This window comes from Erpetoichthys calabaricus, chromosome 12 (genome assembly GCF_900747795.2).
Source record: "Erpetoichthys calabaricus chromosome 12, fErpCal1.3, whole genome shotgun sequence".
Classification (NCBI taxonomy): domain Eukaryota; kingdom Metazoa; phylum Chordata; class Cladistia; order Polypteriformes; family Polypteridae; genus Erpetoichthys; species Erpetoichthys calabaricus.
Window position 1 is genome coordinate 38,832,359 of NC_041405.2, and position 144,179 is coordinate 38,976,537.

The following is a 144,179-nucleotide window of genomic DNA, read 5'->3' on the forward strand; positions in this document are numbered from 1 at the left end:
TCTGGGGTCCACTTCCTGAATGATCATGTGGTTGCAGGTAGGACCCTTACTTTTGGTTTGTAGTGAGGTTGAAGCAGAACCAGGTTATGATCCGTTTTCACAAGCGCAGGCAGCGTGGTGGCGCTGTATGAGTCTTTAACGTTTGCATACAGTAAATCAATAGTCTTATTTCCCCGGGTGTTACAGTCCACATACTGGGAGAAGGCAGGTAATGGTTTGTCCAGCGTCACATGGTTAAAGTCTCCAGCGATTAGCACAAGCGCCTCAGGGTGCTGCGTTTGTAACTTAGCAACAGCAGAATGGATGATGTCACTCGCTGTCTCCACGTCCGCCCGAGGAGGGATGTACACGATGACAACAATGACGTGTCCAAACTCCCTGGGCAAGTAACAGGGACGCAAACTTACGGCCAACAGTTCGATGTCCCTGCAGCAAGTGGAGACTTTGACGTTAACATGTCCAGAGTTACACCACCATGTATTAACATAGAGAGCGAGTCCTCCTCCTTTGTGCTTCCCACAGGTACTTGCATCTCTGTCCGCTCTAACTGTGCTAAACCCGGGTAGCTCCACGTTAGCATCTGGGATGGTGGTAGTTAGCCACGTTTCGCAAAAACACAACAAACTGCATTCTCTGTAGGTTCTGACATTTTTCACCAGCGCAGCCAGTTCATCGATCTTATTTGAGAATGAGTTCACATTCCCCAGAATCACAGAAGGCACCGAAGGCTTAAAACGCCACTTTCTCGCAAGCCGCTTCATTTTTAGCTTAGTGTCGGCTCTGCTGCCACGATACCGCCTTCTTACCTCGTCGGGTAAATAGGGAACCACACCGGCACTGGCATTTGTTCTCAGCGCTCAAAGTTGAGTACTTGAATAGACGAGTCTCGGCGTGTAAAAATCCATGCCCATGTTGTAAAAGTAAGTGTGTCCAGGGAACAAATCCACATACAATAAAGTGATAGGAGTGATCAATAAATAAAAATAGAAAAATAAAAGTAGAAAAGTACACATACACATACAGTCATACACGGAGCTGCTGAAAAGGCTTCCACTCTCTGCGGCGCCGGAACTAACAAATACAATGTAATTACAAGTAAATGCAGATAGAGGCAGTTTATCTATTCTCATCCTCTTAGATATGAGTGCCACATTTGATACCATTGATCACAATATTCTTAAAAATTGCATCAGTCACTGAGTTGGCCTCTCTAGCAGTGTCTTAAATTGGTTTGAATCCTACCTGGCACGTAGAAATTTCTTTTTTCTTTGTAATTATACTTCACTGACATGATATTTTATATGGTGTTCCACAAGGCTCTATCCTGGGACCACTGCTCTTTTCGATTTACATGCTTCCATTAGGTCAGATTATCTCGGGGATTAACGTGAGCTACCACAGCTTTGCTGATGACACAAAGCTGTATTTATCAATAGCACCTGATGACCCCGACTCTGTTGATTCACAGACACAATGTCTTACTTGTGTTTCTGAATGGATGAGTAGTCATTTTCTCAAACTAAATAAAGAGAAAACTGAAATTTTAGTGATTGGCAATAATGGATATAATGAGGTTATTAGAAATAACCTTGATGCATTAGGATTAAAATTCAAGACGGAGGTAAAGAACTTAGGGGTAACTGTTGACTGTGACCTGCATTTTAAATCACATATTAATCAGATTGCTAGGACACCATTTTTTCACTTAAGAAATATAGCAAAAGTTAGACCTCTTATATCATTGACAGATGCTGAGAAATTAGTTCACACTTTTGTTTTCAGTCGACTAGATTACTGTAACGCAGAAAAAAAGACATCAATCAACTGCAACTAGTGCAGAATGCAGCTGCTAGAATCTTAACTAGGAAAAGAAAACCCGAGCACATCACCCCAGTTTTGATGTCACTACACTGCTTACCTGTGTCATTCAGAACTGACTTTAAAATACTGCTTATGGTTTATAAAGCCTTAAATAATCTCGCTCCATCTTATATTCATGAATGTCTTACACTCCAAATCATAACCTTAGATTTTCAAATGAGTGTCTGCTTAGAATTCCAAGAGCTAAACTTAAAAGAACTGGTGAGGCGGTCTTCTGCTGTTCTGCACCTAAAATCTGGAATAGCTTTCCAATAGGAATTCGCCAGGCTAATACAGTGCAACACTTTAAAACACTGCTGAAAACACATCACTTTAACATGGCTTTCTCATAGCTTCTTTGTAGTTTAATCCTGATGCTCTGTATATTCAATTAATTATTATTTATGGTGGCTCCAAAATCCGTACTAACCCCTACTCTTTCTTCTGTTTTTTTCCGGTTTTCTGTGGTGGCGATCAGTGCCACCACCACCTAATCAAAGCACCGTAATGTCCCTACATTGATGGATTAAAGATGATGACGGTTATGTGGATGTCTGGTCAAGTCCTTCCATGAGAACCCGGAATACAATGAGGACTGATTGAGGTAATTTATGTTAGGTAGAGTGCCTAGGGGGAACTGGGTGGTCTAATGGCCCGGAACCCCTGCAGATTTTTTTTTTCTCCAGCCGTCTGGAGTTTTTTTGTTTTTTCTGTCCTCCCTGGCCATCCGACCTTACATTTATTCTATGTTACTTAGTGTTCTCTTATTTTAATTCTTATTTTGTCTTTTTTTCCTCTTTCTTCATCATGTAAAGCACTTTGAGCTACATTATTTGTATGAAAATGTGCTATATAAATAAATGTTACTGTTACTGTTGTTGTTAATGGCAATACAGAGGTGTGATTCATACCAAGTTTAAATTCTCCTTATACTGTAACTTAACAAATACTAACCAAAAGCTTTCTGTGATGGCTCCTTTACTAGGAAGTCGTGCAACAAATTTCTGTGTATATCTCCAACTACAGATGCCATATATCCATGGCTTCAGATATCTGCGGTGAATGGAATGGAGTCATTGTTTATTTATTTCAGGCAAATCTGCAATGAATGTAGGGCTGACTGCATTTTTATCTACAAAACATAGATATGATCTATATATATATATATATATACACACATACATACAGTAATGTCCATAAATATTTGGACAGAGACAACTTTTTTCTAATTTTGGCTCTGTACATTACCACAATGAATTTTAAATGAAACAACTCAGATGCAGTTGCAGTTGAAGTGTAGACTTTCAGCTTTAATTCAGTGGGGGTGAACAAAACGATTGCATAAAAATGTGAGGCAACTAAAGCATTTTTTAACACAATCCCTTCATTTCAGGGGCTCAAAAGTAATTGGACAAATTAAATAACTGGAAATAAAATGTTCATTTCTAATACTTGGTTGAAACCCCTTTACTGGCAATGACAGCCTGAAGTCTTGAACTCATGGACATCACCAGATGCTGGGTTTCTTCCTTTTTAATGCTCTGCCGGGCCTTTACTGCAGCGGCTGTTGCTGTTTGTTTGTGGGCCTTTTTGTCTGAAGTTTAGTCTTCAACAAGTGAAATGCATGCTCAATAGGGTTAAGATCAGGTGACTGACTTGGCCATTCAAGAATTTTGCACTTCTTTGCTTTAACAAACTCCTGGGTTGCTTTGGCTGTATGTTTTGGGTCATTGTCCATCTGTATCATGAAACGCCGCCCAATCGATTTGACTGCATTTAGCTGGATTTGAGCAGACAGTATGTCTCTGAACACCTCAGAATTTATTCGGTTGCTTCTGTCCTATGTCACATCATCAATAAACACTAGTGTCCCAGTGCCACTGGCAGCCATGCACACCCAAGCCATCACACTGCCTCCACCATGTTTTATAGATGATATGGTATGCTTTGGATAATGAGCTGTTCTACACCTTCTCCATACTTTTTCTTGCCATCATTCTGGTAGAGGTTGATCTTGGTTTCATCTGTCCAAACAATGTTTTTCGAGAACTGTGCTGGCTTTTTTAGATGTTCTTTAGCAAAGTCCAATCTAGCCTTTCTATTCTTGAGGCTTATGAGTGGCTTGCATCTTGCAGTGCACTCTCTGTATTTACTTTCATGCAGTCTTCTCTTTATGGTAGACTTGGATATCGATACACCTACCCCCTGGAGAGTGTTGTTCACTTGGTTGGCTGTTGTGAAGGGGTTTCTCTTCACCATGGAAATGATTCTGCGATCATCCACCACTGTTGTCTTCCATGGACATCCAGGTCTTTTTGTGTTGCCGAGTTTACCAGACTAATTTTGTTATGATGCATATTGCATATTTTCTATTAAACCAATAAACTTAATGTCACTGACGAAATACTACTGTTTCCCTAAGGCATGTTATATATTAAAAGGAAGTTGCCACTTTGACTTTTTGTTTATCATTGGCTGAGCTTTCAAAGAATTAAGAGGGTTTCCCAAACTTTTTCATGTGACTGTGTATATATATATATATATATATATATATATATATATATATATATATATATATATACACACATATACACACAGGTATGTACTGTATAGTCAGACATGCTATCTTCTATGTTAATCCATATCTTCCTTTTTAACAATTAAATGCATTTTACAGCTAAGGTGTAATTTTTTGGGCCTCAGTGCGATGAAATGAATCTATTTGTGAAAGCTGTTTTTTCTTAGGTTGTCTGCAAATAGCCAAAAATGTCTTCTCAGTCAGTCAGTGAGCCTATCAAAGACACATTTAGGTCAGAATGCTCACAGGAATTACAGCACAGTTTTACAATACCTTAAAACACATCCTTTATGTGAACGTTGAGTCTGAAACTTGGAAAACAAACAGATTTTGTCCTTGTTCTAAACACTGCAAAATAAAGGTGTTTTTCATTTGCAAAAATTTGAAAGGCTAGTTAATTTAAACTCTGTATCAAGCAGAATTTTTTTTTTTACTTTAAGGCTACTTAAATTTTACTTACTACTACAGCTACTACAGTTAATCCAAATACAGAAGCAAAGATTATAACTAAACATTTTTTTTAAACAAGGTATATACCAATAAAATGGCTTAATTTCACCTTACCTTAAAGAATCCGTTGATACCTATACTCTGAAGTGTACAGGATAAGCATGAATGTACACCTGTTTAAAATCTCAAGGATGACTAAAACTAAAGGGAAAGCCTTTAGCCGTAGGGCTCAAAATTTGGGATGACATACTTGCTAACATTGGAAACAATCCATTTACCTTAGAAAACTTTTCTTATTGAAGCTTTGAGTAATTTGAAGTACACAAGCTTATAACCGACATTTACTTGTTCTGTTAGTAAAGTGCGCAGAAATTCGATTATGTCCAGTATATTTTGTATATAGCAATGAAAACACAAACAGCTAAATACTATACACAAATTTTAATGAACCACAAGAAATAAAACAATTAGCAGAATGTTTTTCAAAACTCTTTACAATAACATTGTTATTTCTGATCAATTAAACAAGTTAAATGAATGTTGCCCATCAGTGAAATTAGACGTATAAAAACAACCCGTTATGCGTTGGGGTTATTAGGAATGCAAACCAAAAGTACTAGCACAAACCATAAACTATGAATATATGGTAAAAGTGGCACCATTGGATTAGTAATTAAAAAAGGAATTTAATGTACAAAATAATTTTTATTTTTAACCAATACCACCAATCTCTGTACTCTTATAAGTATGGCTTTTATGGCTTAGAAAGTATAGTAACGAATGTCAAAAAATATAGAAGATAAGACAATTGATGGCATTTAATTTTAAAAAATGTTGACAAGAAATGGTAACGTGAATAAAAAATAAGATTATAAATACTGTTAAGCACATTACACTGTTATTCACTTTTATAAACAAGAAGGTTGAAGCAGTAAGTTTCATCACATATGGAGGTTACCACACATTTAATAAAGAAAGGCAAGCAAGCAAGAACACAAAGCAAGAAAGGATTTTAATTTTGCTTAATGGACTAATTCAGGCTGATTCTCAACAAATGGCAGAACCCCACTAACATAATAAGCAATCCCAAGAGAAAGTAAAGCAATGACCACAATAAGTAGCAGAACTCTCCAAAATCCCAGATCTTCAACAAACTCTTGCCACGTTGTTCGAAAGCTTGACAGCATTCCTTCACTGTGCTGTAGGTTTGGATTAAGCAAAGAGTGACTTTCCATGGCACTAAAAAAGAAAGAATGTTTAAATGTAGTTAACAGTACCATGCAATGCTAATTACAATTACTTTTTTAAAATCAAAATCATAAAGCAATTAAGAATCCAATAAATACAGTGCATTTCCTGGAGACAAAGTCAGAGGGGTGAGATTGTGTTGGTTTGTGCAGAGGAGAGATGCTGGGTGGGATATTGGGAGAAGGATGCTAAGAATAGAGCTGCCAGGGAAGAGGAAAAGAAGAAGGCCTAAGCAAAGGTTTATGGATGTGGTGAGAGAGGACATGCAGGTGATGGGTGTAACAGAGCAAGATAGATAGATAGATAGATAGATAGATAGATAGATAGATAGATAGATAGATAGATAGATAGATAGATAGATAGATAGATAGATAGATAGATACTTTATTAATCCCAATGGGAAATTCACAAGAGTGATCAATAAATCAATAAATAAAAATAGAAAAATAAAAGTAGAAAAGTACACATACATATACAGTCATACACGGAGCTGCTGAAAAGGCTGCCACTCACAGAAAGATATGTAAGAAGATGATCCGCTGCAGCAACCCCTAATGGGAGCAGCCGAAAGAAGAAGATTACAAAAGGGCCACAAGAGGTGTAGAGCATCTCATATGACTCAATGCTACATTTTAATTTTAGGTTATTGTGCCTTAAACTTCAAATTTTAATTTTTCCCTTTGTTTGTGTGCTTTATTCCGGGATCTTTGACTATTTTCAACACTGTTGGCACCTAACAATAGACTTTTTCCTATTCAATATGACTCCTGACCTTCCACCCATTGTTGCTCAAAAGCCAGCATACATGCATTATACCTTACTGAAAAAGTATGATTAATACACAGTTATACCCACTTGAAAAATCTGCAGCACTCCCAATACAAGACCATTTTTCTTAGACAAGCTTAATGTTACTCTAAATGTTGTTTGGAATTAATTTAAAAAGTTAGGTGATCATCAGGATAGCTCAAAGACCAATCTTTGGGTCATCACATTTTATAATTTATATAAATGATATAGCTAAAAATGTAATTAAGAATATGTTCAGTTTTGCAGATGACAGTAAATTAAGCTTAAGTAAAAAATACTGTTGGCCCTAGTGTGTGCTTGGTGTGTGGGTGTGTTTGTGTGTGTCCTGCGGTGGGTTGGCACCCTGCCCGGGATTGGTTCCCTGCCTTGTGTCCTGTGTTGGCTGGGATTGGCTCCAGCAGACCCCCGTGACCCTGTGTTTGTATTCAGCGGGTTGGAAAATGGATGGATGGATGGAAAAAATACTGTTTAGACAACAATATCAGTAAAGATGGAAAAGAACAGAATTCAGACCTAAGCAGATATGTGGTAGAAACAGGACAAAAAGCTCAATTCCCAGGGTACCCACCATAACAATAAGCTTTGAACTCAAGGTTAAAAGTCTGCAATTTCCAATTTACATTTGTAATAATACCTTTTTCAACTACAGTTTACCCCATTAATAAGAGGTTTCCAGGGGCTAAGGTTAGACAGAGGTCATGGAGTGCTAGTGTAATACCATGATACCTCATGGTCAATAGATGGCAATACATTGACCCTAGTTGAGGGAACTGGGGCAAGTTATCCATTTTAAAAGCAAGTAGTAGTCGTGGCTGGCCTGAGGCCAATCTTATCCTTCACAGTCATTACAGTGTAGCACATAATCCACAACCTGTAAGAGTGGTTGTAACATGTTTTCACTTTAAATGGATCAGCAGCTGGGAAGATGTGGAGAAAATCTAGTTTTTAAAGGGCAACAGAGAACTCTGTGGAGCACAGGGCCCCCTTTGGACTACCACAGAGACTTTAAGGAAAGTGTCTAAAAATGTCATGTCATAGGGCTCACTGGATATTAATTAAAGCTTACCAAGTAGGTAAGGTTTTATTTATTTATCATTTCCCTTTGAACCAATTGTTCCTGTAATTTAAAAAATACAGTTATCATAGCATTATTCAAGGTGGGGTGTGGCTCCAGGAGGGTGGGATGCTTGCAATGTATGTATCCTCTGCAGACTCAAATGAGAAGTTCAACTGATTAAATTCATAAGTCTTTATGAATATATACAACGAAATTGGATTCCAACCTATCAGTGCAAAGCAAAAAAGGATTATAAAACCTGTAAAAATATATACAATATGCCACACATACAAGACATTTTCACATTCTGCTGATATTTATTCATTGCATAATTTAAGGTTTCACAATATGAGCAGCATTTAGCACAGTTATGGCCAATGAATAAAAACTGTTTTTTAATCTGTTTATTCATGTTTTTATTATCCTGAAACATCTGCCTGAGGGCAGCAGTTCAGACAGACAGTGACCAGGATGGAATGGATCTTTAAGTATGCTCTGGGCCTTTTCAAGGCAACATGAACTGTAACAATTTTTCAGGGATAGGAGAGGGCATTCTATAATCTTCTAGGTGGTGCTGATGACCTCCAGAAGTGCTTTCCTCTTTGACACTGTGCAGCTGGCAAACCACACACAGATGCAGTAAGTAAATATGCTCTATAGAGAGCAACAATAGAAGGACATGAGCAGTTTTTATTGAAAGTATTCTTCCTGAGGATCCTCAGTAAGTGAAGTCTCTGGTGTGCCTTCTTTAGCAGTTTGCGGTTATAGTACTTCATGTCAGATTTTCCTTTATGTGCACACCCAAGAACTAGAAGTCCGAGATCCTCTCCACACAGCCCCTGCCAATGAAAAAGGGACTGAATATCTGTTTTTTTTCCTCCTAAATTCAATAATCAGCTCCTTGGTTTTGGTGGTAAGAACCAGATAGTTGCCTCTGCACCACACAAACAGTCGCTGCATCTCGTCCCGATAAGCGGTCTCATTCACCCCAGAAATGAACCCCACTTAGGTGGTGTCATCCGGATATTTGATGATGTCATTGCTGAAGTGTGCTGGGGTGCAGTCACAGGTGTAGAGGGTGAAGAGAAGAGGACTCAGCATGCAGCCATGCAGAGAACCAGTGTGAAGGCTGAGTGAGGGCAGAAGAGATGTAGGGGTCTATTCTTACCCTCTGGGAGCGATCTGTGAGGAAATCCATAATCCAGAGGCAGATAGAGTGGGATAGTGCCTGGTCTGTCAGTTTGATTAACAGCTTATGGGGGAGGATGGTATTAAATGCAGAGCTAAAGTCCACAAAGAGCAGCCTAGCATAACTCCCCTGCTGTTCTGAGTGGGTTAGGACAGCATGGAGATTTGCGGCTATGGCCTCTGTAGATCTGTTTGACCTGTAAACATACTGGTGTATGTCTAACATGGACGGGAGGTTAGAAGTGATACGAGTCTGGACCAGTTTCTCAAAGGACTTCATGATCACAGGGGTAAGTGCCACTAGATGATAGTCATTCAGGCTGCTGATGGTAGTGTTTTTTGGCAGTGGAACAATAATACAGGACATCAGGCAGGATGGAATAGTAGACTGGAATAAGGAGTAGTTGAAGATCTTGGTAAAGACCCCAGCCAGTTAATCCACAAAGTCCAACAGCACTCGTCCACAGAGGCCACCTGGACCCATAGCCGAGTCCTTGAGTTCACTGCCTTCAATTTACACCTCACCTCATGCTCCTCCACCGTGACAGTGTGGCTGTTGTGGGCTGGTGGATATGATGTAGCTGTCTCTGGTGACTTCATCTTGAAGTGAGCAAAGTCAGCTCTTCAGCCAGCAAAGCATCACCATCAGCAGCTGGGGGACTGCTGGATTTGTAGCTAGCAAAGTGCTGAACCCCTGCCACACCTGCCTTGTGTTATTACTATGGAAGTTGTCCTCAGTACTTCTCTTGTAAGAAGACTTGGCCTTTTTTTTTTTTTTTTTTTTTTAATTTGGCTCAAGGCACTGTATTGTGCCTTATCACCAGACCTGAAAGTGGAGTTTCTGTCCCTGAGCAGGTCCTGTACTTTTTTTGTCATCCAGGGCTTCTGGTTGGGATAGACGTGGATACACTTGTCCATGGTGATAGTGTCCATGTGAAACTTAATATAGCCCAAAACAGCTGTAGTATACTCTTCCAGATCTTCAAAAATATCCCAGTTTGTTTTCTCATAGCAATCCTGCAGCTGTTGAAAAGTTCCTTCAGGCCACTTTTTAGCAGTCTCAAATGCAATAATTCCTATATGCCAGGGACATGAGGTTTGGATTGGCCCAGGTGTGGTAGTAATTTAGCCCTGAAGCCCTGCTTGATACTTGAATATACCTTTACCAGTATATTTGCTCCACTAGTAGTACACGTAATGTGCTGATGGAATCTGGGGAGCACCGTTTTTAAATCAACACGGTTAAAGTCCTCTGCTGTGATGTGAATGGCCTCAGGATGCAAATTATGTTGACTGCTAATGGTACTATATAAATAACCAAGAGCTGAGTTAGCATTATCATCCGGTGGAATATATACACAGCAATTACCAAGTGTGGGAGATCCCAGGGTTGAGCTGTCGGGAGGAAGGGTGGCAACGCGTCTGGGAGTAGAGGATTGATTATTGGCTACTGTATTGTATTGTTTTATGAGTATTGTGGAGTGGAGGGTGCTTGGTGCACTGTATTGTCCGAATAAAAACAATTATTGGACTTTTATCTGGTGTCTGGCATCTGATCCGAGGGTTCAAGGGAGCAATAGCGCCCCCTATCTGTCACACAAGGCTACAGTAAACTCCCAGGGAAGATATATGGGTCTGCATGTAACAGTCACAAACTCCATACTCTAGGAAACAGTGACTAAGTATGATCTTAATGTTAGTACACCAGCTGTTGCTGACATACAAGCATAATTCCCCACCCCTCTGTGGTAAAGTGAGGTCCACAGCTGTTTGCCATTTTAAATAAGCCATGAGTGCGGTGATTATTTAAGGAGGGGGCGTGGTAGTTTGGCCAAAGTGGTCCCTGGGCGCGATACGGGCAGGGGCATTTCCACACTGAAGTGCATGGGTGCAGGATCACCCATGTCCGTAATTGATGCCAGGAGCTGCTAATTGCCACACCCATGCCACGTCGCCATTATAAATAGGAAGAGCACAAGTGTGGAGAGAGACAGAAAAGAGAGAGGGATGGAGGCTAAGGGAGAAGAAGGCTGGAGAATTGGAGATCTGGTGCAGGAGCAAGCGTGAAAGAGAGCAGGCTCACTGGAGTAATGGCAGGCAACTGGGAAGAGAGCTCTGGCAGGGTGTTTGGCCGGCGCTTGGGGGCGGATGGATTGGGTCACTCTTACCTAGTTATTCAGAGGAGCAAGAGTGACCAGAATCGAGGGCGGCTTTCCACAGAATGCATTGGGAGTCGTGGAGGCTTGGGGGAGAGAGTCCCAACGTGAGTGCCCTGGTCACTGGGGAACCTGAGTCTCGGTCCGGCGGTACATATCCAGGTGACGGAAGGCTAACGGACCAGTTTTTAAGGTAGCTGCACCCGTTGAAAGGAGCATCTCCTTTGTTGCCAGACCTGAGAGGAATAAGCAGAGGATCTGACAGATGAAAGGTGAAGGCATCGGAGATTTTAAAAGAGACAGTTTCTAACCTGTTTTTAACCTTGTTTTAACTTGATTTATTTATTTGGATTATTTTACCCACACTATTATTCACCCTGTGTTTATGGATTATTTATTGTGGACATTTTTGAAGCACTGCACTTTGGACACTGTTTTGATTGTATGGATTTTTTTTCTTTTAATAAAAGCACTTGTTCACTTTTTGCACCATCCCCTTACTCAGTTTGATTTGTCCCCCATCAGACCAGCTCATCCAGTTACATTACCAATGGTGTTGGGTTCAAGGGCTCCCAAAAAGAGAGGTGGGAGCATGAAGCTGAACCCACGCCGTCACACCCCTGCCTTTTCTCTTACTAAATTCTCCAGTTGTGTCCTGCTGGTGTACTGTGCGGCTTGGTAACTTGATAGTTGCATCAGGAATGAGTGAATGAAGCCAGGTCTTCGTGATTAGCAGAATGCAAGAGTCCTTTATGATCATATTTAGCTGCAGCCTGTAGCTTCAATTCATCCAACTTATTTGCAAGAGATCTTGCGTTGGTAAAAAACATGTTAGGAAGAGATGGCTTGTGTGGCCGTCTCTTTAACCTCGCCAGCGCACCAGCCCTACAGTACCGCATTTGCTTCCTGTCCTGCGCCGCCTCCGTCTCCTGCCTTTGAGGAAGGTAATCCAAGGGGAGCATGGGCGCCTGGCTATGTCTGCCAGGATATTGTGGAAGGGGAGAAATTCAGCTGTAACAGCCTGCTCCCTGTATGAGATTGTGCCAACAGTTGATGTTATTTGCCCAGCAAAATGTCATTATGATGAAAGGCAAAACACATACACAAACAGATAGAGAAAACACCGAAAGGAAGAGCACCGAGCTGCTGCGTCTATGTGCGCCACCACATTGAATCTGGACATGAAAGTTGTATCTATGTTAAGGTATTTTCCTGTGTCAAACTTCTTAAAAAAATCAGAATTAATGAAATGTTTCATATGTAAAAACACATTTAGAATTACATTGTAATATAATGCTCAATTTCTCCTAATACTGGATGCAGCAAGACATAAAATTGTTATCATGTGTTTCACATGTAGATAAAAATACTATATGCAAAAACAAAAGCTAGCAAATGATAGTTTTCTCATCCTGTGATCTGAAATAATAATTTATTGCATAAAAGAAAACTGAAAAATATACCATCACCATAACTGTTAAATGGCATAGTCAATGACTATAGGCAGCAAAGATGATAACTGAAGTGGAACATACAACCTGCGAATGTTGACTGGTGTGAAACACCCCATCACAAGGCTTCATCATTACAAAACTGTACTACTACCACGTGGGTAGTAACGAGTTACATTTACTCCGTTACATTTACTTGAGAAACTTTTTTTTTAAAAATTGTACTTCTAAGAGTAGTTTTACTGCACCATACTTTTTACTTTTACTTGAGTACATTTGTGAAGAAGAAACGCTACTCTTACTCCGCTACATTGGGCAACACTCAACTCGTTACTTTTTTCCATTTACACATCAGATACACTATATTTTTGCCAGAGAGAAGTCACCAGTGGCTCTACTGCATGACTTTCACCAATCAGACATAGCAACAATAATCACATGACCATGTTTCACCAATCAGACTTAGCAACAATAATCAGATGACTCCGTTTCACCAATCAGACGTAGCCATGCAGTCACATGACCACACACAAACTTCCTGCGTCTGCAGCCTGTGAGAGACTTTTTAGTCATGCGGGGCTCCTGTTCACTGCTAAACAGTCACAGCTTCACAGCAAGAACCTTGAGAGCCAACTCCTGCTGAAGCTTAACCATCACTTCACTGAGTGAAGAACAAGCACGTTTTAACCAGACATGCACAGACAGTCATGGTAAAGTGAGACTTCTTGTACGTGCACAAGCTGCCTTGTTCTAATGTTATTTTCAATCAGCTGTGCTATTTGGAGGGTAAGTGTGTGACGATGCCGGTCCCCTACAGACTCCCTCTTCCCACATGGGAGTCTGCTGAACCCACACCGTCGATAGTTATGACCAAGATGAGCTGACATATGAGGATAATTCACTGATGAGGCCAGAGGATGGTGGAAAAAGTGCTCAAGTGCTTTTATTAAAAACTAGGGATGCACCGATATGGGAATTTTGGGTCGATGCCGATATCCGATAATGTCTATGTACTTATCTGCCGATGCCGATACTGATGCCGATATACATATTTATAAGATACAGAGAAAAATTAGACTTGATCTGTCTGGACAAGAATTACAGACAAAGTGAACATTTATTTGTATAACAATTTTGCACACCACATTCAATCATTAAAAACAAATGATATCTGCCACATTTAGCTGGCTACCTGTTGGTTATATGGGTAACAGTTCTACAGGTTTTTGCTTTAAATAACTTTTCTCTTTCTTTTTGATGGAACAAATACAACAAATTCAACAATAATCGAAAAAATGAAAACTGAAAAAAAATGGTAAAATGTACAATTACAATGAAATAAGCAATACAACTTAAGAATAACAACTTTTGCAGATTATTTACAATCATTAAAATGGCTTCTGCTCAATCACATTTGACTGGCTATCTGATCCTTTGTTTTACAGTCTGCAGTATTAAATAGTTTACCACGTAACATTTTTTCTTTCTTTTTTGATGGAATAAATCTAACCAATCTATAATTTTAAAAATCAGAAAAGCGTACAACAGTAAAGAAATAAGTAACTTTTTTTTTCTGGAGGCTTATCATTCTTTTCTATTTTTTAAGCATGATGGGGAGGTTTTTCTTAACGAACAAGAGCATCTCTGCCTTGCCACAGGAAATTCTGTTTCTCTTTTCGTTGATCACATTAGAAGCCAAACTGAATAATCTCTCGCTATCCACACTAGTACATGGGGCTGACAGGAACTTGCGTGCTACTTTGGCAATGGTAGGAAACCGACTCCAGTTGTTGTTCCAATATTTCAGTGGATTTTCATTCCTCGGGATTGGTGCTTCAGAAAGAAATCCCTGCACCTGCCAAGTAGCATGCATACATATACAATATTATATTCTGTGTCATCTTTCATATCTAAAAGATAGATCTGCATTTTGGCTTTTACCAGGGCTGTCAGATTAAGATTAGAATCCTTACAATAAAAAAAAGTATATGGCATTTGAATTGAATGCATGTCTGTATTGTATTTGCTGTTTTTTGAAACATTTTATTATTAATATTTTTGCTTTTCACTGTAGATCAGGGGTGTCCACACTTTTTCGGCTTGCGAGCTACTTTTAAAATGACCAGATCGAAATGATCTACCTACATTAAAAATTATATATATATATATATATATATATATATATATATATATATATATATATATACTGAGTATACATTATACATAAAATATATGTTGTCATACCTTGCATAACTGAATAACCCTTATGGCACAATAACAATTCAATACATTTATGGTCACTACAGTACTTGGATTTAATAATCTTCACATGGGAAAAGGCTGACTCGCATAAATAAGTAGAGCCGAATAATGCAGTCAAGGAGGCAGCACATTTCCTCATTTTTGGGAACTTTTTCTCTGTGAGTAAGTTCCAAAACTGTCCATGAGCCTCAGACTTCAGCTGAATGTGAAAAATGACGGCTGTCCGATTAACGGCGATTTTAGTTCCCTCTCCTTTCTCTTTCTCGGATCGCTTTTCGGAAGGAAGTCAGTTTCGTAGTTTTTATGAACAGTCCGAAAGTGCCTTTCCACATTTTCCTTGTTTGGAATAGCAATGATAGATTGACATATCAGACAAACGCACTTCAATTGTGACATTGTGAGTAAAAAATCCTCTTCCAATTCCACATCCAGCCCATACCCTGCCCAAACAATTTTTTTTTTAAAAATCCCTTCTTTAGTCGATATAAATTGGAAGGCTAACTAGATCAACAGCCGGAGTTTTGCAGTAGCTCGCGCGTTTGATCGTGAGTGCGGGATGACTAGTGTGTTAGAAGAAAAGAGATCTCAGACTGGCCGCCCTGTATGTCAATCAAGTGGCAGATGCCATAGGGAGGATATATGATAGACTAACGTTTAAAAAAAATTTTTTTTTGAATGCAACACGATCGACGCATTGGGCATGATCTGCTTACAAGTTGCTCATTATTGCTTAAGAGACTCAGTTGAAAACAGTGTCTTCCATGAATGTGATTGGCTGTCCCACAAAAAGCAACGCAAAGAGAAGTAAGACACAAACCGCACAGGCACTTTCTAAAGACAACGTTCAAAAGAAAAACAAACAAAATTGTCAGTGATTGCTCAAACAAAGTAAATGCAGTCATTTTTTTTCTTTTTTTCCTAGAGGCCAGAGGACCTTATATCCCTTTGTCTATTTTTTACAGTAAATAAACTGAAGCATTGTGACCCTTTAAGTGTTTTACAAATGAAACAAGTGTATTAAATGTTACACAAAATACTTGAAAGACCTCAACAAAGTATTATAATCAATTATTAGCAGACAGCATTTTTCAAAGTAACAAAAAAATGTAAAACGAGTTTGTTTATTTATGAAACTATTTAGTTAACACGCACCGAACAACAATATGAAGCAAAGAAGCATAGGCTATAGTTGGCTCAGTCGCTTGATGAAAACTAGCAATCTTTAAAATGGTTGTGTTTAACACAGAAGATGCTGACCGTTTAACTAATGACTAATAACAATATGGGTTAACAATTTAGAAATACGCATAGACTGATCCTAAAAACTTGCGTGCAAAAACAGATCTGTAAAATCCCACAAAAGTGTCCAGCACGTCTTAAGTAACATGAAGCCAAAGTTAGTGAGAGGTAAAACCTACAACCGCTCTTTTTACATTCGATTGCCGTTTTTCTTTCTTGCCTTCCAAGATTTTGTATACATTCGAATTATGTTAGAATAGTGATATTATATCCGACAGCCCATGTTATTTACTTAAAACAATGTTGTAAAGATCTCCACAGAGCTTTTTTTTTTTTAACTCGCCTCTGTTGTCATCTGGCTGTTTTCCCGAGGCATCAATGTGTTCTCTTCAAGAATTTCGTTGTACATTTCGAAGAGCGTGCAAGCCACTTCGTCATTTCTCTTGGCCCTTTTCTTTTGTGGACCATCTATCTGTGATTCAGTCGTCTGCATTTCGTTCGATGCAAGTTCCACCTGAGCTTGCATTTTGAATGCCAGTGATTTTACATCTGCATCGAAATAGCGGTCTTTGTATCTCGGGTCTACAATAGTGGCAACACAGTACATGGATTCTTTGTAAATCTCAATGAAACGATTGTTTACAGCCTCCAAGAGAGCGCTTTTACTGGTTTTGACTCCGAAGTCAGTATGAGCACTTTTAGTCAACAGTCGTTTTAAGGCATTAATTGAGGGAATAACGTTAGAAGCCAAGGCTTCAGACTGGCAAATTTCTTTTGTCAGTTGTTCAAATGGAGCAAGGAGTGTGATTATGTTCTCGATCAAACCCCACTGATTAGGCGTTAGAGTTGCAGGTAACTCAAAATCGGAGGCATAAGCCCCAAGGGCTCTTTTCAGCTCCAGCAAGCTTTGCAGCATATAGAATGTGCTGCTCCATCTAGTCGAAACATCTTGCTGAAGCATTTTCGGCTGCATACCAAGTTCAGTTTGTATAGTTTTGAGACGCGAGTTGGCTAATTGTGAATGCTTAAAGTGACCGACTATTTTTCTGCCGATCGCTATTGTATCAGAGACACTGCGCTGGGATAGTACGCCATCGTTCACGGCAAGCTGTAAAGTATGAGCCATACATGGCAAACTTGGGATCCCGCATTCCTCCATAGCCTTTGCAATGTTGCGTGCATTGTCTCGTAATACTACATGAACATTCTCTTTGGGTATTTTCCATGTTTCAAACATTCTTTTAAAAGCTAGAGAGTGCAGCACCCGTGTGTGATCCGGAGCATTCTTGGGCGTGCAAGATTGCTTTCTGCAATTCAAACTTGCGGTCGATCCACTGAGCAGTTAAACTAAGCATACTAATAGCACTCATATCAGATGTCCATATATCAGTGGTAAAGCTTATGGCTGTGACATCTTCAGCAAGGAGTGTGTGCACATGACTTTCCACAATTTTATGCAACTCTGGAAGCGCTATGTCCGAAAAATAACGGCGACTGGGTATCTGGTAACGGGGCTCGAGATACTCAAGCAGCCTTCGAAATCCTGTATCTTCGACAACAGAAAATGGCTGATCGTCCAGAGCAATAAATTCCATCACCTTTGCAGTAATTGTTTTAGCTTTAGGGTTGTCTTTATCAAATTTCTTTGATTTTTCAAGTAACTGATCAACACGTTGATTAACAGCAGTTTTTGATTTTGTGCGTGGTGGCGCAGGATTCTCCTCTTTTGCTCTGAGGAATTCTGTATATTTGTCGGGATGGCGTGTCTTCAAGTGTGTAATTAAGTTGGTGGTATTGAAATTTCGCACTTTGGTCCCTCCACGCAAAACATTAGTCAAACAAGTGTTGCAAATGGCATATTTTATGTCACTCTCACTCACTTTGAAAAACTTCCACACCGCAGACATTTTCGCACAGTAGCCCAGCGTCGCCTAAACGTCCGGCACATCCGGAACACAGTGAATGCGTCATCAATATCGGTTTGAATTATCGGTCCAATTTAGTCATCGGTCCGATGCCGATAAAATTATTTTAACCCATTATCTGCCGATACAAATATAAATCCGATATTATCGTGCATCCCTATTAAAAACCAGTCAAAACAAAAGTGTCCATTGTGCAGTGTTCTAAAAAAACAGTACATATATAAATCCATAAAAATCATTGTGGAAAGTGGGGTTAAAAAAAATCAATAAATAAATCCATTAAAAATCTGCGGTTAAAATGCAGACTAACTCCTCCTGATCTCAGCCCAACTTCTCATTCTCTCCAGCTCACTCATTGTTCGCGTAGCCGGAGGAGACTCAGCAGCCACAAGCTCCTTTCGGCCGACCTCCGTCTTGGCTGCCTCCAGGCATCACGGCCAGACTGTCCAAGGTCGGCTCTCCTCCCTTCTTCCTTTGCACTCACGTGGTTGTACCTCGGAAGCCTAGGGAGGGCACCTGCCTTGCTCGCCACACTCCACCCGAATGTTCAGTGGGGAGAACTAGCCCCTAGAGCTCCACCGCTAAAGCTCTTTCATGGGGCCCTAGCTCACACTGCTTCCTCCCTCCCTCCAGGTGGCCAGATCGTCATTCCCAAGCCTGCCTTTCATGTCTTTTAACCTCTTTTCTTTTCTCCTTTTCTTTGATTCCCCCTTCTTTTTTTGTGCAGACCCGTATATACACACACACACACACACACACGCACACACACAGAGTGAATGGCTTTATGGATTTGAAACTGGCCTTTTTTTTTTTTTTTTTTTTTTTTTTGAAGCCGCGGACCCACTACACCACAAAGGGAATATACAGTACTAGCCGAAGCCCGCCGTAGCATACGGCAGTGTAAGAATAGGAACGGAAAACTGTGAGAAAGGAATTCAGAAATCAAGAAGAAATAAATACTTCTTGTAAGACGCAGTTGTGAATAGGTGTTTTGGTGGAGATGACAGATAATGAGTCGAAAGATCCACTCGTACTACAATATCAGGTCTGTGCTCTGGTCTTTGGGTATCCGACAGTGCATGTAGAATTTCCGGCCAAGCAGGAGTACATGTGAAAGTGATAAATGAATCAGGCTTTCCGAATTTTCGTACTATGGCCATTGCATCCTGATAGTTTTGTTGCATGTATCTTGGACTTCCTGGAAATGTGGACGGTAATATAATCATTTTGCCTACACATACGTTGTTATTTTCAGTGTTTGCTTGCAGTGCGTATGATAGTCCTTTGTATTGTTCCACGTGCAGATCTTGTTGATGTAATCTGAGATAGTTGAGACGCGCGCCCTCTGTTTTAACATATGCATCTACGACGTACTGTTGGAATAGTTTGCCGCTGGAGTGCAAAATACTAAATGTATTCCTCATTGCTAATCTGTACGCGTAAAATTGGCATTAAGTAAGCCTTATTCGCTTGGCAGTTCTTTTATCGGGAACATGTTGTAAATCTTTGAGCCAGCCAATGTCTCTGTAAGGGAAAAAAAGTGGGTAAACCATAGGATCGCAATTCATATTGAGCGTGGAAATCTGTTTACAGGAGTTGCCTATGGGAGAGATGTAAATGTCCCTTTCAGGAGGCGGTTCGCCATCTTCTCCGACAGAAATCGCTGCAACATCAGTGTGACATGTCGGGGCATTGTATCATCCTGCCTAGGGCTTTCCTTGAAAACCATTCGTACAGATGCTGTTGGATTGGACTGAGCGATTTCATGCATGTGTTTGTATGATTTAGCGAAGGGGTTGTTGGTTCTGAGCATGGAATCTAGCTGGAGAAGTACTGCATGCAGAATTTGCTTTATTTTGTAAGCGTACTTCAGTAGCTTGCGCGGTGTCAAAAACATACAACTGTCCATAACCTGGAGAGGTAGAAATGTTAGCGTATAGTGGAGAGATTTGGTGATAAATTTGCCTGTGTATTTTAAAACAGTATGGTCTGTGGCCAGGAGGTTGAGTTATCTGTGCACCAATGGAAGCAAATGCTAGAGAAGAGTTGTATTCTCGAATGTGTTCACGATAATTTTTAGCTTCTGATGTTTGCTGTGTAATAAGCTGTTATAAAGACACAGATGGCTCCCGTAAAGGTGGTAAAGCTACTTTACCGTTGTGGCAGCACCTCGAATACTTGTTGGAATGTATTACGCTCAGCAGGCCAGTATAGTGCATGACAGTGTTTGCACTGCTGGTCTGGAGTCCCAATGTTGTACTCTTGGACGGGAAGACAGGAATTAGGTGAAATATCACCTGTGGTAACGGGAAGAGGACTGTGTGTATGTCTGCGGAGACTGTGTTGGTTTGCAAACGTTGCTTTGCAGATGTCGCATTGCAAGAGTTGTGAATGAGTTTTGTTGTGTTTATTCAGACAATCCTGTGTAGTGAACTTCTTATTGCATTTCTGGCACTCATATAGTTGTTGGGAAGAATGCCTTTTTTTGTGTTTAGCAAGTGAGGTTCGCGTTTGAAAAGTTTTGTTGCAGGAATCGCACTAGAAGAATGTGGGTAAGTGTTTGGAGGATAACGAATTGGAATCGAGAAATGCTGTGTCGGCTGCATGTGGGCAGGACCGGTTTTGAAAAGGAGCCACAGGCAGCATGGGGAAGTGTTTGGAAGAGGACAAATAGGAATCGAGAAATGCTGCGTTGGCTGCGTGTGGGCGGGACCGGTTTTGAAGTGGAAGGACGACGAACCAGAAGAGAAATATATATAAAAGATTATACTGTCAGTGAACAGTAAATATTGCCACTGTAAGTAGTTTGCACTGTACAAACATACGTTACCTACTGTAGGTATTGGCTTCAAAAGCTTTGTGTTATTTGTGCATCTTTATTTTGTATAGATGTTATTTATTTTTACTCATTTTTTATTTTATTATTTGGATAGAGCAGAATTTTCACATTATTTTATATTTTTGTCTGTCTTACTACAACATTTCTAAAAATTAAATAATTTATTATGTTCAAACAGTTACTCAGTACTTGAATAGTCTTTCAAGTACTTTTTTTCTCTTACTTGAGTAAAATGTTTGGTTACTCTACCCACCTCTGCTACCATCACACTGCTTCAAAGACAAGCTAAATAGTGTGATTAACAATAATGAGATGAATACAGAGTAGAGATTTAAGACACTGGTGTTAGGACAACAATCTCTTCCGTAAGGTCAGGAAAACCAAGAAGCTAGGTATAGTCTTCAAGAAGGAAGGGACAAACAACACCCCATAGTGTATCCAGTAAAGACTGGATGTCTCCATTACTCTGTGTCCTTCAGCTTCTACAATAAACAGTGAAATCCATTTTTGCTGTCTATATCATATCCTTGTATGGCGCCTGCTCAACTTGCTGGGTGAAGCTGGATTTTTTTTTTTTTTTTTTTTTTTTTTTTTAAACAGACACATATATGCCTTGTGCTCAGGATATGCATCACAAATGCTACCTCAGAAAGGCAATAGGGCTAAAACAGTATTAATTTCTTGACTATATTTTTAAAATCAATTTAACGGTACATTGATAAAATCCTTGCTTTAATATACAGTGCATCCGGAAAGTATTCACAGTGCATCACTTTTTCCACATTTTATGTTACAGTCTTACTCCAAAATGGATTAAATTCATTTTTTTCCTCAGAATTCTACACACAACACCCCATAATGACAATGTGAAAAAAGTTTACTTGAGGTTTTTGCATATTTATTAAAAATAAAAAAACTGAGAAATCACATGTACATAAGTATTCACAGCCTTTGCTCAATACTTTGTCAATGCACCTTTGGCAGCAATTACAGCCTCAAGTCTTTTTGAATATGATGCCGCAAGCTTGGCACACCTATCCTTGGCCAGTTTCGCCCATTCTTCTTTGCTGCACCTCTCAAGCTCCATCAGGTTGGATGGGAAGTGTCGGTGCACAGCCATTTTAAGATCTCTCCAGAGATGTTCAATCGGATTCAAGTCTGGGCTCTGGCTGGGCCACTCAAGGACATTCACAGAGTTGTCCTGGAGCCACTCCTTTGATATCTTGGCTGTGTGCTTAGGGTCGTTGTCCTGCTGAAAGATGAACCGTCGCCCCAGTCTGAGGTCAAGAGCGCTCTGGAGCAGATTTTCATCCAGGATGTCTCTGTACATTGCTGCAGTCATCTTTCCCTTTATCCTGACTAGTCTCCCAGTCCCTGCTGCTGAAAAACATCCCCACAGCATGATGCTGCCACCACCATGCTTCACTGTAGGGATGGTATTGGCCTGGTGATGAGCGGTGCCAGGTTTCCTCCAAACGTGACGCCTGGCATTCACACCAAAGAGCTCAATCTTTGTCTCATCAGACCAGAGAATTTTCTTTCTCATGGTCTGAGAGTCCTTCAGGTGCCTTTTGGCAAACTCCAGGTGGGCTGCCATGTGCCTTTTACTAAGGAGTGGCTTCCGTCTGGCCACTCTACCATGCAGGCCTGATTGGTGGATTGCTGCAGAGATGGTTGTCCTTCTGGAAGGTTCTCCTCTCTCCACAGAGGACCTCTGGAGCTCTGACAGTGTGACCGTCAGGTTCTTGGTCACCTCCCTGACTAAGGCCCTTCTCACCCAATCGCTCAGTTTAGATGGCCGGCCAGCTCTAGGAAGAGTCCTGGTGGTTTCGAACTTCTTTCACTTACGGATGATGGAGGCCACTGTGCTCATTGGGACCTTCAAAGCAGCAGAAATTTTTCTGCAACCTTCCCCAGATTTGTGCCTCGAGAAAATCCTGTCTCGGAGGTCTACAGACAATTCCTTTGACTTCATGCTTGGTTTGTGCTCTGACTTGAATTAGTAGCTCAGCTGTAGCCGCCCACAGGAACGCTGCTCACACTATGAAGTGGATGGGGGAAAGCCCTCTGAAGCCTAATCATAGAGGAGTTGAAACCGCAAGAGAACCTATTGGGGATCAGAACTTGTGTGATGCTGAGGTGTCGCCCATTGCATAGCAGCACTCTGGTTCTAGTCTGGGGCGGCCCATCTGGGTAGGTGCGTGGAACGTCTTGTCTCTTCGCCATGATGACTATCGTTCCTCTGCTATTAGAACTCTCTAAGGTACACAGACCAAGGACTGGCCAGATCTTTGTAGGTAGATACACCTTTTATTGGTCTGGTCACTCTGATGGCTGTCATACTCAGACAGTAGCTGCTGCTATGGCAGATGGGCTCCTCCTGATGGTGTCCGTTGTCACTCCTTTCAATCAGCATATTATGAGACTTGGATTAAGGCACTCTCTGTGTGCCCTGTCTGTTGTTTCAGTGTATGCTCTGACCGCAGTAAGTGATCTTGATGAGGGAGACATTTTATTCACAGTTTTGCTCGATGGTTAACGAGGTGACACTCCTCTGGTCATGGGTGACTATAATGTGACCAACGGCACTGGCAGGGTTGGCTGTGAGGATTGTATTGGTCTTCATGAGTCTGGTGACCATAGTGAAAGTGGCTCCGTGTTCCTCGACTTTGCATAAGGTCAGGGGCTGCAGATCACTGGATCCTGGTTCTAGCACCCTGAGCGGCATCGTTGGGCTTGGTGCTCCAGTACTGATGGTGTGGTGAAGGAGCTTGATCACATCCTTGTGGGCAGACGCTGGAGGCTCCTACAGAAATGCAGGGTCTACAGATGTACCAATTTTGTGAATTCTGACCACAGGCTTGTTGTTGCTATCTGAAGATCCAGCTTACTTAGGTCCAGTAAGCTACCACCTAATAGGAAAATGAAGCTGGACATGGCCAGACTCTAGGATCAGGCAGTTTCTAATGAGTTTGCAAGCAGATTGTGTGAGGAACTTGCAGAGTTGCATGCGACTGCCGATTCTAATGTGACCTTCCATGACAAGACCCTGAAAATTGCTGAGGGTTGTGTTGTGTTGCTGGTGTTCCCAGAAGGAGACATTTCATCTCACAGGACACACTGGATATTATTGAGAGGATCTGTAGTGTACGGCTTGATGGGAACTCCATTCTGCACCGGGAACTGAGAAGGATGGCTGCAAGGGCTCTGAGGGTAGATAAGGAGACGTTTATTAGAGGAATCTGTGTGCAAGTGACAGAACATCTATGGTCTAGTGACCCGCATTCTGCTTACAGAAGAATCAAAGCATTATGCACATTCTTATCTGTTCCTCAGAGAGTCACAGTCATGGTGGGTGATGGAACGGTCCTTATTGATGATGCTGCAGTTGTGACTGGCTGGGCTGGCAAGGATGTTGGACATCACTGGGTCCACAGTTCTTGAAGTTGATCCTCCAATTAGCTGGGAACCACTCAATCTCACTGAGATTGCACAGGTGGTGAATCAGCTGAAGGTAGAGAAGGCTGCAGGGATCTCTAGTATCCAGGATGAACTTCTCCATGCTGTGGTAAGGCTGTCCTCCTGGGATTGTAAGCAATCTTTACTTCCATTTTGGAGACAAGCATCACACCAAATGACTTGAAAATGGGACCTGTCGTCCCTATCTGGAAAGGGAAGGGTGATCGCCTGGATTGTGGCAGCTATATACAACTTGCTCACCTACCATCGACCAGAGCAGTCTGGTTTTACTCCTAAGAAGTCTACCATTGACCACATCCTGGCACTGAGTGTTCTCAATGAGTGCATATCCACAGAGTTTCTTTGCAGCCTTTCTCGATTTTCATAAAACGTTTGACTCAGTTGATTAAGTTGCCTTCTTGGACATCCTGAGACTTTGTGGCATCCCCCTGAAGTTGCTTGATGTCATGGCTGGTCTGTACACTGGTACTATGAGTGCTGGGCAGTGTGGAGGCAGAACTTCTGCATTTTCACCAGTTGACCCTGGTGTTTGTCGGAGATGTGTTCTTTCTCCTACTCTGTTCAATGCTTGCACGGACTGAGTGTTGGGAAGGGTGGTGGGGTCCAGCGGCTGCAGGGCATCTGTTGGTCAAGATTCACTGATCTTGATATTGTCAACGTTGCTGTTAACTTTGCAGAGTCAATGAAGGCTCTGATCGGGGCTCTCGAGAGACTGAGGAAAGAATCATAGTGTCTGGGATTGAGAGTGTCCAGAAAAAAAACAATATCCAGGCTTTTAATGACCTCTTGGGCACAGCCATCAGCAGTGTGTCTGTCTGCGGAGAAAATGTTGACCCTGACGTGACTTTTACTTGCCTCAGCAGTGACATTCATGTCTCTGGTGACTCTTCCAATGAAGTCAGTAGACGGATTGGGACAGCATGGAGGGTCATGAGGTTGCTGGAAAGGGGTGTGGGCCGCTCTAAATATCTTGGAAGAGGATGAAGGACCAAGTGTTGTCCTGATGATTCCTGTTTTGCTATAAGGTTGCGAGTCACGGACACTATCCAGTGTCACTTCAGAGAATCGTTTGGTATTGCTGGTTTGACTTTGTGTTGAATGATTGGTTGCTAACAGAGTCCTGAATGAGGCACATTACCTGCATTGTGAGGAAGGGACAGTCATGTCACTATGGCCTTGTGGTGCAATTCTCTGAGGGTGATTCACTCGCAGGATCCTCATTGCTGAGGACCCAAGTGGCTGGACCAGGCCAAGGGCTGTGGCAGATAGACGGTCATTCCCAGAGGCTGGGACTGGACCGTGTGTCTGCTTGGGGGGTTGCCAACGAGGATTCTAAGGTGTTTTGTCATGTGGTGGGTGCACCAACGCACTGCACTAGTACATGCTCCCCAACCTAACCTGACCTGACCTGATTTTTAATGGTCATTGAACTATAAGCATTTAGAATTGTATTTTGTTAATAAAAATATCCAGGTATTTCCTGAGGCCTGCATTTTAATTGTAAAAATAGCAACATTAACATTTTATGGACCCTTGGGCAAGGGCCTTAACCTGTATGTGCTCCAGGAGTGCTGTACAATGACTGACCTTGCATGCTGACCCTATGGGGTATGCGAAAACTAACAAATTCCTTATACATGAAACTATATAAGGTGAAAATAAAGAAAAAAAAGTAACAATAATAAACAAAAACATTTAAAGGAACAAAAAGAATATCAGAATTGAGATTACCATAATTCCAGTAACATGGAGCAAAAATGTTCTGAAAATTTGATTTTCCGATTGTTATTCTTCATATAAAAGATTTGATGTTGAAGTTTTAAAGTCTCAAGGTTGATCTTGTGAATCTCTATCCAGCTCTATTATTATATGTAGATTTTTGCCTATGCTTTGGGGTCCAATCCAGTAGATTTCACTAATGTGCCAGTTAAGGCTTTGTACGGAAAAAGCACTTTTAGTATCTACTAGCACAAAATGGTGTGTCCCCCTCAAATGAAATCAGTGCCTTCAACACTTAAGTCAGATATGTAAACTATGGATTCAAACAATGCACCTGTAAAGAACAACTGGATAAAAGCATAGCCATATGTAAGCTGCGTAACTCATAAGTATTGAGGAAACAACAAACTTAAGAAATCATTTACCCTGACATCACCCGGAAATGTGATCTTAGTTGACATCCAAATGAGGCGAGCTTAAATAATCTGCAATAGAGACGGCGTTTAGCTCCATGTTTCCATTTAACTAGTCTCGTGTGCAAAAAATATGAGACCCTACACTGTTGTTCAGAATGAGGGCTTTTGACAAATGATACCAGTTTTGGAACTGTGATATACTATAAAGCAAATGAGTGAAGTCATTGTACCCAGGCTTTATGAACATCTAAAGCAAATCATCGCCACATCTCTCAGGTCAGTGGAGAGAGTAGCCCTAACTTGTGACAACTGGACATCTAGGGCAGCAGACTACTATGTGACAATCACATCAATAAATTAAAAACGACTGGGCACCTTTGACAGATGTGTTTTAGACAGACTGCTGCATGCCAGTCACACCAGGACCAAGTTCAGTGCATACAGTATATGCAAAACTACTGAGATAGCTGGCTGTTGTTCCAAAAACCTTTCAAGCATTTCCAATGTGCTGTTCCATTGTGTGACCATATCAGTCACAAGTCTGTGTGCTGGAATGTCCAATAAACGTTGCTTCTCCTTATGCATGTGATTAGCTATACTGGTACGGTGGAATAAGTTTGCAATGCACCTCATCCAGACAAGCAAGCAGGCAATTGCTGGAATTTTCAGAGCAGCCTGTAATATGAAATTGAGCATGTGCACAAAATAGCTGATGTAAAGTAGCTCCATACACTGTACCGCAGGGATAATATTAGTGGAACTGTAAGTCACAATGGTAGATTATTTGTCTTTTACGTTTCATTTATCCAACACCGCTATCAACAAGCAACAGTTCTAAATTCTCTTTTTAAAATGCTTCCTTTTTTGTCTGAGGAGGACCGTGAGGACACCTTTTCAAGACTGATTAATGTGACTGCTACATGTGAGCAACTAAAGTGTAACTTGTAGAATTATACAAAGACACAAGTCTTCCCTCTTATCTTTAACTTTGACTAATTCAGGATTAGTTTAAATATCCAACTGGGGAATAAATCTGGCTAACAGATACGATAACAGATAAGGGCGGAGTGGTGGCTCTGAGGCTAAGGATCTGCGCCAGTATTCCGAAGGTTGCTGGTTCGAATCCCCGTCACTGCCAAAAGAGATTCTATTCTGCTAGGCCCTTGAGCAAGGCCCTTAACCTGTAATTCCTCCAGGGGTGCTGTACAATGGCTGACCCTGTGCTCTGACCCCAAGGGGTATGCGAAAACTAACAAATTCCTAATACAAGAAATTACATAAGGCGAAATAAAGAACATAAACATAACAGTTTATTTGAAGGGTATTTACAATTACAAGTACATTAATAATGCATGAATAGGTTACTGAATAACATTTATTACTTAAGAAGCAACATTTGATTATTTTATATTATTCACAAGACGATAGAAGTGTTTTATAAAGTATATGCCATTACATTGTATTAAAGCAAGGAGCACAATCCCCAGGACACTGGCCCCCCAGCCCCCATAATATGTTTGGAATCTGACATGGTGATACATGTTTGTTAAATTATGGTAGTGCTATAAATAAGCTTTTATATATATATATATATATATATATATATATATATATATATATATATATATAAAGAACCATATTTTGTTGCACTTCTTGCAAATACTGATGTTAACTGTTTATTAATAATCAGTATTGCTTCTTAAATCTCATTCTATGTTTAAGCATATGTTATGAAGTCACTATACAGACAATCTTCAAATAAAGTAATACTGGAATTTGTTACATTATATTAAAGTTCTCTACGCACAGTTAAGTAATCTCTTAAATATCCAGCACTTCAGGTACATCAGTGCACACTAATTAAATCAAGATTAAATCAATATCGAAAAAGAGCAAGGATATTGTGAATAAAAATTGAATCGAATTAGAATATCAGAGCTAATACTCAGGCCTAATAATCTCATCTGTAAGAAACAGACTGGAGCATCTCAATTTTACACATATACATTACACCACACTACACATACTCACAAAAACAATATACCTTATAGAACAAAAACCTTTTTTTATCAATGAACCATTAAATTGATTTGAAAATATAGCCAATTAATAGTGTTTCAGCCATATTGCATTTCTATGGTAAAATTTGTGATGCATATCTGGAGCACACAGCATGTGTGTGTCTGTAAAAATCTTTGCCAAATTTACCCACCATCGTAGAGCTTTCTGGTCTTAGTTGAGCAGGCACAATACTAGGATATGATCTTCTTTCAGTTGCTCCCGTGAAGGGTTTGTCGCAATGTATCATTCTTTTTTCAACACCCTCCTATCCTCTGTATCTTGTTCTGTTACACCCACCACCTGCATGTCTGTCCATCCTTGTCACACCCAATGCAAACCTTAAAATCTTTAACTCTGCCACCTACAGCTCCGTCTCCTGTTTTTTGTCAGTGCCAGTCTCCAACCCATAAAACATAGCTGGTCTCACTACCGTCTTGTAGACCTTCCCTTTTACTCTTGCCGATAACCATCTGTCACAAATCACTCCTGACACTCTTCTCCACCCACTCTACCCTGCCTGAACTCTCTTCTTCACTCCCTGTTACTCTGTACTGTTAATGCCATGTGCTTAAACTCATCCACCTTTGCCAACTCTATTCCCTACATCCTCACCGCTCCTCTGACCTCCCTCTCATTTACACACGTTCCGTCTTGTTCTTACTGACCTTCACTCTTCTCCTCTCTAGAGCATATCTCCACCTCTCCAGGGTTTCCTCAACCTGCTCCCTACTCGTGCTACAGATCACAATGTCATTAGCAAACATCATATTACACAAAGACTCCTGTCTAATCTCATCTGTCAACCTGTCCATCACCACTGCAAATAAGAAACGGCTCAGAACTGTCCCCAATGTAACCCCACCTCCACTTTGAATGTACCCGTCGCGCCTACAGCAGACCTCACCATTGTTACACTTCCCTCGTATATATCCTGTACAACTCTCACATACTTCTCTGCCACTCCCAACTTCCTCATACAATACCACATCTCCTCTCTAGGCACCCAATGATTATGCAGCTCATCCATTGATTTTCAGTCATAGCCTTCAACCTTAGAGAGTCAGAGGCAGTCAGCAACGTGCAATGTGACATGCCCCAAGACTTAGACCAATTAGTTCATGATTCGCTCCAACAAAATCAAAGAGGTTTGATATCTTCTTTAGTCGTGGGGGTGGGCCTTTGTGCATGAGAGCCAACAACCAATAAATGCTCATTTGGAAGTTCAATGCATATAATGCTGTGATGAGGAAAACGGAACATGGGGGCTTTGGACCTCAAAATCAGAAGAGAATCTCATCTGTTTGATTTCTTTCTGTTTTACAAACCAGGAGAGAATGGGAATAAAGGGCGAAAAGTGTGGCTGAAGGTGTCATACCTGTTAACCTTTCGTACAGCATGGGCTCCATCAGGCAACATGTAATCATTAAATGTGACATGGCCTGCGATTTTCAGTCATTTAAATTGAAATGGTCCAGAGATAAGATCAAAAATTGGCAAATCTGACATACCCCATGACTAGAAGTCACGTAATATAACATCAGTTTAAGCACATAAATGTAAATGGCTTTAAAACCTTGCCCCAGATCTATACTTCATCATAATTTTATTGCAGAGGTCTTCAGTAAGTTCCTTGGTCTTCATGGCTTGGTTTTTGTCCTGTCATGCAGTGTGAATTGTAGGACCTTTTACATGTTAGATGTATGCCTTTCTTAACTATGTCCAATCAAATCAATTTTCCATAGGTGGACTCCAGTCAAGTTTTAGACACATCAAAGACAACTAAATTACCAGGATGCACATGACCACAATTTGGAGTGCTTCAGTAAAGGGTTTGAATACTTACAGTGGGTACGGAAAGTATTCAGACCCCCTTCAATTTTTCACTCTTTGTCATATTGCAGCCATTTGCTAAAATCATTTAAATTAATTTTTTCCCTCATTAATGTACACACAGCACCCCATATTGACAGACAAAAAAAAAGAATTTTTGAAATTGTTGCAGATTTATTAAAAAAGAAAAACTGAAATATCACATGGTCCTAAGTAATCAGACCCTTTGCTCAGTATTTAGTAGAAGCACCCTTTTGAGCTCATACAGCCATGAGTCTTCTTGGGAAAGATGCAACAAGTTTTTCACACCTGGATTTGGGGATCCTCTGCCATTCCTCCTTGCAGATCCTCTCCAGTTCTGTCAGGTTGGATGGTAAACGTTGGTGGACAGCCATTTTTAGGTCTCTCCAGAGATGCTCAATTGGGTTTAAGTCAGGGCTCTGGCTGGGCCATTCAAGAACAGCCAGAGTTGTTGTGAAGCCACTCCTTCGTTATTTTAGCTGTGTGCTTAGGGTCATTGTCTTGTTGGAAGGTAAACCTTCAGCCCAGTCTGAGGTCCTTAGCACTCTGGAGAAGGTTTTTGTCCAGGATATCCCTGTACTTGGCCGCATTCATCTTTCCCTCAATTGCAACCAGTCGTCCTGTCCCTGCAGCTGAAAAACACCCCCACAGCATGATGCTGCCACCGCCATGCTTCACTGTGGGGACTGTACTGGACAAGTGATGAGCAGTGCCTGGTTGTCTCCACACATACTGCTTAGAATTAAGGCCAAAAAGTTCTATCTTGGTCTCATCAGACCAGAGAATCTTATTTCTCACCATCTCAGAGTCCTTCAGGTGTCTTTTAGCAAACTCCATGCAGGCTGTCCTGTGTCTTGCACTGAGGTATGTGTGGAGACAACCAGGCACTGCTCATCACTTGTCCAATACAGTCCCCACAGTGAAGCATGGCGGTGGCAGCATCATGCTGTGGGGGTGTTTTTCAGCTGCAGGGACAGGACGACTGGTTGCAATCGAGGGAAAGATGAATGCGGCCAAGTACGGGGATATCCTGGACAAAAACCTTCTCCAGAGTGCTAAGGACCTCAGACTGGGCTGAAGGTTTACCTTCCAACAAGACAATGACCCTAAGCACACAGCTAAAATAACGAAGGAGTGGCTTCACAACAACTCTGTGACTGTTCTTGAATGGCCCAGCCAGAGCCCTGACTTAAACCCAATTGAGCATCTCTGGAGAGACCTAAAAATGGCTGTCCACCAACGTTTACCATCCAACCTGACAGAACTGGAGAGGATCTGCAAGGAGGAATGGCAGAGGATCCCCAAATCCAGGTGTGAAAAACTTGTTGCATCTTTCCCAAGAAGACTCATGGCTGTATTAGCTCAAAAGGGTGCTTCTACTAAATACTGAGCAAAGGGTCTGACTACTTAGGACCATGTGATATTTCAGTTTTTCTTTTTTAATAAATCTGCAACAATTTCAAAAATTATTTTTTTTGTCTGTCAATATGGGGTGCTGTGTGTACATTAATGAGGGAAAAAATTAATTTAAATGATTTTAGCAAATGGCTGCAATATGACAGAGTAAAAAATTGAAGGGGGTCTGAATACTTTCCGTACCCACTGTAAATTAAATATTTTAGCTTTCTATTTCAAATAAATTTAAAAGCCTTTCTGAAAGTGTTTCACTTTGTCATTAGAGGTTATTAAGAGTATATTATGGGTAAAAATGGCAAATGTATCAGGGCTCCAGACAAAAATTCACCTCAAGGAGCCAGAGGCTCCTAAAAGAAAAAAAAACCAGGAGCCAATAGCTTTGATTTAGGTATGAAATGATAAAATGTGTAAAATATGAATCTTTCACTCTCTTACCTTTCTAACCTCCATAGATTTCTGCCTAATTAGATCCCCTCTCCTGTGCAGTGCATCCTTCCCTTGAGCTTTTGCGTCCTGACTGTCATAACTTTCAAACTACTGTATGCAGTCTTTAAGAACAGCATATTTTACTCAGGCTCGGAGTCTGTGTTACTGGCCATCAGAATGTCGGTGTCAAATGGCCATCCAGTATAACTTATTCTTCTTTTCCTTCTGTTTGAAGTGAGCCAGTGTTTGACACAGGGCTCAGGACCAAACTGCTCAAGTAATGGGCCTTCTGATCCTGACTACAGATATGTTCATAAGTTTACTTAACCTAGCAGAATTTGTACGATGTGCACCATACTTTAATGAAATGATGACTGATCAGACAAAATATATTTCATTTACTTTTAATGGAATCCAAATTAAACTATAAGGCATTACAGAATAGCACAACCATTAAACAAAACATAGTAATAATGAAAATAATAAAATGGTCACTGTTAAAAAGTTTGCATACCCTTAGTTTTTAATACGGTGTATTGCCACCTTTAGCATCAGTGAAGGCATGCAGTCTTTTGTGGTAGTTGTGGATGAAGTCCTTGATTTTCTCAGCTAGAGAAAATAGAGCTGGTAGAGCTACCCTTTCTTCTTAGCAAAAAGCCTCCAGGTCCCGTAAATTGTTGTCTTTTCTTGCATGAACTGCACATTTGAGTTCTCCCTAAAGTGGATCACCGATATTGAGGTCAGGAGACTGTGATAGCCACTCTAGCACCTTCACTTTTTTTCTGCTGTAGCCACTGAAGGGTCAACTTGGCCTTGTGTTTTGGATCATTGTTATGTTGGAAGATCCAGGTGCATCACATGTGCAGCTTCCCAACTTATGAATGCAAGTTGTCCTCCAATATTTTCAAGTAACAGGCTTCATTCATCTTGCCATCCATTTTGACAAAGCTACCTGCACCACTGTACCTCACACACTCCACTAATCAATCCAAAGGACTTTGTTCCAGAAGATTTGAAGCTTGTCTACATGCTGTTTCGCATATTGTAAGTGGGGCTGTTCTGTGGCGTTGGCACAGTAAAGGCTATTTTCTTGCAACTCGACCGTGCAGCACATTTTTGTTCAAGTGCCACCTTACTGTGCATCTTGAAACAGTAACACCACTTGTTTGCAGATAAAGCCTGTGTTTCAGCTGAAGAGGTTTATGGGGTTTTTCTTGGCATCTCAACAAATGATTGTGGCTGAAATCTTGGTTGGTCTACCTGACCATGGCTTGGTAACAACAGAACCCCTAACTTTCCACTTTTTTATCAGATTTTGAACACTACTGATACGCCGTTTCAGTTCTCTGGATATCTTTTTATATCCTTTTCCAGATTTATACAATTCAACTATATTTTCTCGTAGGCCCTTTGACAGTTCTTTTGCTTTCCCCATGGCTCAGTATCCAGCAAAGTCAGTGCAGCTCTGCATGAATTTAAATTGACTATTTATACACAGGCACTGATTACAATCAAAGAAGTTACAGGTGTGGACACTCTCCTTTAATAACTCCTAATTTGAACCTGTGTGTAGTGTACTCCAACATTCAAGGGTATGTAAACTTTTGATAAGGCCCATTTGGGTGATTTCAGTTATCATTATGATTTAAAAAGGGTGTACACAAGTATGTGATAATTAATTGCTTCGCCTCAGCACACTCCCTAATCAAAAGAAAACTTTCTTCATGATTATTTATATTTTCCAAACAATGACCAATATTCACAAATTCTGCCAGTGTATGTAAGCTTATGAGCACAACTGTAAATCCCCTAAGGCAGAGACACCGAGTGAGTTTCACTCTTTTGTTTTTATTCTGTTCTGTGCTGAAAAGCCATACTCACACTGAGCTGCTGAAATAGGCCGAACAAGAATGACCCCAAGAGGATGTAGAAGATAGTGGAAATTTGTGCAATAGGGCTCTTTTGTTAGTGAGACTACCCACAGACTTTTCTCAGACTGTCCTGTGTGATCTGAATGCAGAAAAACAGAAAGTGCCCAGTAAAGTTGGGTCAATCAACACTGGGCCTTCACTGCAAAGGTTATGCATACAGAATAGCCTACTTTCACACCAATCACTCTCAGCTTGTCCATTGTTCATTCTAGGGCCACACATTTCTATGGAAAATGCCTAGCTGAGAAAATAATTGTCACCAGGATTGGGGGAACAAAGGGGCACAGTAGACATAAAAGTGATATAGAAGACTTTCTTCCAAGTTTTTATATAATTTTTGGACAATTTTATAATACCAGTATTCATCATGGAAGCAGCAGGCAGGAGCACGTATTTCAACAGCTCTGCTCCAGCCGTGGAAATGAGTAACCCCAGTGGATGGGACAGAAGGCCACAATAGACTTGAAAGTGATTTAAAAGACTTTCTACAACCAAAGCATCAATATGGTTTATGCCAACATTTTGTCATTTACTACTAAAATATGAAAAACGTTTCTGTTATAACAATGTGTTTACACAGATTATTGTAGAAATGGAACACACATGAAATGCATGTGTTCCAAATAATGATCTATTATTTCCACTCTAAAACTCCAGCACTTCACTCCCAGATAATCAAGGCATGAGCTGGGAGAACTTTGTGCACATTCTGAATGGTGGGGGGATGGAATAGCAGGCTGCTGCTGCTCGTCTTTATTGGCACATTTACAGGACAAAAGACGCTGACGGAGAGGTAAAACATAGCGTATGGACAAAAGTTGAAATGTGTGTATGCACAAAAAAATTCAGATTCAAATTCAGAAAACCTTGCGTAAGCCAACTTCCATGCACTTCCAACTACATAAATCCCGGGCTGCGTGAAATGTAACACTCGTGCACGCACCTGCCGCCCCTCCCAGAACCCTCTTCGAATATGCTAATCAATATAAATATTCCCTCAAGTACGGGAAAAAGAAGCATATCAGCAAATGCCTAGTGGAGGCAAGGAAAAACGTACTATTTGTTGGTTTAAGCAGTTGTATTAACAACACAAGGAACTTGATGGAATGTTCAAGTTCAGAAAGTCGCACAGTGTCCAAAATAAAAAAGAAGTGGTCAGATATCAAAGTTGCCGTGAAAAGGTAAGTCGTAACCCACTGTCTGAGTGTCATATGGAAGCTTATTAGGGTACAGAGAAAAGAGAGAAAAAAAAAAAACAGGGATAAAGTATGGGGGGGGGGGGAACTGGAAATGTTAACTTTAAAGTGGAAATTTCAATATTAATCACTTAGTTTATTTTGTCATTAAAATAGAATGTCATAAACTTCATGTTAAAATCTTTTAGTTTACTAGTTTCTCACATCCCATCGTAACTAAAGTAGCATGTCAAATGCTTCGTATTCTATGTGTTCTTCTATGTGCTTTATGTGTGTGAATCACTACGTGCTTCTTAAACGGGCTTTCGCTTACACCGACAGGGCACAGAATACATTACATTCATGATTTTACAGCTCTCTGAACAAATTATATACTAAGATGTATACTTGATATAATTTTCATGATGAAATGAATTGAAGCATGTATTAAACATGGGGCCACAGTGGCCCAATCGTAGAACGAGCTGGCGCCCCATCCATAGATTGTTCCTGCCTCCCCCAAGATGCTTTCTGCGCCGTCCGAGACCCTCGATGAAATAATTTATTGCAGCAGTACTGTCTCTTTCAAATGTATTAACCCCCAATTCCTGTCCTTCCTTTTCTTTCTCCAAGTAACCAATCGCCACACAATCAGGCAATACTTTACTGCATTTCATCTGAAAAATATCATGAGCTCCAAGAAGACAGCGCCTGGAAGTCTAAATCGACTTAGAAGCCAGTCGTCATCTGTAAATACATGCTCTTTTCTACTGAATTGAATTTCTTTATTGTTACTGTATTGTACAATGAGATTCAATATGCAAATTGCAAATCCTCCATAAACCTATAAAATGGTAAAATAAGAACAAAAACAATAATGATATAATAAATAAAATAAAAAACAATGAAAAATATACAACATGAAAGCCTAAGTGGCTCAGGTTGTGCAATATCACAACTGTAATGCAAGTTTACAGTGAGGTGATTGTACTTATAAGTACAAACAGTTCTATTAGGAGCACTTTATGGACTGATTGTTTGCGTTTAGAGCTCTTGAGATGAAACCGTTTCTGAACCACGATGTCCGTACAGGAAAGGCTCTGAAGCATTTGCTGAATGGGAGAGGTATGAATAGACCGTGCGCATGGTTGATGCAGCATGTGCTAGATGCTGTATCCTGATAATCCTCTTTCCAATTAGCTGCCGTAGAGCTGTGATTCCACACTCTGATACAGTGGATCAAAATACTCAGTATTTGGAATAGTTTGGAAACCACACAGGAACAGTAGCACCGCTTTGACAAAAACTTCCATAAACATGGTTTGAGCTGGCGTGAGAATATGCGTGGCTTTATGCCAAGTTTAGTTTTTATACATCGCAATGTGAGCGTGGAAACGGGTGTGCACAACATTTTTGTGCGCACACACCATTTATTCATGAGCCCCCCGGTGATTTCTATGAATCACAGACTTCAAGCAGTCATTGCATGTAAGGGATATGAAATAAAGTACTAAATATGACTGCTTTATTATACCTAACATTACTATGCCTCAAACATTACGATGCACTAAAATGAGTGGACTATGTATAAAATGTATGCTAATATCCTTAAATTAAAGTCTGCAATGTGCACTTTAATCACGTCTGAATTGTTTGATTTGCAATTTTAAATTGTGAAGCAGAGGGGAAGAATAAAGGAAAATGGGTAATTGTCCCAAACATTATCTAGGGCACTCCAATTCTACTTTTGCTTCTACAGTTTTATATTCTGCCATGGTTTGTAATAACAGACAGATGCATGCTCAAATCATATGCCAATTTTTTGACCACTACATTCTGTGTTGTTACTTTATATGGAGCGAAATTCACATCAAGTGGAAACATAGTGAAAAGAGCAGATAGAGTTTCATTTTATTTTGTACAAATAATAAATCCAAAATGCCCTGATTACACTGTATTGTGGGAGTGTCACACAGACATAGTGCTTAGATAGAACTTCGGACACGTCTCCTTGCTTCTAGAGTCAACTGGCCTGGATATGCAACTGCCAGTGAGTCTCGGATGTGGACCCTGGCTTTGGTTCAGTGCAGGGAGCCGGAGGAATGAATGGAATACAAGTTGCCCCTGAGCAGACTGAGGCAAAGATGGGTGGTGTGCATGAGGAGGTGAAAGGAGGAAGCAGCTGGGAGTTTGTGTAGCTGCTGAACAATTGGGAAGTGTTGTTGAAGCATCCAGTGAAGAATCCAAAAGATCCTGTTTAGGGCTACCTTATCTGCAGTTGTGTGTAAAATGGGTAATTCCATTCCTCCGCCTCTCACACCCCTCAGGCTGTTACAATATTCTCTTCCACTGATGTGCACACATGCATTATCAATCCAGCAGCAGCAGACAATACTTTGCAAAATAATGAAATAAGCTTCTATATACTAAATAATATAAGCAAATGTATTATTGCCTAGGTAACTACAGAACAGAGACAGCAATTCACACCTGGGCATCAACACTCGATAATGTCAAAGTAGCCACTTGGCGATGACTTCCTGAGTTTAATTCACGTCCCTGGGACTGAAAGGCTACTGCAGAGGAGAACAACCAGTAGGGTAAATTGCACAGCTGATTTCTTTAGAAAATGGCCTAATATCAGAACAATGTTTTTGCTTTTCTTCTTTCTTGAAACAAGATGAATACATTATTTTGCCATATTTATGTAATCTCAATAAGCAGACTCAAAAACATTTTTGGCTTATTCGGTAAGTTTTATGACTTCTGTAATTAATGGAACTCAATTAGCCATAAGCTCCACTATGAAATGCAGTACTATTTTTTCTTTAATTTCTGAAATACGCTTCATTCAAAAATGCACATTCATGTGGCAAATATATACGTTATATATATATATATATATATATAGATATATATATATATATATATGTTGAAAAAATTAACTGAATTGAAAAATACAGAACTTATCCTTTACTTTGAGCTGCTGATAGGTTGTGTTATTGCATTTCCATTAGTTATTTATACTACCCCCCCCCCCCACCCCCAAAAAAAAAGACAGCTGTGGGATGTTGGCCTTCGATCTTCAAAGAAAAGCCATATCTTAAACCAGTAAATAAAATGAGGTTAAAACAGGCGAAAGTTTGGAATCACTCAAAAATCCACCATCCAATATCTGTGTTCTTTTGACTACAGTAATCCCTTGCTATATCGCGCTTCGACTTTCGCGGCTTCACTCTATCGCGGATTTTATATGTAAGCATATTTAAATATATATCGCGGATTTTTTGCTGGTTCGCGGATTTCTGCGGACAATGGGTCTTTTAATTTCTGGTACATGCTTCCTCAGTTGGTTTGCCAGTTGATTGCATACAAGGGACGCTATTGGCAAATGGCTGAGAAGCTACCCAACCGGAGCGCGTATTACGTATTAAATAAAACTCCTCAAATATATTGTGAGCACGGGGGCTGTTCGCGCCCCTAGAGGATACAGCCGCTCCTCAAAAAACACTGAAAGATTACCTTCACATTGCTCTCTTCCTTGCTGGGCTTACATGTGGCTGCTTTGTCAAGCAATATGCTTCCTGCACGGTGCTTCGCATACTTAAAAGATCAAACAGCACGTATTGATTTTTGATTGTTTGCTTTTCTCTCTCTCTCTCTTGCTCTGACATTCTCTGCTCCTGACGGAGGAGGTGTGAGCAGGGGGGCTGTTCGCACCCCTAGATGATACGGACGCTCGTCTAAAAATGCTGAAAGATTATCTTCACATTGCTCCCTTCCGTGCAGCTGCTTTGTCAAGCAACATGCTTCCCGCACGGTGCTTCGCATACTTAAAAGCTCGAACGGCACATATTGATTTTTGATTGTTTGTTTTTCTTGGTCTCTCTCACTCTCTCCAACATTCTCTGCTCCTGACGGAGGGGGTGTGAGCAGAGGGGCTGTTCGCACACTGGCCTAGAGGATATGGACGCTCCTCTAAAAAATGCTGAAAGACTACCTTTACATTGCTCCCTTCCTTGCAGCTGCTTTGTCTGGCGGTGCTTCGCATACTTAAAAGCCAAACAGCCCTATTGATTTTTGATTGTTTGCTTTTCACTCTCTCTCTCTGACATTCTCTGCTCCTGACGCGCACTCCTTTGAAGAGGAAGATATGTTTGCATTCTTTTAATTGTGAGACGGAACTGTCATCTCTTTCTTGTCATGGAGCACAGTTTAAACTTTTGAAAAAGAGACAAATGTTTGTTTGCAGTGTTTGAATAAAGTTCCTGTCTCTCTACAACCTCCTGTGTTTCTGTGCAAATCTGTGACCCAAGCATGACAATATAAAAATAACTATATAAACATATGGTTTCTACTTTGCGGATTTTCACCATTTGCGGGGGGTTCTGGAACGCAACCCCCGCGATCGAGGAGGAATTACTGTATTTTAACATGTTCTTTTCACTGTTGCAGAACACTGCTGGTTATGTTCAGTTATCTCTCAAAAAAGTAGTGGACACCTTTGTATGACATCTTGAATTTCTTAGCAATCTGTTCCATAGAATTATGTTAATTTCACAAAACAACAATAGACTGACATGTTTTTCAAAAAGCTGTTTTTGTTTTGTCTATTTTTTTAATCAAAGGATTAACCCAATAAATGACAAATTATTTGTCCTATTGAACATAATAACAAAATTTCAGCTACGCTAACACAATTACAAAGGTTTCTCTAATAACCACTTGGCACCATGATTAATTAAGGATGAGCTAAGAGAGCTAAATCAGTACTTTCAAGCAAGAATAACCATTAGCAATATTATCAATGAATTTAACAATATAGCCAAGACATTAAGTGGTACCTTGATAAATGAATCATCAATTTCTATCAAAAACATGAAAATGTCTGGCTGATTCCAATCTTTTGGATTCTAGTGCCCTGAAATGGGCGGACCTTGTATAGAAAGTGTTGTCATTTCTAAATGGTGTGACTGAAATGTATGCAAATTAATGTCTGCAATGTGCACTTTAATCATGTCTGAATTGTTTGATTTGTAATTTTAAACTGTGGATAAGTGGAGCAAATCAAAGAAAAATGTGTCTTTGTCTGAAATTTTATGGAGAGCACTGCATATTTTGAAACTTAATAAAAAATGTTCTCTTCGTAAGTTTATTTTTGTTACTAACAATGTTACATGCAAGCTGTTTACAGAAAAGAATACTCTGACTTTAGCCCAAGCAAGATAAAGAATAATGAAACAATCCAAAAAAAGAATACAAAAGGAATAGACATTTTTCATACAGTGCAAAACTTAAGATAAAAGTATACTTAAACCGCAAATATCAGCTATGCTTAATATTGCAGCAACCAGGCTGGGTTTGAAGTAAGATTGATGCAATCCCATAGCTGATTTACAGTTTCAAAGCATTTCCACTATAATCATTTGAAATGAACAGTTGGTGAGTGCAGAGCTGCCATGTTCCACAGGCCCAAGTCAATATTTACAAAAACTGATTATTAACTTTTAACTCTAATGGCTAACTGATGTTACGCAATGTGATGTTACAAATATTCACCAAGAAATAGTAAATAAATTTGGAAAAAATAATAGGTTTATTATGGGGACTGTAAAATGGCACAGCAGCTTAAAGAAAGAAAAGTGTACAAACCTTTCACTTTCAGCTGTTTGCATGGTCTCCAATTTCGAGTGAGTTCCACGATTAAATCCTTTCACTTCTTGCTCTTCTAGTCCTTCTAGTAACCGGATTGCATCCTTGTTTACACCTCGACGCTTTGCCAGTACAAGGGGGGTTGCTCCATTATGATTGCTAAAATTACGAAACAAAAAATAAAATTAAACCATGATATAAATTAAATATTTACCTAATTTTCTAATTGGTAGAATAAAAACAATCCCAAAAATGATTTCACTAAGAATATAAGTAATGCAACAAAGAATGAGGATAAATTGCACTTTTACAATGATTTTGTGCATCTCATTCAACACCACCCGATGATAATATCTGATGGTGCCAAGTCCAGATTTATTCCAAGTAAGCCCCAAACTCTGGACACAGCTTTAAATAAATTCCCCAGCAACTGTGAAACAGCAAAACAGATAACAAAGTCTATTGCATATTTTATTTGTAAGGACATCTGTCCATATACTGTAGTTGAGAGTACAAGATTCCGCAACATGATTCATACTCTACAGCTGAAGTTCGTTACTCCATCAGAACGGTTCCTGAAATATACAACAAGGCTAAAATGAAATGGAAACACTTACTCTGTAAAGTAGAAAGAGTTACACTGGCATTATAATACATGGACTTCGAGAGCCACATACTGTTATGTTAAGTAACATCACATCATATAACTGGAAAATGGTGCTTATCCTCTTATGTTCTACAGCAGGGGTGGGCAGATTCAGTCCTGGAGGGCCGCAGTGGCTGCAGGTTTTTGCTCCAACCCAATTGCTTAATAAGAAGCCCTCATTGCTCAAGTAACACTTCAGCTTCACTTTAGTTGTCTCGCTTGTTAAGATTTTGAACCCTTATTGCTTTTTTTAGTCTTAAACAGCTGTATTCTTGGTTTTTAATTGCTCCTAATTAGCAATACCATGCAAATGACAAGAGACCAACATTTCTCCATTTAGCTTGTTTTCATTTACACCTGTGTGTATTTATCACACACTATTTGGTTTAATTAAATACTTGGAAGGAAAGTGAAGAGAAAAAAGTGAAGTACTGAGAATTACTCATCTGTTTTAGACTTCAAATCATTTGGATGATATCCTTAGAAAGGAAAATAAATCTAGGATATGAGAATGACCTGACATGGCAGAGTTAAAGCACTAGCAAGCCATGCAATTAAATAATTGACAAGGATTGGTTTTTAATTAAGCAACTGGGTTGGAACAAAAACCTGCAATCACTGCGACCCTCCAGGACTGAATCTGCCCACCCCTGTTCTACAGCACACAAACTTTAGTTAGGCATGAAAGCCATACTGTGTTTAATAAGGTCAAGCTACTTTGTAATGTCACTGAGGAATGGGGAATTGAAGAAAAAGTCACTGACAACCAGGTGAAAATGCTTGTTGAAGCTCAGGTGCTCTGCTTTCCTCACGTTAAATCCTATGTGCACACATTAAACTTGCCGACTCTGACACAAACTCAAAAAAATGTCTGTCCCATGACTACCAGGAAGAATAACATGTTACTGGGTTTTTTTCACGTAAGCTTCAAAGGCCTTCAAGCTTTGCAGCAAAGTAGAAATTATTGGATCTTCCAGAGCACAGGCTTATTACCAGTGTGCCTGCCCGATGAAACCACGCACATGATATAGCACTGCCAGTCATATATTTCCTAATTCCATAAATAAGTTGGAGATAAATTCCCTTTTCAAAAAAAAAAAAAAAAAACAATAAATCATATTACTGAATCACACTACATTTTGAATTTGCAGGCAGTAGTAGGGTGTTGTATTGTGTTAGCCATCGTGGATGCAATGAAATTTCAAGCAAAATGACACCTTTGATTGGCTAACTAAAAATATTTCAATATACAAGTTTTCAAGGCAGCTCAGGCCCCATCTTCAGGCAAGATGTGATACAGAAACTGGAATTCCCTGTGTTTATATAGACACCAAGACAGATACAGCACTGGAAAACCTTTAAGTGGGTCAACTTAAATGTACAAAATTAATAGACCTCTCCAGGCTAAAATTCATTTAGCAAGAGAGGTGAACAAAATGTGCAGTGTCAAGATCTTTTCATAAAATAACTGTCAAACAAAGTCTTTTGATGATTTTGATGAGTTTTCCTATATGATGTAGATCTGTAGTGAAGTTATCTGGGTCAGTCAGAGAGGTGTAAACAATCCTCATATCTGGTCATAAAACTCTTTTGCCTTTCTCTCTTGTGTTTTAAAGTTGCCCAGAAGCACTGTGACTTTAAAGTCCTTCTCACAGTGTCCATGGCTGCTGAAATGAGCTCCTACAGGAACATCCCTATTGCCATGCTTAATGTGGAACCTGTATAAATTCATTCTTTGGCAGATTGTTTGTCCAGTTTCTCCCACATATATTGCATTGTTGGGACATTTCATACAAAGAATTATCTACACCACACTACATGAACTGCAGGAAAATGATCCCTTTATGTGGTGTTCTTGTCTGCAATGTACTGTATTATAAATGTGAGCAAACATTTTACATCTTATTTGTAGGTAGGGAGATGTACCATTATCTATTGTTTCAATCAGAGAGCGTCGAGTTGCTGCAGGTTTGGTGGTTGTCTGTATGCCAGGATAGAAGGTTCTGGTAATTGTTAGATTTGTTTTGCAATTCAAACTGACTGATAATGTTTTCAAAACTGTTTCAATCTGATCTGTCAAAAGCATTGAAAGGATATTGAATTGTACTCATCATTTGATGCAGTTCAACTGGTCTGTTATTTGTTTTAGACCACTGTGACAGTTCAGGATAGCTCCACACTCCCTTGTTGCATCCAGGTGCCTCTTCAACCCATAACTGTCAAGAGTTAGGTACTGCAATGAGCCAGGCAAAATGAGGACACACACAATCAGCAAGTTGTTGGTGCAAAAAATGTCCGTGCAAACAAAAAACAATTGCAATAATTCAAACCAGTCTTCCATAAATAAACAATCCGATAAAACCAAAGTGAATGTGGAGGTTAAAAATTTAAATAAATATTTACATAAAACAAGGTAAAACACAAGGGCAAGCATTTTGTTCAAAACCAACACGCCTCTGTACTGCTTTCTAAAATCAGACACCTCCCTGACTTACCCTCTTTGGATTCAATCAGACATCAACCAGCAGGCGCAGACAAGCCTTTGATCAATCTTGGGCCCCAGCTGCCAGTACACAGGGCACTGCACCAAGCATTACTCCCTCTGACTCTTGCTGTCATTCTCCAACATTGCAGGGGAGTCATCCTGGAATAGTTTGGTCTCATCTGTTCCAAGGATGCTCAGCAATAGCAACCCTCAGGCCCCCTCTTGAGCATCGACCACACGCTCCTCCCCCAGGGCTCATTTTCCTGTCTGCCATGCTTCCGCTCTATGTTGCATCGGCTCCATCCCATTCCTACCCTTCTTTCCTTTCCTTTAACCTCTGTCTTTCCTTTGTTTTTGTTGTCATCGCTTCTCTTTTATTTCCCCTCTGCCATGAAGGCTCCTCTTATATTGGCTGATTGGGTGCAGGTGTGATACGCTTCTACTTCCGAGGTGGATCAACTGACTAATCTGCTTGCCTTTGCACATGAATGCATGATCAGCAAAGCAACCCAATCATCCCTGGAGTGAAGTGTGGAGGCACACACCTGTTCCCATTAGGTGCTTGCACACTCCAGGGACGTGATTATTTATTTAATAACTGCACTGCGCCACGGACCTCTTATCACAACTACACATTAGCACTGCACAATTAATTGAAGTAAAATCTAAATCCATGCAATTACTAAACTGCAAAAGTCTGATTTTCTGCCAGAATTATTTTTCTTCAGCCACTATGCACATTTGTAGAGGGTTTTGCTTTCAGTCTACTGAGCATGAACTATGCATGTGTGGAACTCATGATAAGACTGACCATTTCATAAGCCTCCTTAATCAGACCAATTGACATTTGTTTTAGACTAGTAGCCTAGTGGAGTGCTTGCTTTTGGACATGACAGAATAAGCTAATCCGTCGTTTATTCTGCCAGTATGGATGTAACAAAGGAGGGGAGCACTGGTGACTTGGTGCTGAGAAAAACAAATCCATTTGTTTCATTTGACAGTACTCTGGAATCGAGGAGAGACATTGATTATCAATCAGATACAGGTTATTTCACAAAACATGCAAGGCTAAAGTTGCTACGTTGCATGTAAACACAACTAATTTAGGTCAGTATCACAGACAACACGTATAACTACAATGAATCCGTTGTAAAAAGGATAAATGTAAGTAAAATAGCAAAAAGCCCTGCTGAGCAAAAGCAAAAATCAATAGTGGTGCATTTGCGAGTGGTATGCCATATGAGAAAATGTTGAGGAAAAATAAAATGACAGATGCTGTTACATACTACTTAAAAAAAGACATACTACCTTTATATGCAAAATTGGGTTCAGTAACTAACCAACAAAGTCAACAGGAGACATAAGTTGACTTTATGCAATTACTTCTTATAAACTGTCATCCCTGAACCATACAGAAAATGTAAAGATGAAGTTGAATCTGACATAGCGAGGCTAAAATACTATACTACAACCACAGACCTGTGGTCAAGCAAGACAACCAGGTCTTATGCTAGCTTAATGTTGCACTACATAAGTACAATGCTTGAAAACAAACTAAACAATTCAAAAACAAATACAAAAATGTAAAAGTAAATCAGAAAACACAAAAAAATTGGAATGCAAAAAAAAAATTAAAAAAAAAAAATCAGAAAACACAAACAAATTTGAAAAAAAAAAAAAAAAAAAATCAGAAACAACAAATGCAAAAAGAGCAGCCCTCAAACAAAACAATGCTGTGCAAACAAATTGGGAAGCATGAAAAACAGTAAAAACTAAAAGTGTATCACAATTCAATCACAGCTTTTCAATAAGTTATGCGGTGGAAGCAAGAATGCAGAAAGCTAAAAGAATTCTCTTATCTTTATTAGGTATTTCTAAAATAAATATCTAAAAATATAAATATATACTGGCAAATGTCATCTTAGTGTGATCATTTATGTAATGATTTGCTTTTAGCTTTGAACTTGCAATGCAAACACTTGCACTTTGAATTAAATTAGCCATTAGCAATGCATTCAAAGCCTAAAACTTACAAAAGTCACTACACCAATGAAAAAGAAGCTTGCATAACTGTTTAAAAACATTGCTTTAAAAGAACAAAGGTTTTGAAAATTGTGACAAATCACCTGTGCAAAGCAAAATTACAAGATTCAATCAGTTTGAAATTATTATTTGTTATCAATAGTTGTGTTATGCTACTTAATATCAGAAATACTTTCATAATTCAGTCTTCATTACTCTCTAAATTTCATTGACTTTATTATTATCAATTTTGATTGTAGTATGTACAATTTCACTTTAAGGCCAAAAATCGAATAGTGCGCATGTTAGTCACTGTTTTAATTTTTAAAAGATTTTATATATATTTGTTATATATATATATTTCATATTCATGTGTAACTTGTGCTAGAACCAGATTCCTGACTTCAAGAACACAAGATAATTATTTAAGCAACTATGTCATTTAACTGCTGTAGCACTAAAGATACTGTTGAAAATTAGCAACTGAACAAGTCAAATTTAGGGCAAAGTTTACAAAGAAATTAGATTATAGTAAAACTTTTAATAGCAACACTGTATACACATATACAATATTTACATTATTATAGGTAGTAATTTCTTTAAATTTACAATTCCATATTAAATTTCCATTTAAATGGTTTCTAAAAAGCAAGAATTTCACCACTGTGATAACAAACAAAGTGTTCAGAGAATATTCAGAAAAAGTGTGAAACTTTTTTTAAATAAACTACCTGTATATAAACTCAATATAGTCAGAACATACACTTAGCTGAAAATCTCTCTATTAAATGGATTTAAACATGTACAGTCATGGCCAAAAGTTTTGAGAATGACACAAGTATTGATTTTCACAAAATTTGCTGCTTCAGTGTTTTTAGATCTTTTTGTCAGATGTTTCTATGGTATAATGAAGTATAATTACATGCATTTCATAAGTTTCAAAGGCTTGTATTGACAATTACATTAAGTTTATACAAAGAGTCAATATTTGTAGTGTTGGCCCTTCTCTTTCAGGACCTCTGCAATTCGCCCTGGCATGCTGTCATTCAACTTTTGTGCCAAATCCTGACTGTTGGCAGCCCATTCTTGCATAATCAATGTATGGAGTTTGTCAGAATTTGTGGGTTTTTGTTTGTCAACCCGCCTCTTGAGGATTGACCACAAGTTCTAAATGGGATTAAGGTCTGGGGAGTTTCCTGGCCATGGACCCAAAATTTTGATGTTTTGTTCCCCGAGCCAATTATGCCTCACTTTGGCTTTATGGCATGCTTTCCAGCATGCTGGAAAAGGCATTGTTCGTCACCAAACTTTTCTTCAATTGTTGGGAGAAGTTGATCTCAGAGGATGTTTTGGTACCCTTCTGTATGACTGTAAAGTGAGAGATTAAATAACATGAATGTATCACTAACAAATGGCACACAACGAGCACTAATCACTTTTGCTAGCCAAGTACATAACACAGTAACTCACAGGTGAAATACTTTGACCAGTGGTTGTACCATGAATTTTTAATGGCTGCATTTGTATGCAGCCAAGCCAGTCCTCTTATACTGAGAAAAAAATAACACTGCACCAGCATTCCTAATGTCTATGAAAATGCATCTACACATTTAAAATCAACTGTTTAAAAATACAGTGTCATCAAAAAGCATCCATTCTCTTGAAATGTTCACATTTTACTATTATACTACACTGAATTACTGTGGATTCAATTTGGACTTTTTGACACCTATCAACAAAAAAAGGATTCTTTAAAAATCATTTTTTAGGTGACCTTAGACTTTTGTTTATTGTTGATTTTTATGTTTTTTCCCCAAAAACAGAAGTGCACACACAAGTAATACACTTGCAAAATCGTACAATTTAAAAATAAACTGAGAGGCAGGAATAAACTTTCACAGTATAGAGTGGAAAATAAATTGATCAGAGGTAAAATTACTACTCCATTGCACCCTTAATTGCCAGCTTAAACAGTGGGATATTCAACAGGACCAAAATTGCCAGAAATGAGTTACTTTCATCGGAATGATAAAACAATTTTTTATGTTAAAGTAGCTGGATGTTAACAGTCACAGAATTTGGATCATCACTATGGCGGAATACTTTGACAAACTGTTAGAAAATACAATTCCTCTTAAACATTGAAAAACAAAAGAAACAGAGAGGTTTAAGTGCTGGGTTGTGTAAAAAAAAAAAAAGATCAGAAAAAGCATTTATAAAGATAATAAAGAAAAGATTGTAGCCCAGAAACATTTAATAACATTAATAGATTAGTCTGGGCCAGCCTATATCACCTTTTCCACTGCATGAGTTAGCCTGATACAAAAGAAACTGCCGATGCCCTCATTCAAAGGCTTTTTCATTACAAGTGTTTCTACGTTCCTCAGACACACTGCTCAATATTAAAACTGGGGAAATATGTTAAGTGTTGTTGCTTAAAGGACAGACAACATACAGTATAACCAGTCATAGCTTTTTCTAAGACTTAAAAGAGTTTCTATATAGTGGATCTCATTTCTTTGCTTGCTATCTAGAATATTACTTTAAAAGTTAAGCAAAATAGTTTTGGTTCAATAATCTGTTTCTCATGGAAGCCCATCATATTCATCATTGCACCAATCAATTTTATTGCTTATTTTTTTGGATCTTCTCCAAGCTGTAGTGAACTATTCCAAGCTCCTCTTAGAAGTGACTCATGGAAACTAGCCATAGCTGATTTGTTATTGCCTTCATTTGAAATTATCTTGAAACAGAGAAACCTTCCTTGTCAGGAGGGAGACGCTTATGATCTCAACAATTCCAAATAAAGGTGGAGCCTTCCTGATTTATATTTGATTTGAGGAGGAGACAAGTACAACTGAGGGGCCCCAAAATGCTACCTTAATGTGTCCATCCACCATCAAGAGTCATGTTATTTCCGCCAGTTTTACGTACCTATAAAATATACACACATTTTACTAAGACTTTCTCATTGTATTAGCAAAATGAAAGCTGCTATAAGACTGAAAAACAGATGAAACTGTTTATTTACATCATACTAGCTTACACCTAAAATAAATGCCAATGTGCACTATGGATGTAAAATTATCCAAAAAAAATAAGGACTGAATATTCTTATTAAAAGTAAGCCCATAAATTATAGACACTGTGATGCTTTTTCATATTGATATCATTATTTTCATTTTTTCTCACAGTGCATTTGTAAAGCCTACCTGGGTTATAGCTAGAGCACCACTACTTTATATATAAAAAAAAAAAAAAAAAGCGTATGAAAACTCAAAACAAATATGAAACTTAAAAACAAAACCCTTCACAAAAATGTAATTCTCCATAAGTACAAAGTAGCATGTTTAAGCAGAAACTCAGGAGAAATCAATCACAATTGTTCAATATGTTGAAATGAGTTTTTTTTTTCTTTTTGAGCTAAGCTTGTTTTTGCTCCTAGAGGTCAGAAGACAAATTGCAATTCTCTGATTCTCTTTTATTATATACATTGAGGCACTGTGATTTAAACACACAATGTTTCTAACAGTTCAGACCAGCATAATCTTATAGGTTATTGTGAAGGAAAGACTCACAATACAACAACTTTAACTTTCATAAAAATTAAGACCTATTGTATGTACCACTGGTTGTAATTAATTAAAAAAAAATAAATTAATGGGCAAGGGCTATTAAGCAGCCTATATAGTGATTTGCCTACTTTCTTGCACTATGCATGTTTAATGTATTGCACAAATATACATATATTTATTAAGTTTAATACCAAATAAAAAAAACTACATTTTGGAAAGAGTATCATATATTAAGACTGAATTACTTTGTGTGCATTTGAATTACTATGTGAATATTTAACAAGCATTTATCAAATTTTGGGTATAGGGCCTTGAAACACATGAGATCAACAGATGGTTAAAAAGAAATAGAGCTTCTTTTGCCAAATTGTTAGTAATACATTTTTGTGAAAAGTGAAAATATTTCTGTTCAAACAAAAATAATGTGTTGCTTTTATTACTGGTATAAAACACTTAGCAAAGCGGATATTGGATTTTGTTAAATGTAGGTTTCTTTGTTTATATTGATTTAATGTGTACTTTAATGTGTACTGTAATATTTTATTTTCATGGTAATAGTTTAATTAAGAATGATTAACTTGATACGTCTGTAAATATATTCATGTTTTCTAAGTAACACCTATTATTTCACCTTAAAAGTAACAACTATGTTGCCATAATTGACCTCTGTTCATAGGCTGATAAAGCTTTTAAAATCCCTAATTCTTGCTTGAGAAACATCTCCTCAAATATAATCAGCAGTAGTGAACTGAAGAAAAAAAAAAATCTAAATTTAGGATCACACAAACAACCCATCCCCAAAAGTTCTCACCAATCCACTCTTGTCAGTCAATGTAATGACCTTCAGTGTGTCCATTATTATTGAGGGAAAGAAAAAGAATTGGGGGTCCCATGTGCTCTAAATATTTAACTTTAGAAGATATTAATATTGTATGTTATACTATAAATTAAAATCAACAGACCTGTACTTATATTTGTAGCCTTAAAGAATTGCAGAACACTGAAATACAAGAAAGCAAACTATTTTATAAATAGAGTATCAAAATAAACTTAAGCTTAGTTTAAACGTAAAGCTTAAATAAATATAAAACTTTTATCTAAATGTTACCTTAATGACTACCAAACACTTTAATATAGTTATGGCCTTTTTTACAGTGACTAATTTTATTCAACTCCAAAGAAATATTATAAGGAAAAGTACATAAAAAAGGAAATTAAGTCTATTGCGATTTTTAAATCTGATTATAAAAATTGAATTCCCCCTAAGTAAAACTAAACACACTGCAAAGGGTTAATAGATATTTATGAGCTAAAACAAATGAGCAGTGTCTGATATTATTCCTCACATTTATTACTTTTTTCAGAAATTACTGTGAATTGCAATTGCCTATAAAATGCCTGAAAGCTATCATTATTTAATAATATTGTGTGGCTGATAGCTAGGACGTCCTTGTGATGGAAGGGCCGGGGGAGAGGACGTATTTGAGGAAATACCTCCCCTGAACACAAGATGGCAACCCCCCTGGACTGCATCAGAGCCACAGGATTGGAAGCTCAACACTGTTGGGGCCCATGGCCAATGTCAGGGGGCGCCTGGACAGTTGCAGAGCTGGAAGTTGGTAGAAGGAAGACAAAGCTTGTGAAGGGGAGTGTAGGCGGCAGAAAAAGAGAGAGAAATAAAGAGAGGGGAAAAGAGAAAGGAAGAAGGGACTGAAAAGGAAAAGAAATAAAGCGTGTGCTTTTGGAATAGTGTCACTGTCTCTGTTTGGGTTGACTTCCACAACTGCCAAAATAGCAGCTGTTCAGTTTAGTTAATGGCAACCAATAGTTGGTAAAATACTCAGTATCAAGTTCAAGGACCACAAATTTTTTTAATTTGTATAAATGATTTAGACAAATAAAAATAGACAAATAAACTAGATTAGTAGATATTGTACAGTTCTAATGCACTCCTAACTCTCCACTATGAGTCAGTACACCATGTCAATTAAAAGGTAATATTCTGGTAAGGTTAAAGTGAAGACAGAGTTTGATAAAATCATAATTCATTTTCCAGTTGTAATACTAAAAAGGACATCACATCACTGGAGAAGGCCAAAAAGAGTGCTACAAGGATTGGTCCCAAATTATAGGAAAAACCAGTAACAGCATAGTGCAGTGAATACACTTGATTTGAGCTGTCATAGTTTTCATACTCTTTCTCTGTATGTTTAGCATTCATTTGCTCAGAGGCTGATACGCTTGCTGCTTCTGGAGAAGCTCTTCTTTTCTCCACCCTAGCGGCCCACTTCTTCTCTTCTTTCGTTGGCATCTTTTTGCATTAAAACTGATTAAGTCAGTGTTTGTGTTGCAATCACTTTGTACGTTTTCTTTAATTTTTCACTTAAGCTGGATGTTAAGTCTTCAATATGCCTCAAGAATGATTTAAGATATGAAGAGGTAGGGGAAGTGATGGGGAAGGTGGTAGGGATGAGAACGGTGCCCGTAGCTGCTGGGAGTTGCCAAGAGTTGATTCTACAATGAAATAAAATAAAAAGAGGAATAACCTTGGAGGTCAATCATCACTCTGAAAGTGGATAGTAGACGTCACGTAGTATATGTGTACCAAATTTCAGGTCAATAGTTCAAACGGTTTGCCAACTACAGGCGATTTAAAATCCTGGACAGACAAATGGACAGACAGCCGTGGTAGCGTATTATATAAGAAGATGAGTGACTAGTCAAGCAATAAATTGAAGTCAAAAAAAAATTTGAAGTCAAAAGAAAACTCAGTCTAATAAGACTGAGACTAATAAGGAGATTTGACAGAATTAGTTACAGTTCATATAAGAAGTCTTCTCCTCCTTGGAAGCTGTCACATTTCTTGTTATACAACACTGAATCCCAGTGAATTTGATTTGGCTTTTTAAACACTGATCAACAGAAAAAGACTAATGTTAAAGTGAAAACAGATCTCTGCAAAGTGATCTAAGTTAATTACAAATATAAAACACAACATAATTGATAGCATAAGTATTTACCCCTTTAATATGACACACCAAAATCCTCACTGGTACAGCCATTTGGTTTTTAGTAGTCACATCAATCACTGTCTTGGGTTTCAATTGACTGTAGTATAAATAGACTTGTATCTGGAAGGTCCAGCTTGTGGTGAGTCCATATGGGCCCCAGACCTACACAATGAAAATAAAAGAACACTCCAGGCAACTCCATGAAAAACACAAGTTAGGGGATGAAGACAAGAAAATTCCTCAGAAACTGAATAGCCATTGCATTCCTGTTAAATCAACAACAACAACAACATTTATTTCTATAGCATGTTTTCCAAAAAAACATACTACACTGCAAATTATCCAAAACACACCATCCCCACTGTGAAGCACAGAGGTGGCAGCATCGTCGTTTGGAGTTGCTTCTCTGCCAAAGACACTGGAAAGGTTGTGAGGTTTTTCATCATGTCATGTCATTTTCCTAACTCGCTTAATCCAGACCAGAGTCATGGCGGGAGGGGGTGGGGGTTGCTATAGCCTATCCAGGCCGCTAGCATAGGGCACATAATAGGAACAAACCCAGGACTGAATGCCAGTCCATTATTGAGTGAACGCACGCACACACACAAACTGGTGTCAATTTAGCATCTCCAATAAACCTAACCTGCATGTCTTTGGACAGTGGGAGGACACCAGTTCACCCTGGGAAACCCCCCAGACACTAGGACAGGATCACTCGTCTCTTTACTGTGAGGCAGCAGCACTACTACTGTGCAGTCATTCCACCTAAGGGTATAACTAATGTAGGAAAATATGGGGAAACCCTAGTATGGTTTTCTTGTAAGACAACAACCCCAAAATATAAATCCAAAGGTACCATAGGGATGGCTTAAACACAACGTTAATGTCCTGATGTGGCCGAGTCACAAACTAGATCTAATCCAATTGAAAATTTATAGCTAGACGTATAAAATGCGGTTAACTTACATTCCCCATGCAACCAGAAAAATGAATGAGGGAAAAATGTCAGAGCAGATAGAAGGCGAAAAATCTGTGCACTAACACTCAATTCTGTCATGGCTAACAAAGGTACAACTGCCAAATACTGACTGACCAGCTGCACCAGGGATGATTTAATTGTTTCATATTAAAATGGGGTTTAATACGTATGCACTTAACCATTTTGTAATTATATATTTGTAATTAACATAGATTTGACTATAATGAGACAGTAAAGTGTCTTTTCACCTGATCAGTTTTAAAAAAGCTGTATTAATAAATCCACTGTGTTGAAATGTTGCATAACAATAAAATGTGAAAAATTCTAAAGGGATGAACAATCTTTTTAAAAGGCTCTTTATACCTGCAGATAAGTAAGGTAAACTCCAGTTGTTACTTTTAAATTAATTCTTAGAACACAGAGTCATAGATAAACACTGTTTTGACAGTATATTTTACACAAGAGTTTAACATATTCTTCACACTGATAAATATAGATGCTATACATGGATAAAGTGATAAAGCTGCGCAAATGCAATCTTTAAATTTAAGATTTAAATTGTTCTAAACATCCATCCATTTTCCAACCCGCTGAATCCGAACACAGGGTCACGGGGGTCTGCTGGAGCCAATCCCAGCCAACACAGGGCACAAGGCAGGAACCAATCCCAGGCAGGGTGCCAACCCACCGCAGTTGTTCTAAACATGTCAAGTTAAAAATGAACTGTGGTTCTCATGAAGAGTGCTTATTTTCTTACATCAAAATATACAATGTGTTAAAAATATTATATGTATATAGTGTGCTATAATGTTAAGAGTTGTCCTATAAGTGATTTACATTTCTTATCCTGCAAGATGTTTACTTTTATGTTCTGCGTACACTTAAGTACAATGAACATATGACTAATATATTAACATAAAAATCTGCAAAATATTTTTTTTTGTTAATTTTCCACAGGTATTTTTGCATTAGTGTACAGTAAAATTAACCCCCCATAAAATCTGCGTTTTTCAAATCTTTCAAAAGAATAAATTAAAATGGTTTAAATTAAGAATTCTGAAATATACTAACTATTTTTAACTCACTAATATAAATTTTATGGATTACTTTTTTCCATATTTAATGCCAATGTTATAACTTTTGGCTAATCAAATTAAATCAATAGCTAATCAGATGAGAGGGGGATGTACAGGTGACCCAAGTATGTGCATTCTGCTTTACAAGTTTGAACAATAAAAATATTGTACAAAAAAGGTTAAAGCTTTTACTAAAGCACTGTTAAGATCTACACATAAATTTACCTTCTTTTTGCACCAAAACCAGACAGCACTGTGCCTATGAAAACCATATAATCCAAAGTCTGTCATCTAATGACTACAATGCAACTTGCATATAAATCTTTGATGGTGTATATTAACCTTACTAATTTTATTCACTTCAACCTCCACAATTTCTTCAGGTTAAATTTGACCAGTTTTTGTGTTTGAAATCAATAAAAGCACCTCAAATTTAATATGTTCAGGATGAAACTTTGAGACCTTTCCCATATTAACTTCAAATTAACAAAAAAGTTTAAAAAAATGTTAAACATCTCATTATTTGTAAAGTCTAATTTTTTTTTTTTTTTTTTTAAACTTTGCCACATCTTTCGACTCAGTTTTGTCCTACCATTGACTTTAACGGATTTACCATTACATATAGCGTAGTGTGGTTTTCACCAACAACAAAGCCAAGTTATATTTTCAGCTCAAGAACAAGAAGGCTTTTTTTTTTTTTTTTTTTTTTACTAAAGTGACCTAATTTTACAAAAAGCAAATCACTTTCCAAGTGTCACTTTTTTGTACAACTACTACACATTTTGAACACTGCTCAGTTCTTCAGGTCGGTTTTGACCTAGTATTGATTTTAATGGATTTTTGCAGCATTTAGGGTGCTTTGTTTGCCCACAATGCATAAAACATTCCAAAAATAGCCTTTTAGGCTGAGAAATGTGAGGGTTTTAAGTAAAGTAACCTATGTTTAAAAAAGCAAAAAGGATTCCAAATGGCCCTGCGGTGGGCTGGCGCCATGCCCAGGGTTTGTTTCCTGCCTTGCACCCTGTGTTGGCTGGAATTAGCTCCAGCAGACCCCTGTGACCCTGTAGTTAGGATATAGCGGGTTGGATAATGGATGGATGGATGGATGGATGGATTTCAAATGCAATTTTTCCGCTCCAACTACAGTGGAACCTTGGTTCACGAACATAATTCGTTCCAAAACTCTGGTTGTAACCCGATTTGATCGTGAACCGAAGCAATTTCCCCCATAGGATTGTATGTAAATACAATTAATCTGTTCCAGACCATACGAACTGTATGTAAATATATATTTGTTTTAAGTTTTTAAGCACATATATAGTTAATTAAACCATAGAATGCATAGCGTAATAGTAAACTAAATGTAAAAACATTGAATAATACTGAGAAAACCTTTAACAACAGAGAAAACTAACACTGCAATAGATGGCGCTATAGCGCTACCAACCGCTGGCTAAAAACACTTTTTTTTTTTTTAATGAGTTTTAAGCACAGGGGAAAAAAATGAACATTTGAAAAATTCGTAATTTAATAAACCACCAAGAAAAGTAACATTGCAACAATGCATGCTACGAACCGATCGCTGTAAACAGAAGTGAAAACAAAAACAAGCCCAGTGCATTCTTTAACTGCCTTCCTACCTTATGTGTCCAGCCCTCTCTCTCGCGCTGCCTGTGTGTCTCTCTCTCGTGTGTGTGTGTGTGTGTGTGTGTGTGTGTGTGTGGGTGGGTGGGTGCGTGCGTGCGTCTCTCTCTCTCGCGTGCCCGCTGCCTGCGTCTCACTCTCGTGTGTGTGTGTGTGTCTCTCTCTCTCTCTCGTGTGTGCGTGTGTATGTGTGTCTCTCTCTCTCTCTCTCCTGTGTGTGTGTGTGTGTCTCTCTCGCGCCTCTGTGTGTGTGTGTGTGTGTCTCTCTCTCTCTTGCATGCACGCACGTGTGTGTGTGTGTCTCTCTCTCTCTCTCACACGCGCGCCTGTGTGTGTGCGTCTCTCTCTCTCTCTCTTGTGTGTGCGTGTGTATGTGTGTCTCTCTCTCTCTCTCTCCTGTGTGTGTGTGTGTGTCTCTCTCGCGCCTCTGTGTGTGTGTGTGTGTGTCTCTCTCTCTCTTGCATGCACGCACGTGTGTGTGTGTGTCTCTCTCTCTCTCTCACACGCGCGCCTGTGTGTGTGCGTCTCTCTCTCTCTCTCTTGTGTGTGTGTGTGTGTGTGTGGCGCTCTCTCACTCTTGCTCACTGCACAGGAAATGCACAGGGAGAGATCGAACACATACAAACCGAAAGGGAAACTGGCTTGTTCGTATACCGAGTGTGTGGTTGTGAACAGATGCAAAAGTTTGGTGAACCTTTTGGTCGTAAACCAATTTGTACGTGTTCCGAGACGTTCGTGAACCGAGGTTCCACTGTACGCTGTATTTTGACCCGTCATATAATTTAGTGTCCTGCGGTGGGTTGGCACCCTGCCCGGGATTGGTTCCTGCCTTGTGCCCTGTGTTGGCTGGGACTGGCTCCAGCAGACTCCCCGTGACCCTGTGTTTGGATTCAGCAGGTTGGAAAATGGATGGATGGATATAATTTAGTGAATTACACAGTTCATGTACAGTAGTTTGTTTACAACCCATACAGTCATCACAAATGGCTTCTTTTCAGCTCACAAATGTGAAAGTTTTAGTAAAGTTTTAAAATTAAAACAACTTAAACCACAAAAGATACCCCTGCTTTTGGTATATGAAATGTGTATAGCACTTAATTAGGTATTAAATTAACTGATGATTTGTGATGGTATTTTTGCAGGAGATTGCAAAAAGAATATAAATAAAAATAAATAATAACAGATACCGCTAAACACTCATTTCTCTACCACTAAACACTCATTTCTCATTGTAAAAGACATGTTTTACAGAGCACTATACAATTAATAATCATTTGATGTGGGACAGTGTTTTTTATTTTTTTTCTAGAAAAGTGCTTCTAGTGGAAAGCTGTGCTGTACCAAAAGCCCCCATCTATTAAACACAAATACTACAGGAGCTTAAAAAATTCTCAACATAGAGACTGTGGCTAAACTTTGCTTCTTTTTCCACCCCATTTATACACAGACATAACTCTACAAAGCTGTTGCTCAAAAATCTACATCCCTGATAGAAGCAAAAATGATAAGTCTTACTAAATAATCAAAATTCAATCTGCCACTGGTCATACAGAAATTGCTACTTCATATTTAATTATCCAGGTTCTGGGGTGTTAATGTCATTACACACTAAGTGAAGATAGCTCTTTACTAAACAATCAAGGAACACAATCTGAAATTACACTTTATATACAGGTAAAATTCCGTTACAATGAATATCTTTACAGCGAAATTTTCATTACAACGGAGTATTTTTATGGTCCTGACAGTTTGCCCATATGACACGAGTCTATAAAAATCTCATTACTACGAAATACATTCAGCAGATACTTTTGTTACAATGAAGTGCCCAAAAGACCTTGAAATGCCTGAATGAATCACCCACAGAGCAGTTAGTTCTGTGGTCGCAGCTCAATTGTGCACAACGATCCCAAACAGAAACACTTTCCTCATACTGTTGTTTGCGGTTTTTGTTTTCTGTGGTTTTCAGCGATACCTTTTGCTTATTGCTCGTCAACATCTGAAAAACATCCACTGGAATTTAACTCAATGTCACCCTCCTATAGAAATGGCAGACACAAAAAAATGATAACAGTTCATATTAGAAAAGAAAAAAACTTAATTTTTGCAGCTCTCGATTGCGGCAAAAAGAAAAAATGACGTTGCCAGGGAATTTGGAATTTCACCATCGACACTGTCAACTTTCTTGAAAGACTGAGCAAAAAAAGAAGAAAAATCTCGGGTTGCAAACGTATGCGAACTGCTCAATTTGAAGACATCAAAAAAGCCGTTTTTATGTGGTTAAGTGATGCTCATTCAAGAAACATTCCTATTAATGTGGCACTCAATCAAGAAAATGTGAGGTTTCTAAACTCTCTTGGGACCTCCCCCAACCGGACAACACACCAAAGAGCGTCCCGAAGCGTGATCACTGCGTCTGTGGACGACTGTTTAGCCATTGCTGGGGCAACACCAGGCTCACAGCTGTGGTGCGGCTCTTCACCGAAGCAAACAGAAAAGATCTCAATGGGTGATGCAAGGAACATTGCAAATGCAGGGAACAGGATTACTTGGCCACAACCCTGTCTGACAGCTGTGTCTGTGTATAGGAGAGTGGCAGATCCCACTACAATAAATAACTGTGCTGTTCCTGTTTCAAGCTGAATAAAGCTGGTTTTGCTAAAGTACTGAAACCCAGCCTTGTGTTTTGGGGTGCAAGACGGGGACTTATAGCGCGACCCCGATCTTTTAGGATTTGCTTCTGTGGGGCTTCACTGAAGTGCTGTGAGCCTGCTGTTGCCCTGCCATGGCAATGGACAAACAATCTTCCACAGACGCAGCAATCACACTCGGGACGCACTTCAACGTGTCATCCCGTTTGGGTGGGAGGATCCCAAAAGAGTTCAGAAACCTCACAATATGAAGAAGAAGAAAAGGATGATTCAGCTTCTGATTGATAACTGTGCTGCCCACAACCTGCTTCCACATTTAGATAATGTTCGCGTTGAATTCCTCCTACCCAATTGTACAGCAGTGCTTCAGCCATTGGATTTGGGCATCATTCGTACCCTGCAAGTGTATTATCATAAGTAAATGCTGAAAAACATTCTCATCAGCATAACTTGTAGACAGGAGGAGATGAAAATTAATGCGAAAGAAGCTATTGAAATGATTGCAAACACCTGGACGCAAGTTAAAGAAAGCACTATACAGTAATCCCTCACCTATCGCGGGGGTTACGTTCCAGAGCCCCCTGCGATAGGTGAAAATCCGCGAAGTAGCGACCTATATTTATTTTATTATTTATACATATTTTAAGGCTTTATAAACCCTTCCCACACTCTTATAAACCTTTCTCACTCTCTTGTTAACCTTTCCCACGCTCTTATAAACACTTCCTACGCTCTTAAACACTTTCTACATTCTTAAACACCTCAGACCAACACTGCACACTGCAGCGATCAGACGTCAATGTGTCTGCACTCGCTTTGTGAAGGGGGGCAGCTGAACTCAGCTGAGCAGAAATGGACTTTGTGCTGCTTCTGCCAAAATGCCTGCTTGTCGCTCTGCTCGAGGAGTGTGTGTGTGTGTATGTGTGTGGGTGTGTGAGAGCTGAAAGCACCTTCGCTCAAACCCCCCCTCCCCGGAAGCGCAGTATGCTCCTGCCACTTCGCATTGTCAAGGGGGTGGGGAGATGAATGAACGCTAAGGAGAAGTGGACTTTGTGCTGGCTTTGTGCTGCTTGTCCTCTGCGTGTCAATAATTTAAAAACCTGTACATCACCAATTTTCCTGTCTCACTGTCTTGTCTTGCATGAAGTTAAAATGTTTTATAATAGTGAGATGTTACTCATATCCTTAGCCCGACATCCACATATCATATGTGTTAACAAAGTGTGTTTTATAAGTTTGCATGTGTTTAAAGCATGTGAGATGGGTATTTTAAGCCTTAAACTATAAAAATGTTTATTTATATGGTCTTTCTATATCACAGATTTTCTCCTGTTGCTGATGGGTCTGGAACATAACTTCCGCGATAGGCGGGCAATCACTTGTATTTAAAAACCCATGAAGTCGTGAATCCGCGAAAAGTGAACCGCGAAGTAGCGAGGGATTACTGTAGTGACAAATACAGAATCTCATTACTACAATATTTTTATTACAACAAAATATTTTTTAGGTCCCTGTTTGTTTGTTGTAATGGAATTTTACCTGTAGTTATATTTAAAAAAAAAATTAACAAGTATATAAACAAACATTTTAACGCACTATTAAAAAAGAAGTGTGCATAAGGTGTCCAACAATACCTGTAATATTTGTACATTTGTTTATTATGTAGCATTACAAAAGTGGTTTTTCAAAAAGAAATACCAAAAAATACCAAGCCTTAATTTTGTATATTGGATGCTGTGGAAAAGTCTTAAGCATCCTAGATTTTTTTATATAAATTTTTTGGTCTTCCACATTACTGTGTGATAGAAAGGAACAAATTTTACATTTCTAAACATTAAAATTATTTTGGCACAAAATTTGCAAAAATCTTATTCGTGAGGTTTTAATATGATTTCAACGGTTTGCCAAGCAGGAAACAAGATTTTATCCCGACTTTGCCACAAGGTTCACACCTGGTCAATGTATAATGTTGCTAAAGTCCACATACAGATAGGAACATGAAAACATCCACACCTACTCATACACACAAAATGGTGCCAATTTTCAATTATAAGCAAACCTAACATACTTTACACATTTTTTGGGGATATCGTGAGGAAAGACGAGTACCAGGAGTAAAATTAACGTTGACAAAGTGAGACTGTGCAAACTCCACACAGACAGCAAATGGTCACAGATTTTAATTCATGATGAAACAGTGATAACCACTATGCCATTCTCAGACAGGACCCTGATTTTCAAAAATACCTACTCATTTGGGAATCTCTAAATTGGACAATCCTGTTAGTCTTCTATTTTCTTGGTAAACACCTTATGAACATTTTATTAGAATTGTAGTGCTGTAATTGAGACAAACTTTTTATTTTGTTTTAGCTGTTTCTGCTAATGCCATATTTATACATTAGATGTATATGCATTATGGAAACATGTTTTGTGTACACGTTTTACCAGTGAAAAAAGCTTTTAAAGAAAATTTAAAATTTTAGTAGAATGGCTTATTTGTTAGTCCCAGAACAACAGCTAACAATAGTTCACATTATTAATAAATAAATAATAACAAATTAATAACAAATAACATTTCTGGTATATAGTTTATTTTATTCTGAAAAATAACAGGGATAACACTTTTAAATGGGACATGGTTTGTTATGTAAGATCTTGTATGTTTTCTGACTTGGACGGCTCTTTAAGGTTTGTTTAATCTGTGGCAGTGCTGTTCCACGTGGCTAATTCTTATATATTCAGCCCATAATGCCTTCCTTATACCAGTGGCTCTCAACCGTTATGGTCCCACACATCAGTTTTGCCTTTTTATAGTCACTGATGACCCACTAACTGCAACTGAAAACCACCCACTTGGTGAAACGTGCTCATTTACAAACCAAGAAACATATTGTGCAGCACTGCCATTCACTTTGGCGAACCACTGTGACCCACTTCCAAAACAACAACAGCAAAATGTGATCCATCAGTGGCAACCTGGGTGGTGACCCAGTGGTTGAGAAAGGCCCACTCACAAACCAACAATGACAACCCCTGACCCACCAGCAATGCGATTCAGCAGTTGTGAAATACTGCCTTACACAGACATGGCGAACAGCCAATTAGGCACATGCTACTCTGTACCAGTACTTGAAGTAGGCATACCAGCAACCCACACCAGACACACAGAGCCTTAACTGTAACGATGTGTACACTTTGTGTCCAACATACAGTCAATTTGATATATGGCCAATCCAAAATGGAGCTTGTCATCATATGACTGTAATACAATGCTTTGTAATTATTTTTTTACAACTGGAGCAGAGAAAGGTTAGGTGACTTGGTCAAAGTTACACAGTTAGTCATTGACAATGCAACCAGGTAATTCAGTCAAAGGTCCACAGTTAAAAATAAGTGTAGCTGGTAAATCCTGTAAAGGTGCTTATAGTTATAAGAAGTAAATCAAAGAAAGTTAAAAGCAAATGAGTCAATAGATATAATAGTCCCTTAGCCAATTTACCAAAACTGATTTTTAACTTTAAAAAAAAAAAAAAAAAAAAAGAACACTACCTAAAAGTTGTATTTTCCCCAACTATTTGTCTCTTTTCAGTATATTTGCATTTCATCTCAAATTAAACTGAAGTGGTTAGCAAATAACTCCGCTGATGCCGGTCCTATGTCCGGAGGCAGAAAGACGAAGTTGGCTGCAGGAATAACAACCCAGTCCCATAAAACCTTATAACTGCTACAGAAACAGCAAGTAAATGTCAACAAGAAGGTTGGCGCAAGGGAAACGGCAATGGAGAAGATTCTTCAATGACAGACACTAATGAAAGATGAAAGGAAGTTAGTATACCAGTTACAGAGTAGGAGACAACAGCCGCGATCAAGGCAATGAAGAATAACAAAGCAGCAGGACTAGTTGAAATCACATAGATGCTTAAATATGGTGGAAACAATCTAATAACAAAAGGTGCCACAGAACTGTCAGGACAGCGCAATAATAACGTTATTGAAAAAAGGAGACTTTTCCAATTGTAACAACTAGCGATGCATCACTCTGCTGTCTATTCTTGGCAAGGAAGTCTGAACCGTGCTCCTGAACAGGCTGCATGCTGCTGTGGACGCCGAAAAGAACAAGCTTGTTTCCACAGCAATCGCTCTTGCACAGAACAGATCTTCTCAGCAATATCACTGAATAGTGAGTTGAACATCAAAGACCTCTACGCCTGAATTATATCGACTTAAAGATGGTATTTGACAGTGTTCACATCTTCAGAACATCTTCAGAAGCCTGTATGCAAACTCCCGCTGCTGCGTTAAGACAGAAACAGGAATAATAGACTTTTTCAACATCATTACTGGTGTGCAACAATGGTGTATCCTGTCCCCTCTTCTCTTCTTATTAGCGGTTGATTTTGTTTTAAAGGAAAAAACAAATAGGTCCATCCGAGGTACACTGTAGAAAAATCTAACAAGGTTGAAATACCTTGACTTTGCCGATGATATGCTCCTACTGGCCATAAATGATGAAGACCTACAGAGGGTCACGTCGGATCTAGAACAGCATGCTAAGAAAATTGACTTGAGAATCAGTACAAAGAAATGAAAAACAATGAAGGAGGATGGCAGCAACAATCAAACCACAATGGCCATCCTGGTTAACCAGATAGATTTTGAAATATTGGACCACTTCACCTATCTAGGCAGCACAGTGAGCAATAATGGTGATATTAAAGCAGATATTAACTGTAGAACTGGCAAAGCAGCAGCAGTCTTTCAAAGAATGTGCTCCATCTAGTCTGCCACCAATAACCACTGACAGGAAACTCCAGCTCTAGATCAGCACTGTTCTACAAACAAAATCCACACCTTCCTCTAGACCTATATGAAGTACCAGTAAACCTACACATTATGAAAAAGATACTAAGACAGGTAACAAGGTAAATACTGTACAATCAATTCTGCGTGGACTTACTTTGTATAGATGCTTTGAATTATTAAAAAAAAAAAAAAGTTTCTGTATTAAATAAGGATGCATGTTGGCAAAACATGTCTATTTCTGTTCCTTTGACAGAATAGATTTTATAATGAACCTCTACATTAAGAAGTTGCTCATTCATCGTAGACCAGAGAAACTAATCCCAATATCTCTAATGAGTATCACATATACCTTTTTTTATGGAGGTCTTTAAAAAGTTATTAATAAAATATCATAGAAAATGTTAAAACAACTTCAATTCACTTACCAGATATCAATTTTAAGACCATTTGAAACCAGGAACTGTATAGTATCCACATGGCCACAGACATGTAGAGCTGTATTGCCTTGGTAGTCAGTTGCTAAAAGGTCAGCTCCAAATTTATGTAAAAGCCTGCAGATTTCCACGTTTCCACGAGCTGCAGCCAGATGCAGACCAGTACGGCCACGGTTATCACGAATATTGGGATCAAAGCCACTTTCTAAAAGACGTTTTGCATAGTTCAGATCCCCATCAACACAAGCTTGCAAGAGTGGTACATTTGTCTGAGACAAATCATTGATGAACATGTAAGACATATCTGTGTGAGTCTCTGTTAATTCCAGGGTACCTGAGGAAAAAAATAAGAGTTTGAAATTAATTTTTCAGTGTCTAAAGAGATTTTTGATTTCCTATTTGTGACCACAGTTTCAGATTTTGTAAACACATGAGAATACAAACTAGCATAAGAATACCCAATAGGGAAAAAAATATACTCATAAACTTAAGAATTCCCATGGATAGTACAGTTTGCCAGTGAGGATAAATAGACAAAAACATGGAAAAACAAGGCCAGACTCTTAACAAAATATATTGCGTAAATAAAATAAAAAAATTATACTAATAACTAACCCTATAATAAATTGTTTCTGAAGTTAAGGTCCATGCTGGATATGGCATTAAAAAATGATTAATCTCACTATCTACAACTTTAATATTTATAACTCACATCTAATAGGTAACATCATGTCTTCTCAAAGTATGTGCATATCTAATTATAATTAAACTGCTCAAAAAAAATTAAAGGAACACTTTGAAAACGCATTAAATCTCAATGGGAAACAAATCATGCTGGATAGCTATACTGATATGGACTGGGTAATGTGTTAGGAACGAAAGGATGCCACATCGTTTGATAGAAATGAATATTATCAACCTACAGAGAGCAGAATTCAAAGACACCCAAAAAATCAAAGTGAAAAGATGATGCAGCAGTCTAGTCCATTTTGCTGAAATTTTATTGCAGCAACTCAAAATCATACTCAGTAGTTTGTATGCCCCAAAGTGCTTGTATGCATGCCTGACAATGTTGGTGCATGTTCCTAATGAGATGACAGATGGTGTCCTGGGGGATCTACTCCCAGATCTGGACCAGGACATCACTGTGCTCCTGGACAGTCTGAGTGCAGACTGGCGTCATCGGATGGACCGAAACAATGTCCCAGATGTGTTCTATGGCATTTAGGTCAGGTGAGCGTGGGGGCCAGTCAATGGTATCAATTTCTTCATTCTCCAGGAACTGCCTGCATACTCTCGCCACATGAGGCTGGGCATTGTCGTGCACCAGTAGGAACCCAGGACCCACTGCACCGGCATAGGGACTGACAATGGGTCCAAGGATTTCATCCCGATACCTAATGGCAGTCAAGGAGCTGTTGTCTAGCCTGTAGAGGTCTGTGCGTCCCTCCATGGATACGTCGCCCAAGACCATCACTGACCCACCACCAAACCGGTCATTCTGAAGGATGTTACAGGCAGCACAACATTCTCCATGGCTTCTCCAGACCCTTTCACATCTGTCATATGTACTCAAGGTGAACCTACTCTCATCTGTGAAAAGCACAGAGTGGCAGTGGTGGACCTGGTAATTCTGGTATTCTATGGCAAATGAGCTCCACGGTGCCGGGCAGTGAGCACAGGGCCCACTAGAGGACGTCGGGTCCTCAAGCCACCCTCACGAAGTCCGTTTCTGATTGTTTGGTCAGAGATATTCGCACCAGTGGCCTGCTGAACGTCATTTTGTAGGGCTCTGGCAGTGCTCATCCTGTTCCTCCTTGCCCAAAGGAGCAGATACTGGTCCTGCTGATAGGTTAAAGATATCTACAGCCCTGTCCAGCTCTCCTAGATTAACTGCCTGTCTCCTAGAATCTCCTCCATGCCCTTGAGACTGTGCTGGGAGACACAGTAAACCTTCTGGCAATGGCACATATTGACGTGCCATCCTGGAGAAGTTGGACTACCTTTGCAACCTCTGTAGGGTCCAGGTATCGCCTCGTGCTACCAGTAGTGACACTGACCATAGCCAAATGTAAAACTAGTGAAAAAACAGTCAGAAAAGATGAGGAGGGAAAAATGTCAGTGGCCTCCACCTGTTAAACCATTCCTGTTTTGGGAGTCGTCTTAATTGTTGCACCTCAAATGCACCGGTTGTTAATTTCATTAACACCAAAGCAGCTGAAACTGATTAACAACCCCATCTGCTACTTAACTGCCCAGATCAATAGCCCAGAAGTTTCATTGACTTGATGCTATACTCTGATTAAAAAGTGTTTCTTTAATTTTGTTGAGCAGCATATTTAACTTGTAAATGTTAGGATTAATTGCTTTTAAATGCCATGTGCTACACTGTACCAATAAAGGAACAGAGACTTGGATTTAATTCTTTGGCTGTTCAACTACAGATATCTGCCTTAGCATCTATCCATTTTCTAAGTGGCGTCAGGGTCACAAATTTAGGACTGTGGAATTTGGGAAGAAGAATTTACATGGTGGCAGTGCTGACAACAGCTGCAGCAACTTGAGGAAAGTTTCAAAAGAAACGGCTATTTGGCTTGTCGGCACTGAATATTAAATGAGCTGCTCTATTTTTTTTTATAACAAAAATTGAATTTACTGAGTGGTTTGATGAATTGAAGCACAAAGCATGTCTAGGAATAAATGTACTGTATTAACAGAAATGCATGGCAAAGACACACAGTTACAGCAATACGGACAAAAGAGTGTATTGAATACAAATCGACAAAAGCTAAATTTGTACAAGTTGTCTGATTTTTGAAGGCAAACTAACGTTCATTTTTATAAACCTTAACATTTGATGAACATTGTGAAAGCATATTAAGTAAATCATGTATCTGAATAGTACATTGGTGAATGCAATGAAGTCTCCCAGTTACAGTTTGAATAACAATATCAGTCTAGTATATTTTCTAGTTCTGAATTTATACACAGGCTAAGTTTTATCACTCATATAAGATGCTTTGAAAAGAGCACAACAAAGGCTGTTTTTACAAGAGTTCTTGAATAACAGATTAATGTAAAACTGACAAGTATGATTTCATACAGGAAGCCTTGAACTTGGGACAAATGTAAAAGAGAAACACATTTGAACAATTTTATCAGCAGAAGTTTGTATCATTTGAAATTTTAAGCAATTTGACTCATCCTTTAAATATTACACTTCAAAAAGATTTTTAGCTACCAGCTAATATTCAAATATAAATCTTACAACAGCATATGTTAGAAACTAACAGAAGGAGTTTCTAGCAAACAAGATTTATAAGCATGTTTTACAGAAACAACTGTAAAGAGTTTGTTTAAATGAGGGTTGCCGTGATTAAACCATACAACTGACCAGCTGAATTTCTAGTTTTAAGAGAATTGCATTTTCTTAATGTTCTTACTTCTAATAATTTTCTTAGTTCCTCTGCTTAATCTACTAGTTGCCCCACAATGCATGCTGACATGCTACGACTCTCTGTACTTATTCTGAGAAGACTAATCATGGACTATGAGCTGTTAATAAGTTTTATCCTAAATTCTCTAAGAAAGGGCTGAGCATCATCTCACACACATAGTCACATACAGAAACTGCTGTGTTAGGGGTGCTAACCCAGCATAGACTAGCTGTGAGCAAATGAATGCAACACCACAAACAAAAGAAGCTTAATAACTAGCTAAAGAACTTATCCATCTGATGAACACATTAATTAAAACACCAAATTCATAAGTTATGTGCCTTATGTTTCTATGGGAGAGAAAAAAGTTCTACTAAGCTTTCGTACTTTTATGTTTTGTGTTGTTTGTTATTGTACTTTGACTATATATTTCTAAATACATATATATCTATATCTATACATCTATCTACAGTATATCTATATCTGCATATACTGTCTACAGCATATATATTTTATCCTTATGTTAGAAAAAGTTGTATTATTTTGTTTATTTCAACAAGCTTAAGTCTATCTCCAAGTCAAACCACAACAGATAAAGTGAAAGTGTTAATGTAGACATTATGAATGTTCATAAATTGTACAGATCTCTTCATATTTCTCATGTCCTGGGCATAGAGTGAAACAGAGTTTTCTGTTTCCTACAATGGACCATTATTACTTAAGTAAAATAATGTTTCAGTACATAGGCTAGCTAAATACAATAAACTAGTTTATAAAATGCACGTGCTGGATTTATGTCAGGTAAAGTTGCATTTTCTCTTTATGACGGATATTAATACCGGGCTCACAACTTCCAATTCTGTCTGTAGTATTAGGGTGTTGTACCATGTTAGCCATTATGAATGTAGTGAGAAGTCAAGCAAAATGACACCTTTTATTGGCTATCTAAAAAGATTAAAATGTACTCTTTTGTTTTCTTAATGCACTAGGGGGCTCCGCCCCCTGCTCACTTCGCTCGCCAACCCTCGGTGTTGGGTAACCCGAAATACATTGATGTATGCATGAGATATATTGGAGTGTAAAGGTGTAGATGACGAATAAAGGATGTAAAGAACCCATAGCATCGTACCTTTGAAAGATTTATTGGAATATCTCTTTATACACAACATTTGTAGTAAAGATGGCGTGTTGTCCATGAATGAGTTTTCCTTGGCATGGAGTATCTATAACCGGGGTACTCAACAGGCGGACTCCGGTCCGCATCCGGACCCAAATACGGTTAAATCTGGACCGACGCCAAAACAAACATGCAAATTTAATCATAATCCAAATGAGTTCTCAATGAAGTGTGCAATTGTGATTCCGCGCGATATATCTTTGAGGTTTCTACTCGGTTTGGTTGCTTCATCTATGTCCAATCACACCAGTTGTAACAGTATCGTTCCCACTACTCCCCCCCCCCCCCCCCCCCCCCCCCCCCCACCCCCCAATACTCGCTCGCTCGCTCGCTCATTCACTGCAGCCAGATTTATGTACCGGTCACGTGCTCTGGGTCAGGCCGGCGAACAGGCAGTCTCATCACTCGCAGGCAGTGCAAATTTCGATAACTGAATTTTTTTTTTGCTGACTGAAAGTGAAGATGGCTGGCTCAAGACAGTACATTGATAAGAAAAGAAAAGTTGATTTTGAAAACCGCGAATTTTAGAGTGAGTGGACAGAAAAATATGCGTTCGTGCTCCCCGTGGGAAGCAGAAAACCAATGTGTTTAATCTGCAACGAGACGGTAGCAATAATCAAAAGTGGTAATGTGAAACGCCATTATGAAACCAAGCATGCACATTTCGAACAAAATTACCCTCAGAACTCAGAGGTAAGGACCATAAAAATAAACCAGCTGAAATCATCATATGAAGCTACAAGCAGTGTAATAGTTAGATCAGCCACACAACAGGAGCGGGCAACAGAAGCCTCACTTAGAGTAGCATGGGTCCTGGGAAAAAACAAGAGTGTATGAGTGAAGTGGTGACTGCTCTGTTTGAAGGGACTCAAAAGGATGAAATAATCCAGAAAATAAACCAAATACCCTGTTCTGATTCCACTGCTGCAAGACGAGCTGAAATACTCGCTGATGATTTGCTTGAATAACTTAGTTCTGCTATAAAAAAAGCCAAATTCATTTCATTGGCTGTGGATGAATCCACAGATATCACGGACAATGCACAACTCATGGTCTTTGTCAGATTTTTTGATGAAGAAAAGGGAGAATTTCATGAAGATGTTTTGGGTCTCACAAACCTCCATGGACACACAAGGGGGGATGATATCTATGAAGCAGTGACACAGATGCTTAGAGACAGAGCGATAGACCTGAAGCATGTTGTTTCCATTGCTACTGATGGCGCACCATGTATGATTGGGAAAGAGAGGGGATTAGTGTCACGCTTGAGAACTCACCACCCTGACCTCATGGCATACCACTGCATAATTCACCAGATGGTTTTGTGTGCCAGCCTTGGAGAAAGGTACTCAGAAGTCATGACAACAGTCATGAAACTAGTCAATTATCTGAGAGCATCCTCTGCTTTGCAACATCGTTTATTGCGCTCATTTCTAATAGAGGTGAATGCAACATTTGATGATTTGCTCCTTCACAACAATGTCCGGTGGCTTAGTAAAGGCAAGGTACTGGAGCGTTTTTGGGCACTGCGGAAAGAGCTGGAGACATTTCTGTTGGATCAGAAGAGTGCAAAAGCCAAACCGTTTGTGGATTTCATGAAGAATGACGAGAAAATGGAAATTGTTGCTTTTCTAACGGACATTACTTCCCATCTTAATGACCTTAATATGAAGCTCCAAGGCAAAAACAGCACAGTGTGTGACCTCATGTTAGCTGTCCGTGCTTTCCAGAGGAAGCTGGAGGTGTTCAAATGTGACTTACAGCAGGACCTGCTTCACTTCCCAAGACTTTTGGATCAGACTGCAGGAAAACATCACCATCACAATTATGCTGAATTCCTGGACAAGCTGATTAAAAATTTCCAAACTCGCTTTGAAGATTTCCCTTTGGGAAAACAAGTCTTGCTGTGCATCGAAAATCCATTTCTTGTCAAAAATATTGCAGAATTCTCAAATGAAGCCACAAAAGTCTTCCAATGGGCCAGTGCTGCTTCTCTGCAAACAGAGTTAATTGAGCTACAAGAAAACCTAGCACTGCAGGAATCTCACTGTGACCTTGTCACCTTCTGGACAAAGATGGTTACTGCGGCAGGTGTTCCTCTCCTGCAGAAGATGGCCCTTCAAATTCTTACAATGTTTCCCTCAACGTACTGCTGTGAATCTGCCTTTTCCACTATGAACATGGTGAAAAACACATACCGCAACACCCTCACCAATGAACATTTACATCAGTGCCTCCGCCTTGCCCTCACACCTTTTATGCCCAAGTTCAAACAACTGGTGGCACAAAGAAGGTGTCACCTTTCACACTAAAAGGCCTACCATGTCATTTTTTTGTGTATAGTTCTAAAGTTTGGGGATTGCCTTTTTTTGGAGTTCTCTATTTGGAATTTGACCGTCACTTTTCCGGACCTCAGACTGAATGGAAATTTAGTAAGTGGACCTTTCAAATTTATATTTGAGTAGCCCTGATCTATAACTTTAACTTTAATGTCAGATGAACGCCGAACTCTCGAGAAGGCTACATAAAGTTGTCCATGTCCAAATACAGGTTCAGAGAGGAAAATGCCAACTCTGTCCATGGTTTGTCCTTGGGATTTGTTGATTGTCATGGCAAATGCAGGTTTAATGGGAAATTGGTGTCGTTTAAGTGTAAAAGGTAATTCCAAGTCAGAACTTGTAAGGTCAATTCTAGGAATCAAAACAGTATTGTTAGAATGTGATCCTGTAAGTACCTTTGCTTCAATAACATTGTCTGTCATGGTGTTGATGACTAAACGTGTACCGTTGCATAAACCTTGTTTAGTATTAAGGTTTCTTAATAGCATGACTACTGTACTGATTTTAAGGTTAAGATTGTGTTGTGGTAATCCGGCTGGGTTAATAGTGTTTAAATATTCTAAGGGGAAATTAAGATGCTCATTCTCGTCCTTAGAATCAACATTGTCAGTACTTAGAAAGAGGCGGCTCTCTCCAGGAAGTAACGTAATGACCTGGTTATTTATGCGATCAACGTCAATATTCTTTGGACATTATATAGCCCGTTGTGTTAATAGTGGTATCTGGTCTAATGTGATTGCTGTTCCAAACACCTGTGTTACTAAGTCGTCGCAGATAAAGGCTTGAGGGATTTGAATTATATCTGCGTGAAGCCCAGATGTATTGGTAAGGTTTCCATCTCCTAGTTGCAATAACCAATTGGTATATTCTGGATCTGGACATCGCATGTTCTGTACTAAATGTATTGTCTCAAAGTAATGCCAATTGTCTGTGTATTTCAAACTGGACTGAACAATAGCTGAACGCATGGCATGTGGAACAATAGCTAAGCATTGTCGAAAAATCTCCTCCTAATAACATTACTTTTCCTCCAAATGGAATATTATTATTCATTAATGTTTGGAGTTTTTACTTTCGGGCACATTGTTAGAAGTTTATGTAGATATTGAGGATATTCATCTAAAGGAGGCAGTCTAACCTGACCCTTTTGACAACAACGTGTTAAACTCATTAGTTGTATTGCCAGTCGTTTCTTCAGGGAAGTTAAATGAATGACAATGACAGCAAATGATATTCATTAATCCTAATGAATGTTCATTAATTGTGGATTCATTACAGAATGCGTTGTTAGCTAATTGGCGGAATTGTTTAGTGGATGTTTGTCGTTCCTTTCTTTGCCATTTATCTATTGCCTCTGCTGTTTGAGAGCCGCGTAGTAGGCGCCTGCGTTCATTGTTTTTAATCAGGCGCGCTGTTTTTTGTAGCCCCGTCAGTTGAGTTCTTTCTTTTTGGAGCCGTGCCTCTTTTGCTTGCGGCATTTCAGATGCCCGTCGTAGGCGCCTGCGTTCATTGATTGTATCCCGGCGGGCTCGTCTTTGTATCTCTGTCAGTTGTGGTCTTTCGTTTTGAACCCGTGCCCGCTTTGCTTCCGCAGTTTCAGATGCGCGTTGTAGGCACCGACGTTTATTTTTTCTATCCGTTAGGGCACGTTTTTGTAGTTCCGTTAGTTGAGCTGGATCATTTTGGAGCCGTGAACGTGACTCCATTAGTTATCCGCTGTCTACAGTTAGTAATATGGATAATTGCACTTACTGTTAATATGGACCGTTTTCTGTGTTTGTACTGTTAATAATGCGTCACTGTAATGTGATTCCCATATGATTTGGACACGTGAGGATGCCGTACGTTTAATACAGAGAGTTCGTTTATTCTTATTACCCGGATCATGTTGTGTGGTGTGGACGTTTAGTTCAGAAGTGCGTTGTAGTTATACGTCGGTGTGTTCGAAGCGCGTGGACGATTCACATATGTTGTGGAGTCCGGATCTGTGTGGTTTCTGTACTGATGTTTATGTTTGCGGTGTGTGAGAAGAACGTGGACTATGCTGTGTAGTGTGGACTTTTAGTTCAGAAGCGCGTTGTAAGCACTTGTGCCTTTCGTACTTTCCCGCGGCTTCCGTACTGTCTTTGTGGACCTGTGGGGCCTCCGTAGCCTCTTACGTTTTACTTTGGGGGGAGGGGGGGTGCAGCACAGAATCCTCTTTTTTGTGTGGCTGTGTCGCGTTGTGGGCGCTTGCAGTTTTCATACTTTCCCGCGGCTTCCGTACTATCTTTGTGGACCTGTGGGGCCTCCGTAGCCTCTTGCATGTGACTCTGGGGGGGGTGGGTGCAGTGCAGAATCCTCTTTTTTGTGTGGTTGTGTCGTTAGTGGTAGCTATGGGCACGTTGCTGCTTCATTTCTCATTCATGTTAGTTGAGCTCATTCGTTCTTTGACCGTGACTCCTTCGTTCGTGGTGGATATGACTTCGCTTGCGGTGTATGAAACGCACGCCTGCGCATTATGTCTCATGGCCCCATCGCCGTGTCCCTGCGTCCATATCCGGTTTATTCTCGGTTAGTAATATGGATAATCAGAACTGAAAGCAAAGGCGCTGTGTCTGAAATTAGAGATATTGTGACAAAACATAAAAGCATCACTGATGACCGTTTCTGCATTAGCTAAGATAAAGAAGTCTGACTTCCCTTTGCTATATGAACCATTACATTTTGCCATTTTAAGACAGACCCAAAGTCCAAAAAAAGCCACTATAGTACACCCCCAAATTTCACGGAGGTTACGTTCCTAGAGCACCCGTGAATTGTGAAAAACCACAAATTTTGGATGAATTTTAAAGAAATGCGTATTTTTATAGTTTAAACCCTAGATATTGCCCCCAAAGCACTTTAATTTAATTTCAAACTCAGCTTAATACAGATAGATTGGTCTATCCCAAGGATCGGGTCCCACGGCACAAACAGAGTTACATAGTTTACGCAGTTAAGTGCCAGGAGGAGTGCCGTGAATTGTACATCGGGGAAACCAAGCAGCCACTGGCTAAGCGCATGTCACAACACAGAAGAGCGTCCTCGTCAGGCCAGGACTCCGCAGTCTATTTACATCTACAGGATAGTGGTCACTCCTTTAAAGATGAAGAGGTGCAAATCCTGGACAGGGAGGAGCGCTGGTTTGAGAGAGGAATCAAGGAGGCCATTTACGTGAAAAAGGAACGACCATCTCTGAACAGAGGAGGGGGCCTAAGGGTACATCTGTCGCCATCTTACAATGCTGTAATTGCAGCCATTCCTCAACCCTCTATGAATGGTTCACACGTCTACTAATCAGTGGACAATTTGCATATCACTGATCAACTGGCCCTTTGTCAATGGTGCTAGTCTCTGTGATTAAGCAAAGGAACTGTTTGTAAGGTTGGGGAAACCTGCAGTCAATTGAGACTGAGGAAGAGACTTGGATAAGTCTCGAAATATTTCTCCCACTTAAAAACTTTGTCCAGATGAACAGAATCAAATTTCTAGGATCAGCTTAATACATTACCTAAAAAAAGAATGGTAAACTTGTATACTGCACAGTGCTGTACTGCTATGTCTCCTGCAGTGCTAGAATGTAAAATACCGATGTTACCGCTATATGTACTGTAATTCATGCAAGCGCGTTTTCATTGCCAGAAGCCTTAGAAGGTGCAGGGAGTTTTGATGGCATCTTGGGGCTTTAAGCTTTAAACTGCCACATACTTGGGGGATAAAGAATCCCTGGAAACCAAATACTTTTTTGCAGCACTTTAAGTAAACATCACAATTTACAAAGAAAAAGTGAAATTTTAATGAACACATTTTTTTTCCATGCTAAGAGCATCACAATTACTGCAACACTGATCATTTTACACACTGCTAATGAACTGTAAAAACTTTTTAAAAAACTACTGGAACAATACGTACAAGGTGTAACTGACGCCACGGATGAAATCACCGAGCCAACTGCGCTTGAACTGGCTGCACGCAAGCACACCGAGGTAAATGCAGACACTGGCAGGCTAGTCTAGTGCAGTGGCTCAATCGCAGGGACAGTGAGGCTGCAGTGCTGCAGGATGTCACGCTTGGATCACAGAATTGCACAGAAACACAGGAGATTGTAGAGACAGGAACTTTATTCAAACACTTCAAACAAACATGTCTGTTTCAGAAGTAAAACGAGCTCAGTATGCAGTTAGTTCTCATTTAAAAGAATAGGCAAACATCATAGGGGAGCACAACGGGAGTGGGACCCCCAACGGGAGTAGAGGATGTCTGGGGGAGGAGAGAGAAACAAAGCAATCAGCCAAAAAGGTCACGTGCTGTTCAGGCTTTTAAGTAAGCATAGCGTCATGTGACAGAGCAGCTGCAAGTAAGTCCAGCAAGTAAGGGAGCAATTTGAATGTAGTCTATCAGTGTTTTTTAAGAGGGTTTTTTTGAAGAGCATTCGTGTCTTCTAGGGGTGCATTCAGCCCCGCTACTCACAAGGGGCTGGCAGTGATTATGAGCTGGCTGCTCAACTAATGTACGGCACTGACTGATCAGCTCCTGCGTGCTCGCAAATGGCACTGGGAAATGACTATAGCTGGTTGTGGCAGTTTAAGGGTTCAGAGGAACAAAACGGAAAACACAAGAACACTCAGCTGGAGATGCATCACAGTCAATCAGCAGCAAGGAGAAATGAATAACGCTGTAGCGGTCCGATGCCGCTAAGATTTACACCGTCGAGAAAATGGTGATTTATTTTTATGGTGGAGATTCCAGGGACGCACCAAGCCTGGGCCCGACCCGCACATACTCACAAACAGATACAAAAACAAAGCAAACCGGTAATCAAACAGCAAATAAAGAATGTAATAAAATAAATGAAAACAACGATACCACCCCTGTTCCCCTTACGATGATTACACATTAAATACAACAAAGCACAAACAAAACACACACAGTAAATCATGAAAAACATTCATGAAAAACAGCAACTGATGAAATGTAATTATGAAAATAGATGGTCCAGAGATCCACACGTTGAATGGGAATGTAAAGATAGTTCTACCGCTAGTTCCTGAAATGGTGAAGACGGGTGGACGGGATCAGGAGCGCTCCTTTCTTTGCAGGATGGCCATGAATCCACTTACAGTCCTCATGTACACAGGCAGACGGCAGACAATACAGACGCCAATCACGAAACGATTCAGGACAAAACGAATACTGCAAGTACAGGTAACCCAACAGAAGGCAGTCAGACAGGAACTTGAAACACAAATTACAAAAACTTTTTTTTTGCTTTTGGTCACCGGCCCCCTTTTTAAAAGCTGCTCTGACATCCTTTGACCCCAGCACCCTCAGCAGAAAACCAATCGTAGCCACAGCAGTGACTGCCTGGAGTTGCAGTTTCAAATTCTATTGGCTACTTTCACCATCCCAAGCTGCGTTTTCCTCTACAGTTGCTTCCTGTTCTCTCTACAGTACAGTATTTCCACAAAGAAAACCATAAAAATTGCAAAGGATATTTACAGTTTCCGCTAACAATTATTAGATAGGTTCTAAGGAAAAATCTGCTAATGACTAAGGCCGCGAACTCTGAACCGCGACTTTGCGGGGGTCTACTGTATATTATAGAGTCAAATGTTGATCAAGTGAACAGAATTAAGGATCATACAAAGAAATGCTACAATCATATTTCTGGACTTGTAATTGAAATTTAAATCTTTAAAAATGACCCTGTGAATTTCTCCACGATGACAAAACTGTTTGAAATGGACTTCAATAAGAAGTAACAGTAATTTGAAGTATGGAATGAAGAGATATTATTACCTTTACTGAATAAATATAGGGTAAAGAAAAAACAAAATCAAACAAAACATTTTAAATAAACTTGGTGTAACAACAATAACTTGGCTTTAAGCAACAAGCAAAAATCTGAGGATCCCAGCTATGATCCCATGTTCTGTTACTAAACAGTTAAGGGAATGAACTTACAAAGTTACAACTAAATGATCAAGATCACTCAGAAGGCAGCATCCCTCAAGCTTCACAGTTAAAGAAGCTCATAGCACACAGTGGTAAACTGCCAAATCATGAAGTTAATAACAAATAAAACACATGTAGCACCTACAATACAATACAGATTTTTCTGTGTGCAGCTATGAAGAGAAACAAGAAAATGTTGCAGGAAAATATCGAGCTCATGTGCATAGTGTCAGAGTTTGCAAGTCTGGTAGGTGGCCATTACTGCATAAATTGGCCTTTAAAATATGGGGCACTTAAAATGCCAAATTATCACTGTATTGCAGAACAAAATGCTACTGGGCTCAAAATAAAACTGAATAAAATTTCAGGTTTCAACTAAAATTACACTGCAGTGGGCTGGCGCCCTGCCCGGGGTTTGTTTCCTGCCTTGCACCCTGTGTTGGTTGGGATTGGCTCCAGCAGACCCCCGTGACCCTGTAACTAGGATATAGCGGGTTGGATAATGGATGGATGGATGGAACTAAGATTACAAAGCTTTCCTGACAGACATAATAAAGAAGGGTTATGCTGTCAAAGCACCCAAAAAAAGCCTGAATTCCTTCAATGACAGGGTGTGGTATACTCCACATCATGCTGTATATCATACTAAAATAAAATTTTAGTGTTTTTTGATTATACAAATATTTATCTAATGAATAATTACTGAAAGACCTAAACCTAACTAACACACCTCCTTATAAGATTTACAGAAGAGCCAGAGGCACTAATGGTGGACATTAAATCAATGTTATACCAAGTAAAAGTCGCAGGTAATGATAATGATATTTTGCACTTTTCGTGATGGTCTGATGGGAAGCTAAATAAAGACTTAGAATTTAAAATGACAGCTCATCTTTTTGGTGCTACTTGTTCACCCAGCTGTGCTTCTTATGCTTTGTGTAGGACAGCCGAGAAAACAGTTCCCAAGAAAGCAGCTAACATTGTACTTCATAATTTCTATGTAGATGTTTGAAGTCAGTTGCAACTGAAGAACAAGCAATAAAACTGGCAAGAGATCATCAAGACTGATATTTCTGAGTGGGATTCCACCTGACAAATTTAGGTGAGTAACAGCACAGCAGTCTTTACATCTGTTCCTGAAGAAGGCAGAGTTCTTGAACAAAAGGATTTAGACTTGGGCCATAATTTGTTCCTAACAGAACATGTCCTGGGTGACCAGTGGTGCACCAAAACAGACGGTTTCAAATTTCAGGTAAAAGTACAAGATAATCAAACTACAAGATATGGCATTCCACCTGTCAGTTCAGCATATGACTCCCTTGGATTTTTACTGCCATTTGTACTGCCTTCAGATGTTTACCTTAAGAGAATTGTGCAATGAGAAATGTGGATGGGATGATTAAGTGGAAATGAAGCATGTTCAGAAGTGTAAAAAATGTATGAATGACTTAATGTTACTAGTAAACTATAAAGTAAGAAGATGCATTAAACCTGCATGGTTTGGACACAAAGTACGTACATATGTATCATTTTGCAGATGACAGTGAAAATGGATATGGCACAGTCACATATCTTCTCTGGACTAACGAGAGAGACAAAAAACATTATTCACTCTTAATAGGGAAATAAACTGCGGCATCATTAAGTATATCATAATTTCAAGACAAGAGCTAACAGCAGCTGTAGTGTCAGCCAAAATTGATAAGATGCTAAAAAGTGAACTTTATATACCCCTAAAAGAATCCGCACCTTGGACTTAACATTGCTACATTTCAAATGAAAACACTCATTTCAAGATATTTGTTGACGAGAGTTACAGGGATAAGAGATCACTCGCAGCCTTCACAATGGAAGTATCTCACATCTGCTGGATCCTGCAGATCAAGCATCAAGAGGACTTGAGCATAGAAAGCTTCATCGAATGTAAAACACGGACACAAGACCCAAATTTGTTATTGAAGCCGGAACACGAGTGGCCAAAAAGGCAAGATAAAATTAATGATTCTCTCACTGAAGATGACCAAAGAGAATAAAAACTATACAGTTAACAACTTCAGAAGAGATCACTGAACCTATAAATAAACTTAGAATCCTACTAATCGGAATGATTACACTTGAAGAAAGTGGTGACATGGTTTCTCAAGTTTAAAGAATCACTACTGAACTTAAAAAAAGATGAAAGAAAGACATTCCAACTTGAAGACATTCAATCTGAATGTAACCCAGAAAAACAAAAAAACACTTATCATAAAACAAACAAAAAAAAGTATAAACTAATAATAAAACCAAATTTCTTCAGAAGACTTTGCTAAAACTGAAACAGAGCTTATCCACCTCTGTCAACTACAAAAGTATCCAGAAGAAATACTGGCTTTACAGAGAAATGCCCTTGAAGAAGAAAAAAAAAAAAATTCGAACAGTCACATCTTTGAATTGGACACAACCATACAAGAATGAATACTGGGATTCAGAGACAGACACCACAAAGCTGCTATGCCAGGGGAAAGTAAACATTCTACAATTCTTCACAAATATTCACATATTGCTTCTCTTATATTGCTGCACATCCACAATGAAATCGGACATTGTGGATGCAATTATATGCTTGCACAGTTATATCTCAACTTAACTCAAACATATATATAGCTATGTAGAGGAACTTAAAGAAACACAGCATTGAGATATTTAAACCTTAAAGAGAACTTTCTTTATGTAAGGACTTTTTCTTCTAATATCGATTTTTCCCTTTACTGTTTTTTTTCTGTGAACTGTTTTGCTTTGAATTTTATAAAACTTTTAAAATTAACATACTTGGATTGCGGAATTATTTGCATACACATCACACTACTGCCTTGTTCTGTGAAGTAGGTTGAAGCAGCAGAATTTTGAATACTTTGGACGAACGCAGATACAGCCATAATGTGAAAGACAGCCACATTTTCTACAGCTAACAGCGGTTGATGAGCAATAAATTCTATAGCTTTAAATGTAAATCTAATTTTGTCTTGGGCAGTTTTTTTCTTGTCGACATAAGCACTACTTTAAAATCTGCTGTCTAGCAAGAATGGCTTTATTCTGTTTAGTTTTAGTAGTTATGTTTAAGGTTGTGCATTCATGCGGGTGACAGGTCTTTAGATGTTTAATTAAATTGCTAGTACTATATAAGTTTTTTGCAATCAGACCTCTCCTCAAAACATTATACACTAAATGTTGAACTTCTGCTCAGTTTCCTATTTAATCTTAAAAACGTCAGTTTTGTATGAAGTGGTGTCTTTATAGTGCAAACAGCAGAGACTTAAAAGCGGTGCAAGCAAACTTTACACTAGTGGTTAGATCATGAAGAGGCCTGGTGACATATGCACAGCTCAGGGGTGGTAGAATGCCTGCATGTATATACTGTACGTTACATACTGTATAAGGAAAATGAAGAGAGGACTATTATCTTTCCAATTGATATTACATTAGTGTTGGAAAGAGATTAGAAAAATGTAACTCTACTTCTATATTCAATTTTTTTTATTGGCATAAGTACTCACTTAGTTATTTTATTAAATTATGTAATCTCTGTAGCTTTTGTGTCAAAACACTTTCATGATTATCACAGAATATCACAAAAAAGAGTGATAAAAAAAATTGTGATACATTTTGTACAAATTGTGTGTGTTCTTTTTAATTTTAGCGGTCTGTGGCTTAAAGTCAATTCATACTTCAGAGACTAAGTTTAGCTACTCATCACACATTAAATGACAGCCTTTATTTATTCAGTTAGCTTTTATTTTCTTGTTTACTTTCTGTAAAGAGGGCTGAATGCACTAAGTTTGGCTGCAGCTCCCTTAGTCTGTTGGAAGTACAACACCACGACAAAAGCCAGCATAAACACAAAGATCATACACAAATGGAAAACAAGCTGGTATGGATTTGTTCTATACAGCCAGCATCTTTGTCACTCCTATGTTGGACCACACGCTTGATCTCTGACCTCTTTGTAAACAGCAAAAGATAATACTCTTGGATATTTAATGAATGATTCCACTCACTACACAAACAAAATGACTGTGATGGATTAGATTGACAACTCATTACATAAGTCTCCTCCCTCCTCCTAATCAAATGTTTCCTTACTGCTAAAATATTGAAAGAAACTATCAGGGCTGACTTTTGCATCACTGATCAAAGTGTAAAATACAATGGATTAGCCGTTCTGCGCATGAAAACATAAGATTCAAATACAAACAATACATAACTGCTACCTTTAACTGATTCACTCTGAAACAATGCCACATGGAAGCATAATTTTGGTATGTTTTTACAATACATTAAACACACAGCAAAAAGGGCTGCAATTCAGCAAATTGGATCACGGAGCCTTTATGCTACACCCAAACCTAGGGAAGAGATGAGTACAGTTACTTACTAATATAGACCTGTCGTCTAAAAATGACCACACTAATTGCCCTGTTTGAAACCCACAACAAGAAAGAAAAGGGGTGTGACAACTAACTTAATGAATCCGCCTAGATATGCTATCTGCACCGACTCAAATACTCTTTTCTGTCCGCTCTTTTAATAAAAGAATTACACTCTGTGGTTATGAAGGACAAAACATGGTTACAAATACTTGAGCATTTAATATGACAGATTTACATTTCCAGATTCAAAATATATATTTTAAGTGTGTAAATAATTATATATATTTTAATATTCAAACTAATCATAATACTGCTCTTTGGATTATAACACAACAAACGTAAATTCACCAAGTTTGCCATTAACTTTATGTTAACATGCATACCACCAAGAAAATCAGATTTAAACCATTATTAGAATTAATTTTTACGGTCTATGATTCCAACAGTACTAAAGAAGCCAACGCAGAACCAAGCCAAGCAGAAAACATCTAGAACGAGCAACTCAACAAACAACAAAAAATGTAGATAATTAGTGCGAACACTTCATGATTACAAGCTAAAAAAACATCTCGAAATAAAATATGATCTTGCCGAATGCAAGGTAGACTTTGGGTTTAGAAAATGCACACGAAAACACTGAAATATTATAATTTCCTATTAATCATATTCTCCTTGGATATTACCTGTTTAAAACTTTAGTGCCTGAGAAATTCAGTTTTCTAGCAACATCAACACTGCTGTTATTGTTGTTGAGCCTGCAGTCTGTTGTTATCGTAAACTGATATGGCGATGTTTACGTCAGTGTCGTTGAATTTCACGCCCAACTACCCGATCTGCGCAGCCTGCTCGATCTTCGCGCGCATGTGTATTGACAGCTGACGCTACCCGATCTACGTATCTGCCCGATTCGCGCCCGCATGCGTATTGAAATCCTATCGCGCCACAAAGTGTTAACGCATGCGTTAAACAGATTGGGCAGCGCCGTAAAGTGTGCGAAGACGTAGCTTTTTAATACGCACGCGCGCGCGGATCAGTCTGTTTACTGGGCCCAGGTAGTGACACACTCCGCATGCGCTTAATAAAAAAACAAAACAAAAATCCACTACGGCGTGGCTCAATCTGACCTATTGATGGGCGAAGTGAAGCCTCACGAAGCATAGAAACATTTGAATCATTTGTGTCGAAAATCGTATCAAATCTTCGAAGCATTTGACAACATAGACATATATAGATAGACGCCGCATTCATTGTGTTGCCCAATCGACACGATACGTCAGCGAGTGGCAAAAGTGTCATTTAAACTAATACAGGTAAACGTGGAAAAACGTGGTTTTCTGATGAAAAAACAATAACGCTTAAAACAGTATCGTTTACAAAGAACAGATTTTGGCGAATCGTTTAAATGCAAATATTTATATCCAATTATACAATAATAATGACAATTATTAAATAATAATTATTATTATTAAATAATTCCTCCCATATAAGTTGCATTTCTTGGACTGCCTTCTTCCATCTCCGAAACATTTGTAGACTTTGTCCTGTTCTTATGCGACACAGTACTGAAGTATTGGTTAATGCCCTAGTCACCTCACGTATAGATTATCCATCCATCCATTTTCCAACCCGCTGAATCTGAACACAGGGTCACGGGGGTCTGCTGGAGCCAATCCCAGCCAACACAGGGCACAAGGCAGGAACCAATCCCGGGCAGGGTGCCAACCCACCGCAGGACACACACAAACACACCCACTACGGCCAATTTAGACTCACCAATCTACCTAACCAGCATGTCTTTGGACTGTGGGAGGAAACCGGAGCGCCCGGATGAAACCCACGCAGACACGGGGAGAATATGCAAACTCCACGCAGGGAGGACCCGGGAAGCGAACCCAGGTCCCCAGGTCTCCTTACTGCGAGGCAGCAGTGCTACCCACTGCGCCACCGTGCCGCCACCTATAGATTACTGTAATGCTATTCTATCTGGCATCCCACAGAAACATATCCATCGCTTACAACTTCTTCAAAATTCTGCTGCCAAGATAATAACCTGCTGTTCTAAATCCACTGAACATATTACACCTATTCTCTCTCAACTTCACTGGCTCCCAGTTAACTACAGAATACAATACTAAATACCGCTCTTAGGATTTAAAACTCTCCACAACCTCACTGATCACCTACAGCAGGGGTGGCCAACCAGTCAGAGACCAAGAGTCACATTTTTTACTGTGTTACCGCAAAGAGCCACATCATACACATGGGCACACATGAACATCACCCATCCCTTCCTCACACACACACACACCTCTGCTCAGCCAGATTTATTGTAAATGTCACACACCAACATGATAATGACAGAAATTGACTCCTACAGTACTAAAACCACCAGGCCAGTCATTTTCAACAATGAACATTGTGTGCACTGTCTCACACACACAAACTCTCAGTTCAACCAAGTCCACAAACAAAAATATAATAATTTACAATAGCGTTTTTCTTTTACTATGCATGTAGTTTAGTGGGACTTCTGACATTCCTTGCCTTGAACAATCCTCTTCAAATCTGGCTTGTATTCCGTTGTTGCCACTCGAAGCAATTCTTTCACATGGGTGTCAGTCAGAACAGATCGATGCTTTGATTTCACGTGTTTCAGGGTAGAAAACACAGACTCGCAGACGTATGTTGACACAAACATTGACAGTATCTTAAGAGCAGCCCGTTTGACATTGGGGTATTTTTCCATTGGCACACTTTTCCAAAACTCAATGGTCCCTTCCCTTAAAGCAGGTTTCAGTTGGTCCTCCTCACAAAGATCGATCATCTCCAACTCAGCCATAGCCTCATCTGTGACTAGCGGGGCTTTCAAACAGTCAGTCTCCACATTAAATGGGTTGACGAGGAACGTAATCTGTGGCCTTTTCAGTTGTAGATCACGGAACCTGGTCACAAAGCTTTCATGCAGGATTTCAACCAGTGTTGCATATCTGGCTCTTTGCTTATTCAGGGCGGTGACTTGCCGTCTGGCTTTTAGAAGAGTGGGAAAATGGGTTAAATCTCCCTTTTGAGTATGCGCCTTGAACAGCTTCAGTTTGTTGACAAACGCAAACACACTTTGCACCAGGTCAGGCAGCATTTTTAACTTACCCTGCAGGGTCAGGTTCAATCTGTCTGTGACACAGCATGTCAACCAAAAAGGCCAGATCCATAATCCACTTGAGGTCAGAGAGCTCGGGATAGTCCTTGTCCTTCACTTCCATTAACAGTTTCACGGTATCCAAAAGCTCAAAGAAGCGAGAGAGTACTTGGCCTTTTGACAGCCACCTCACAGTGCAGTGCAGCGGCAGGTCACCTGGAAGCCCTTGGTCCAGCTCAGCGATGAGATTCTTGAAATGCCTGTGGTTAAGCGCATGTGTGCGGATGTAGTTGACGATTTCCATCACAGGCTTCATGACGTTGTCTAAATTCAATGATTTAGACACGAGTTGCTCCCTGTGGATGATGCAGTGGAAATTCCAAAACTCGGAAATGTTTGGCCAGCTTTGCACAGCCCCACATGCCCGTTCACAGATCCGATCATGGCTGGCGCTCCATCCGTGGCTATTGCAGTTAGTTTCATTATGGGCAGATTTGCTTTCGCAAATACAGCCATCATTGTTTCTTTCACATCTATGCCACGGGTTATGTCTTTTAATGGCACAATATCAAGGAGTTCTTCTTAGATCACACAATCGTTTGTCACAGACCGTGCAAATATTACCAACTGAGGCTTGTCTTGTATGTCACAACTCTCATCCAATGCGACACTAAAATACTCACATGCTTGAAGGTCAAAGTGCAACTGTGATTCAATAGCCGTGTTAATGTCCGATATTCTGTGTTCAACAGTGTGGCGGGACAGTTGGACGTCTGATACCATGCATTTTAGTTTGTCGTTTTCAGGGGACAAGATTTCAACAACGTCACTGACGCATTTTTGAACAAACTCCCCTTCATTGTATGGCTTTTTAGCCCGTGCAATGTTCCAAGCCAGTTGATACGATGTGAGCGTTACGGTCTCTGAGCGCTTCGTAAATTTTCGGAAAAACTGTATCTGCTTTTTTGCCTGAGTTTTCAAAGTGACCAACTCGTGCTTGCGAAGTTCAGTCCCTTTTGGAAATTCCTGTTCGATGTTAGCATGGAGTGAGCTGAAGTGGCGCTGAAGATTTGAAGCTTTGAAATGCACTAATGACGCCTGACATATAAGGCAGAATGGCTTGCCATTACGTTCAACAAAAAAATATAAACTCTCCCACTCTGTTAAAAACGTCCTGTGTTCATCTTCTTATTTTTGTTTTGCTGTGCATTTTTTCCCTGCCATTTTGAGAGCGAACTTGACACAAATTGTTTACTTAAATGATCTTGCCCCTACTAGGAAACTTTGCGGTATTTTCATCTCATGCACATGCGCATTTGACGAATATACCATATTGAACTCAAGCAAAGCGAACACGAACATTAAAAAAAAAACACAAACTTCAATATGATCGTAAGAGCCGCATGAAACCAGGCAAAGAGCCGCATGCGGCTCGGGAGCCACAGGTTGGCCACTCCTTGTTACAATATGTTATATACGGTCAGCAGGATGTGACAGACCATATGTGGTTGAATTGTAATTTGAGTGTGTGACATCATCGGGATGCGCGAGAAAAAATAAAAAGAGGAAGTAAGCACAAGAAAAGACCTGTGTCTCGGAGACTCTTTGTATTAAGAGGGATAACTGATTACCGGAGTGAACTAAGCTTAAAACATGGTGGCAGCGGTAAAGTACCAATAAGAAAAGTGAAAGACTGAGGTAAATTGCTTCGGAAGAAGAGAAAAAAAAAAAATAAAAAATAAAAAAAGCGATTAAGGGAAACGCGCGCCGAGCATGGAGGGTGCTTTCGGATTGAAGCCTCCAGCGAATTTTGACTGGAATGCAATGAACATACCAAAAGCTTGGAAAGCATGGGAAGAGGAGTTTTCCCTGTACATTGATTTATCGCTTACAGATGCGGATGACAAGACGAAGGTAAAAGTTTTTCAATATCTAATCGGAGAAACCGGGAGGGAACTGAGTAAGACGCTAGACGCTGCCCGCCCGGCTGCTGGTGAACTGACGTTGGAATGGCTGTTAACTGCGTTTAGAAACCACTGCAATCCGGCACCGAAGGAAACAGTAGAAAGGTACAAATTTTTCTCCAGAAATCAGAACTCAGGCGAAATGATTGACAAGTATATTACTGATTTGAAAGTGCTGGCGGACACGTGCAATTTTGGTTCGGCTAAAGATTCACTGATTAGAGACCGAATTGTGTGCGGCATACTGAACTCACAAGTGAGAGAACGTCTATTAAGAGAGTCAGACCTGATGCTTGAGAAATGCGTAAGGATTTGTAGAGCATCAGAACTGTCAAAAGAGAATGTGATGACCATCGAGGGACAGAAAGTTGAAGAAGTGCACACAGTACAGAGACTCTAACGAGTTCAGGGTGCCAAACAAACACTAACATCTAAGTGTAAATTCTGTGGAAAACAGCATGAGTGGAAAAAACTGAGTTGTCCAGCTTATGGAAAGCAATGCAGAAAATGTGGCAAACAGAACCATTTTGCTGCCACATGCAAAACAAAAGAGATTAAGAGAAAAGAAATACACAGTGTAGCAGAAATAGAAGAGGAACCGTTTCAGGAAATCCTAAGCCTTAGTTCGCAAATGAGGGAGGACAAACAGGACAAACAACTGTTTGCAACCATGTTGATAGGAGAAAGACTAGTAAAATTTCAACTAGATTGCGGAGCCAGTTGTAACGTAATCCCCGTTCAGCTGCTAAACCTTGACACAGTGATGGAAAAGACTGAACAGATTCTGGTCATGTATAATAAGAGCACCCTGAAACCAGTCGGAAAATGCAGAATAAAAATAAGAAACCCGAGAAACAGAAAACTGTACCGGCTGGAGTTTATTGTAGTGGAGGAAACCTCATCAATGCTCCTGCTGGGAAACAAGGCCGTGCAAGCAAGGGATCTGGTAAGAATACAGCACGAAAATATTATGGCAATTGATGATATTGTTACCACAGAAAGACACAGAGAAAAGGAACCATGGGACAAGAGCGACATGCATAGGGAGTATGCTGATGTATTTGAGGGGGATGGATGTTTGGAAGGAGAATATAACCTAGAGGTGGATCCTGCAGTGAAATCAGTGAGGCTTCCAAAGCGAAGAGTTCCTGTGGCACTAATGAAGCTTCTAGAAGATGAGCTGGGAAGTCTTGTAGAGAGAGGCATTATAGCTCAGGTGGAAAAGAGCACGGATTGGATTAGCAGCATGGTGGTGGTGAAGAAAGCATCTGGAAAACTCAGAATTTGTATTGACCCAAGACCACTAAACAAAGCTCTGAGACGTCAACATTTTCCCTTGCCCACCATAGACGATGTTCTCCCCAATCTGACCAAAGCGAGAGTTTTTACAGTGTGTGACGTGAAGGACGGGTTCTGGCACATAAGGCTTTCAGAAGAGTCAAGCTACCTCACTACCTTCGCAACACCATGTGGCAGGTATAGATGGATTAGAATGCCCATGGGAATCAGCCCGGCTCCAGAAGTGTTCCAGCACAGGTTGACTCAGGCATTGGAGGGGCTTCCAGGAATTTGGATAATAGCAGATGACATCCTTGTCTGTGGGGAAGGCGACAACAATGAGGCAGCTGAGATAGACCATGATATAAAACTAAGACTACTTCTGGACCGTTGTAGAGACAGAAACATCAAACTAAACTTTAACAAACTCAAGCTAAGACAGAAAGAGGTGCCATACATTGGACACAGACTGACTTCCGAAGGACTAAAGATTGATCCAGAGAAGGTAAGAGCCATATTGGAGATGCCCAGGCCATCAGATGTGAAGGGACTTCAGAGACTATTAGGTATGGTGAACTATTTGTCCAAATTTTGTGCACACTTATCAGACACCTGTGACACATTGAGGCAACTGACACACAAGGACGTGATTTGGGAGCGGACTGAGGTACAGGAAGACGCATTCAACAAATTGAAACAAACGATTGCCTCAGCACCTGTTTTGAAGTACTACAATCCAGAAGATGACCTCGTTCTTCAATGTGACTCCTCTGAGACAGGCCTGGGTGCAGCACTTTTGCAGGCAGGACAACCAGTCGCTTATAGCAGCAGAGCCCTTTCAGCCACAGAAAAAGGATATGCACAAATTGAAAAAGAATGCCTAGCAATTCTTTTTGGAATGGAGAAATTTCACCAGTACACCTATGGCAGGAAAGTAGAAGTACATTCAGACCACAAACCCTTGGAAACCATCATAAGAAAGCCATTGCTTAATGCACCCAAGAGATTACAGAGAATGCTTTTGAGACTGCAACGATATGACATTAATGTTGTCTATGTGCCAGGTCGACTGATGCACCTAGCGGATACTCTCAGCAGAGCGTACCTACAAGAGTGTGCTGCAGAAGGATCAGTGGAGACAGAAATTGAGACAATCAACATGTTGCAGTACCTACCCATATCAGAGGGGATTCTACAAAAGATACAGAGAGAAACTGCTAAGGATGAGACATTTCAGATGTTGCAGCAAGTGATAGCTCAGGGATGGCCAGAGGAGAAAACTCAGGTGAAAGAAGAGGTAAGACAATTCTTTTCGATAAGAGAAGAGCTTAGTGAACAAGAAGGAGTGATTTTTAGAGGAGAGAGAGCTCTAATACCAGTAAAGCTGAGAACAGAGATCATGGAGAGAATTCATGCGTCACATCTAGGTATGGAAAGCTGTTTACGAAGAGCAAGAGACTGTGTATATTGGCCTGGGATGAGTGCTGCTATTAGAGAATACATAGGGAAGTGTGCTGTTTGCAGAACTGTGGATATGCGACAGCAGAAAGAGACAATGTACGCACATGACATTCCGAGAAGACCATGGGCAAAAGTCGGGACAGACTTATTTTCATGCAACAACAGAGCATATCTCATCACAGTTGATTATTTCTCCAACTTTTGGGAAATTGATTATCTCCCAGATACCAGCTCAAGCACAGTGATACACAAGCTGAAGGCCCATTTTACACGACACGGGATCCCAGATACAGTAATCTCTGATAACGGGCCACAATACAGCTCTCAGGAATTCAAACAGTTTCGCATAGCTTGGGAATTCAGGCATGTGACATCGTCTCCTGCATATCCGCAAAGCAATGGCAAAGCCGAGTCGGCGGTTAAGACGGCCAAACAGCTCATGGGAAAAGCTACGAGAGCGAAAGCGGATCCATACCTGGCTATACTAGAGCACAGGAATACTCCATCCCAGGGATTCAATACCAGTCCTGCTCAAAGACTCATGAGCAGAAGAACTAAGACATTACTGCTGACACGGGACAGCCTTCTGCAGCCAGGTGTTGTGAAACACAGAGCATGCGGTAGAACTCAACCAACGCAAACAAGCCTTCTACTACGACAGAGGGGCGAAAGATCTTAGACCTCTGAAGGAGGGTGAACAAGTAAGCGTTCAGTTGGACATGAAGCGTAGAGCACATTGGACACCAGCAAAGGTAGAAAGAATGACCAATAACCGATCATATACTGTCAAGTTGGAAAATGGAACTGTTGTACGGAGAAATCGGAAACATCTCAGGACTGTGCCGGGAGGACCACAGAGAGCAGACACACGGAACACAACTGTCAAGCAGGAGCAAACTAATCATCCAAATGACGGACATTCAAAGGCAGTACCAGAATCATGCATAACTCGCACAAACCATTCAGACACCAGCAACAGCGTTGTGATAATTAGAAGTGGCAGAATAGTTAAGAGACCAACACACTTGAGAGATTTTGTTTAAATATGTTTGACTGATCTTAAGACACTAAAGTATAATTTTGAGTATGCACTGTTATGTTGTGATGCACAAGTTGCAATGTTATGTTGTTTCTAGTATGCAATATAAAAAAAAAAAAAAAAAAAAAGGAAAGATGTTACAATACGTTATATACGGTCAGCAGGATGTGACAGACCATATATGGTTGAATTGTAATTTGAGTGTGTGACATCATCGGGATGCGTGAGAAAAAATAAAAAGAGGAAGTAAGCACAAGAAAAGACCTGTGTCTCGGAGACTCTTTGTATTAAGAGGGATAACTGATTACCGGAGTGAACTAAGCTTAAAACACTCCTGACCTACAGACGTACACTCCCTCTCGCTCACTCTGATCCTCATCTGCAGCTCTACTTTCTGTACCGCACATCAAACTCTGTTCTATGGGAGCTCGAGCATCTCTCATAGTGCTCCTCATCTCTGGAATTCTCTTCCTTCTCATATTCATCAGCTCGATTCAATATCACATTTTAAAACTGTCTTCAAAATTTATCTTTTCAAACTGGCATACCAATTGTGAATTTTGCGCTGTTACTGCCAGTTATCTTTGTTTGTCTTTCTTTTAACAGTGAAACGATACACTCAATGACAAAAATAAACAATTTTATTGTATACAAATTGGCTTAATAATTTCTGCAAACATTTCACTCATTCCTCTCTCAATCTCTCTCTCTCACACATACACACACACACACACACGCAATGTGGTTACTTAAATATATACAGGATAGGATCTAAAATCCATGAAACATAACTGTCTTACATAGCTTTTTCTGTGTTGACACCCTGTAATTTGAGAGTATTCAGTCTGGCAATGTGGTGCAGCCTTAGTTTGTGGAAGACAGACACAACTAAAGACATGAGCAGAAAATGATGGTTGTCAATTTCAAACTGTGTTTCCTCAATGTACTCCTTGAGAAAAAAGCACATCATCTGAACCAATCTCAGCCCGAACAAACTGATTGATCAAAGATACACTGACAGCTTGCCCTAATGTCGACTGTCGGATAACACGCTCAGCTACTTTGACCACCTTGACTGTACCCTCAGAAGGAATCATCAAACCTCCTTTGTTTTTTTAATGTGAGCAAGTGGTAGCTTTGATCATGTGATGTCAATACAGCATCTGTTACCAAACTAGCACGGCACACATCACAGGACAGCTTTCTCAAAATCCCGTCTAAGGGCTACCTCCCACTACTTCTTGAGGTAGATTTCTTTGGGAATCTTTCAAAGTTTGAGAAATGTTAACAGCTAACAACAATCTACATAGTTAGTGACTAAATACATTTAGCCAAAATGTTGTTTGGAGGCTCACTTGAGTACATAAATGCATAGCTTTGCTAGCTTTGCCTGTCAAAGCTAAAGTTAAGGTTATAAAACGGGATTTCCTAATGGCCAAATATAACCAAAACAATTGTTCAGCTTTACCTATGAAATGTAATCCCCGTGATCTGGTTTGGATCGTACAGCGGTTTGTACAATCCCAAGCAGCATATGCGTGAGGCATTTTTATCATTACTTCACTCCACAGCAGTGCCACTCGCAATATGGCGGCGACGTTGACGTACGATGCTGCTGGTCATGAGGCGTGTAGTAATTCTATGTCTACGTTTGACACTATCCTCTCTAGTGACACCTCCTGGGCATTTTCATTAATGTTACACAAACTAATGATCAGCTTGAATGACGCCTGTTAAAACGGTATTGCTTTTACTTTTTCTCTGCTACAGACTGGCAACGAAAAGAAGGGTTCGTCAGCGGCTTCCAGTGTCTGATGTCTATATATATATATATATATATATATATATATATAAAACGCCAACAGGCAGAATGTACTATACAATAGTAAGAGTGAAACAAAATAACACGCCTCTTGGAGCCCGGATCTTTCAATGAATATTCACTTTTGCACTATTATTATTACATCATTATTATTGCTCTTGTTATTAGTATTATTATTAACCCTCATCTTTTCTTGAGATCACATTTAATAGCCCAACGTTTGAGGTTTCACGGCCCTAATGTAATTAAAAAAAAAAAAAACATAAATTGAAAACGAGCCTTGTTATTTATCCTTAAATGTTTTTCTTTGTTCTGACTTAATTAAAACGGAGTAGACGGAAAATAAAGGTACTTTGCCATAATATAGGTAAGCACATTTGAAAAAGAAAAGATAAAATCCTTAAATAAACAGATGTTATTATTCAATCAATTATTCAGATATTTCATTTATTAATACTTTACAATATTTTGTAGAGCATAGACGTACCGAATTCGCTACGAAGAAAAGACGCCGTCACAGCTGATTGTGGCTCAACTGACTAAGATGGTTGTTTTTCAAATTCTGCGCGTATTGCAAACCCGAGTTCGATCAGAATTAAAGACCCATCAAAATTCACAATAAAAAAGCGACCGGGAGTGAAATCTTTATAACCGATTGGAACTAAATAATTTTGAGAGATACTATGGAAGGATCGCATAAGAGATCTGTTCGAGAATCATCCCCACTTAGAATCTCCATCAAAATGCGATGACTAATTGCGGAAGGCAGCTCGCAAATTTACATTAATCCATGTTCTAATCAACGGCGTAGCAAGGTTCACAGGGGCCCGGGTGCAATCATCATTGAATGGGCCCCCAAACCTGCGCGCTTCGTGCGCTCGCGCTCCGGAGGGGGGGCTCTCGCTGCTGAAATGCTTGAAGACAAGATAGATTGAGAAGGAAACCATTAAAAACGATGTTCGGAGAAAAATATAGTTTTGTTTTGTAAACCGTAAAAACAGACGTGTGTTGGCGACTTGGCGTGATTGCCTAATAGTGTATATACACTGTACTCGTCTGTTGTCTCAGCCGGTACTATAGAACAATAAAAATAAAGGATTATCTATGTTTACATATCAAAATCACGACGGATAAAACTTTCAATACGGAATATAACGAGCATTTCAGCGTTCCGTTCAATATTCGTCAGGGGCTCAGGCCTCACGGCAACGGCAAACGGGACAGACAGGGGCGCCGAAATACGAAATTGTCCCAATCCCATACAATACGGAAGTACGGAACGTCTATAATTATGTAAAAATCAGACAATTTTAATCTCTCATCTCTTTATATTTCGTCAATAAAAATTGTTATACAAACTTACATACACTGAATACCATTGTTATGATTATTATGATATCATAAATTAAGTACATGTAATACTAATACGTGACTGATAACCTGACAAGTGAGTTACCTGACACTGCACTGTCTGCACACATCAGAATTTTTGTTTTCTTGCTTTTTTTCTTGCAAATTCTGCTACAAGCTCATTGGTGTCCAATTTCATGGCTCGTCGACTTTCAATCGATAGCACAGCGAATGCAGAAAGTCTCATCTGTGTCATTGTACTCCGCAAATAATTCTGTATAATCTTCAATTTTGAAAATGTGCGCTCTGCTGAACATACAGTGATTGGCAATGTCAGAAACAAGATCAGAACTGTGACTATGTTTGGAAAACTTGATGATGATAAGTAATTTTCCACAGTCAAAAAATCAGCCAAATCACGGACACTTTTCATTCGACATAAATCTTGTTTGAACGCGTTTTTGAAGGACAATAGTGCAATAGTCTGCAGTTATGTCCTTTGAATACATATTCACTAACTTTATAGAGGCATCATGTAGCTGCTGGTCATCAGCTTGAGACATGAACTTGGGCGTCACTGACTTAAACAAGTCTGCAATCTTCTGATGGACAAGAAACCTCGTACGAAGTTGAGAAATAATGATGTCAAGCGTTTTGTTAAAAACTAAAATTTCAAAATTCTTTTCTGCACCCTCAATTCTTTCATCTCTTGCAAGTTCATCAAAATGTCTCCTAACAGCTCGCGATCTTTTCGGCTTAAATTCAGGATTAATACCCCATCCTTGAGCCATTCTTACAGCCTCGTTTTTGACCCCTTCAAAATCATTCCTCAGGTCGTTTATTTCATTGTAGACACGTTCCAAGTGGGTCACAGCTTTGCTCAAATCTTGCTGTTCTGCTTCCAGTAACGTTGACACAACGTTTATGGCTGTCACAACTCTGGTTTCAAGAACCAAAAGAATCACTGTTTCAAATGTCTCCAATTTTCCCTTTATTGCTGCTGCATCGTCACGCTCTTTCTTGTTTTTGGAACATAAAACTATTTGTGTTAGCAGTTTCAGTACACTCGTATATCTGAATCGAATGGCCACTAACGCATCGTTTCTAGACGACCATCTCGTTGGACAAAGTTTCTTGAGAGTTTTCATAAATATTGTTTCTCTGTCACCCTCTAATAGAGCCCATCTGGAGATGCTGTGCCCAAAAAACACGTAGACAGCTTCCACCAAATCGTAGAAGTTTCCCACTTCTCTAACGCCTTCGACAGAATCATTCAACACCAGATTCAAATTATGGTTTGCACAATGAACGTAATGAGCAAGAGGTTGCTTTTCTTGGAGAACAGCCTGAAGCCCATTGTATTGACCACTCATATTTGAAGCCCCGTCATAACCCTGACCATGTAGTTTATCGAGATCTAATCCGTGCGTTTCAAGCGATTGCAGGACTTGATCGGCCATGCTTGAAGATTTCTGACTGTCACAAATGTCAAAACCCAAGAACGATTCATGGATTTCTAGCTTTTTTGGTACGCCAACAACGCACTGCACAATAATATATCGAAAAATTATGCTAATTTGATCTACCTTTGCCACGTCTTGAGTGGTGTCAGCAATCACAGAAAAAAATGGAGACTGCTGAATATCTTTCTTGATATTGGAAACAACCGCATCACCAAGAAGGCATATTATTTCATTCTGAATCTGAGGGCTCAGGTATGTCAAGCTGCCTTTTGGCTTCCTTAAGAGTTCCTTTAAAACCGGATCGTATTTAGCAAGAAGCACAATCACCGCAAGAAAGTTGCCCTTGTTTGTCACGTTCTCCGCATGACGATCTTCTCGGTGACCACGAAATGCTAAGTTGTTGCAAGCTAAGGTCAAACTAACGTTTACTATACGGTGTATGACCTTCTTCCAGTAACTTTCTGCTTCCTGCACAGCTATTCTGCTTACTTCATCAATTGTTGCTTGCGTTTCATGCAGTCTGTATACTTGGCAAGCTCGATGATGTTCTGCCGCTCGTTCATGGAGTTTAATGGCTCTTGTCAAATGTTTCCAGTCACTAAAACCTTGAGCCCACGGATCAGTATTCGAACTGCCAGAAAACAACCAACATGGTTGGCAGTAACAGACATTTAATTTCTCGGAATAACAGAGCCAAAATCTGGGAAGCACCAAGCCGGCTTCGTTTTTCTTCTCATAGTAAGACACATTGAATCGTCAACCTGCATTGCTGCCACTTTTCTCCTGATGCGGGAAAGCCGGGAATTCTATGTTTGGTCTACAACATCCATTTTTCACAATAAACTTGATTTCGTCCAGAGTTAAGTTTCTTCCAAAGTGACCTTTATCTGTCAGGTATTTTTCTGTGGGCGTTACTATCACAGACTTCATAGCAGTGGATGCAGTGCATGATGGAATCCGGGTAGAAGATAGTGAATAGTCATCACTGTCGTATTCTAGGGTGGGAGCAGGAGATGAATCACCTGACTGACCTTCGTGCTCATCTTCAAGTACAACACATGCCGAGTCCACTTTTTCATTCACAAATATTTCCGTGTCGTCAGCAGCGTCTACCGGATTTTCACTTGAGGAAGGGATTGACCCAGATGCCGTAGATGGCAAAGGTGATGGTGCCTGACGAGGTTGGAAACTTGTGTGTGTCGAACTCGAAGCCGATTCGGTCTCTGATAAGTCTCTTTGGGCCTCGGACTGGGCATTGTTGACCTTGTTTACAGTAAAAAAGCCAGTTATTTTTGGCAATTTTGTGATCTTCGCCTCCTCCTCTTTCTTTTTCCTTCTTTTCGCTGCACCACTCTCGTGTTTTGGCATTTTCCAGGGACCCAGAAAAATCTACGAAATGTAAGAATCCGTTAAGTAGGCTATTAACAGAATTGTACTTTCTGTGCAGAAAACCTGAATCTGACGCTACAAAAGACGTACGTTACGGTTACGCGTGCACTCACCTGCGGAAGTGAAATCTAAGAAGAAACAATAGGCTAAGCCGCCAAATGGCAATCACAGTTTGTTTGTCCTTCTCCACTTTAAGCCCATCTGGAAGAACACCAAACACAGCTGTTAATGGGTTAGAAGGGATTGTGACACCAAGGCTATCTGAAAGGCACTTAAAATTTTTGTCCAAAATGATGTTAATTTGGCGCAGGCCCAAAACATGTGACCCAGTGAGGCTAGAACTTGATTGCAGCATTCATAGGTTGGATCTTGCCCTGGAAACATTTTAGACAGTTTTAAGCAAGACAGATGTGCTCGATATATAATTTTGAGTTGAATAATTGTATGCTTTGCGCATTTGGAGCTCGAGTGAATTCTCTGCATTGCTACCTTCCACTCCTTTTCTGATATATTGAGTGAAAGATCCTTTTCCCATTGTCCTCTTGGATCTTTGAAAGGGAGGGACTGTAAAATAATTTTATAAATTGCAGAAATGCTATCTGAGTCCTCGAAACTGAGCAATATTTTTTCCAGCATAGAGGAAGGTGGGAGATAAGGAAAATTGGGCAGGTTCTGTTTAACAAACTTTCTAATTTGAAGATAGTGAAAGAAATGTGTTGCTGGAAAGTTAAATTTGGAGAGTAATTGTTCATAGGATGCAAAGATGTTGTCTATATAAAGATCTCAAAGTAATTTAAAAGATGATCCACTGTGGAGACCCCTAATGGGAGCAGCCGAAAGAAGAAGAAGAAGAAAAACTGCATATGTTTGCAAGGGTTGAAAAAGGTGGTTCTAATGCAGAGGTGCCACAGATAAAATATTCTCCATCTTAAAATCCTTTCTACATTGATTCCATATTCTAAGTGAGTGAAACACAACTGGGTTATTAGTATATCGGTGATAACTTGCATTAATAGGGGCACAAAGCAGGGAATATAAAGAAGTACTGTAGGATTTTATTTCTATTGCGCACCAAGCCTGTGTATGTTCATCTATTTGTGTCCAGGTTTTTATAGCTTGTATGTTTGCTGACAGTAATAAAACTGAAAGTTGGGTAGAGCCATGCTACCTTCTGCCTTAGGTCTTTGTAGGGTCGCTCTTTGAATACGTGGATGTTTTAAGTTCTAAATAAATGAGGTTATGGTTGAATCTAATTGCTTAAAAATGATTTATTGATGTATATTGGAATGTTTTGAAATAAAAAGAGAAGCTTAGGAAGGATATTCATCTTAACAACATTAATTCTTCCAGCTAGAGTGAGATGAAGGGTTGACCATCTATACAAGTCTTGCTTAATTTTTTCCATACAGACTGCGAAATTTTGTTGATAAAGAGCTTTATGTTTACTTGTGATATTTACCCCTAGGTATTTAAACTGATCTACAATCATAAAAGGGAAGGTGTCCAATCCAATATTGTATGCTTGTGAATTCACTGGAAAGAGCACACTTTTATTCAAATTAATTCTGAGACCAGAGATCTTTTGAAATTCTGCAAGTGCTGTTAAGACTGCCGGCACAGTGTTTTGTGGCTCTGATATATACAGTACCATATCATCTGCAAGTAGAGAAATTTTCTGTTCAAGTCCTTCTCTGATGATCCCCTTTATCTGATAAGCATTTCAACAGTGAACTGCAAGTGGTGTAATGGCAATTGTGAATAGCAGTGGTGACAAGGGGCATCCTTGTCTGGTACCATGTTCTAGTTTAAAGTAGTCTGAACAAATGTTGTTAATACAAACTGAAGCTTCTGGATTCATATACAGTAGTTTGAGCCATGCTAAATGTTCAGGCCAAACCCAAATTTCTCTAATGTAGTGAAAAGGTAGTTCCATTCAATCATATCAAATGCTTTTTCTGCATCCAACGATAATAATATCTCTAGGGTGTTTGACTTTGCTGGTGAATATATTACATTAAACAAGCGTCAAAGATTGGAAGCTAAGTGTCAGCCTTTAATAAATCCAGTTTGATCTTGTGATATTACAGAAGACAGCACTTTCTCCATCCTTCTAGCTAGGACTTTGGAGAGTATCTTAACATCATTACTCAGAAGTGAAATTGATCTGTATGATGTACATTGTAATAAGTCCTTATTTTGTTTAAGAAAGACAGTGATTAATGCTTGGCAAAAAGTTTGAGGTAGAATTTGATTATCTCTAGCTTCTGTAAATGTTGCTAATAAGACGGGAGCAAGCTGAGTGGAGAATTTCTTATAAAATTCGACAGGGTAGCCATCAGGGCCTGCTGCTTTCCCACTTTGGAGTGACTTTATAGCATCTAGTAATTCTGATAGCGCCAGAGGTTTATCCAATTCCTCTGCACTGAGTATCTATTTGTGGTATCTGTAATGCATCCAGAAATGCATTCGATTGTGTGTTGTCTTCTTTAAACTCAGTAGAATATAAAGATTTATAGTAGTCTCTAAATGTGTGCATTATATTTTTATGGTCAATGATTTTATCTCCATTCGTGTTGATGATTGCTGGGATTGCATTGCGAACTTATTGCTTGTGGATTTGTTAAGCTAAGAGCTTATTAGCTTTCTCTCCGTTTTCATAGTAATGATGTCTTGATTTAAAAATGAGTTGTTCAGTTTCTTTAGTTGTTAAGAGGTTGAGCTCTGAATGCAGAGCCTGCGTTTTCCTGTGAAGAGCCTTACTTGGACACCTGGCATGTTCTTGATCTATTCTAGTAATTTCGCTGGTTAGCTCTGATACCTTCTTGGTTTCTAATTTATTTCTGTGGGAAAGATATGAAATAATCTGTTCTTTTAAGAAGGCCTTTAGAGTTTCCCAGAGTATTCCTGCAGAGACCTCTGAGGATGTATTTGTCTCTAGAAAGAAACTGATTTGTTTTGATATAAATTCTGTACAGATCTCGTCTGCTAATAGAAGTGGATTAAGACGCCATCTGCAAGATAAGTATGTTGGGCATACTGATTTTAGCTCCAAGATCAGTGGGGCATGGTCGGAAATAACAATAGCGTCGTACATGCAAGATTTAATAGTGGGCAAGAAATTATTATCTATAAAGAAATAATCAATTCTTGAGTGGCAATGATGCACTGGTGAATATAAGGAATATGTTCTTGAGTTTGTGTTTAGAAATCTCCAAGGGTCTGATAAGTTGTGGTCAGTTAAAAACTGTGTAATTGTCTTTGCAGTGTTAGATGTCACCACCCCTGTGACAGGAGACCTATCTAAGAGTGGATTTAAAATACAATTAAAGTCCCCAGCCATTATAATTTTATGAGTGGTCACATTGGGAATGGATGTAAATAAATTTTGCATGAATTCCTTATCATCGACATTGGGTGCATAAACATTTATCAAAATCACTTTACAGTTAAATAAATTGCCCATGACAATCACATATCTCCCTTCAGGATCAGATACTACATCTGATGCTACAAATGAGACTGTTCTATGTATGAGAATTCCCACACCTCTAGTTTTCTTTGTAAAACTGGAATGGAACATTTGGCCAGTCCAGTCTTTTTGCAGCTGGAACTGATCCTTGCTTAATAAGTGGGTCTCCTGTAAAAATACTATTTTAGCGTTTAGACTTGTTAGGCGAGAGAATACTTTCTTTCTCTTTAATTCGTGATTCAGGCCTTTAACGTTCCAGCTCACATAGTTTACTGTACCATCATGGAGCCATTGATTCTGAATTTTTGATGTCATTTTGTAGTCTTAACTGGAAGTGAGACAGCTTTAACTTTAATTTCCAATTTTCCCACGAGTGATTGACATGCAGCCTATTGTTACGTTGGTAATTATAATTATAAGGATTAAAAGGATAGATTAGATATAGCTTGCTCTCTTTCACTCCCCCCCTTATCCCCCCACCCCTCCCCCCCCATTTTGCCGCCCCATGTGAGGCTGGACCATACTTCACAAAGTCCCAGTCCTCTGACATACCTAGAGTCGTGAATGTCTGCTTAACGTCTTCCAGCTGATCGGCAAGTGCTCTCAATTTGGACGTATTATTCTGAATGTGTTCCTCAATTTTCCCCAGCATACCTTTAAAGGCTGCATCAAAGCGATTATATATATGTTTTTCCAAGTCTTTATTATCCTGGCACAGCTCTTGCAACTCCAGCTGCAGCTTCTCGTTTGTCTTCTCGCTTTCTTTCTTTATATTTTTCTGAATGTCTTTCTTGAGCTCATTTATGGCCGTGGCGATCATTACCTTCAGTTTAGACAGATCATTTCGGCTTTCGTGCTCCGCGGGTGAAGTGGCAATCCCTGTTACAGCAGATGCTTCCGGCTCACGAGGTGTAGATGAAAGCGCGGACTGCAAGGCCATCTCCAGTTTCAAATGATCTTCTGGAATCGGCAAGCTATCGTGACCTGCATCACTTGCACCTTCGCTCCCATTTTCGCTCTCGACTGGAGATGACACAGTGGAGCGGGATCCTGGGAAGTCGGTGCTTTCGCCTGCCTGTTCCAGGTCAGTCTCTGAAAGGCCATACCTTGCACTTGGACTTGATGCCTGTCTAGACTTGGATGTAGCTTTAGGTTTCTTTTCCATTTCTTTCTTGTTACTCATGTTTACATACTGTAGTAGAAACTCCTCAGGTTGGGTAAATACAGGATACCTCGGGATAATAAGAAATAAGAAAAAAAATAAAGCCGCTGCTAATGGAGCTCCGCTGCAGACGTCCATCTCCCTTAATGGACAAGACCAAGTTGAGTAGCAACCTTTTTGCAGGCTCCGGAACTTTTTCAGTTTTAGTCCTGCATTTGTGAACTTTTTTTTTTTTTTTACAATAACCCAATATTTGTGGACCTAAGTTAACCAGTATCCAAATAACCAAGTATTTAGCAAATTTACCATAATTACTTTGTCTTTTTTGATACTTATACTGCGAATAAGATGGCTCATGATTACAACTTGTTGGTGCTCAAAGAGGCGTGTGACAACGATGACACTGACTACCTGGAAGTCGATGAAACAACCTCCAAAGAATACAAAATTAACTGGGCTCACACACCAACAAAAGTTCTGAACTTGAAGAAAATAAAAGGGACACGAGCCCAGAAAATGGAGGATGAGAACACCACCGCTGCTATCCTGCACACAGTCAACATGTTAACACAGAAGTTGAATGAACAAACGGCGCTGCTGCAACAGTTTGAAAAGCGTATTGATATGAACACAGCAGAAATAAGAAAAAACAAAGAAGGAATAGCTGAGCTCCAGGAGAAAATTGTTGAGTTTCAGAAAGAAAACAAATTTCTGAGCAGCTCTTGTGAGGAACAAGCTCGTTACAAGAGAAGGTGGAATCTGAGGCTAACTGGTCTTCCTGAGAAAGATGATGAAAACACGAGAGAGACAGTCATTGGGATACTCACCAGAGTTGTGCCTGTCTGTGGATAGACTTAGAGAAACTGTCGACACTGTGCATCGATTAGGAAGAAAGGGAAACACTGCCTCCTCCATTGCCCCAAGAGCCATAATCATCCAGTTCAGCATGAGAACGGTCCGGGACGACGTCTGGAAGAAATCGAGAGATGTAAGAGTCTGCAAAGAGATGAACATCCGCTTTAAGGAAGACTTCTCCAAAGAAGACTGGGAGGCTTGAGCCAAACTGTGGCTGCTGGTCCAGGAAGCCAGGAGTAAGGGGAAGAGAGCTTTTTTGAAGGAAGGCTACACTCTGATTGACAACCAAAGAGTGGACCCGAACTGAACATTAGGTTTCACTGTTTCACTACTTGTTTATACGAAGGACACAGCTGCTCGTTACTGCATATCTACTAAATTTTCCTGTTTATTCAAAAAGTTTATTGACGTGTTTTATGTTATCTTTTATCTCGTTCAATGCTAGGGGGCTAAAAAACACCGTGAAATGCAAGGCAATTTTTCTTTTCTGCAAGGAGCAAAAGGCTAACTGTGTTTTCTTGCAAGAGACCCATTCAGTGGAGGCAGACACCAAGTTCTGGAAAATACTGTGGGGAGACTCTGTTTTCTTTAGTCATGGAACATCTCATTCAGCTGGAGTGATGATTTTATTTAATAGGTTTCTGGGTAATGTCATAGACTATAAAAGTGACTCTGATGGACATTGGCTAATGGTGGTGTCAGAAATTCATGGTTCAAACTATATTCTGTTATGTGTGTATGGATACAATAATAGAGCTCAGAACAAAAAACTTCTTACTTTCCTATGTGAAAGGTTGGAGCAATGGAAGTTACGTTATTCAGTTGACAAGATTATTATGGGAGGAGACTTTAAAGTGGTTACTGATCCTTCTTTAGACCGTTTTCCATCTAGGGCATCATGTCACATTTTTGATGATAATATTCTTAATTTTGACACCAAAGTCAGCCTGTGTGACTATTGGAGACTGAAAAATCCCACTGCTACTCAATACACTTGGTTTAATTCCTCAAACAATGGTCAATGTTTAAGGATAGATTACTGGTTAATTTCAAACAATTTGAGTAATGATATTTCAAAGTGTGAAATCTCAGCATCTCCTCTAACTGATCACAGAACCAGAAAAAACATACAGTACAAAATATGAGCAACAGAACATTAATGAGGACATTAATAAATTATGCTGCAAACAAGATTTTCCATTGGAAGAACAAATACAACTAAACAATTTTCAATCTCAATTAAACAAACTGTTTTTAGAGTAAGCTAACAGTGCTTTTATTCGCTCAAGAGCCTGATGGATTGAAAAGGAGGAAAAAAACTCTTCCTACTTATTTTTAATTTTGAAATGGATTTCATTAACCTTGCTTGGTAGAAATAAGTTCTATGGTAGAGACCAGGCAATTTCAAAATTTATATCCAAAGCCATCAGAGAAGTGTGGTGTTCATCTGATGTGTCACACTGACAGTGCTGGCCACCTGTTATTGTGACATCTCATTAGCTTATTGTTTAACCTGTTGGTTTAGGAGGAGTACACACACATACATTTAACTGAAATATAATGGAGTGGGCTTGCACATTAGTAATAACTTACTTCTTGTTGCTGCAGTTAGGAAAAAAGCCCCTTTATTGTATATTTGTTCTTGACTTTACAGGATGCTCAGTGAGCCTTTCATGTGGCTGAACAGATGCCATTTTTACCTGAACTCTGAGGCACAACTGGATGTACTTTTCTTCTGCTTTTAAGATTCCCAATTTGAGATGATGTGTACTTCATGTTAGATTTGCTGTTTCTAGAGGTAAGACTACTGAGGCTTTCAGTTTTAGAAGTAATTTGTGCACAATTCCTGCAAAGACTCCCCACATTTATTTCTTGATCTATAATATTTTGCTGGCTTGAATACTGTCCTGTATGTTTGCTTATCCTGTTCAGTAACTAACACTGGCTTTTTAATTTTAGACAGGAAAGCCTCAGTGTGTGAATCCTCACGAACACAGTGACCGTGGCACATCAGTACCAACAATCATGAAATGGGGATTTTTTTCCATGTTACAAAATAACATTTATTTTCTTAAGTTATTGTGTGTTGTTGTTGGATTTTGAAACAGGCAAGACCTAATTTTAACCTAAAACAAATTTAAGACAGGAGAGAAAAATGAAGATGTTTTCATGTAAGTAACGACACCTGAACACATTACATTAGAAGTTCAGATATACAGCGATTGTAAGTTAACATAATGTCTACTCTATGCGTAATATAAAATAAAAAAAACATGATGCTACATATAATAGCAATTGAGTCTGGGTTCTTTCAAAATCCAACAAAAAAACCTCAGTAATTTTAAAATGTAATATTATTAGTTAGACTTTACTCTAAGCAGACCTTTATATATTGTGATGGTTTACTTTGGTAATGATTGTTCTATAGGGGTACCAAGGAAGGAGGCAAAAAAAGAGGTAAGGGCACACTTTATTAATGTTTCAACTCAGTGAGTGAACATCGTTTACCTACTGTGTTAATGGTTATAGTGAGGTGGAAGAGTCCAATTGTGATACGGGGCAGCAATTAAAGAAAAAGGAAGGACAGATGTGTGCCACATTGAAGTGATGGGTGGCCCTTCTGCCTGGCACTTCTAGAATCCTCCACCTAAATCTCTGGTCTGGATCTGTGCCTTTGCCAAGTGATCAGGAGGTTTTGGGCTGTTTTTTTTTTTCTGCACTTCTGAAAACTGTCTCAGTCTCATTACACTGGCTGCCTGTTTCACGTAGTATTGATTTTTGGAGTGTCTGCTCCCAACATTTCTCTTCTCAAACATTGCTTTGCTTTTTATTCCAAGATTAAGCATAAAGATTGGAAGCTTTCTGTACTCAATGCAAAAAAATCTGGAATGCTTTGCCAATAGAGAAGTGTCAGGCTACAAATGTTGAGCATTTCAAAAAACTTCAACAAGCCCGCTTTTCTAATTTGGCTTTTTCTTAATTACTTGCATTGAGGATCTTATGAGCTAGATCACCCTCGGGGAAACGTGCCACATAGCCGTAGTGCCATAACTGATGCTCCCTCACAATGCAGGTAATGTGCCTCATTCAGGACTCCATGAGCAACCGCTCATTCGACACAAAGTCAAACCAACAGTACCCAAGGATTTTCCGGAGAGACACAGTACCAAAGGAGTCCAGTCTTTGTCTCAGGTCATTGGATAGCGTCTATGTCTCACAACCATATAGCAAGACAGGAAGCACCAGGACTCTGAAGACTTGGACAGTCCAGTCTTCGTCTCAGGTCACTGGATAGCGTCTATGTCTCACAACCATATAGCAAGACAGGAAGCACCAGGACTCTGAAGACTTGGACCTTCATCCTTTTGCAGAGATGTCGGGAGCGCCACACACCCCTTTACAGCGACCTCATGACCCCCCATGCTCTCTCAATCCATCTACTGACTTCATGGGAAGAGTCACCAGAGACATGAATGTCACTGCCAAGGTAAGTAAACCTCTCGACAAGGTTGACACTCTCTCCGCAGACAGATACACTGCTGATGGCTGTGCCCAAGAGGTCATTAAAGGCCTGGATCTTGGTTTTTATCCAGGACACTCGCAAGCCCAGTCACTCAAACTCCTCACTCAGTCTCTCGAGCGCCCCGATCAGAGCCACCATTGACTCGAAGATCACAGCATCGTCAGCAAAGTCAAGATCCATGAATCTTTCTTCACCAACAGATGCCCCACAGTCACTGGACCCCACGATCTTGCCCAACACCCAGTCCATACAAGCATTGAACAGAGTAGGTGCAAGAACACACCCCTGACGAACCCCAGAATCAACTGGGAAAAACACAGAGGTTCTGCCTCTGTTCTGCACTGCACTCACAGTACCAGTGTATATGCCGGCCATGATATCCAGTAACCTCAAGGGGATTCCGCGAACCCTCAGGATGTCCCACTGGGCAGCTCGGTCAACTAAGTCGAACGCTTTATGAAAATCGACAAAGGCTGCAAAGAAACTCTGCCGATATTCGAATTTGCGCTCCATGAGAACCCTCAGTGCCAGGATGCGGCTGATGGTAGACTTCTTAGGCATAAAACCAGACTGTTCCAGTTACTGGTAAGTGAGCAAGTGATCATGGATCCTATTGTGGATGACCATACCAAGGACCCAGAGCAGTGTTATCCCCCTGTAGTTGCCACAATCCAGGCAATCACCCTTTTCTTTCCAGATAGGGACGACAAGTCCCATTTTCCAGTCAGTTGGGATGATGCCAGTCTCCCAAATGGAAGAAAAGATTGCTTGCAGTGCCAGAAGGACAGCCTTACCACCAGCCAGGAGAAGTTCACACCGGATACCACAGATCCCTGCAGCCTTTCCTCCCCTCAGCTGGTTCACTACCTGAGCAATCTCAGCGAGATTGGGTGGTTCACAGCTAATTGGAGGATCAGCCTCAAGAACTGTGGACCCAGAGATATCCAATGTCCTAGCTGGAGGATCAGCTTTGAACATCTGCTCAAAGTAGCCAGCCCAGCGGGTCACAACTGCAGTGTCATCTATAAGGACCATTCCATCAGCCCTGACTGCGACTCTCCGAGGAACAGGTTTGGATGTGTGTAATGCTTCAATTCCTATATAAGTGTGTGTGTGTATATAATTTTTTTTTTTGAGAAACATTGTTCCCATGTCTTTCACTTTTGTTTTTTTATAAACATACTATTTATTTATTCAATAAAAATGTATTAAAAGTGTATAGTATTTCCTTTTTTAAAGTTATACAAATGAACTGGCTCTGTGTCAATATGGTGAATAAAACCATTCACATTAGATGAGAAGTCTACACGAAAACAACGTTGGTGTATTATGTTGATTAGACGTGTAGGAAAGAATGTCACTGCACTCTGTCCACATGGTGTTATTCATAAACTGAACTATATCATGCTGTTTAAACTTTGCTCAGTTACTGAATAATATTTTACATTACAGCTGTTAAATTCAGTTCAATTGTATTATCTTAATAGGTAAGTTCGGTTTCTCAGGGGTTTTACAAAGACACTACAAAATAACATTAAAAACACTTCACTAAAAAAACTTTATATGAAATGTAGCATCAAGCACTTAATGTAAAAGACAGATCAAACATACTGTATCACACATAAAAATTAAATTGACATTTACATTTGACAAATGATTGGCGACAAATGATTGGCTCAAGTGATAACAGTTCACTCACTTAATTTAAGTCTGTGGATGTAAAGTTGAACTATTTTGTAAGATTAAATGCTGTTGGAATAAAGGAGGATTTGAACTGGTGGCATAATACTCTTGATTCGTTCAGCCTCTGGCCTGATTGAAGAACTGAGAACTGATTAAAGAATATTATCAAGTGGACAGTCACAGTTTACACTTAGGGTTCGTTTATACTTCATGCTCAGAACGCGTACGCGCATGCATCATGGCTGCCACGTGATTCCAGCATTCATTTGACGCGTCCTCTGAGCAGGTCTCAGAAATTAACGCGACGCGTGCGTGAGTTGCAGTACCAGCAAAAAGTTTGGGGGACGCAGTGTCATAAAAATTGGAATGTGACGTTACAGTCTCTGTTTACTATCTACATGTGACAGAAAGTCGCTATGCGGATCCTACGGGATTGATGTGCGTGCTTCGATGTTTGATGAATGGTTCGATGTGGTAGAAGCAGAATGCCGACATACAAATGCATTCGTGGTGCTTTTATATTTAAGCATCACATATTCCCCATCGTAATGACACGATATGTTTTAAAAGTCTCACATACCATCGTTTGTGCCGTCTTTTTTTTTTTGCAACTTTACAACAGCAACATAATGTACAGCGCTGTATTTGAGCCACAGAGAAAAAAAATTAAGGACATGGTGAAAAGGTGTATTTTGTGATTAAAGTGGAAATTTCAGCTTTAATCTTGAAATGTCCACTTTAACCTTGTAGTTTACTTTATCATTAAAGCAGACCGTCGTAAACGTCTGAAGAACTCTGCCTCAAAGCCCACCTCACACTACAGTACTGCATTTTTGTTGTACAGCCCTCTTGTAAATAAACTTGCACCATTCACCCTTCAATTTTTGTCAGTTCATAAACTATCAGATGTCCAGAGTGTAGGCTGGGGCCACTTCCCACTACACGGGATATCACAGCCATACAAAAATAAATTGTATTGTATTGTATATTTTATGAAGTTACAAATATTAGAAAACGATCATATTACTCATTAAAGGCATCTTGAGGGTTTTCCACTTTCTTAATAATAATACCAAATCTAGTTAATTTAAAGTTATAGTGTCACTACCATATTCTACTGACTGCTTGTTAATGTAGATGTTATAGGAGTTTTAGATGTACTGTACTATATATTGAATACATAGCTGTAAATTTCATTTTTCTGGCCACAAAATAAATAGAGTGCATCTTAATTCTGGACCCAGTAGATGGCAGCAGAACTTTATTATGTTTATTTCTTTGCCTGCCAGATGTCAAGATACCTTGCTAAAAAAAAAAAGACGTCTGAAAAATTTGACTTTAAACTTTAAGCAGAAATTTTCAATACAAATGAAAGTTAATCAGCAAGCAAACAAGTTGCTCCCAAGTAGTCAAAGCCACCTTAACTTTAATATATTGCTGGAATTAATGGGGTTACACATAAAATATATTTTGCTTTTAAATTCTGCTTGCAACTAAGACATTATTTCAGTGATAATAGGTACAGTGGTAAAATTTGTGTAACTATAACTTTTATTTATTTGGTTCATTTGGTGCTACAAAATTGGCAAAGCACTTACCACCACAGCTTCACAGTTCAGACATTCTCCCAGTGTTTATTACACATAGGGCCTGCTCCAACATTAAGGCGAATAAGGCATTCACTTAGCGTACAGATCATGAAGGGCGGGGGGAGTGGGGTGATGGGTTAGCTAACGAGCAGTTGGTTGGTGCACTAAGAAGCTTGGCCTGGGGTGCAGAATAACCTAGCACCAGCATTGATTACACCATGTGAAAATGTACAAATTAGGTGAAGTACATATTAATAGAAAAAGTAGGCTCAGAAAACAGATAGATGTATGGCTTCTTTTGACCAAAATTTAGTAATTTCCTCAAAGTAGGCAGACACACTTATAGGCATAGATCTGTATCTGCAAGCTCCATCATAGTACATTTTTAGGCAGGCTATTGGGAAGAAATGTTTCAGGGTTATAAGGTGTCTTCTTCATTAAGCATCTCTTGCTTATTGTTTTCATGCCGTATAATTTAATCCCATCATAAGGCAGATGGGAATGAAAATGCTCTTTACTTAATTCCAAAATAAATTCTTGGCCAGCTGGCTGTTTTATTAAACCCTTTAAATTCAATGCCAGAATCACTTAATCAAGACCTTGCTACATTATATAAAGTAGCATAAGAAAAATAAAACATTTATTTGGAACCGAATTTTATGTGTTTGCCAAGAGTGTCATAAATAGCATTTTTTATTTGGTCTTTAATTTTTATCAAGTAATACATCAGAACACTGTGAAATTATTACTGTCAAATAAAAATATTAGACAGTATTTGTCTAACTAATGACTGGTATTTTTTGATAATGTCATTTAGTTCTTTCTAACTTATTTGTATTAAGAATTTTTTTCCACACAAAATAGTACAACTATACCACTTTTTCCATGCTATTTATGACTTATTTTCCTTTGACATGCTATTCTTTGCTATCCTGCTGAGAAGGAATATACTGTATTCTTTTTTTTGTAGGCATAATGAACATCTGGGTACAAGGTGCTTAAACAAAAAAAAACCCACAATAAAAACATCCACATGCTGCTTATTTTTATGATATTACATTTTTCTCTTTTCAATTACTACATCAATAATTAGACACAAACGTTTTTGGTGATAGAAAAAGGCAGTTTACCTCACTAAATACATAATTTAAATATGAGGCTGAATGCAACATTTTGTGTTTTGTATATTTAATTAAAATCTGCTTTAATCATAAGCTAATTATTTAGCCATTGTGCCTATTAGAGGAAATGACCTTTCTTTCATTTGGATCAAGATGGTTTACAAAATTCCTCTACCTCTGTTAAGTATTTGATTATTCAGAAAAATGTAAACACTTGTTTTAATAAAATATTGTTTCTGCTTTTATCTTCAAAATGTTTGCAAATTAAAAACACGGCCTTCAAATTAAAACATTTTAAATCTTTTATCTGATCATGCTTACTTTCGTTAGCATTTCTTTCAAGAATTTTCTTTTCTTTTTTTTTTCCTGCTCTTAGATTTTGTTTATTCATGCCTGAAAATATAGTACTTTATAGTTAAATGCAAAATACGCAGAATTTAGCTATGGTCTCTTAGAAGAGTAACAAACGTTCTTTATAAATATATAAAATATTGTACCCATATAATAATATACAGTACAAATACATAAGCAAAATATTATGATTTGCAAAAGTAACATAACATTCTCAAAACCACTTAACCCACTACATGGTCACAGAGAGGCAAAGCCTATTCTAGAAGCACTGGACCCAAAGCAGGAAACAGCACTTGGTGGAACACTTGTCCTTCAGACCTACTAATAATCACTTTGTCCTGGGAATCTGGGGCCCGCTAATAATCCTCATGGGTCCTCTGACAGCCTGAAAATCTAAACTGTGATGAGTTTCTGAAAATAAAATTGTAAAAACATATTATAGGGTTATAAATAATTTGGTTGCCATAACTGAGATATCAAGAAAATCTCTCTATTATAAAAAAAAATCCAAAAATTCCAAACAGAGAAAGCTATCCTGAAGTATGGTACAAAGTCATTAAACACATGTCTCACTGACCTCATTAAAAAGATTCAGCATGTTGGGAATCGAAAGATTCCAAATATTGTTTTTACAGAAGTTCTGAAATAAAAGTGAAACTAATGAAATAGCAACAATTCAAAGAAAAAAAAATCTTAAAAGTGTATATCCGGAAAAACAAAAATGGGGGCTGGCGAGCAAAGCGAGCAGGTGGCAAAGCCCCCTAGTATGTTAAAAGAAAATCAGAATGACTGGAGAAAATCCATGCAGACATTGAAAGAACATTGACCAGCACAAACAATGAATAGCAGGAATTTAACTCCAAACATTGAATCCATTAAGCAGCAGTTTTAAACCACTGTGTCATCATACCATCCTGTGGTATGATGTTATTATAAATAATTACGTAATTTAACTTTTCATTTAATCAGATAGTTACCTCTCAAACTGATTTAGAAATTAATTAAAATGTGATTTTTATTTTTCTCTTTAGTTTAGAAAGATGCTCACTGCTGCAAAAGCATTAGTTAAAATTAATCTTTTGATTTTAACTTTTTAATAACTTTGTTGTTGAGAATATCAAATTCTTTATTGTTTTTTATTATTAAAATGGAAATTAAAATTGAAGTTAATCAGGTATATTGATGCCAGTTTCACATGTATATATGTTTAATAATGAATCTCATTACATTTTGACCAAATTCTACAATTTGCAGAATAGATTTCCAATTGAAACAAAATGTAAAGCATGGGAATTTTTTTCAGATCTTGACTAATACATTCTGTTTGTGTATTAGCATGGGTAGAAAAATTACTAAAAAAATCTCCTCAAATAGAAGTATTATTATGTTAAAAAAATTTACATAAGTAAATGTATTTTATATGGAAACTGCTCAAGTAAAAATAAAAAAGTAGACATGGAAAAAAACTGAAGTGAAGTTTAATGTAGTTACTTTAGGAAAACAATAAATCATCTCACATATCTATAAAATAGGTTATACCTGTACATGTTATTGTTGGTTTGATACTAAAATTTGGACTTTAGTATTGATACCAGATTTCGGACCTCAGTACCAGTACCAAAACCGTTCTGAAGCAAACAACAACAGCAATTTAGTACTTTTATAGCCCTAAATCGCACAAGGAATGTTTCAAAGGGCTTTAGGCCTCCAGCCTTGACAAGGAAAAAATACACAAAAAAAAAAAATCTTGTAGGGATAAACATGAAAGAAATCTTGGGAAAGACAATTCAAACTAATTACCATAAATGAAAAACAACAATATCTGTCTATCAGTTAATTGTAGAATCACTGTCAGATTGCAAAAAAAGAGTCAGACAAGACAGACACAGTCTGAGTCCCGGAAACTTCAGTCAATAAGCCACCTGCCCTCTATTGGCCATGTTATAGCTGAGTCAGTGCTGGGCCAGCCAGTCTAATGAAAGGACCCTTCTATTCGATAATTCCAGTACTCCTTAATCTGAGATGACTTTTCAATTGCAGGCAAACAACTTGGCAGTAGAGCAGTGGCACCAAGAGCCACATGAGGATACTGTGAAGAGAAACAGAATAGAGGAGGGTTAGTAACAGTTTATAAATATTAAATTACTTATGCTTTAGTACTAATGACTAACAACAGAGATGCAGTATGTACAGTTAATCAGCAGCTCTAGTCTGGGTGTGCTAAACTGAAGTAGTGAGTCTTCAGCAAGTATTTAAAAACTGAGACTGAAGGAGCATCTCTTATAGTAGCAGGCAGACCATTCCACAGCTTCATTGCCCTGTAATTAAAAGCTCGACCTCCCACTGTTATTTTAGTAATCCTTAGAAGCATAAGCAGGCCAGCATCTTGAGATCTTAATATATGCTGAGATTTTTACAGTAAGTAAAGATACATTTAGACTCTATCCAAAAGAAATGTATAACAGGGTGGCATCTGCATATAAGTGAAAATTAACATTATGTTTTCTAATGATATGTTCCAAGTCAAGTCAAGTAAGTGGAGACTCCATAACAGCAAACAGGAGGAAGGGCACTACTGTATCCCATGAGGTCGAGTCGTAATGGGCGACTCATCAAATCATCTGTTTTAGGGCTTTATTAAATCGTTTAGTCAGGCCATTGGTCTGCGGATGATAAACTGTGGAGTGTAACTGCTTAATTGCAAAGCTTTTGTATAGCTGCTTCATAATGCAAGACATAAAGGGTGTGCCCTGATCAGTCAAACTCTTGCAAGGGATACTAATATGTGTGAACATTTCTGAGAGTGTTTTTGCAACAGTGTGGTCGTCCGCTTGCCGCATGCGGGCCACTTCTGGGTATCTTGTGACATAATCAACTAACATGTGAATATACTGAAAGCCACTTTTTTTCTTGGGAAGTGGGCCAACAATATGTAATTCCACCCTTTCAAAGGGTACATCTAAAATAAGCATCGGTACAAGGGGTGTCCTGTTGGGTCTGTGAGCAGAAACTATTTGTCAGTTGGGGCAGGCTTTACAAAATTGCTCCATATCCCAGCCCATATTCATCTAATAAAAGCATTTTGAAATGAGTTCCCTTGTCATTACCGCACTGAGATGACCCCCAAAAACATGACTGTGATCAATTTTTAAAACCTTCTCTTTATGCTCACTTGGCACTACCAACTGCTCGATATGCCCATCACCCATGCAATCAGAAATCACCCAATACAGAAAACCATCCATAAGTAAAAAATGTGGTGTTTTAAAGTTAGTAAGTCATTTGCGACATGGGCTTGTCTGAATATAAAATCCAAGTTGCCATTGGCTTGTTGCAGGCGAGCAAACTCTGTCTAGATGGCAATCTCTGCTTCTTCCATGTTCGATGCAGCATCGCGCTTACGCCCACTGCTACCGTGTTTGATGCCACATTGCACTCACCTCTTACTGCTACTTTGTTTTCGCCCGGGTTCGTATTGAGGGTCTGGTATGGGGAGGTTGCTTGCACTAGCGACGGCATGATAAAGTTCACCAGCTGTTCTGGGTCCTCACTTTAGAATTTATCTCTGACCTCACTGGACAACTCTAGTTCAATTTTAAACCCGGCTCCTTGACTGACATTGTGAGCGGTGACCCCCCTCTGTATTCAATATGGAGGAGGGTGCTCTGCAGGTGGCCAAGACCCGTTGGACGAGAGCATTCCTTTTTTCTATTAGCAGTGGCCAGGGTGAGGGGCCAAGTTATACTGTTCACTGCATTTATAATGTCCCTTGCATGACCTGTCAGCGACAGGCACATATAGTGTGATCTCAATTGGCTCGCAGTTGCTGTGCTGCAAACCTGTGGTTGCCTCGGCAATGGAGAAGCAGTACACCATAGACGTGGCAGGCGCACTTCGGTGTACCATCCTGTTGGGGGAGGTCCTATAAGAGTTCAGAAACCTTACTATATATATATATATATAGAGAGAGAGAGAGAGAGAGAGAGAGAGTCAGTGAGTCATTGAGGCAAGCATGGGGAATGGTTCACGGGCTCTGGTGAAGAGAAATATATAAAAGAAGAATAAAAAGGAGAATAAAGGTGTTGCACAGTTACTAAATGCATAACCATTTCCATCCTTAGAGTGGAAGAGAAAGCCCCAAAAGAAGCTGGATGTTACTTCTACTATATCACCACAGGCCTCACAGTTTCCCTTCCCAATAATATATACATCAGCACATTACCAAAAGCTGCCATTCATTATTGGGCCTGCTTGTGACAATGCAGGTCCACTCCATGCTCCCATCGTCCTTTCAGGGAGCCCTGAACCCGACACCATCGATAATGTCACCGAGACGAGCTGACATATGAGAGACACTTCTCAAATGAAGCCAGGGGATATTTCCAAAAAGTGACAAAGTGCTTTTATTAAAACAATAATCACAGTGTCCAAACAAAAAGAGCATCGGGTTCAATAAATAAATCATAAAACCAAGCGTTCAGTGGGGCTAAAAAACCCCATAAATAAATCCTTTAAAATCTGAGGTTAAAAAATGCATAAGTTAAAATGCAGTCTCTCTCTCATTACTCTTCAGCCCACCTCCGTCTCTCATTCTCCCTGGCTCACCCATTGCTCCCGCAGCTGGCGGAGACCCAATAGCCATGAGCTCCTTTCAGCCGACCTCCGTCTTAGCTGCCTGCATGCATTGCTGCCAGACCGTCCAAGGTCTCCCGTAGTCACTCCTCGGATCCCTCGGGAGGACACCTGCTTTGCTCACCCCACTCACTCGAACATTCAATGGGGTAGACTAACCCCTAGAGCCCCACAACCAAACACTCCTTTGTGGGGCCTCAGCTCGTTCTGTCTCCTACTTCTAGGTGGCCAGATCCTCCTGCTTAGACTGCTCTTTCCTGTCCTTTAACCTTCTTTCTCGCTGTTTCCCATTGTTTAACCTCCTTTCTCACTCTTATTCCTCTCCTCTATCCATCTATCTCCACTTTCCTGATGTCGACCAGTATATAAAGCCCCGTCTCCCCGCGCCTCCGTGGCCACGGTGCCTTAATCACATGCCACAGGAAGCCAATGAAGCAATTGAGAATGAATGCACCCACACGTGCAGGTGCGACTCGCTTCAACTACCTCATTAACTCCCCGCGGTCATGCAATCGCGCCCACGGAGAACGACCGGCTATATGGATTTAAAACCCGGCCCTTTTTTTTTAAAGCCGCTGACCTGCTATACCACACAGCTTATGAGGAGAACAGAGCTCCCAGGGAAAGAAGGTTGCTCATGTTCCAGATTGATTCTTTGCTCTTTACATGGTTTTTTTAGAAGGCTCACTGTCCTTAAAAGGAGCACTCACCATTGTCACTCTCGATGGAATTCTTTTGTGACTTTGCAAGCTTGCCATTTTTATAGGCTCCCCAGCTGCTGCTCTAAAATTGCTTATTTGCACAATGAAATTCCAGCCTCATACTATGGGTCATTCCAGGATAATGCAACTTGTTAGTGCTGTTATATATTCCTCTCTTTGAAGTGGCTGTCCCTAGTGATCACTTCCAAAATCTTGAAACAGTGATGAACAGATGTATCTCTTGGCTGTTTTCTTTCACTGAGGAGATGCTTCCAGGTCTGAATCTAAGCTTTGAGAATCACCCTCAAAAGCTGCTCTGTAACAACACTAAAATTTGCCTTTCCCAGCACAGTTTTACTACCAGCCCTTCTTCACATCACTCACCTGGGGTAAGTGACAGATTGATCTGCCACACTTTTCCAAGCTCTATAAGCCCGAAGCTCTGCTGGTATCCACACACCCAGGCCAATGAACCTTAGTAGATGGAGAAAGCAGTGGTGGAACTGCAGAGGTAGCAGAATCTCAGCTGTCTTCCATCCTGTACTGATGTTGCAAGCAGCACTCTGTGATATCCCCAGATCTCACCCTCAACACTCTCCAGCAACTCCTCAGAAGAGTCATGAAGGTCTGTTGCGGCCTCTGTAGCATTTGGCATTTTGCTAAATCAGATGGCAGTTCATCTCCTTATCCAATCTCTACCACCAATGTAGCACCACTGCTGAGTTCCAAATGGATTCTTCTGGGTGGCTTGCTGTCCTTAAAGGGGTATTCCATAAATGAACACATTTTTGTAACAAGCCGTTTGCTGCTTCTGGTTGTCATTTCAGTTGATGTCGGGTACTTTTCAGGTTTCATTTGTGTAATTCCTATTACTCTTTCCTTCTTTCTACAAATTTGATACTCATTTAAAAATAAACAGCATTCCTCCTTTTTGCAGTATATTCTATATTTTTTTCACACAATCCCTGAATTTTCCTCTTCTTTCCAAGTGCTTTTTGTGACACCAGAAAAAGGTTTGGGGCAACCACCCAAATACTTGAATAAGGCTGCAAAAAAGCAAGCAATAGGATGCAAGGTTCTTTACAGATTCAAGTCCAAAAAAGAACTGAGTAACAGAAGGGAGATGGCGGGTTTTAAGGTTGGTCAGGAGAAGTGATGTCATCAGGGCCGGAACTGAAAGTGATGTTGCCAGGCCCGGAACCTGAAGTGATGTCATCGGGTCCAGAAGTGACGTCATTGAGTCTGGTGCCGGATATGGTGTCTTCAGATCCAGGCAGAATTTCCTGTGTTTCGTCTGCAGGGATAAAATAGAAAGGATTATTGTACACTGCCACTCCCTGGCCTGGCATGGAATTACCATCTTTTCAGCCCTTTAGCTGCCTCCCATGTGCACGTGTGTTATTACATCCATGTTTCTCATTTTGTTTTTTTTTAGTATTTACTGATATCAATTTACTTATTGTTCTCTTAAGCCTTACTTTTCAAAGCTGATGTTTATTAGTCTCTTTCATATTTGTGATGAATTGTCAGTAATTAAGGTAATTAATATATTCTTCTGTTCTTACTTTTATCATATACTGTATATCTATTAAAATGAAAGCAAATGTTCCAGTCCATAACATCCCTAGAGAAAAAAACATTTGGATGGTATACTTTACATTCACATAATCAAAAGACAAAGTCTAACAAAATTGCAGTCATGGAGACCTATAGCCAACTGGCTGTCTACCATCTCCTGGGCATTCTACAGTATAAGTCTATTAAGCTGACTGAAGAGAGAAAGAATAGTAAGGAAATAGTTGTAATACAAATACTTCAGCACTGTATTTTCTTAATAAATATCTCTCTTTTTTCGTACTTTTCACAAACCTCTCTAGGACCCCATTTAACAGCATAAGCACAGAACAAGGCTAACTGTGCTGGGCCATCTAATGTAAATGAATAAGACTGGTGCTAGTTAAGGTGTAAGTTACTCTAAATTTTAGCAACTACTGACAGAGCTTAGTTGTTATTATTACTTGCTTGGATGTTCAAGAAGGTTTTCTGTACGAGTATATATGACAAACTTATGAGAAGCAGTTCTTCACTATATTCTTGACCTTTCGTTGTTCACATTTATTCTGTTCTGTGCAAGGATGATCAGTTAACTTCCTGGATTCAAATAATACACCAATGTATACCACATTAGTGCATGAAGGGGCAATCTTACTGTTTTCTAAATAGCAAAAATTGTAAATGTTTTATGCACTTTTCATTAACGATTCCTGCATAGGTTCAAGGCTAATTTGAATTTTACGTTGACAGCTTTGGTATTATATTGGAGTATTATCCTGTTAAACATTTTTCTGTTTTTTAGACTTCATAAATGTATTCCCCAGCATCTTGCCAACTGTTTCTTTCTCTCTATTATAAAAAGAAATCCTGTCCCCTGTCCTGATAGTCTACGATACGTAATCTTTTCGTAAGATAATTTAAAGACCCGCGAGACGAAAGAGACCTGCCACGGTACGTCTCACGGGAACATAGAACGAAAGTCTTGCAAGACACACCCTACTTACAAGCAATATCAAAAAAAACAAAAGAGTAGTGTAAAGGCAGTCACGCAGCATACACAGCTCCAGGGCTCTCAGTGTATATAAAGTGTATAAGGTCAATAGGGTAGAAATGAAATGAATATGATAGAAATGAAATGTCGATGATTAAACAAAGAAGAAAGAAAAGCACAAAGAAAAGAGACCCAAAAGCAATGGAGAGAAAAAAATGATAAAAAGAAAAACAATAATCTAGGTGCAAATTTAGAAAATAAGGAACGTGATGATCAGCCCGGAACAAGTGGAATGGAAAAAAAGCAAGTCCAATCGAGCGCGGAGAAAAGAGACTCAAATGCGTTGGACAGAAAAAAGAGCAAAAAAGAATAATCGAGGTCTAAATTCAGAAAATAAGGAAAGTAATTATCAGCCCGGAACAAGTGGAATTGAAAAAAAGCACATCCAATCCGGCTCAGAATTAAAAGACAATGAATAAAAGAAAGTAGAACTTTATAAAGACGTTTACAAACATTGACGCTAAACACATGCAGAGTAGGTTAGAGACTGTGAAACCAGTGAAATTAGAAAGGCTCAAAAAAAAAAACGGCGCTATACATATGTGGAGAAAGCTGCGACAGCAGCTACCCCAACTGAACGTGAGCAGCGTTATACATCCTAAAAGAAAGAATTCAACCACGCCCGTGGCCAGAAATAAAAGACAGGTATGCTTTTACAACATCACGCGAGACCAGGCAGTGAGCCATCATTTAAAACAAGTCAACAGACCTCTAAGCTAGCAGTTGTTGGATTGCTTTTGGCAGGCAAGCATCATGTGCTCTGAGCTATTAAAACAACGACATGCGACAGGCAGAAGAGGCAGCTAGCAAGCAGCAAAAAGACAGCAAATGATCCAAAGGCATATCCTTAGCGTATGTTCAGCCGCAACACCCTTCACAACACGAGCAGTATTATATGTTTGGGAAGAAAGAGATGTAACCTCGCGCGGGGCAGGAAATAAAGAAACAAGTATTGTTTTTACAAAAGTTTTTAAAGTAAAAGTAAAAATAATGCATATGTAACAATTCACAAGAAAATAACAATCTCTTTAAATTGTAGATTGCCTGCCTAAGGTAAAGTCATCCCTGATGAATGGGGACATGGGAATGAGGGGTCCTTTCATCAGATTAGTGCTATTTCAGATGTGGAATGGCAAAATGGGGGAGGCAGCTTGATGAATGAGGTCTCCAGGACTTAAAACAAATCCAAATCATATTATATGATATCATCTAATGTGAAATTCTACTCTGTACTTCTAGAATTTTTATTTTTATACTGTATTGAAGATTTATTCTGTTCTATGTATTGTACTGTACGGCTCAGAATTAAAGTAAAATGACAAAGTGGAACTTCATAATGACGTTTACAAACGTTGGCACTAAACACATGCAGAGCAGGTTAGAGATTATGAAACCAGTGAAATTAGAAAGGCTCAAAAAAAAAAAAAAAAAAAAAAGGCGCTATACACATGTGGAGAAAGTTAAAGGATATGAAAGTAGGAAAATTATAAAATATAAAAAAAGAAAGTAAAGATTGCAGTAGCGCAAACGAACAAACTGCCTCATTTAACTATGCACCAGTCTAACTTTGGTTTTGCACAATAATTACTACACTATTGCACCTTAACACTTAATTCTACCTTACTCACATAATTTTACTTATTTATTATGTTCTACTATACTGTTATCTTTCAATCTATGCCTTTTTGTTAATCTAACTGATATTCTTCTAACTTTGCACAGTTTTTGATAAGCGGATCAGGATGCATTTCACTGCGTGTTGTCCTGTATAACTATGCATGTGACAAATAAAGAATCTTAAGAATTTCAAAAACGAAGTTTACCGCACATGCATTTATTGGTTACTTTGTTCATGTATATATATTTATCTGTCTGCTTATTTAAAAAGCTACATTTACCCCAGGAGTCAAAAACGTTCTGTCTAGCCCTTGTACAAAAACCTAGACAAAAGCTGGGGTATCACCTTGGTAACCCCATGTACTTTTGGAACTGTGAGAGGAACATAGCACGACTTTACAGACAGGAGTCCAATGCAGAACTCTACTTACTTTGTTACTTTGTAAAAAAAAAATGATTAAATGCTGATGATTTAGGTCGTTTTGTCTGTACTGAAATTCCAAACAGAGAAACCTATCCTGACCTCATTAAAAAGATTCAGCATATTGGGACTCACAAGATTACAAATATTGTTTTTACAGAAGTTCTGAAATAAAAGTGAAACTAATGAAATAGCATCTATTCAAAGAAAAAAAATCTTAAAAGTGTGTATCTGGAAAACCAAACACGGGGGTTGGCGAGCGAAGCCCACTAGTTTCTTTAAAGGAAAAGTTTTACCATTTTTTGTTATCTGTCTTATGCACACTTTATGTCTAAGTTGACCTTTCATATCTGGAAATATGTTTTTTAGACACAATTAACTCAGTTGTATGGGCCATTTGTATTTTACAATTCACTCTTTTTGTAACATTATGAAGCTATAATAATCTTCATGCTGCTTCCAAATTATATAGCACACTATAATATTTCTTCTTGTATTATTATTATGTATAACTATTTTTCTAAAAGCATTAAGAAAATAAAACTCCATAATCTGCATGATATTTGTATGTATTTTTCAAACACTACCTGTAAATAATAATGTTTACAGTAATACCCGTAAATAATTTCTGGGAGAGGAAATCAGGCTTTCACAAGATTATGCAAATTTTATTTCATTAGCTGCCTTCTCCTATATAGAAAATTAATCAGTACGTAATACCATTGACTTTAGTGACCCCTTTACAAGTGAATATCATAAAAATCATTGCCTAAATATTTACTGTGTAAATATTCAGTGTCTTGACAATAATCGCTAGAGGGTTGTAAAAATCAGTCAGTTGAGAAACAGTTTTGGTTTTTAATGTTGTACTACGCATTTTAAAAGACATCAAAAATAAGCCAACAAAAAGTTTAAGGTATATCAGACTTCTTTAGTAATTTAAATTTCCTGGTGATGTATTGAATTGCTGCTGTTCTCCAAAGTTGCCTCTGCTTTCAAAAAGAGGAATAAAACAGTAAATAAACATTAAATTCTTGGTGATTTGCTGGTTATCTGTCTTCTAGTGACATCTTTCCACTGACTATCAACAATCTGTTTTTGGGAATTTTAACTAATTTTGCATGTCATAAGAGCATAACTGGGATGGGGGTTATCTTTATGGCTTCACAGAAACTCACTAATACCAATGAAATCATGTGATATATTCATACTGAGAAGAAATTTTTAAATGAAATACATTAATTTTTGCCTTTGTAAGCAGATTTGACCAAACAACCTAGTAAAAAATCTCTAAAAACACAAAAATAAGACATTGTGCATAATGCATGAAAACCAAGTTTAGCTTGCTAAAATCCCTTATCACATATTTGCAAATTGGTTTTAGATAATACATATTTATTTTAATAACAGACAAACAAGAAACTCCATTCAAGTAAAGCTCTAGAAAAGGAAGATTTAATGATAATCTTCGGACCTGAATATTTTCACAAAAGCTAATTTTGGTTTTTGTATTTGCTTATCTTTAGATAAAGACAATTACAATTTAAGTAATGGCATACACCATAAAGAATAAATACAATGCGTCAAGCATTTATCAGTACTTTATTCAGTCACCAGATCTGAAGACTGCAGGAAAATAGGTAGCATTGTAGCACTTTATTTTGTGGCCATACCCCTCCATTTCCCCAAGTGTCATTTCCTCCCCTGGATCAACTCCTAAAGAAATAGAGAAAAAGACAATAAGAAGCAGCACTCTTTGTTAGTTAAGTAGGCTATTGTTTGCTATACTATTTGGAAAAAAAGCTGGTCTATAATAATTACTGTGGATGGCACAGTTGTGCAGTGGTAGCACTGCTGCCTTGTAGTAAGGAGAGCATCCCAGGTCATAACTGCGTGGTCATGACATGCAGGTTAGGTGTGTTTGGTGTGGTGGTGGGGGTGTGTGTTCACCCTGCAATGGACTGGTGCCCTGTCCATGGTTTGTTCCTGCCTTGCCCTATGCCAACTAGGATAAGCTACAGTCCTTCCCCATGACCCTGGTTTGGATTAAATGAGTTAGAAAATGTCAATACTTAATAACTGCGATTAATTCCCCAAAAATGTAGAAAAAATTGATGTGTTGGTCATACAGAAAAGGGTAAAAGTATTGCTTTACACTTGCAGTTTAAAAGTGTAATCTTTATGCATATTTAAAAAAGGACATTTTGAATCTCTTCAAAATGCATACTTGAATGCATTTCATCATATAAATGACATCAAGAACACATCCTAGTATTCTAACAGCACACAGCTTTAAGAGGATAGTTCTTTATTTATAGTTCATTTATACATGAGGCCCCAGGTCTTATGTCTTTACACTGGGCTTACAGTTAAGCTTATGACTGATTTCCAAGTTCTTCTTACATATGAAACTTTAATCAGGCAATGCCCTGCTTATCTAATTGAACTTATCATAATTAACAAACTGGATTGTGTTGTGCAAGATCTCAAGATGTCGGCCTACTAAAGATTCTAACGATTAACGAAATAACAGTGGGAGGTGGAACGTTCATCTACAGGGGGCCAAAGCTGTGGAATGATCTGCCTCCTTATACAAGAGATGTCCCTTCAGTCTCAGCTTTTACTGTACATCCAGGCTGAAAGCTCATTACTTAAGTCTAGCATACCCTGACTAGAGCTGCTGATTAGCTGTTTATATTGAATCTCTGTTTGTTAGTTATTTGTATATAAAAATACACCATATGGACAAAAGTATTGGAGCACACCTCTTGATTATTGAATCCAGGTGTTTCAATCAGACCCATTGCCACAGGAGTATAAAATGAAGCACCTAGTCATGCAATCTACATTTACAAACATTTGTGAAACAAATTGGGTTGTTTAGAAGAGCTCAGTGACTTCAAGCGTTTTGTATTTTGATTAGATGCCACCTTTGCAATAAGACAGTTTGTGAAATTTCATCCCTGTTGGATATTCCACGTTCAATTGTATGTGCTACTGTATTATTGGAAAGTGGAAGCATTTAGGAATAACAGCAACTCAGCCATGAAACGGAAGACCATGTAAAATCACAGAGCGGGGGCAATGACTGCTGCGGTGCATGGGGCATAAAAGTCACCAACGCTCTGCTGATTCCATAGTAGAAGAGTTCCAGACTCCCACTGGCATTAATGTAAGCACAAAAACTTCATGGAATGGGTTTCCATGGCCGAGCAGCTGCATGCAAGTCTCACATCACCAAGTCCAATGCCAAGTGTCAGTTGGACTGGTAGAAACATGTTCTATGGAGTGATGAATCACACTTCTGTGTTTGACAGTCAAATTGGTGAGTCTGGGTTTGGTGGATCCCAGGAGAACGTTAACTGCCTGACTGCATTGTGCCAACTGTGAAGTTTGATGGAGGTGGGATAATGATGTGGAGCTGTTTTTCAGGGTTTGGGCTAGGCCCCTTATTTCCAGTGAAGGGCAATCTTAATGTCCTAATACTTCTGCATACCAAGACATATTAGACAATGCTGTGCTTCCAATTTTGTGGAAACATTTTGTCAAAAGACCTTTTCTATTCCAGCATAACTGTGCCCCAGTGTACAAAGCAAGGTCCATAAAGACATGACTGGATGAATTTGATGTGAAAGCACTTGACTGGCCCACACAGAGCCCTGATCTCAACACCATCGAACAACTTTGGGACAAACTAGAACATAGATTGGGAGCCAGGCTTTCTTGTCCAACATCAGTGCCTGACCTCATAAATACTCTAAAGAATGAATGAATTTCCCACAGAAACATTCCAAAATCTTGTGGAAAGTCTTCCAAGAAGGGTGGAAGCTGTTACAGCAGCAAAGGGGGGATCAGTTCCATATGAAAGTCTATTTATTTGAATGCATTGTCATTAAAGTCAATGTTGGTGTAATGGTCAGGCGTCCCAATACTTTTGTCCATATAGTGTAGGTAATGCAGTAACTTTGAAACATAACTAACCCTTCTCTATTCTGTTTCTCTTCTCGGTGTACTTGGTGCCACTGTTGTACTTTCAAGGAGTTTGCTTTCCCATGGGAAGGGATTCGAGATACTGGGAGACTTGGAGCCAAAGCACATGAAACAAGCCAGCTCTTTGATAATAGATTCATTACTCAGGGTTATAACAAACATATAGCAAAGAATTCCTATAAAAGGACATTACACACAGATTGTGATTGCCTGCTTGATTCTAGTAAAAATACGCGGCCATGTCAGTCTTTCTAATCAGTTTGCCAGATCCACAAAAAACTCTGGTATATTCTCCAAGTTAACTTTGTTTTTCATTACCTTCCAACTTTTCACTTTTACCCATAATGAAAACATTAATGACTTAATAGTCAATACTGGACGAGGCTGTGTCCCTTCGACCTACTGTTCTACTCCTGTTAACCCCTTAACATTTAACAAATTGGGTCATTTTCCATGTTTATGATGCAGCTGTTGTAGTACTGTGTTAAATAGTGATCAGATTATACTTAACAATGTCTGTGCTACTTTTTAACAACTGTCTGATTGCAACAGTAAAGCGGTAATTTTAGGGCTAATTGGTCCCTTCCCACTCTTTTACATTGGAAAAACAGTGACACCAATTAAACTCAGAATCATGGAGCATAAAAGTAATGTTCACACGGACTCTGTCCAACATCCTACATCTAGACATTTTATAGAAAAACAGCAATTTAAATATTCAGAGTTACAAATACCTATTCCCTCCCTTTGTGATGGAAACTTTGATACTCATTTATTGCAGGTTGAAGCAGCATTGGTTTTTAAGTGTAATACATTATCACCTCTAGGTCTTAATAGGACCAATGACTTAGCCTGCTACCCATAAGGTGGCAAAGAAAGAAACAAAAGAAGGTCAGTGTGCTCTGATGCTGTTGGCTATTGCACATCCAGTTTGGACTTTAGTTATTTTGATATATTGAGGTTAGTTTTGCCATTTTATTTATTTGTAGTAATTATTTGTAATGCTTCATATTCTTTTTAATCCTCTACAAAAAAGGTGTGTACAATGTAATTGACAATAACAGTTATGAAGGTATTTGTTGTTATTATTGTCCAGTGGTGTTATCTTCATTGTTATTATTTATTTTGAAATTTTTGCATTTTTTCTGTAGTAGTAGGGTACAAGTTGCCTGAAGAAAGGTCTTAAGCTGTCTTGAAAACTTGCATATTGTAATCTGTTCAGTTAGCCAATAAAAGGTGTCATTTTGTTTGACTTCTTGTTGCAGTCTTTTTTTCTGTTAATTTATTATTTGTTATTGATCTGTAGAATGACACGACTAGGTCCTGAAGAACGGATAACCAGTCTCGAAACGTGTAGATTTTTCTTTGTGGTTGGTTTCTTCAATGGTTCAATAAGTTTGCAACCCCTGAGGCACTAATTGTTCCTTTGAGTGGACTTTTGCTTCCTGCTGAAGACTGAACACCTTTGGATACAATCATGGTTTAGACTCCTTCTACTTCTATTTCTATTTCTATTTGTTTCTGCAAATTAAAACAAAAGAAATGGAACTGTGTAAAAACTAAGTTCACTGAACAATATATTTACTTGTTTATTTAATGTTTTCTGTATTTGTGAATATATTTGTGATATTGCTTAGTAATTGCTGTGCTTTACTTTACTATTGATATTTAAGATTATTGTCTTCCTTTGCTATTTTTATATTTTCTTGAGATTTGATTTTTTTTTTTTTAAATAAGGATTGGCAGGTATTTAGTTGGTCATATTAGATGGCCCAGCACAAAAACTACTATAGAATGTGCTCAGGAGTGGGTGAACAGCCATTTGACCTAGGTCTTCAGGAAAGTGACTGTGTCTAACTTTCCAAGAATTCTCAGAGGATTATTTTCTCCTGGAATACTGTGCACTGGAATGTTGTTTTCCTCTTGTACGTTGTCAACTGTCCATATCTTAACAATAATATTTATAGACTCTCACACACGTGCGCATGGGAGATGGTTTACAGGCTCAAATCTGTGTGGGTTCTCAGCTGAACCAGGGGTTGGCGCTATCATCTGATCCTTTCTCCTTTCATCCTTCTGCAGACCAGCCGAAGACCATGCCTCTTAGTGACTACTGGTAATTTTATAAAATATGTAATTTATTAGTCAATATAGATCTATGTGAGTGTATTAATATTTATGCATGTACTTATATATCCTCGTTATACATGTTCAATTATTTCTTCCATCTACCCAGGGTTTCACACCTGTTCTACGTGAGGCAGGAACAATTCCTGGACCGGGCCAGAGCTCATCACAAGGTGAATATGAGCACACCTACATTAGTAGTATCACCACATCGCATAATTGTATGAATTTGTAAGGAAACCGAAGCACACCGAGGAAAGCCATCTGGGAAACATGCAAATTTCAGGCAGAGTACACCTGAAATGTTAGCCCTTAATTCAAAGCAGCATGTTTAATATATGCTTTAATGATTTTCATCATGAAAATTATATATGTGGCATGGTGGCGAAGTGGGTAGCGCTGCTGCCTCGCAGTTAGGAGACCCAGGTTCGCTTCCTGGGTCCTCCCTGCGTGGAGTTTGCATGTTCTCCCCGTGTCTGCGTGGGTTTCCTCCGGGTACTCCGGTTTCCTCCCACAGTCCAAAGACATGCATGTTAGGTGCATTGGTGATTCTAAATTGTCCCTAATGTGTGCTTGGTGTGTGTGTGTGTGTGCCCTGCGGTGGGCTGGCGCCCTGCCCGGGGTTTGTTTCCTGCCTTGCGCCCCCGTGACCCTGTATTTAGGATATAGCGGGTTGGATAATGGATGGATGGATGGAAATGATATAAGTATAATTTCAAGCTGTAACATCACGAATGTAATGTATTCTGTGTGGTGATCGTTGTCTGCCACTCCTGTTGGAGTAAGAGAAAGCCCATTTAAGAAGCACACAGAGATTAACAACTGCGTCAGGAACATTTAGAATACGAAGCATTTAACATGCTGCTTTAATTATGATGGGGTTTGAGAAACTCTAGTAAATTAAACATTGATTTTAAGATGAAGTTTATCATGTTCTACTTTAATGACAAAATACATGTCAAGATTAAAATTGAAATTCAGAGATTTTCAACATTTCGACTTTAATCTCGCCATAGACCTTCTTTTTCTTCACTGTGTCCCTATTTTTTATTCTCTGTGGCCCTAATATGCCTCCGAATGACATTCAGATGGTGGGCTATGTCTCACCTTTTCACATCGACTTTGGTACCTTGTAGCGGGGCTACATAGTTTATAGTGTTATCAAATGTCAGTACTGAATGCATCTTGTTTCCATTGTCCCATTTGCTGTTTATGTGTGTATCAGTGAATGCCGTCCCCGTAAAGAGGGGCGGATGATGGAAGGAGACTGCAACCTCAAACCTGGAAAGCACCTCTTCAGTATTAATCAATTACAGCCGTCACAGGACTATTTAAGGAATCAGGAAGAGAAAGGAAGGAAGGAGAGAAGGAGACTTTTCATTTTCACGACCATGAGCCATTTGTACCTGCTATACTCCACATCGCGCATTTTCATCCAGTTTGTTTTTCAATCTGCCGGACTTACTTCAAAACCCTCATCATGACAGACCCCGGGGTCAGACTTCATCATCCACCACGCACCAAGGATTCACGGTGAGGCTACTCCATTTTGTTCTGGGAAAATCAAACGACTCATTTATCGCTAGTTCAGTCAACCGTATTCAGGACAGTTTTTTTATAATCGGACTCAAGTTCACATTCATTTCCGTATCTCATTCATTTTTTGTTATTCGTGTTGTTTGTTATTTGTTACAAGGGCAAGGGAGGGTTTATTGTGTGTATATATATATATATATGGTGTTGTTGCTTTGATGGAGGGTTACATATATATATATATATATATATATATATATATATATATATATATAGTGCATTTTTGTTTCTTGTTATTACTCATTTAATATAATTAATTACCTATTTTTACATATCATCTGTTTTTTACGTGCTTGTTTAAACCGTCAATTGTGGGGAAAAATTTTCATTTGTTAGAGGTACGGCTTGTTATTTAGATTCGGCTCAGTAATTTATCCAGGTCACAGGTCTTGGAGGTGTAGCTGTCAGCCGGGTAAGGGGTTGGCCGTTACAATCTCATCACCTCTTTTTTATTTCAGGCATTGTGTAACTTTCTGAACTTGAACTTTTGATTGCTTCCTTCACACTGTGTCACTCCATCAATTTCCTTTCACTTATTACATCTCTGCTTAAGCCACCTAATAGTATATTTTTCTTTGCCTCAAATTCACTGAGTAATACCTCCATTTCGCATTTGCTGAAATTCTTCTTTTTTACATGTGCTTTTGCCATTGTCTTGTAACAAAACACTGAATGGAAGTGTCTATTTATATTGATTTGTATATTCAAATAGGAAAAATGCCGGGAGGAGTCGGGGTGGGGCTGTAGGCGTGTGCATGTGCGTTAAAAGTTACATTGATTGAGGTTTATAAAGGGAAAGTACATAGAGCTATGCTCATTCACAGATTTATGCATTTGAATTTTTTTGTGCCTATGCACATTTCTAGTTTTGTTGGTACGTCATGTTGTAGTATGAATTCTACACAAGGTGTTATACATGAGGCCCCTGGAGTTATGTAGTTGTACTTTATAGTTTTTGTAATGATTCTTGAAGCAGCATTTTGAGTTGAATAAAAGCCAGGTTAAACCACCCAGTAAGTAACACATTGATTTTTGATTAGTTACTTCAATTGCAGATACAAATCCAGATTAATTAATTTTCCCAAATGCTGGTAAGTAAAAGTAAAAAGTCTACAAGCCAAGTTAATATAGTTTAACTTTACACACATGCATTGGTGTTTAGGCTCAAAAGGACATCAACAAGATTGCTGACAATCAGCACTGAAGACATCAAAAATGCTCAGCATAAACAGGAACTGCTGGATTGGAAGAGAAATTAAGTACTCTGTGCTTATTTCATACTTAGAAGGAACTTCCACGCTGGGAAGTAAATGTAAGTATGGTGTGCTTAAACATTACTTACCTAGGAACTGCTTATGTGTAAAATGTAACACCTTTGGGAATGTAATTACTATGTACTTATACTGTAATTACAAAGGAATTGCCTACTTAACATATAAGTACATCTTCCTTTGGCACAGATGGAAGTCTTTTATTTTGTGTATAAGAACAACTGTCTTACATTATCTATAATATATTTCATTCAAGATTATCCTACAAATTATAATTAGGATGTCAAGTATGAACAGAGGTGGGTAGTAACGAGTTACATTTACTCCGTTACATTTACTTGAGTAACTTTTTAAAAAAATACTACTTCTAAGAGTAGTTTTACTTCACCATACTTTTTACTTTTACTTGAGTACATTTGTGAAGAAGAAATGCTACTCTTACTCTGCTACATTGGGCAACACTCGAATTGTTACTTTTTTTCCATTATATACACTGTATTCCAAACATGCACAGCGGAAGGCGGGTGCTGCGTATTCTTTAGCTAAAACTCCCTAAACCATTTCCCATTCATTCTCTATGGTAGTAGTAAACCACTACCAATGCGATCTATTTTCTACCACTTCCGTTTCGGGGGTGCTGTTCTGCGCTTTTCGACGCCCTGCCTACCTGCAGCGTCTGCCTTCATAGACTTGCTGGAGCGTTTTTTCTTTTTTTTCTTAAGTAAATCGTTAAGTTTAAAATGTCGATCGTGGTTATTTCTGTTGATTGATTAATGCTTTCATTGATTATAGCTAATACTGTTATCAAGTGGTCGTTATTTTTGCCTGTTGTATACAATCTATCTAGCGTCTTTCACATCTATCTCCACTCTCACTGCCTGCTTGCCTGCATGCAGTGTGTGTCGATTGATATATGATTTAATGTATTTCTTTTTGACATAATTCTCTGAGTTGTAAAATACATATACATTATATATAAAATGAAACTACTATATAGCTAATACTGTTATGCATCTGTCTAGTGCCTTCTCTGTCTGCCTATTATATAAGTGCCTTCCCTATCTATCCATTTATCTAGTGCCTTTCATAGTGAATGTACTCTCACTACCTGCTTGCCTTTCTGCAGCACCTGTCATATAGTGCCTTTCACATCTATCTATCTATCTATCTATCTATCTATCTATCTATCTATCTATCTATCTATCTATCTATCTATCTATCTATCTATCTATCTATCTATCTATCTATCTATCTATCTTTTAAAGCTTTAATTGCTTTCTCAGAGCTCAAATTATTACAAATGTAAGCAGCCATTTCATTTTATTACATGCAAATCTCATTAACTATATAGAAATCACTAAAACTTAGCAAATTATTTATTTTAAGATGAAATTTCCTATTGAAATATATAATTTGTGAAATCTGAGAGACAGATATAATTTAAAACATATAGTGCTTTTGTCAAATGCGGTTTGCTATGCAAAAAACATAATTAAAAGAAATTATTACAAGCTGGTTAGAAAAAAAAACTGACATTAGCTGTTGTCACACACGTATGAGTAGGAGACAGCTAAAGGGTCTGAGTAAGTGTAATAAAACATCTGACCGGGGGGCGGCAGAGTGCGCTGACTGTCTTTCTCAGTTCCCTACAGACCTTTCCCGGGAAATCCTGCAAGGTTCTGGCGCTACAGAAGACGTCACTTCCGAAGCCGTCCCCTTTGCTGACGTCACTTCCGAAGCCGGCCCCTTTGCTGACGTCACTTCTGAAGCCTGACCCTTTACTGACGTGACTTCCGAAGCCGGCCCCTTTGCTGAAGTCACTTCTGGTTCCGGCCATTTTGATGACATCATTTCCTTTCCAGACCTTTAAAGCCTCCATCTTGGGCTACTGTAGACAGTTCTGTCTTGGACTCTGTGAGATGCACATCGTACTTGTGATCCTAAAAACCCTTTTGCAGCTGGGAAAAACAATATACGGGTGGCTGCCCCAAACCTTTATAATGTCTTGGACTCATAATTATTATAGTGGCGTTGGCAGGATGAAGTTCCAGAAGAAACCAGGACACGGACATGTAAATAACCAGGTAGGAAAGTACCGGGGCCAAGTTTCTGTGGGGGGGAGTGCGTTTGGTGATCAGATACAACCCCGGGCTTATATCTTACCAAATGGAGAATGTGAAGGGGACATACAGGCGTAGGCTGGTTTCTGGGGATGAAACAAAAAGAGCTTATTATGCTCTCTCGGAAGAGGAAGCTGAGCCGCCCATTGGGACTGAGGTCCCAGATAAATATGGGTTATCCCCAGTCCAGCAGGCAAAAATAATAAGAAACTGGGTACTTGATCCAGAGAGATCACTACAGGAGCAGGCTATGACCTTATAGGAGATGGTGGCTGTATGGCTAAGGCCAATTGAATTAAGCACCTGCCAGATAGTATAACAGGTAGCCTGTCTTATCTTCTTAAAAGGCCTCCCCAAAAACTTTGCCCAGCCGGACTGGGGTGATTTTCATTCTATGGAAGAGCTTATAAAGCTCATGAAATCACCTGAGACAGTCTCAAAATCTGGGAGAGCAGAACAGTTCTCTAGTGGATTTCCTAGAGATCACATCCTACTAAATAAGTCTCTTACACATAAATCGGAGCCTGTTTCTGAGTTCCCAGGCCACCGGGCGTGCGACCTACCCGGGAGCGAGGCGGGATGTAGTCATTAATGGTTATAAACTCCAAGCCCTGTTTGATTCTGGCAGCAACGTTTCCATTGTTGATTGCCGATATGTTTTACTGTGACAAAAAGAAGACCAGTATTAAATGTATTCACGGTGACACCTGGATATACACCGCCCTGTGTTTCGTGAGTCAGGGAGGGTCGCTAAAAAAATTTCCCATGGCGGTCCACCCTAATCCTTCCTTTCCAGCGATTCTAGAGCGGGACTGGTCAGAAAATAAATGCGGTAAAGTATTGACTACTCCCGATAAAAACTTAGGCCTCGTTATAGATGGGAATAACTCGGAATCCCCTCCCCTTGAGGTCAGACCGGATCCTCTCTCCGACATTCACTTTCAATTTAAACAAACACCGGCTTCTTTTAAAAGGGAGCAGTGGAATGATGACTCCCTAAAATTTGCAAAACATGCAGTAGTCGTTGTCAACGGCCAACACACACACCAGCCCATGCCACAAGGACCTCACTTTGTAATAGAAAATGATCTGTTATATCGGGTCGCGGAACATGGGGCGGAGGTTCGGAAATTGTTGTTAATCCCACGAACCTACTGGCTGGAGGTTTATGAATTAGCTCACGCCCACCTCCTTGGAGGCCATTTAGGCTCCGAAAAAACTTTAGAGTGGATTAAGCTCAGATTTTATTGGCCGGGAATTAACGAGGAGGTTCGCCGCTTTTGTATTTCTTGTCCAGAATGTCAATTACGGCAAATTCCTAGGAGGGACCGTGCTCCTCTCGTTCCTCTTCCCTTAATTGATGTCCCCTTTGAACAAACCGGGGTCGATATTGTAGGACCCTTGGAGCCCTCACCCCGAGGACATAAATATATATTAGTCCTCGTGGATTATGCGACCCGATATCCGGAAGCTGTTCCCTTGCGCTCAGCTACATCTAAAGCAATCGCACAGGAACTAGTAGGAGTATTTGCGCATGTCGGTATTCCTAAAGAAGTCTTAACGGACCAAGCAACACCTTTTACCTCAGAGACATTCAGGGAAACGGCCAAGTTACTGAAAATAAAGCACTTAAAGACCGCTGTGTATCATCCTCAAACCGACGGTCTAGTGGAGAGATTTAATCAGACTCTCAAGCAGATGCTTCGCAAGGAGGTCAGCGGCGATGGGAGAGAATTGGGATCAACTCCTCCCCCTCATTCTCTTTGCCTATCGGGAAGTCCTACAAGCCTCTACAGGGTTCTCACCTTTTGAATTGTTATATGGACGACAACCCTGAGGTATATTGAATATTTTGAAAGAAGGTTGGGAAGGAGAGGCTCTTCCCTCTACAAATATTTTGGAATATATCGCACAGTTACGCGATAGATTTGGAAAAATCCAACCTATTTTAAAAAGTCATATGGAAAAGGCACAAGCAGCACAGGCCCTTTATTATGACCGTGACACGACACTCCGAGAATTCCATCCGGGGGATCGTGTCATGGTATTAGTTCCCGCCTCCCATTCGAAATTACTCGCCCATTGGCAAGGCCCTTATGAAATTAAGGAGAGAAAAGGATTGGTCGACTATTTGGTGAAACAACCCAATCGTAGACCAACTGAGCGGGTTTATCATGTGAATTTGCAGAAGCCGTGGGAGGAGAGGGAACCAGATCCCTCCTCCACTCAGCCCTGCTCGTTCTTTGCTCATATAGACACCCTTAATTTCGGCGAGGAATTAATTTATAGACAAAGACGGGAGCTGGAATCAGCTATCCTGTCCATCTCAGAGGTGGTGAGTGAAAAACCCGGAAGGACCTTTCTGATTGCGCACAACATAGTGACTGAACCAGGGGTTATAGTCCAGGAGCGCCCCTATAGACTTCCTGAGGCAAAGAAAGCAGAAGTGGAGCTGGAAATCAAGCAGATGCTGGAACTAGGAGTGATTGAGGAAAGTTATAGTCCCTGGTCCAGCCCAATTGTCTTGGTTAGTAAGCCTGACGGCAGTTGAAGGTTTTGCAATGACTTCCGTTGACTTAACCAGGTCTCCCTTTTTGATGCTTATCCCATGCCTCGCGTGGATGACCTCCTCAAGAGGCTTGGACAAGCAGAATTTTTGACCACTTGACATGACAAAGAGATACTGGCAGATTCCTTTAACGGACTCCGCGAAGGTCAAGACCGCGTTTAGCACTCCTAGTGGACACTGGCAGTATCGTGTTCTTCCATTCGGGTTACATGGGGCTCCTGCGACTTTCCAGCGTCTGGTGGACAAAGTGCTCCAACCCCATAATGCTTATAGTGCTGCCTATCTGGATGACGTCGTCATCTATTCCAGCACATAGAAGGAACACGTACAGCAGGTCACTGCGGTATTACGGACATTAGGAGAAGCCGGGCTTCGTATTAATCCCAAGAAATGGTTCTTTGGATTGACAGAGGCTAAATATTTGGGCTACCTGGTGGGTTGGGGTACCGTGAAACCACAGTGTTCAAAAATAGATGCCATTGTAAAATGGTCCCGTCCGCGAACCAAGAGGCAAGTCCAAGCCTTTCTCGGGTTGGCCGGGTACTACCGCCCGTTTGTACCTCGGTTTTCAGAGAGAGCGGCGCCCTTGACTGATCTTACAAAGAAGAGGGCTCCTAATCATGTGGTATGGACTGACAAGACAGACGCTGCATTTAGTGACTTAAAACAGGCTCTTACTTCAGCACCAATATTAAAAGCTCCGGATTTCTCTCTCCCTTTTATTCTCCAGATGGACGCTTCGGACACAGGCCTGGGTGCCGTGCTGAGCCAAAGCGTTGATGGTGTTGAACACCGCATCATGTACCTGAGCCGGAAACTACTGGATCAGGAGACCAGGTATGCAGCGGTGGAGGGAGAGGCCCTTGTGATTAAATGGCCGGGAGTTCACTCTGGTAATGGATCATGCACCCCTACAGTGGATGGCCCTTCACAAGGAGTCGAATCCCCGGGTCACCATGTGGTTTCTTGACCTCCAACCTTAAGTTCTCACTGATTCATCGTAAGGGTTCTCTTCATGCCAACGCTGATGCTCTCTCTCGTGCCCATGACCTCTCGGTGCAGGACACCTGACCCGATGGGTCTGGGCTGAGGGGGGGGCCTTGTCACACACGTTCGAGTAGGAGTCAGCTAAAGGGTCTGAGTAAGTGTAATAAAACATCTGACTGGGGGGCGGCGGAGTACGCTGACTGTCTTCCTCAGTTCCCTACAGACCTTTCCCGGGAAATCCTGCAAGGTTCCGGTGCTTCAGAAGACGTCACTTCCGAAGCCGGCCCCTTTGCTGACGTCACTTCCGAAGCCGGCCCCTTTACTGACGTCACTTCCGAAGCCGCCCCCTTTGCTGATGTCACTTCTGGTTCCAACCATTTTGATGACATCATTTCCTTTCCAGGCCTTTAAAGCCTCCATCTTGGGCTACTGTAGACAGTTCTGTCTTGGACTCTGTGAGATGCACATCGTACTTGTGATCCTAAAAACCTTTTTGCAGCTGGGAAAAACAATATACGGGTGGTTGCCCCAAACCAGACTCATAATTATTACACTTTTAAACGGTATAAATTCTTTTGGAGAATTGCATGTTCCTCCCGTAGCTCTACTACTTTCTTTTTCATCACAGCAAGCTTACTTTGGAGCTTTAAATTTTCTCGCTTCACATGAGTGTAAAGTACAGTAGCAGTCGGAGGTCCATCCTTAAGATTTATTAGGAAACAAGGATATATGTAATTACATTTATACATGAGAAGACATCAAAAGTGACAAAATGCTACAAGGAAAATTGCCAATATTTAAATTGTAATACAAGATATGATCTACATTAGGAAGAATACATTGCTCAAGGTTTGTTTCAAATTCACTTAACAATTTCTAACTGTAAAACCACCTCAACATGACATAAGTGAATGAATAGCAAAAACTGACAATACCTTTACCTGCTTCTGCAGGAGTAACCATTTTGACTTTCTCTGGTAGCTTATGTTTGCTGTCTCACAAAGTCTCCTCATTACATGTAGTTACTTCTAGAGTTTTGATAATATATTTGAGATGATCCCTTTGTTCAATTTTTCCTGTTTACTTCAGTGGACCAATTGAAACTCTTATTCCCCTGGCTACTTATTCATTGCTCCATATTCACTTTCAGCCAGCTAATTCCGATTCTTTCCACAAACTTTATCAAACTGGAGTTGAGCTTTTCCTGACCCAATGTGTGCACCTGGGTCAAAAGGACTGGCATACTTGGTACACTCCTATCTAATGAATAGGATGCATGGTGATGTTTGAATGGCACTGTAAAGGGTTAAAACACATTGGGCCACCCCAATTGTGACCTTTTTGTTAAAAGGCAGATGTCTCTTAAGTTTCAGTTGAGTTTTACCCCACCCAATGTGGATACCTGGGCCAAAATGACAAGCAATGATGGCACACTCCTATATATAATAAGTGGGATGCACTGTGATGTTTGAATGGCACTGTAAAAAAAGCATTGGGCCACCCCAATTGTGACACTTGTCAGAAAAGACCGATGCCTTTGCTAAGTTTCAGTTGAGCTTTGCTGAGCCCAGAGTGGATACCTGGGTCAAAAGGACTATTCATAAGGGATAAATGTAAGCATGGTGTGCTTATACATGACTTACTTGGAACAGAATACTTGTAAAATGCAAAACCTTTGGGAATATAATTCCTACATATTTACTCTGTACTTACACAGGAATTGCCTACTTAATGTAATGTGTAATTTCCTTAGAGAAAGAATATAATTACCCCGTATTTACTCTACTCTATTTACACAGGAATTGCCTACTTAATGTAAAGTGGGACTTCTTTGGGAGCAGAACCTAAAAATCAGATCTTTAATGAGAAACAAAATATTGTATAAAAATACTGTGAAAGGCTCTATATAGGCGCCCGACCCGACACAGACTTACAACAGAGACACGTGTAAAACAAAAGACAAATTTATTTTTCTTCACCTGGTGGGCACCTGGTGATGTATGAGAGACTTATTTTTTACTTTTTAGTACACTTTTTAACTTAATATAAACGTGTTTTTTAAAAGGTATTTTTTTATATATACTGTATATTATTTTCAACTTTTTAGTTTTGGGTTTGTTTTAGTATAATTTTGTAATCAATATTTTAACACTTCCTTTAATATTTCTATCCGTTACTAGCACCATCTATTGGTGAAATCTTTAACTATTCTACATATGAAAATTTCATTTTTTAAGTAACATGGATTAGTTGATCAATTAGTAAAACTGATTATTGATTCATGTATTGTCATCAGAAGTGAGCAAGTGTGCAAAATTTCAAGTCATTTGGACAATAGGAAGTGGGTTAAATATTGATTACAAGATTTGCAGCAGACAACAAACAGGTGAAGTTAAAATAAGCGCGGTAATAATAATAACAATAATAATAATAAATAAAAAAAGCACCCGGCATAGTAAAAATTCATGTTTTTTTTGCTCAGCCTACTATTAATGGAAAGCCTTCCTTTTTATCATTTAAATCCCCTTAGTGTATCGCAATGGCTGAGGCATTAGAGTATAAAAGTTGAGTTTCCAGTTCAGCTCCTGCCACAGACACACAGAGCAACACTATTTAAGTCGCATGTTTGCCAGAGGTCCAGTTACTGATGACAAAGCATTTGTTTTATACTGTACTTATAAAACACCTTGGGTGGTGCTGTTTGATGTAGACATACTATAAAAAATACAGTAAAACTTTTTTTGTTGTTTGTTGTGATTTCATTGGAGCCCTTTTAAGTGGGCCCAGATTTTCAATGGAATACCTTCATACTAATATATTATATTCCTAAATGAGTTAATTGCTTAAAACATAAATAAATGCAGCAAACACATTGTGTAATACCTTTCTGTTAAGAGAGAATTTTGCTTCATCACTTACAATAAATCTTTGATGCCCCCCAATTTTTGGATGCTTCCTCCTTCTAAGCATCTTCATTGCTTTAACACACATTTTCAAACAGATTAATCAAAATGTTTTAGTTAAAATAGAAATAGAAATATTAATCAATGATAAAAGTTAATAAAAACAAATTATAGCAAAGGAATTAAAAATTTGCCCCCATGTAGAGTATTGCGTTGTATGATGGTATGTTGTTTGATTAACAAATAAAAATGCAACAATTTTAATTCCAGAAAATAGAAATATTTTACATTCTACATTGTAACTAAAAAGAAATCTGTTCATTTAAAGATATAATTATTTACTGTCAGTGCTACAAACACACTGGCCACTTTAGCTAAATTCTAAAATCCAACTAAATGTAAAAATAGATTACATTGATAGTGTGCTTATCAAGAATATGTTCAATTACAAATTTTAGTTAATATGTAACAGTGTTTCCTTTTAAAGAAATAAAAACTGTTTTGAAAATCCAAAATTAGCACAAGTATATTTTTAGTGAAGGAATCTTTATTTTATACAGCACATAATCACAGTTACTACAACCACCAAATACATAAAATTCAATTAAGAAACAACAGTACAAATAATAACTAATTAAAACACACAATGAATATATCTGGGGAAAAATGACAATCTGGTTTTACCGTAGTACCTTTCTAAGTCGCTTTTTTATTTTTAGTCAGTATCTGCGAGTTCCTCACTCTGCCATGCTGAAGCAGTCTGTGACAAATACAAACTCTCACATATCAACAAGAAAAGTTCTACTCCCTTTCTTTATACTGGTAGCATTGTGCATACAAATTTTTTTCTTTTCTTTTTTTTTATTTCACAAACACCAACTTCAATAGAACACTCTTATTAGCAAAAGTAACAAAACAAAATTCAACACATCAAACAATTTAAAGCTGAACAACAAAGAAATTATAATTAAAAGTCTAGTTTTAGATGCATCACTGTGGAGCATCATGGGATGTCAGAGCATTCCGTTGCTACAATATTAATTTGCCTCATATGAAGACCCTGTGAAAAGCTAACAATTTAATATTTAGTGTCAGCTCAGCACTTTTAAAACATAGGATAGATATGAATCGTCTGTTGTACAACAAAAAATTAACTTACCAATATATAAATGACATCCAGTTTTGCAATGAAACATGAGAATGCTTATAAATTGATTCATAATGTATAGATTGCAAAGACTTGCTATTATGAATACTTTGCCAACACATCTTACAAAATATGAAAAGTCCCATTACAGTAAATACCAGTGCTGTACTTCTTAAGACTAGGAAAAAAAACCAAATATAGCCATCCCGTCCCAAATGATTTGTCCAGTTTTGCCCAAAAATTAGGCAACACGTGCCGACAATGTCCACGTGATGTCGCGCGACGGCAACCAGGAAGAAGGTTACTTTGGAGCTTTCGGTGAGGTCAGTGCTTCCCTGACGAGTCGGAGCTCCCTGAAGGGGAAGGGGGTGGTGAGCGATGCAGCGCCAACTTTAAACGAAGGTAAAGAGGGGCGGGAAGTGACTGTACGGTCTGCCGACAAAGTTAAAAAGGCAGACCGCAGCCAGCCGCGGGAGGCTACCCGTCCCTCTATGGACTCCAAGTCCCAGAAGCCTGTGCGAAGCCCAGCAGAGCACGTGCCAGGAGTGGACGTGCTCATTGGTTCCCGGCCGGCAGGTGAGAAAAATAAGGAAATGAACTTACCTCCGGCCGAATTAATTGACTATATGGTGCGGGATCTCGAAGAGGTACTCGAGCCCATAATTAGTTTCTTTCAGGGGATCGAGGACTTGAGGAAACGTGTAGAGGAGCTGGGAGCTACAGTCAAAACGACGCTGATTAAACTACAGGAGTACCTACGGCGATTAGGCCATGAAGCCCCAGCCTCGATTAATGTGGCGGTGCAGGTAGGTGTTCTCTGTACCGTATATCATAAGGGGACGCAGTGTGAGTCGGCACCGCGTTTAATAAGTAGCGGCTGCCAAAGCACTGTGAACCCGACAATGGAGTGTGGCACCATGACTGATTGGTTGGGGGAGGAAGCGATCATTCGGAGGCATGCGTGTGACGTGGCATGCCGGAGCGAGTCGCCACTCCAGACCCCAACCGATAAAATAAGGGGGTTACCGTTGGTTACCGGAGGGGCGGGGGAAGTGCCGATCTCCCCGGTACAGCTGAATAGTGCTGTTAACCGGAGCGATGCGGTGCTAATGACGCTGCCTCCTAAATTGCACAGGACAACGGGCGTGCAAACAGCAAAGAGGCTCTCTCTTCTCCATAGAGAGCCTCACGCTGTGCACAAGCCCCAGAGAAAGCAGGAGATCCCCGAGATAAAACGTGGGTCTCCTGACATATTAAAGAAAAGGGCGGAGAGCAGCAAAGTGGCCGTTAACCCCTCCTTGGCGGAGGAAAGGGTGGAGCTGACTGAATTCCCGAGGTGTTTTAGGTCTCGGGAAAAGAGGCCACCAGGAGGACGTCGGCGGTGCTACAACTGCCGGCAACCGGGCCACGTGTGGAGGAGTTGTCCCCAGAGGACAGGGGAGCGGTGGGATAGCAGATACACCGTTCCTCCAAGGTTCGCTGGGGGATCTCGACAACAGAACCACGGCCCGGACAAAGCGTTCTCCTGGAGGAAGACGTCCCTCGCGGGAATGGACGCTCCGCCCCAGTTGTCGTCGCTAAGGGGGAGGGACTGTGATGGATGACTGGCTATGGACTCCAGTCGCCACCCCCAGGCCGCTAGGAGGAGCCCTCCGGACAGCATGATGGTGCCCCGACTTCCAGCAGGGCCTCATGGACTTTGTAGTTTATACACACAGCAATACTGGATACCTTGGGGGCCACCGGGAGTCGCTGTAGGGGGGCTAGTGGGCTCTTGTGTGCCCTATAACCCGGGAATGCGTCAGCATCACGTGTCCAGAAGAAATAACGTGCTCCCGGGATGAAGAAGAGGACTGTTTGCCCTGACCCGGAAGGAAACGGACTTGTGGGTTGTGCCAGGAACCATTTCCGGGTCAGGGGCTATAAAAGGACTGTGGGAAGCCCAGTACACTGAGCTGAGCTGGGAGGTAGGAGGGCGAAGTGTCTGGGAGTGGAGGATTGTATTGTTTATTGAGAGAATTGTAGTGTATATGAGAGTGGTGTGGAGAGTGCTTTGTGCACTGTTTAATAATAAAAGAAATAATATTTATACTTTCACCTGGTCATCAGAGTGGTACCTGAGGGTTCAAGAGGTGGACAAAGGGCTTATTTGCTACAATATATTATCTTATTGGCTATGCTACCATAGACTTAAACAAGAGGGATGAACTTTGCTGCATGTATTTGTGGCAGATACACTGCTTACATTAAGAACGCCCCACTGTAAGGCAGCTCAGGGAGGAAAAATATCATGAGCAAGCATATTTGGACATAAGTTTACAAAAATTGAAATGATTAATACTTAAACATTTTGCCCATCTTAACAAATGTGACACTCCCTGCCTGATATTGAAGATATCATCCTTAACAACTATGATGAAATCAGAAGAACAAGTTCAGATATAGTCCTGTTGTAAAGTTTGGTCTCACTTTCTCTGCAAACGTAACCTCTTCTTTATGAAACCTACCATCTTCACTTGGAAACACTCTAGTTACCAGTCTAAGAGGCCAATTAAATCCTTTTACACTGATAATTCCACTCTAGAACCACATGTCCAGATTTTAGTTTTGACCTTCCAGATTTCCATTTACTGCATGGCTACAGAGTGGAGTGGTACTGTTTCCTCCATTTGGCATTAGCCAAAAACTGCACTTATCTTCAGTGGCGCTTGTACAAGTATTTTGTGTTAAAGTCACCAGGAGGAGCTTCATTCAGGCCAACCTTTTGGGTGAGCAGTGTAGAAGGACTTAGAGGCTGTGGGTCCTCAGAGTCATCAGACATTAATGTCAAGGGTCTAGTATTAAGAGCCAATACTTCAGCCATGAAAGTTACAAGAGAATCATGAGTGAATTTTGCTGTCCCTGCTTGCAAAAATATGGAGTCAAGGATTCTCCAGGCCATACCTATCATGTGCTCCTACACACCTCCCATGTGTGAAGAATGTGGAGGGTTGAATGTCCAGGTTCAACCTTGCTCAGACAAGTATCTGTCAACACAGTCAATGTCAAGGTTTGATGTAATTCTTAACTCCAATAAAATTAGTTCCTCTATTGGAACAGATGCTTTTTAACTGGGCCCCTAACAGACATGAACTGCCAGAAGGCATTAATGAAGCTTGAGGTGTCCATGGATTCAACCACCTCCATGTGGAGAGCCCTGATGTTCATACAAGTAAATATGACTGCCCAGCGTTTACTGTTCGCCTCACCTCTTCTAGTGTGATGCGAGGAAAAAGTCCGAGGACCAAACATGTCAAGCACTACATTAGTAAATAGGGGTTCCATACTAAGCTGGTCAGAAGGTAAGCTGGCCATCTTCTCAGTCTGAAAAACACCACAAAGTTTTCTGCAAATAACATATTTAAACCTGGTGACATTTATAACTTGTTGTAACACTCAGAGCTCCTTCTGTGAACAGATGCCCTTGATGTTTAATCTGCTCATGTTAACAGCACATTAACAAAGGTGCAATGTGATGACTTCCAGGGACTAACAGAGGGTTCGTTTCTTCAGGAGCAAGCTTGGCTTCCTTAATATGACCTCCAACTCTAAGCATTTCTTCAGCTCTTACGGCTGCTCTTACCTACTGTAGAAGCTTTGAAGAGCTGAATTATGTGAAGAAGGCTGGCAACAGCATGAACCAAGAATTTCCAAAAATGTTTAAAAATTATGTGACCCAAGAGTCTGGGTTAAGGCAGTGGTATTGAATACTGATAACTCAGGATGGATTTCTCTATAAGAGGTCGGGTTGACTAGCTTAAATGTTTTTATGCCTTACCTTGTACTGTTCCATCTTTGTCTAATGAAGCAGGTCTAGGAAGCTAAATGTTGTCCTTCAACCAACTGGCTGAGAATGTTCTTGTGGCATGGTCTGCTGGGAGTAAGTCAGTATGTACAGTACATAATGCCACTGCTTTGGATTTGTGGACTTCTGAACCCGTAAAACCCTGTTATTGACATAAACGTAGATGTAAACATAAACATGTCTTCATTGCGACTGTAACCTAACACTACCTTGCTTTCTGTGTAAAATTCAAGTTCAACATTTATTTCTGATTAAATGAGCCTTTTCCATTTCTACTGTTAACACTGCAGCACAGAGCTTTAGTCTTGGTACGATGAGTTGAAGATGTGGAGCCAACTTTGCTTTTCCCATAACAAACCTAATGCTGCATTGTCCTTTAAGGTTTATGGTTTTAATGTACGTTATACCAGCTATTGAACTAATAGAAATATCGGAGAAGACACAATGTTTCCTAGTTTATATTTCTCTTCTGGGAATTAAGGAATATGATTGTATTCAGACAGAGCTTTCAGAGAGTTTTCCACCCCTCTCACAAGCTTTCTTTGTTTGGAGACAGTGGACAATCCCAATCACTTGTCTCAGTAGTCAGTTCCCAGAGTATTGTTTTGCCCTGAATAGTCACTGGGGCAGCAAAACCTAGGAGATCATATAAACTATTGATGGTAGACAAAACTGTTTGTCGAGTAAAGGATTTCCCTTCATTATTTACTTTAAATGAAAAAGTGTCCGTCTCTAAATTCCAAATCAGATTAAGACTGCACTGTATTGGCCATATTTTTGCTCCTAGATCTAAATCCTTCAAGTTTGCTAGCATAGTCTCTAGATGGAAAGGCCTTAATTACCTCCAAACTGTTAGAAGCAATCTTGTGCAATCTAAGGTTTGAACAAGAAAGCATGTCTGTGTTCCCTCCAGCAAGCTGACAGCACCTACAACAGAGGGCAAGGATTTCAGTTCATCGTCCATGAAAAAATCTAACTCTACAAATTGCTTAACATTCTTTTCCATATTGCGCTTCACCTTCTGCGCACACTGTTTGTGACCATAAATGGCAATAACAGGCAAAAAAGGACTGTTTCCAAATATATGTACCATCATTGGATATTTGATTAATGTCTTCGGAGGGGTTATTATTCTTA

The 144,179-nt window shown here is 39.4% G+C and overlaps 2 protein-coding genes across 2 annotated transcripts; one reads left to right on the plus strand and one right to left on the minus strand.

Annotated features, from left to right (window-relative positions):
- Positions 1 to 5,310: 5,310 nt before the first annotated feature.
- ankrd46b (ankyrin repeat domain 46b) lies at positions 5,311 to 82,685 on the minus strand. Its single transcript, XM_028815424.2, has 4 exons — positions 82,541 to 82,685; positions 64,511 to 64,853; positions 41,191 to 41,349; positions 5,311 to 6,127 (listed from the first exon to the last, which is right to left on the minus strand). Exons 2-4 carry the CDS (start codon positions 64,819 to 64,821, stop codon positions 5,911 to 5,913), a joined length of 687 nt encoding a protein of 228 aa, XP_028671257.1. The 5' UTR covers positions 64,822 to 64,853; positions 82,541 to 82,685; the 3' UTR covers positions 5,311 to 5,910.
- Positions 82,686 to 87,588: 4,903 nt separating this feature from the next.
- LOC114663067 (uncharacterized protein K02A2.6-like) lies at positions 87,589 to 90,375 on the plus strand. The gene has a single exon (XM_028816836.1). It carries the CDS (start codon positions 87,589 to 87,591, stop codon positions 90,373 to 90,375), a length of 2,787 nt encoding a protein of 928 aa, XP_028672669.1.
- Positions 90,376 to 144,179: the final 53,804 nt, after the last annotated feature.

What these genes read in the sequence shown, in the direction of transcription:
- LOC114663067 (XM_028816836.1), top strand. Translation starts at nt 87,589, where the DNA reads ATGAGGGAGGACAAACAGGACAAACAACTGTTTGCAACCATGTTGATA.
- ankrd46b (XM_028815424.2), bottom strand. Translation starts at nt 64,821, where the DNA reads ATGTCTTACATGTTCATCAATGATTTGTCTCAGACAAATGTACCACTC. An exon ending in GGTCTTAAAATTGATATCTG is followed by an intron (nt 41,350 to 64,510) that starts GTAAGTGAATTG and finishes TCGTAATTTTAG; the next exon opens with CAATCATAATGGAGCAACCC. An exon ending in CAAACAGCTGAAAGTGAAAG is followed by an intron (nt 6,128 to 41,190) that starts GTTTGTACACTT and finishes TTTCTTTTTTAG; the next exon opens with TGCCATGGAAAGTCACTCTT.